Below are 124,481 nucleotides of genomic sequence, written 5' to 3'. Positions count from 1 at the left end.
TTTGTTGCTGGGCTGGAGTGCAGTGGCGCGATCTCAGCTCACTGCAACCCCCACCTCCCGAGTTCACATGATTCTCCTGCCTTAGCCTCCCAAGTAGCTGACGTGTGCCACCATACACAGCTAATTTTTATATTTTTAGTGGAGACGGGGTTTTGCCATGTTGGCCAGGCTGGTCTCAAACTCCTAACTTGAAGTGATCTGCCTGCCTTGGCCTCCCAAAGTGCTGGGATTACAGGCAAGAGCCAATCCACCTGGCCCCACTATGTCCCTTTTAAGATTCTTTGTAGTAGATTCACCCAACAAATTCCACTCACAGCTTAATGGCAAAATTTAGGTACAAGGCTACCTAGTACAGCCTAGCCACAAAGGAAGCTGAGAAATGTAGTCAGGTATGGGGCCAGGTAGTGTGGCTCATGCTTGTAATCCCAGCTCTTTGAGAGGCTGAAGTGGGAAGATTGCTTAAGGCCAGGAATTTGAGACCAGCCTGGGCAACATAGCAAGACTGTCTCTACCAAAAAAAAAAAAAAAAAAAAAAAAAAAGACCAGGCACGGTGGCTCATGCCTGTAATCCCAGTATTTTGGGAGGCCAAATCAGGCAGATTACAAGGTCAGGAGTTTGAGGTCAGACTGGCCGATATGGTGAAACTCCGTCTCTACTAAAAATACAAAAATTAGCCAGGTGTGGTGATGGGCACCTGTAGTCCCCGCTACGCAGGAGGCTGAGGCAGAAGAATCGCTTGAACCCAGAAGGCGGAGGTTGCAGTGAGCCTAGATCGTGCCACTGCATGCCAGCCTGGACGACAGAGACTCCATCTCAAAAAAAAAAAAAAAGTACCTGGGTGTGGTAGCACATACCTGCAGTCCTAGCTACGCAGGAGGCTGAGGACAGGAGATTACTTGAGCCCAGGAGTTCGAGGCTGCAATGAGCTAAGATTGCACCACCTTACTCCAGTCTGGGCAAGAGAAAGAGACCCTATCTTTCTCTCTCTCTCTCTCGCTCTCTCTCTCACACACACACACACACACACACTCAGCTGTGCACATCTGAAGTCTGAAAAAACTTGCAATTCTTTACCAACAGGGGAGAATGAGTTTTAAAAAAATAGCAATCTTTACTATATATCCTCCTATAAGGCATATTTCCACATGCTTGGACATAAACTGATCATTAATGGAATTATTTTAGCTACATTCTCGTTTTTCTTTCTTCCTGCCTGTGATTTGTTGGGGCTTTCTTCCTGCCTTTTTTTTTTTTTTTTTTTTTTTTTTGAGACGGAGTTTCGCTCTTGTTACCCAGGCTGGAGTGCAATGGCGCGATCTCGGCTCACCGCAACCTCCGCCTCCTGGGTTCAGGCAATTCTCCTGCCTCAGCCTCCCGAGTAGCTGGGATTACAGGCACGCGCCACCATGCCCAGCTAATTTTTTGTATTTTTAGTAGAGACGGGGTTTCACCATGTTGACCAGGATAGTCTCGATCTCTTGACCTCGTGATCCACCCGCCTCGGCCTCCCAAAGTGCTGGGATTACAGGCTTCAGCCACCGCACCCGGCCCCTGCTTTTTTTTAATTAGGATCTTATTTAGGCAGGAATCTGAGAATTGCTTGTGCCAACCTGCCCTTTGCATGACTGGTATTGTTAATAGGACCAAAAGTAATACTTAAATTGCTAAAATGAAATGATCTAGGCTAAAAGAGAAAATGATAACACAGATATGTTAATAAAGATTTCAATATTAGCTTAATTTTTTTCCCCACTTTAGGCAAAATTACTATTAGATTGCATCCTCAAAGAACGTATTAACTACTGGAAAGGAAAGGAGGGGCTTGGTTCAAAACAAAAGTGTTCTGTTAAACAAAGGGATCAAATGGGCATGTGTGGCGGGTAATCATGAGTTGATTGTATCCATAAAAGGAAGAGGGAATCCGCATCATTGAGCACATCCTCCATGTTGCTAGCTACTAAGTCAAATGCTTTATTCCTATTATAAACAAAGACAGTGACATGACCAAGGTCACACACAGACCTAGTCGGTAGTAGGGGGGAATTTGAGTCTACAGTTGACCCCTGAACAATGTAGGTGTCAGGGGTGCTGGCCCCTTCACAGTCAGACATGTGAGTACAGGCTGGGTGCTGTGGCTCACGCCTGTAATCCCAACACTTTGGTAGGCCAAAGTGGACAGATCACCTGAGGTCAGGAGTTCAAGACCAACCTGGCCAACACGGTGAAGCCCCATCTCTACTAAAAATTAAAAAAATTGGCCAGGTGCAGTGGCTCACGCTTGTAATCCCAGCACTTCGGGAAGCCAAGGCAGGCAGATCACAAGGTCAGGAGTTCGAGACCAGCGTAGCCAATATGGTGAAACCCCATCTCTACTAAAAATATAAAAATTACATTGCCATGATGGCACATGCCTGTAGTAGCTACTCGGGAGGCTGAGGCAGGAGAATCACTTGAATCCAGGAGGCAGAGGTTGCAGTGAGCTGAGATCACGCCACTGCACTCCAGCCTGGGCAACAAAAGCAAAACTCCATCTCAAAAAAAAATAAAAAATAATAAAAATAAAAATAAAGATAAATACAAAAATTAGCCAGGCATGGTGGCATGGGCTACTCAGAAGGCTAAGTTGGGAGAATCACTTGAACCCGGGAGGTAGAGGTTGCAGTGAGCCAAGATCCTGCCACTGCACTCCACACTCCAGTCTGGGCAACAGAGCGAGACTCTGTTTCAAAAAACAAAGAAACAAAATTAGCTGGGCCTGGTGGCAAGCACCTGTAGTCCCAGCTACTCAAGAGACTGAGGCAAGAGAATTGCTTGATCCTGGGAGGGAAAGATGGTAGTGAGCTGAGATGGCGCCACTGCACTCCAGCCTGGGCAAAAGAATGAGACCTTGTCTCGCAAAAAAATAATAATAAAAAGAATCCAATAAAAAAATTTAGAAAAAAAACAAAAAAATTTTGACTCCCCAAAACTTAACCCCTAATAGCCTGCTGTTTACCGGCAATAACATAAAGTTTGTACACCACAGAGAGGACAATAACGAAGTTGATTAGCATATATTTTGCATGTTATACGTATTATATACTGTGTTCTTACAGTAAAGTAAGCTAGAGGAAGTAAGAAAATCAAGGAACAGAAAATATATTTACTGTTCATTAAGTGGAAGTGAATCATCATAAAGGTCTTCATCCTCCTCATCTTTATGGTGAATAGGTTGAGGAAGAGGAAAGGTTGATCTTGCTGTCTCAGGACAGGCAGAGGCAGAAGAAAATCTACATATCAGTGGGCCCATGCAGTTCAAACCCATATTGTTCCAGGGTCAAGTGTATTGCTGTCTCTTTTAAACCTGTGTATCTCTGTGCCTTTAAACAGCTGCCACTCCCTCTCCCACACTCCTCACACCCAAAAGAATTGACCCCAGCTTTATCTAATTAGAGCCCAAGGTTTGAAACTTTTTTCTTCCTTCTGCCCCTATGCAACTTCCCAACTTATCCATCTCCTCAACTCCTGATTGGCCTGCTGCCCCATCTCTTACACATGATTCTGGTCATCAGGTCATCACTCTTGGACCTGAAGCTTGACACTGCTTCTCTGCCCTGACCTTGGTCCGTTTGCCCCTTAGATTACATTTGTTTTGTAGCCTCAGTGAAGACCCAGCTTCTTGGAGTTTCCCTTGACAATGGACCAGCTGACTCTTCCCAAACTGGTCTACTGAAAGACTCAAACTTGCTGGGGACCCAGGAAACCAAAAGAGAAGGGTTGTCCCATAATGAGAGTCTGGAAGAGCCCTCCGTAAGATCCCTTCATGAGGACTTCCTGCAACATCCTGCCTCCTTTATGGACATAAACACCACCTCTTCCCATTACTATTCCGGGTAAAAGCAAAACAAAACCAAACAAAACATGGTCACTACATTCTATGTAAGGGGTGGGATCTGTCATTAAACTGCCAACTTCTAGTTCATATCCCAGGATTTGTCACAGAGTAAGACTGATTTCATGTGCACAGCTCCAAGAATGACTCTCAAGAGCTACTCAAGCTACTTAAGAGTGGCCCAGACCACTGAGGGCCATGAGCAAGCATAAGGATCTTGGCTGGCCCAATCTCCAGGCCAGCACAACCCAGGGGCTGTGCCCCACACTGTATGTCTACTCGGAGGAGCCAAAATAGGTACACAGGAGGCTTAGCCTCACACACCACCCAGGTTCATGCCAGAACGTGGTCCACTGGGAACAGTATTGACATCAGAGTATTTCTGGGAACTTACGTCCCATCTCAGGTGACTCCCAGGACTCTATCCATCCTGGTCTGCATCACTCTCCTCTAGTGCCAGCTTACCTCTGCATTTACTCCTTGGTGAGAAATTAGATGAAATCACATAAAATAAGACTTCATTTTCATGCTAAAGATACTTAGTTTGAAAAACTAGCCAGCTGTCTGTTGGTACAAGAGGTGAGCCACTAAAAACGATCACTGTTCAGTTAGATGTGGACAAAACAAATATATAAGAGTGGGACAATTATTAAACATTTAACGGATCAGATTGGTTTGCAGGTATCTTTAAGTTCTACTCCACTTTTGAGAACTGATGGAAATTAGAGACAACATATTACTAGCATGGTGATGTGGTAGTTCCAATAATTTTCTGCTTCTTCATATGAATGCATGTCCATGTTTTAAGTCAAAATGCACTGTTAACATGTGTGGCATGTTAACATGTCCCACTCCCACCTTTTGATGGCATGGATAAGAAGACGTGGTCTCTAAGTACTAAATAAAGAACAAATATCTCTATGAGTGCACTTCGAAAGTAATGTTTAAATGTCTGGTCTCTGGGATATAATATCTTTGTTAAACTCCGACTTTTCATTGACCTGATTTTCATGTAGGTTCAGTCTAAGCTTTCCAAATCAAGCAGAGACTTAATTTTCTTTTTTTTTTTTCTTTTTTTTGAGACAGAGTCTTGCTCTGTCACCAGGCTGGAGTGCAGTGGTGCAATCTCGGCTCACTACAACCTCCGCCTCCTGGGTTCGAGCGATTCTTCTGCCTCAGCCTCCCAAGTAGCTAGGACCACAGGCTCGTGCTACCACGCCGGGCTAATTTTTCTGTATTTTTAGTAGAGACGGGGTTTCACCATGTTGGCCAGGATGGTCTCGATCTCTTGACCTCGTGATCCGCCCGCCTCAGCCTCCCAAAGTGCTGGGATTACAGGCGTGAGCCACTGCACCTGGCCGAGACTTAATTTTCTTAAGCTTCCCTGGAACACAATGTAGGTTCTCAGCTTTTAGACTGAAATCTAGGAGACAAATTCTCAGTGATGGGGTGGTCTCTAAAGCCATGAGAAAGAGTCCACTTAAAGCAACTGTCAGGTAAAACAACAGGTAAGATTTCCCTGTGTTCCACTCACATGCCACCACTGTGAGCAACACAAATATAACCCCATACTTGCTTCCTCTCCAGGCCAATCCCTGGAGATGAAAGAAACCATGGTGAGCATGATCGAAGAGGAGGAGCAGCAGCAGAACACAAGACACTAGAGAAGACACCTGCCAGCTGCGAACGTCTTTCTCCCACTGTAGGCTGCTGCCCTGCTAGCGGCCTGTGCTGAAGAAGTCTTGACTTTAAATCACTTTCAGAGTTTTGGTTTTCAAATGGGAACAAGCATTTTGGATAGTAGATTGAGCCTGTGTTCTGACTTCAAGAGATTTTAAGACTTTTTATTACTAAAGAACACATATTTCTTAAAAGGTCATGGGACCACACTGGGCATGATAGCACATGCCTATAGTTCCAGCTACTTGGGAGGCTGAGGCAGGAGGATCACCTGAGCCCAGGAGTTTGAGGCTGCAGTGAGCCATGATCATGGCACTGCACTCCAGCCTGGTGACAGAGTGAGACTCTGTCTCAAAAAAAGTCATGGCACCAGCATTTGACCCAGGGACAAAGAAAAAACAAGCCCATGAAGCAAACGGAATGACTTCTTGGGCAATGAAGGAATATCACTTCATGGTCTCATCCCATGAGTCACTGTTATTCATTGTGTAATAGTCACACATCAGTGCTATGGGGCAATCTCAAAATCTCCCACATTTTTGGTATTTGAATAGTATCCAAGATTTCTGGCTCAAATGTGAACTTTTTCCCCCCAATTTGCATATTATATGAGTCATTCCAGTGGGGAATTTAGGAGAGAACCTGTGCTCTTCCCCCTCTTGTCAGAGGATCACCCACCCCCAGTCAGCCCAAGTGTAAACTTTACAGTTAGAAAGTGCTATGCACAGCTGCAGTTTGGGATATTAAAGACTTTTTATGGTTTCCTGAGTTGCCTTCAGACATTTCTTGATGTTCCTTTAGAAGTATTAAGAGTAACACTAGTGGCTTTAAAGATAGATTCCTGCTTCTCCACAGTCTGCATTCCCATCACAGTCTAGTGCAGGGTTCCTTGGCTTCCACTTCATGGCTTCATTCTCCTCTAGGTCCTTGGCTTCCTCTCCATCCAGCTAGCAGAAGGCAAAGAGAGTGAGAAAGGTTGTTGTGGGGTAGAAAGAGCATACATCCCCTCTGCCCACACATCCCTCTGCCCACATTATCTGGAGCTCAGCTACATGGCCACATTCTGGCCATACCTCTGTGACCAGGCAGAAGAGGAAATGGATTTGGTGACTATTTAACAAGTATCTGCCACAAAAAATTTATTAAGGTTTCTGTAAATGGTAATTATTAAATGTTAAGATATCAATTAATATTCACAGACTATCAAGAAACGTTATGCCACAATTCTATTAGTCACTTTCTAAAGAATTTAGACATGCAAGAAATGCACACTTTAGCTGAATGCCTAATGACGAGTTGTTAGGATCAATACTTGCTCAAATCCAAATATTACCATCAGCGAATGAACTTCTGAAATTCAAGAATGAATCTGAAGTTTTATTCAAAATAAATTATTAAAACATTTAATAGTAGTTTAAAATTAATTAATTTTAAATACCTGACATAATTTCTCAGCATGTCAGCCACTAGACTACTGCTAAGGTCACTGTAGAACTATTAGTGAGATGAAGTATAAGTGTTGTATGTGTTATTGCAAGGGCAAAATCCCGTAATATTAAATAGTTACTGTGAAAGTTAATTTTAGTTTTTCTATTTTTAAAAATTAACCATTATACAATCATGGCTGAAAGTTAATTTTAATATTTAATGTACAAAGATAATTATTAAGAACTTTTAAAAATCTAAATAAGGCCAAAAATCTAAATAAGGCCAGATGTGGTGGCTCATGCCTGTGATCCCAGCACTTTGGGAGGCCAAGGCAGGTGGATCACTTGAGGTACGGAGTTTAAGACCAGCCTGGCCAACATGGTGAAACCCCATCTCTACTAAACACACAAAAAAATTAGCGAGGAGTGGTGGTGCACGCCTGTAGTCCCAGCTACTCGGGAGGCTGAGGCAGGAGAATCACTTGAGCCTGGGAGGCAGAGGTTGCAGTGAGCCAAGATCACACTACTGCACTCCAGACTGGGCAAGAGAGCAAGACTCCATCTCAAAAAAAAAAAAAAAAAAAAAACCTAAATAGGCTGGGCATGATGGTTCATGCCTGTAATTCAAGTGCTTTCAGTGGCTGAGGTAGGAGGATCACTTGAGACCAGGAGTTACCAGTCTGGGCAACATAGCAAGATTCCATCTCTACAAAAAATAAAAATTAGTCAGACATGGTGGCACTCACCTGTATTTCTAACTACTCAGGAGGCTGGGATGGAAGGATCCCTTCAGTCCAGGAGTTAGAGGCTGCAGTGAGCTATGTATTCCACTGCCCTCTGGCCTGGGGGATGGAGTGAGACTCCGCTCTGTTTAAAAAAAAAAAAAAAAAAAGCTATTAGTTAGATAACTTTAAAAAGACCATTATGTTCTTTTGAATCAACAAATGTGTATATGAATTTAAATAATGATATTAATCAGAATGAGAGATGTATTTAGCTCATTTAAAGTTATTGTATAATATATACATTTATATTTCAATTGATGGAATTTCAGCAAATACAGAACTTAAGAATATTTTCACTCCATATTCTATCTATTGACTAGATACTGAAAATAATATAAATGGCATGGCATGTTTATGACTGATGATGTTACCCTGTTGAATATGATAGCAACCTAGGCTGTTACATAATCACTCATCTAGCACAAGGTCAGGGACAGTCCAAATGACATTAAAATGGTCACGACTCCAGCTCTCCGAAAGTCAAGGCTGAAGTCACAGATTTTAGAAAACTACCTATGTCAAAGCTTTGCCATAGTTTATCCTTAAAACACTTATTAAATATATATTATCTTTTCTGTGCCTTCTAATAAGATTCCTGTATAGAGTAGACGTACCTATCTGCTGACATTTATCCTGTGTATCTTGCTTATTCCCTAATTTCAGTATTTGAAGCCCCTGAACACTTCCTGGCCCTTGCCAATCCCTCCTTTAGGGGCCAGATTCGTGCCTGTCCTGGCTTGCACTTGCAGTCCTAGATGGAACATAACCAGCTGGTGCACACACAGCTCCACTGCCTGCATTCTCTCACTGCTCAGCCCTGCTCAGAGAATGGACCTCTGAAAACATTTGTTTGCCCGAAATGTGCCTAAGTTTTCCCTGCCTTCTGGCCATGGCCTTAGACAGACAGCCCAGTCTTCCTTATTAAGGAAGCCTCTGGGGCCCTGATGATCTCCACGGCAGTCCCTTTTAGCCACCTCCTACCCAAATCTGCTGTCATTACCATCTACCCATTCCCCTGTCAGGGGCAGTGGCACTACTCAAACTTACTGGATCGTTTGGCTAATTAAGCATTTTCTTTTCTCACTTTTTCCTAAAGAAAAGAACAAAATCTTCTTGCCCTGTATCTAAGGTTTTTCTGACCAAGAGGAAGACTTGTTTTTCAGTTCCATGGTTTATGGGTATAAAATAAGGATGCCCCAAATAAGGGACCTTATTTTTATCGTATCAGTCTGATGAGCTTAAACATACTTCATATTACATTATCTGAAGTTAGTTGTGCCTTTATGTTGCTAAGCGTTTGTAGTAGCTAACACATGTAATTCCACTGCTTTGGGAGGCGGAGGAGGGAGGATTGCTTGAAGCCAGGAGTTCAAGACCAGCCTGGGCAGCAAAGTGAGACCCTGTCTGTATCAACAATTTTTTTTCTTTTTTTGGAGACTGAGTCTCACTCTGTCACCCAGCCTGGAGTGCAGTGGTGCAATCTTGGCTCACTGCAACCTCCACCTCCCAGGTTCAAGTGATTCTCGTGCCTCACCCTCCAAAGGAGCTAGGACTACAGGAGTCTACCACCACACCCAGCTAATTTTTGTATTTTAGGTAGAGATGGGGTTTCACCATGTTGGCCAGGCTGGTCTCAAATTCCCAACCTCAGATGATCCACCCACTTCTTCGGCCTCCCAAAGTGCTAGGATTACAGGCAAAAGCCACCCTGCCTGGCCTACAAACATTTTTTTTAAAAAATCAGCCAGTAGCAATATAGGGAGACCTCGCCTCTACAAAAAAAAAAAAAAAAAAAAAAAATGAAAAGAAAAGAAAGAGCCAGGCATGGTGGTGTGTGCCTTGTAGTCCGAGTTACTGAGAGGCTGAGGTGGGAGGATCACTTGAGCCCAGGAGGCAGAGGCTGCAGTGAGTTGTGATGACAACACTGCACTCCAACATGGGCAACAGAGCAAGACCCTGTCTCAAAAAAAAAAAAAAAAAAAAACTGGGTGTTGTGGTTATGTGCCTATAGTCCCAGCTACTCAGGAGCCTAAGGTAGGACTGGTTAAGCCCAGGGGTTCGAGACTGCAGAGAGCTCTGATTGCACCACTGCACTCCAGTCTGGCCAACAGTGAGACCTCATCTTTAAAAAAAAAAGGGCTCTGGCTAGGCATGGGGCTGATGCCTGTAATCCCAGCACTTTGGGAGGTGGGGCAGGCAGACCACCTGAGGTTGGGAGTTTGAGACTAGCCTGAACAACATGGAAAAACCCGGTCTCTACTAAAAATACTAAATTAGCCAGGTGTGGTGGCGCATGCCTGTAATCCCAGCTACTCGGGAGGCTGAGGCAGGAGAATCACTTGAACCTGGGAGGCAAAGAGCCAAGATCGTGCCATTGCACTCCAGTCTGGGCAACAAGAGCGAAACTCCATCTCAAAAAAAAAAAGGGGCTTCTGTTTTTGCATGTATGTATGGAAATTCTGTTGTGTGTGTTTCCAGGAGTGGAAAAAGAAATCGGCTTACTTCATGTAAATTGAGGCTTTACCTCTTTTTTTTTAAAGGAAGATTTAACAAGTTTCACTTAGTACAATACTTCTAAATGGAAATCACAAGGAAAGATTTAAACCAAAGCCTCAGAATTCCATACAATGACATGAAAAAACTCCTGAAGTATTAGTATTACATCTTAAAATTGTCCCACATCTTTAAAAAAAAAAAAAGTAGGCTGGGTGCGGTAGCTCAAGCCTGTAATCCCAGCACTTTGGGAGGCTGAGGCAGGCAGATCACAAGGTCAGGAATTTGAGAACAGCCTGACCAACATGGTGAAACCCCATCTCTACTAAAAATACAAAAATTAGCCGGGCGTGGTGGCACGTGCCTGTAATCCAGCTACTCCAGAGGCTGAAGCAGGAGAATTGCTTGAACCAGAGGGCAGAGGTTGCAGTGAGTGAGCTGAGATTGCGCCACTGCACTCCAGCCTGGGCGACAGAGCAAGACTCCGTCTCAAAAACAAAGTAAAAGTGTACACTCACATGCCTTAGAGGATATTAAACCAAAAAGCTAGAATTAACTAACATGCCAAATGTTTTCACTTTCAATCACAGACGCAGCCCCTATATTTGAGTTTTAAGAAAAGCCTATTTTTCAACATGCATCCAAAGTTTTCAATTTGTGGTATAAGAGCAACATTTAACATAAGTGAAACTGCATCAACTTAAATATGCTTACTGCTTAGGTACACTCCTAAAACATAACTAATTTGAGGAAAGCTGAAAATTATTTTAACAGTTATGGTCAATACTGAACTTTGTTATTATGTCCTGGATGAATGTTTCACTTTTCAAAATTACTGAGCTCAAAGTTTTAAAATAACTTCCACTTTTACAGTAAGCATGAATCACAAGCCTGTAATGCAAAACTGTTAAACTTTTGTTTTCTTTAAAAAGGAGAGGCCAGGCGCGGTGGCTCACGCCTGTAATCCCAGCACTTTGGGAGGCAGAGGCGGGTGGATCACGAGGTCAGGAGATCGAGACCATCCTGGTCAACATGGTGAAACCCTGTCTCTACTAAAAAAACAAAAATTAGCTGGGCATGGTGGCGCATGCCTGTAGTCCCAGCTACTCGGAAAGCTGAGGCAGGAGAATTGCTTGAACCCAGGAGGCGGAGGTTGTGGCAAGCCGAGATCGCGCCATTGTACTCCAGCCTGGGTAATAAGAGCGAAACTCCATCTCAAAAAAAAAAAAAAAAAAAACAAAAAGAAAAGAAGCTGACCAAGAGTGATCAGAATAAATATTTCCCATTTACCCATCATACCAGATACACTAAACATTCCTCCCACTCTATTGAAGTCCTATAAATGCACAGCTTTTGTATCTGGAGTAGCTCTTTGGTGCCTCTTCTCTACCTAAGCAAGGTTTGACTGACAATGACTGGAGTTTTCCTCTAGAGTGTGGTCATATCTGCTCATACTGCTCTGACCACCATAACCACCTGCATAACCACCACTCAGCTGCTCTGACCACCATAACTACCTCCATAACCACCACTCACATGGCTCTGATCACCATAACCACCTCCATAACCACCACTCACACTGCTCTGATCACCATAACCACCTCCATAACCACCACTCACACTGCTCTGATCACCATAACCACCTCCATAACCACCACTCACACTGCTCTGATCACCATAATCACCTCCATAATCACCATAACCACCTCCATAATCACCATTCAGCTGCTCTGATCACCATAACCACCTCCATAACCACCACTCAGCTGCTCTGATCACAACCACCTCCATAACCACCACTCACGCTGCTCTGATCACCATAACCACCTCCAATAATCACCACTCACACTGCTCTGACTACCATAACCACCACTCGCACTGCTCTGACCACCATAACCACCTCCATTAATCACCACTCACACTGCTCTGACTACCATAACCACCACTGATACTGCTCTGACCACCATAACCACTAATCACACTGCTCTGACCACCATAACCACCTCCATTAACCACCACTCACACTGTTCTGACCACCATAACCACTTCCATAACCACCACTCACACTGCTCTGATCACAATAACCACCTACATAACCACCACTGGCACTGCTCTGACCACCACAACCACCACTCAGCTGCATAACTAGACTGGCTGGATAAGCCTATGCCTCCCATCATCTGGCTACCATAAGCAACACCACTTGCCTCTGCTGTAGAATTCAAAAAAAGTTCTACATAGCTGTGATCATAACCCCCCCCGACATACTTGTTCCTGCAGCATTTAAAAACATCTCCACATATCTGTGCTACATATTAGCTTTGTCTTTTGCCACAGCTGCCACAGCATCTTGGTGAGTAGCAAACTCAGCATCTGCCTTATCAGTAAACTCTGTCATCAGGTCCAATTGCAATATGTACTCTCATAGGGTTAAGAGGTGAATAGAAATTACATCATTCTCAGTGGCTCTATAAGGTAACACCCTCATGTGTACACAGTGCCCTGTGGTGCTCTGGAAACCAGACCCACTAACTCACTATCTATGATCAGACATTCCTGAAAAATAGTAATTGTGGTCTTTTCCAAATCTATCAAACCTAAAACCATATCGATCATAATAGCCACAATAGCCATCATAGCCTCTATGTCCTCCACCATAGGGACCCTGCCTCATCCTTTCAAACCCAGCTCCTCTGCCAATGCTACTACACCCTCGGCCAGCCCCTGGCCTATCATTGGGACCTGGCCTATCATTGGCCTGGCCACTGCACAGCCATGAGCTTTTGAGGGAGATCATAGTAGGTTTGAACTTCAGCTTGGCTACTCTTTTGAAGATTTCAATGTACCTGGGCCCTATTCTTTCCTTGTGTTTCTTCAGTGTCTTCTAAGCTATCTCCTGCAAAGCAAAGTGCACACAGGCTTCCCCTGTGCTTCTGCCCTGAAAGTCCACTCACAGTGTCATCCCATTTGGCACAATTTCCAACCCTGAAAAGAAATGAACAATCTCTTCCTTGCTACAGCCAAATGGGAGTTCTCTAACCCAGACGAAGCCATCGCTGGCAGTATCAGGGCTATTCAAACCTGTATGCTTCAATACCCAATCCATGTCAACATTGTTAGACTTGAATACTTCAGCGTATCTGTGTCTCATGGTTTCTCTGTCTTCAGAGTCAGTTTCACTTCATCTGTGGATTCAAGTTGAACAAATGCTTCACCACTTGGTCTGCCTTCTCTGTATCGATGAAACAAATACCTGATCTGCCATTTTGCATTTTGCAATCAGAGAAGTGCATCACTTCATTGTCTGAGCAGGACCAGGGTAAGCCCCTGACCTTCGCCACGAACCCCTCCCTGCCTTCCGTTCTCAGCGTCATGGCGATTGTTGGGCTCTTGGTAGCAAGTTTGGCACAATGCAATTTTGGTGTAGCAGGCAATTTTCCTCCTTCTGCCCTCAAAGGGCTATAGCGAGACTACAACCAGAACTACTTCTGCTCACATAAGCAAGTGATCACATGAGCACACCGGCTTTACCTCTTATCTGTGCTGTCATCTAACTTTGTGCCTCTGCTGTCCCATCTGTCAAATAAGACTAATACAGGCCCTTACTTCCCTAGATATTGGGTTGTGAGGACCAAAGAAACATCATTCCCCATCTCTTTCTCTGCCTATACCTTTTCCTCCATTCTTTTTCCTCTCCAGAAACCCAGTGACCTTGGACTTCCCTGAGTCCCACACTGGATGATGCATTACATGCTGACTCTTCCCTCCTAGGGAAGATGAGCCTGGCGTCCATCGGGAACAGACTAGCACATTTCATCAGTCCCTTCTCCTGACTATACACCCTCTACATCCCTCCCCAGGCTGGGCCTGGGTAGTGACCTTTTAAGAACCAACATTGATTGACTTGACTTCTACAGCAGGCTCAACGGCACAGCCTTTAGATGTTTTGCTCTCCTTTCATCACCAGGTGGTGCTCTTTCCCACAGTACTAAAAAGCAATTCCTGTTTCTCACTTTGTTGAAAAGGTGTGCCCAGATTATGATAAGCTTATCCTGGTGTCCCGTCTAATTAATCACATCACAGCCCACTGGTGTTTTCATCAGAAGCCTTTGCTGGAGTGGATGGGGGTGGGCTACAGATTCTTCTCTGGTGTCCAGCTAGAGTAGAGCAGTTACTGTCTAAAGGTTTTCTGTCTTGGTAGACTGCCTCCTTTCCTGGACCTTCGGTTATAGAGAACAGGCTTTTGCTGGGGGCTGTTTTTTGTCTGTGCTTGTTGGTGTTTACAGATTGCTGGCTTCTGGGATATATGAGGCAAAAACAAAACAAAGGGAGTCACTCCTATGTCAGTCCTTGGGTCTGAAGTCCGTAGCCAGTTTGCCTTTCAGCCTTCTTCTGCTTATTTTATAAACTCAGGATTTTTAGCTGTACTTGGTGAGAGGAACATGGAAAAGTATGTCTAGTCCATTTTCCCAGGAGTGGAAATCTCCCATAATTAGAAAGGGCTTGTTGTGTAGGAGACAGTTTTTTTTTTGTTTGTTTGTTTTTTTGAGACGGAGTTTCACTCTTGTTACCCAGGCTGGAGTGCAATGGCGCGATCTCGGCTCACCGCAACCTCCGCCTCCTGGGTTCAGGCAATTCTCCTGCCTCAGTCTCCTGAGTAGCTGGGATTACAGGCACGCGCCACCATGCCCAGCTAATTTTTTTGTATTAGTAGAGACGGGGTTTCACAATGTTGACCAGGATGGTCTCGATCTCTTGACCTCGTGATCCACCCGCCTCGGCCTCCCAAAGTGCTGGGATTACAGGCTTGAGTCACCGCGCCCGGCCAGGAGACAGTTTTGATGAGAACCAAAGATGTGTGGCAGAGGACCAATTAGGGAGCCACTGTTAGTCCACAAGAAAAGCTGAAGACAGGCTGGGCACAGTGGCTCACACCTGTAATCCCAGCACTTTGGGAGGCCAAGGCAGGCAGATTACGAGGTCAAGAGATCAAGACCATCCTGGCCAACAGGGTGAAACCTCATATCTACTAAAAATACAAAAAAAAAAATTAGCTAGGTGTGGTGGTGTGTGCCTGTAGTCCTGTTTTACCTAATAAAAAACCCAATAACTGGCAGTCCCTTGGTGAGTTTGGAAGATTAACAAGGTCATCCAGGATCCAGGGACTTTCCATTCTTAACTCTGAATTCCCAGCAGCCTGCTTTCATTTTCCAACTTGTTGCCTCATCATCACAAGATGGTTTCTATAGGTGCAAGCATCACAGCCTCTCACAGCCTAGTAAGAGACAAGAAGGAAGGGAGGGGGAAAACATTTCACCTTGTGTGCTTCTCTCTTCTTGGGAAGGAAAACTTTTCTCAGAAGTCCAGAGAGATTTCCTCTGATTTCAGCCAGAACTGCTCAACTGGCCAACTCTGCCTGCAAGAAGACTAATCACCATCACTGTTTGGTAAAGACCATAATAGCCATGCTTGCCTTAGACCAGGGGTTCTCATTAAGGGCATGAGGAGAGGGGGCAGTATTGAAAACATAGGAAGGAACACTTTCAGTTGTCACATAAACAGAGGTGCTATTGGCACCTAGTGGGTTGGTGTAGGGATGCCAAATGTCCTAAAATGCACAAAATACTTTTGCATAAACACAAACTGTCGTGTCCAAAATTCCAATAGCACACTTGTTCAGAAACATTGGCTTACACCAGGCATAATTCATCTCCTGGCCTCAAGACACTATGACTCAAACACAATCTAGAAGTTCCTAGATTGTGCAAGAGGAGGAACATGGCTCCCAGCAGTGTGTGCCATGATACCCCCGCAAATGTTGGAAGGAGTGCAGCAATGTCCAGTCATTCTAGCATGCTAAATCCTTTTCAGAAAGCTGCTGTTATTTGTACTGAATGGGCAACCAGGAAAAAATTACAGGGATCAGGATAGGGAAATTACATGCAAAGGATGCCTTTATTTTTCCTAATGAAGGGATTTTTTTCCAGTAGTTGGACAAGTCTGTTTCCAAGAATAACTGACTGAGTTACCCATACCTCTGTTACCTCTGTTGACTAACGAATGCTCCTCACTCCCACCAAGGAGTTCAGAATATTTAAAACCTAACTCTATTTTTTTTTACCATTATTATTTTTGAATGAGAGACAGGGTCTTGCTATGTTACCCAGGCTGGTTTTGAACTCCTGGGTTCAAGCACTTCTCCCACCTCAGTCACCCAAAGTTCTAGGCTTATAGGCATGAGCCACTGCACCTAGCCATAAAATTATTATTTTTAATTGACACATAATTACTGTACATATTTTGGGGTAGACTGTGTTATTTCCATACATGTATACAATGTGTAGTGATCAAATCAGGGTAATTAGCACATCTATCACTACAAACATCTATTATTTCTTTGTGTTGAAAATATTCAAAATCTGCTCTTCTATTTGAAAATATACAATAAGTTATTATAGTTACCCTACAGTGCTGTAGAACACTAGCACTTATTCCTCCCATTTAGCTGTACTTTTCTATCTGTTAATAACCTCTGGCTGTCCCCTCCCTGCCTCCACCCTTTCGAGCCTCTAGTAACCACTATTTTACTCTCTACTTCTATGAGATCAACTTTTTTAGCTCTCACATATGAGTGAGAACATGCAGTATTTATCTTTCTGTACTTGGCTTATTTCACTTAATGTCCTCGTATGGCTAATAGTATTATCATTCTTTCTTTTTCTTTCTCTCTTTATCTGGAATAGGATCTCTCCCCTCTGTCACCCAGGCTGCACTGCAGAGGTGCATTCATAGCTCACTGCAGCCTTGAACTCCTGGGCTCATGCAATCTTCTCACCTCAGCCTCCAAGTAACTGGGACTACGGGCACATACCACCATGCCTGGCTAATTTTCATTTGTTTGTAGAGACAGGGTCTCACTTTGTTGCCCAGGCTGGTCTCAAACCCCTGCCTTGAGCAATTCTCCCACCTCAGCCTCCTAAAGTGCTGGGATTACAGGCATGAGCCACCATGCCTGGCCATATATACCACATTTTCCTTATACGGTCATCTGATGATGGACGCATAGGCTGAGTCTGTATGTAACTTGGCTATTGTGAATGGTGCTGCAATATACACAGGAATGCAGATATCTCATCAACATTTGGATTTCTGAAATAATATTTTAATAATAGTCTAGTTATGACAGCAATCTAATTATTATTATTTTATTTATTTTTTTTAGAGGCAGAGTTTCACCATGTTGGCCAGGCTGGATTAGAACTCCTGGCCTCAAGTGATCCACCTGCCTCAGCCTCCCAAAGTGCTGGGATTACAGGTGTGAGCCACTGCACCCGGCCCTATTTAATTACTATTATTATTTTTAAACTTAGAATCTTAGTAGAAGTCTTTGTGATCTGCAGAGATTAGATACATTGGGTTGATATGGTGCATTGCTGCTCACAGTAAAATCTTGTAAGTCAGTGTAAAATCCACTAGATAAGAAAAAGGAGGCTAGAAAGTTTGGTTTGGCTTCCCTCTCTGTAAAACCATGAATCTCTATGCTTGACACAAACTAAGGTAAATAAGTAATGTTTCTTAGGCTAATTACTAAAGGTGACCAGGAGATAACCTGGCACAGAGGAGTAGAAAGAGCATTCCAGACAGAAAGAATGGACGAAGCAGAGATACTAACATGACATGGTCATAGTCACACCAGATGTGAGCTCTTGCGAGCATCACAGATTAATATTAACTCTTTTAACCGACAACTCTGATAATCTCTCCAGGATCCCTGGATTTCTGGGTGCCAACAACAAAAACTAGCATTACTACAAATAATTTTCTTTTTCCCTCGGTACTTCTGCAATAGATTGAATGTTTGTGTTCACCCAAAATTCATGTTGAAATCTTAACCCTCAATGTGGAGGTAGGAGGTGAGGCCCTTGGGAGGTGATCAGGTCATGAGGGTAGAGCCCTCATGAATGAGATCAGTGCCCTTATAAAAGGGATCCCATAGAGCTCTCGTTTCCTCTTTCCACCACACAAGAGATAAGAGAAGTCAGCTAGGTGCAGTGGCCCACACCTGTAATCCCAGCACCTCGGGAGGCTGAGGCAGGTGGATCACGAGGTTAGGAGTTCAAGACCAACCTAGCCAACATGGTGAAACCCCATCTCTACTAAGAATACAAAAATTATCAGGGCATGGTGGCATGTGCCTGTAATCCCAGCTACTCAGGAGGCTGAGGTGGGAAAATCACTTGAGCCCAGGAGGTGGAGGTTGCAGTGAGCTGAGATCACACCACTGCACTCTAGCCTGGACGACAGAGCAAGACTCCATTGGGGAGAGGGGGAGCAGGAAGAGAGACAAGAGAAGTCAGCATTCTGCAACTCAGAAAAGAGCCCTCACCAGAAATGTTGACAACCTCATCTCAGACTCCCAGCCTTCAAAACTGTGAGAAATATATTTCTGTTGTTTATAAGTCGCCTTGTCTATGGTACTTCATTATGCTCTGAATGGACTCAGACACCTCTCAATTAATATTTTATTAGGTGATTCCTAAATCAAATTAGTAGGGTTAAAAGTTATAGGCTATGGGTCAGGTGCAGTGGCTCATGCATGTAATCCCAGCACCTTGGGAGACAGAGGCAGGCAGATTGCTTGAACCCAGGAGTTTGAGACCAGCCTTGGCAACATGGCAAAACCCTGTTTCTACAAAAAATACAAAAATCAGCCAGACGAGGTGGTTTGTGCCTGTGGTCCCAGCTCCTGGGGAGGTTGAGGCAGGAGGATCACCTGAGCCCAGGACGTGGAGTCTGCAGTGAGCCAAGGTCATGTGTATCTCACTCCAGCCTGGGCAACAGAGCAATACCTTTTCTTAAAAAAAAAAAAAAAAAGTTATAGTCTAAGTATTAGGCTGATGGCAAAAAAGTAGCCAATTCACGTAATCTTGACCTGACTAGATAGTATGGCTTTTTTTGTTTTGTTTTTGAGACAGAGTGTTTTGCTCTGTCCCCCAGGTTGGAGGGCAGTGACACGATCTCGGCTCACTGCAACCTTCGCCTCCTGGGTTCAAGCAATTCTCCTGTCTCAGCCTCCCAAGTAGCTGGGATCACAGACATGCATCACCACCCTGGCTAATTTTTGTATTGTTTTAGTAGAGACAGGGTTTCACCATATGGCCAGGCTGGTCTCGAACTCCTGACCTCAAGTGATCCACCCGCCTTGGCCTCCCAAAGTGCTGGGATTACAGGCGTGAGACACCGTGCCCAGCCCTGTACGTACTATTTTTTGAGACAGTCTTGCTCCATCAACCAGGCTGGAATGCAGTGGCACAATTTTGGCTCACTGCAACCTCTGCCTCCCGAGTTCAAGCGATTCTCCTGCCTAGCCTCTGAAGTAGCTGGGATTACAGGTGCCTGCCACCACACCCAGCTAATTTTTGTATATATTTTTTTTAAGTAGAGACAAGGTTTCACTATGTTGGCCAGGCTGGTCACGAACTCTGAACCTCAAGTGATCTGCCTAACTCAGCCTCCCAAAGTGCTGGGATTACAGGCATGAGCCACCATGCCTGGCCTGTATGTATTTTTTAATATAGTAATATGTAAACAACTTTGTGTGTGGAAAAGCCATTTTTCATTTTTCCAAAAACTGCACCAAGGTAAAGCAAAGCTCTAGTTAATTTTGGTGTGTTGTGCAGGAGTTAGCAGTACTGCTCTCACTAGGCACTCATTGGACAGTAGTGCAACCCCAAGAAAAGGATGGTTGTAACTTTCATCATGTGTTGGTTATTTTATTTGAAATGGTGACTTTAAGCTGGTTAGATATTGATAGAGAATACAGTATGCCTAATTCAGCCATTCATTAAATATTTATTCCTTATAGTCTCTTGACTTTTGTTAGCATAATTAGATTTGCACAACAACCCTTTCTCTTGTATTCTCTGTAAACTAGAGGTTGTCCCACTCCTACTGATACTAAATTTGATGGTTTGGTTCAAATGGTGACCACCAGATGGCTCTGCTACAGAGGTGTATTTTTTTCTTTCTTTCTTTCTTTTTTTTTTTTTTTTTTTAAGAGACAGAGTCTCTCTGTGTTGCCCAGGCTAGAGTGCAGTGGCATGATCTTTGTTTCCTGCAATCAACCTCCACTTCCCAGGTTCAAGCGATTCTCCTGCCTTGGCCTCTGCACTCCCAACTACTTGGACTATAGGTGCACTACTACACCCAGATACTTTTTTTCTTTTTTGTATTTTTAGTAGAGACAGAGTTTCACTATGTTGGCCAGGCTGGTCTTGAATCCCTGACCTCATGATCCGCCAGCCTTGGCCTCCCAAAGTGCTGGGATTACATATGTAAGCCACTAAGCCTGGCCTGTGTTTTCTTGTAAGTAGCCTACAGAGTGACACTTTGGTGGCATTTCCCAGCAATCTTTCACCTAAAGATTTTAAAGTCCATTCATTGATAGTCCCTGTTTGAGTCAATTATTTCATTAAGGTTTATATCATGTGTTTTTTTTTTTTGTTTTGTGTCGTTTTTTGAGATGGAGTCTCGCTCTGTTGCCCAGGCTGGAGTGCAGTGGCATGATCTTGGCTCGCTGCAGCCTCCACCTCCCGGGTTCAAGCAATTGTTGTGCCTCAGCCTCCTGAATAGCTGGGACTAGAGGCATGCACCACCACACCTGGCTAATTTTTGTGTTTTGTGTTTGAGATGGGGGTTTCACCATGTTGGCCAGGCTGGTCTCGAACTCCTGACCTCAAGTGATCCTCCTGCCTTGGCCTCCCAAAGTGCTGGGATTACAGGCATGAGCCACTGCACCTGGCCAGTTATTTTCTAATTCTATATTGTATTGTACACTTATTAGCTGGCATCCTATAGTAAAGAGTTTTTCCTCATCAACTGGGGATAAACCACATTCTTTATTTTTTAAAAAAAGGCAAAATAGGATGGGAGCAGTGGCCCATGCCTGTACTCCGAGTGCTTTGGGAGGCTGAGGTGGGAGCATCACTTGAGCCCAGGAGTTCAAGACCAGCGTGGGTAATACAGCAAGACCACATCTCTAAAAAAACAAAGAAACAAACAAGCCAAAAAACTTTGCCACGTATGGTGGCAAGCACTTGTAGTCCCAGCTTCTGAGGAGGCAGGAGGATCACTTGAGCCCAGGAGATCAAGGCTGCAGTGAGCCATGTTTGTGCCACTGGACTCCAGCCTAGATGGGAGAGCAAGACTCTATCTTTAAAACAAAAACAAACAAAACAAACAACAAACAATAGGGTAAATGCTATCTCCTTTTAATAACTAATTTTCAGAGTAACAAACTGGTACAATAGTCACTACCAATGATGGAAAAATAGTTTCCCTCTTCTCATTCTCTCTTCTCTATACTAGAGAGTAGATTTTTATTTATTCAGTATTTGCAGTCAATAGTATTCATTTTCTTTTTGATGCTAAAACTGTCCTAAATTTGGCCTGTGAGAGATCCTAACTCCCACGTCTCTAAAATTTATTTTTGAGAGACTGAAAATACAAATGGACAATGGCCACAATATACATAAAAACAGAATTCTGACCCATTACCTGCAACAACTAGCCCAGTAAACCAAGCATTTATCTACCATAAGTGCTGTACTCTCAGCCTAAAAGCCAAACCTGCTATCAACCAGACTTGCAGTAAGGCAAACTGCCATCTCTGGTGGCAATCCAGGAAGCTAAATAGTAACTTCTATGACATCAGCTCAAAATGACCAGGGCTTGATTAAAAATTAACAGCTTCCCTAATTTTTGTCCCCAATTTTAGTTTATGACCATCCAGAGAAAGTCAAATATGCTCCTTTAACCAAGCCCATGGGATGCCAACTTCTAGTTAGTTTCCAGCTTTCCCATGCAACAGCTTCCCATCAGGCATTCCTGTGAAACCTTCCCTTGTCCACCACAAAGCTTTTCCACTCCTCTGCATGCCTTTGAACCTCTGCCAAAACATAAGTGATGGTGCTGACTCCCTAGCTACAGCAAGTTCTCAATAGACTCTGCTTTTCTTTTTGTTTGCCTTGGCTTATTTCCACATTTTATTGAGGTATAATTTACATGCAATAAAATGCATCCTTTATAGTGCCACAATTTAATGAATTTTGAAAAATGTATATAACTCTGTTAACCAGGACACAGAACATTTCCATCACCCCCAAAAGTTCTCCCATCTTCCTTTCCAGTCAATTCCTTCTCTCTTCCCCTTCTAGCCAACTACCGATCTGCTGTCTATCACCGTGGATTAGTTTTGTTAGTTCTCCTAAATACTGTTGGCATAGCCTCATTGGTCTAAGCACTTCCTTTGCATTCAGGCACAATGAAATACCTGGCTCAACTCGTTTTTTTCTCAGCCCAGAGCTGGAATCAATCAATTCTCCAAGGAGCTCTGGATCTCTTTAGTGGGAAATGGAATTCAGAAACCAAGATCTGGGTGTTAGATGTGCTCATTGTTACTGTAGGGTGACCTTGCCTGTACATCCTAGTTTACCTGGGACTGTTCCAGTTTTAACTTGAAAGTCCAGCATCCACAGAAAACCCCTCAGTCCATGGTAAACTTGACCAATTGGTCACCCTAGTACTTCTAGGCACTTTCAGTGCACAGAACTAGGAAATTTTATTTTGCAGTTTAAATTTTTTTTCTTCTTTCTTTTTGATAGGGTCTACAGCCCAGGCTGGAGTGCAATGGTGAGATCACAGCTCACTGTAACTTTAAACTCCTAGGCTCAACTGGTCCTCCAATCTCAGCTTCCCAAGTAGCTAGGACTATAGGCACAGGCTACCACCCCTGGCTATTTTATCTGTATTTTGTAGAGCCAGGATCTTGCTGTGTTGCCCAGGCTGGTCTTGAACTCCTAGGCCGCTTTGGCTTCCTAAAGCACTGGGATTACAGGTGTGTGCTACTGTACCCAGGCCTGCAGTTTAAACTAAATATTACAGACTTTTTTTTCTGAACTTCTTAAAATTTTTTATATTAGTTTTTTTCAGGATCAATGAACTTCTTAAAAATTGTTTTAAATTAAAAAAAAAAAAATGGAGACAGAGGTCTCACTATGTTGCCCAGGCTAGTCTCAAACTCCTGGACTCTAGTGATGCTCCTGCCTTGGCCTACCAAAGTGCTGGGACTGCAAGCATCAGCCACCCAGCAGTTCAAACCAGTGTTGTTCAAGGGTCAACTGTGTATCCTATGATGAAAAAAATGCAAAGGAGCTTTCAGCTTCACTAATTGATTTATGATTGACTAATACTGTTGCTGTGGTTTTCAAACTATGTACTGTATGTGACATGATGGGATAACACAAGTACTTTAATGTTACTGTGTACAAAGACTTCCAGTGTATGAGAGAATGAGCTATAAATGCAAGATCAAAGTAGTTCAGAAAAAGGCCAGGTGGCTGAGGCCTGCAGTCCCAGCACTTTGGTAGGCCAAGGCAGGTATGCAGATTTCTGTCTGCAGAAAGGTCTATGTCTGCAGAAGGTCCTACATCCAATCTCCTGCATATAAGGAGGAAAGACTACACTATCTCAACACAGATACACTACTAGAGGACTGTGTTCCAAAGCCCCGAGGGGCCGGTTGTGGTGGCTCACGCCTGTAATCCCAGCACTTTGGGAGGCCTAGGCAAGAGGATCACCTGATGTCAGGAGTGAGCCTAGCCAACATGGTGAAACCCCATCTCTACTAAAAATACAAAAATTAGCCAGGGGTACATGCCTGTAATCCCAGCTACTCTGGAGGCTGAGGTGGGAGAATTGCTTGAACCCAGGATGGGGAGGTTGCAGTGAGCTGAGATTGTACCACTGCACTCTAGCCTGGGCAACACAGCGAGACTCTGTCTTGAAAACAAACAAACAAACAAACAAAAAAAAACAAAAAAAAAAAAGCCGGGCGCGGTGGCTCACGCCTGCAATCCCAGCACTTTGGGAGGCCGAAGCGGGTGGATCACAAGGTCAAGAGATCGAGACCATCCTGGTCAACATGGTGAAACCCCGTCTCTACTAAAAATACAAAAAATTGGCATGGTGGCGCGTGCCTGTAATCCCAGCTACTCGGGAGGCTGAGGCAGGAGAATTGCCTGACCCAGGAGGCGGAGGTTGCGGTGAGCCGAGATTGCGCCATTGCACTCCAGCCTGGGTAACAAGAGCGAAACTCCGTCTCAAAAAAAAAAAAAAAAAAGCCGTACTTAAGAGTTTTCATTTGTTTCAGTTTGCTTTCAACTTTGGGGTTTGTCTACTTTTTTATTTACTTGTCAACTATGTAAAACTAAAAGTTCAAAGAGAAGTCTTGTTTCTATCTCCTCTCCACTCTTGCCCACCATTCTTTATAGGTAACTATTTTAAGTTTCCAGGATATCCTTCCAATCCCTCCTCCCAAAATAAGCACATATACATAAATATGCATGTTAAATATAAATATTTTTATATATTAAGATATATAAAATAAGCAACACATGGTTATTTTCTGAATCTTTTTAAGGGCTGCATTGTATTCTATTGGATGAATGCACCATTACCTATCCGTTCCCTATTAATGGATATTTAGGTTATCACTAACTTTTGCTATGACAAATAGCACTGCAATAACCTTGTATACATATTGTTTCCATGTGTAGAGCTGTACCTTCAGAATAAGGTTAGGGTTAGAACTGCAAGGAGTAAGAATAAACAGATGTAATTTTGTATGCCACAGAATTTGAACCATTTTTCCACTCCCACCAGAAAGGTAATTTCAAAGTGTATTTCCATTGTAAGTGAGGCACAGCATCTTTCTATGTTTAAGGACCATTACTGTATTTTTTCTGAGAATTATTTGTTCATGTCCTTCCCCATTTTCTCCTTTGGATTTTGGACTTTGTGTTTTCAATTTTTGAGAGTTCTTGTGATACAAGTTGCAAAGACTTTCTCCAGGCTGATCTGATTCACGGCGAATATACTATGACCATCTGGAGTGTACTTTAATCTTATCCCTATAAATCACCTTACTACAAGACACTCCTTTGGGGATAAACAGGTTTGATAAAGCCGGCTAAGGGCAGACCAATCGAAAGAATTACGTGATCCTCTAGTAAGTGTTTAGGTTCTTCAGGTAACATCGTCCTTACTCGGCGATACCGATGGCGCAGTCTTGCTTCAGGGAGTCTACTTGACTTGCAGGACCCCTTTGATTGGGTTCACTAAGCCCCTCAGGGCCGCCTTTCCCTCGTTAGAGTTAGCAAGGCGCCCTCAGTGCCGCGGTCACAGCGCAACCTCCGACGCCAGAGAACAATAGCTCCTCGATAAATCCCCAGAGACGTCAAGGAGGAGCAAACCCGGCGGCCAAGCGGCTACGCCTTACGACAGAAGAGAGGGAGGGCATCGGTTTCTAAGTTCTCAAAACTTACAGGTGAGCTTCTGCTAACCGTAAACGCTCCCGGCTCGCCGCCCACGGCCTCTCTTGAGGTAGCACCTGGTCCTCCGACGCGCGGAAGCATCAAGGATGGGCGTCGCGACTACAGAGCAGCCAATCACGCGCCGCCTTCGCCCAGATCCCTCCGCACGAGGCCGTCCCGCACCCGCAGGTGGCCCCGACGAGTGCGTCCATCAGCAGCCACCTTCCCTTCCCGTGATGCCCCGCGGCTAACCTCCGACCTCGCCGGCCCGCCCCTCCAGCCGCTTCCCTTCCCGCCCCCACCGCGTTCGCTGAGCTCCGGCGGCCGCGGGGGCTCGCGCTAGGCTCCTGGGAAAAGACGGGGTGTGTTACCGGGGAGCAGCTGCTCCACTGCGCCTCGAGGCCCCGATCGGGCTAGGCCGGCGGCCGCCCTCCCCTCACTTTTCCTCTGCTGGCGGGGGCCCGGCAGCGGGCGAGTGACCGCGGCCACGCCTGAAAGGCGACTCTTCGGTGAGTGGGCCAGAACGCGAACATGGCGGAGCGGTGAGGCTGGCGGGAGGCGGCAGGCAGCGGCGCTGGCAGGCGGCGCGTTTGGGCCGGGCTGTGGGGCGGGGCGGGGCGGAGCGGGGCCGGGCGACGGGGCGGGGCCGGGCGGCGAGGCCTGGTTTCCTCCCTCAGCGCCATTTTGTGGCAGCGAGACCTGCAAATAAAGGGGAGCGTTGGGGTTGTGGCGGGATTAGGAGCGCGGCGGAGCAGTCCGGCTGCGCGGCGGCCCGGGGGACCCGGGCTGTGGGGCGAGCGGTGCAGCCTCGGCCTCCGCGACTGGCGGTGCCGGCGCGGCTTCCGTCAGGAGAGGTAGGTGCGGGCCGGCTGGCGGGAGCGGCCGCGGGGGATCTCCGGGGCCTGAGGGCTGGGGCGCGGCTGCCCCGGGCCGGTAAGGGGTGGGCAGGGCCGGAAGGATCACTCAAGCCCGGAGCGGCACCGGTCTCTCGTAATCCGCTCTGTCTTCCCGCCTGCGGAAAACACTTCCGCCACCCCGAGGCCATTTTACCTCCGTCCTCGGTCCCCGGGGCCCGGGGTGAGACGGGTGCTCAGGCGATCGGAGAGACCGGCCATTCATGGAGGCCGAAGGTTGCCCTCCCCGGGCTGAGCGGCGGCGCTCGTCCTTTCCTCGCCTAGGTGTCGCCCCCTCCACCTCCCTCGGGCCTCTCCCGAGAACCTGGCGGCACTAACGAGTTCAGCAAGAAAAAAAAATCGTTCGTTCCCCATATTTCGTGTCACGCAGTAGGTTGTTACTGCAGATACGTTATCTTGTAGATTTCCATTTTTAAATGAGTGCATGCATTCTGAGGAAAGAAGCTGAATTATTTGCAGATTTTCGTGAAATCCAAGTCTCACCTTGGATCCCTGTAAGACAGTTTTATTCGATAATTTTTTTAACCGTTTTTCATAAGTCAGTGTACATATAGTAGAAGCCCAAGTTCTTGTTTTGATAAGGAAGAAAGTCATTTGGTGGTTTGATCCCAAAGGACTATCTTAATATCCTGAGATTATGTAAAATATATATATATATATATTATTTAGTAGGAAAATACTTCGGTGATTATGTTACAATTGGAAGTTGTATTTGTGTCCATTTTATCTAGTTTTTAATTTAGTTAATTCCATTGCTTCGGAAGATATATGGACATCATAGATCCATCACAAGTTCTCGTTTTTTGTATTTTAAAATTTTGGCTGTTAAGTTTTTTATGATAAACATATTACGGACATTTAAAACCATAATTTAAAACTCTGAACAAAAAATATTTTCAAGGTGGGTACATTTTAATTCATTCAAGTAGCATCTGATTAGGCAAGGGAAGTGAGGAAAGATTGCAGTCCACAAGTAGGCTTTTAATAAGGTTAAGGTTACATTTTAAGGGTTTGGGTAGGTGTGTTTCTAACAGTGCTTTTAGATCTTAAGGTATCTTAAGCACACACATAGTTTAAAAGGTAAGTATTTTTACGTACTTTTTCAGTGGCAGAATTTGGACGAGCTGCCGAAATGTCTTAACTCCTAGAGGATGAAAGTAATAATAGTATGTCCCAGGCACTGCTGATTTTTACTTGGCTCCTTTATGTCTAGCTTTTCCAATTCAACGTTGAGTCATGTTTGTTCAAAATATTTTTGTGTATTGTCTGTCAGAAGCTGGTAGAGATGAAACAGAAAATGTGTAATAGCTCTATGATGTGGAGATAAGCATTGTCACAATTTGTACGGTACATTAAAGCATCCAAGATCTCTTACGGTCTTGTATGTAGTATTGGATCCCCTTGAGTATGTTTAGCAGTTTTGATCATTATATATTTCTTGTTCTTCAAAATTGTATGTTAGTAGGTCCTTCAGCAAAACAAGACTGAAGATAGTATTTTGGTTTTATTCTTGTTTTTACTTTTTAAATTATTTCCAGTGCACTTTGCTGCCTCTGAATATTTTGTTTCTTGTAGTTACTAAGCTTAACCCCGAAAAACTTCTCAGTCTCTTTACAATAGTATACTTCACTGTGTATGTAACAAGGTGTTCCATCTGACTAGAACATGCTGTAAATATTTTCTGCCTTTGAAGATGTAGTTAGTAGAATTTAATTTTTTCCAAGTGCACGTGAAAGTTGCCTTTTATGTTCATATTTTATTTGAAAAATCTGTTATTTGTATAGCATGTTTATTGTACTGAAAGCATTACTATTTGCAGCACTTTGAGACAGGCAAAATTATGTTTTGCTGACTTGGAAACTGCAAGGGTTAAATGACTTACTCAAAATCACACATGACAGAGGGTAAGGAAAAGGTGGCCTTTCAGTTCCTGATCAGTACTGTGCTACTACAGTGTCTGAAGATTGGTTTCTTACATTCAGCTATGATTTGTTTCACCAAGGTACCGTGCTTTCTTACTGAAGTTGGCTTGGCTGGCGCTTGCCTCTGTTCAGAGGGAACTGAGTTGCCTAACTTTATGATGCTGAGAGCCAGGAAGCTACTGGGATCTGGGATGCTAGGCACCTAGGCAGTCTAAACTGAACTCCCTACTAAGCTGTTTTTCTATGTTAAGGAATCAAGAGTAGATGGTGGTCCTGATATTCTAAGTTTGAGATATATTATCTCTAAATTATCTACATAAATAACTGAACCTTTACGTAATTTAAAAAGTAATTATCATGTTACCACTTTTTTGAGGGGCAAATTCGAGGCCCTTACCCCCAATGTATTAATTAATAACTGTTTTAATCACCTACTGACTCACAGTCATTTTCATCCTGGAAAATGGGAACTAAGTTTGACTTTGAAAAGTGCTGTTATTAAATGCGTGACTCATAAGTACTGAGTATATTTTCTTTATTATTTTTCTTCAGGATTCAATTTTAATTGACTCCAAATTATGATATGATCATTCTGTTTTTTTCTGATACGAGAATAGATTGTTCGGAGAACCTGGAATATTCATTGTCTTTATGAATCCAGAAATGACTTTAAATGGTTGTTGTGCTTGTCATTTGCACTAAAAAAAATTGACCTGGGGAATACCAAACTTCTCAGTACATTTGTGCAGTGTGAAAGTCAGAATTATGAATTAGGTTCTATTTTGACCAAATAGTTGAATGTTGCAGATAGTTGTAAATTTTGAACCTGTTCTAATTTGCCTTTTCCCAGATGATGCATTTGACTTTGTGGCATATCATGGACTTTTAAGGAAAGATTGACTTTTCATCAGATTAAAGTTGAAGAAGGATTCTCTTTGTAAATGTTGTGGCTCTGAATTTCCCAAGTTGGATACCCCAGACAACTAGAGTGATCTTAAAAGTGACTCTAAAAGTTGACTTAGGAAGTGTAGACATTTATCTAAAACCTGTATTTACCCCAACTTACAAATACAGAATTTTACTTTTAAACAAAATGTCAGTAAAAAGCACCATTTATTTAAAATCTCCTCAACATCAAACTTGTTAAAAAATAAAAGGACATAAGCCAGTTTTAGAAATTTCAATAACTGCAGGCTGGGCACGGTGACTCACAGCTGTAATCCCAGCCTTTTGGATGTGCAGGCAGGAGGATCACTCGAGCCCAGGAGCCCAAGACCAGCCTGGGCAACATAGTAAGACCTCATCTCTACTAACAAGGAAAAAAAAAAATTTAGCTGGGCGCGCCTCAGATCCCAACTACACAAGAGGCTGAGGCAGGAGGATCACTTGAGCCCAGTAGATGGAGACTGCAGTGAGCCGTGATGAAGTCACTGCACTCCAGCCTGGACGACAGAGTGAGACCCTGTCTCAAAAAAATTTAAGTAACTTCTGTTTAGAATTCCAAATATTGGAGATGCCAAGAATTCTGCAGTAAGAGTTAGAAACAATCATGAGGACAGTATGATTATTATCCTCAACCTGTGAATTATCTCTTCAGGTTTTTCAAGAAACACTGAATCTGTGTTTTTTATGGGAAAAAGGAAACTAATAATTAAATGCCCATTTTCTGCCAGTTATCATGCTGAAGATTGATGTCTGTCTTCAGAAATAGCACAGTATTTGGACTTTCTTTTTGAGATAGGGCCCTGGTTGTGGTAATTCTTTTTGAGATGGGGCGCAGAGATTCTGCTACTTTTATATTTGCAAAGTTGATACCCTGTTTTAGAATACCAAGGTTATCAGAACTTTCTTCATGTGTTTCCCAGTCCTTTTAATACCCTTTAAAAGCAGATTATGATCTCATTTGTTGCTAACTAAGCTTGCAGTTAATTTTATTTTAATGGAATAAGAATATGGATACCTGTCTTTAAGAAGAGAATAAGCAAGTAAACCTAGGGGAAGTGTCCAGTTGTAGAAACATATGCAGATGATCCTTGCCAAAATCCTGGCATGGGAATGTGAACCCTCTTGTATGAAAAGTCTGCCCTTTGCAGACTCAGGTTCTGTATCCCATGAATGCTGTATTTTTGATCCCAGTACTTTATTTTTATCTGAGTTTGATTGAAAACAATCTATGTATAAGTGGATCCATGCAGCTAAAACCCAGGTTGTTCAAGGGCCAACTATAATAACTTATAAACTGGAATTTATATTGAATAGCATCCATGATACTTTAGTATTATAACTAAAATTGTACATACTGAGTAGGTAGGATGCCCAGTAACTAGATAACAGGTATATCACCTAGCCTTAGTGATAAATTTAGCTGTTTTCAAATTGTCACTCACAGATCTCTACCGCAGTACTTGTTATGTGAAGTTCCTGGTTCTCAAAATTTTATGTTTACATAGGCATAGATACAGGTACTTATATACTGGTTAAATATGTACAATTCACATATCTAAAATTGTCTTTAAGATGTTTTAAATTAAAAATATTATTGGCCGGCCGTGGTGGCTAATGCCTATAATCCCAACACTTTGGGAGGCCGAGGTGGGTGGATCACCCGAGGTCGGGCGTTCCAGACCAGCCTGGCCAACATGGCCCCGTTTCTACTAAAACTACAAAAATGAGGCCTGGCACAGTGGCTCACACCTGTAATCCCAGCACTTTGGGGACTGAGGCAGGTGGATCGCAAGGTCAAGAGATCGAGACCATCCTGGCCAAAGTGGTGAAACCCTGTTTCTACTGAAAATACAAAAATTAGTTGGGCGTGGTGGCTCATGCCTATAGTCCCAGCTATTCGGGAGACTTAGGCAGGAGAATTGTTTTAACCTGGGAGGTGGAGGTTGCAGTGAGCTGAGATCATGCCATTGCACTCCAGCCTGGTGACAACAAGACTCCGTCTCAAAAAATAAAAAAGACTGGGCGTGGTGGCTCACACCTGTAATCCTAGCATTTTTGGGAGGCCAAGGTGGGCGGATCACGAGGTCAGGAGTTCAAGACCAGCCTGACCAATATGGTGAAACCCCATCTCTACCAAAAATACGAAATTAGCCGGACAAGAGAGAGAGAGAAAAAAAAATTACATGGAAATGCCAGGTTTGATATCTTCACTCTAAGACTTTGCAGTTTAATGGAGTGGATGCATGTGTCATGCTAAAATAGAAACAGACCTGTGGAGATAAATATGATGATGGTTTCTCAGATGATTAAAATGACTGCTACCAGATTAAGGTAGTCACAAAACAGCCTTCTATAATGGCAGCAGAGATTACAAACTAGGCAACAAGGGTCATAAAGTAGGCAGGGACCAATTTAAAGAAAAATACACATTTTATATCATAGAAATATGGTTTATGTCTTCATAGGACAGAGTGACTTGCTCAATGAAAGAAACTGTATACAATTAGCTCAGAAACAAGTGATATACTCAGGTTTTTATCTGTTTGCTGTATCCCATGAGAAAGATTCAAGAGGGGAAGGCAGGGTGTGATGGCTCACGCCTGTAATCCCAGCACTTTGAGAGGCCTAGGCTGTTGGATTGCTTGAGCCCAGGTGTGGTGGCACATGCCTGTAGTCCCAAGTACTCAGAAGGCTGAGGCGGGAGGTCAAGATTGCAGTGAGCCATGATTGCGCTATTGCACTCTGGTCTGGGTGACAGAGGGAGACTGTCTTTAAAAAAAAAAAAAAAAAGGATTAAAGAGGGAAAGAAGCAAGCCAATAATCTAAGATCAATTTAGATTTTTCCCCGAAATTCTGCCTTCAACACAATTTACTTAATCTGAAAACCAGGGTTTAATAGTATGATTAGAATATCTTATTTATAAAGTAGAGTTGAGATTAGTCATAGTAAAAAATGCTTTTGGAAGATCTTCTTCTTTTGAGGAATCTCAAAATCAAGTGGGACAAATCAAGTAGTTTTGGTGCGTGTGCGTGTGCGTGTGTGTGTGTGTGTGTTTTAATTAGAGGCAAGGTCTTAACCACGTTTCCCAGGCTGGTTTCAAACTCCTAGGCTCAAGCAATTCTGTCTCAGCCTTCCAAAGGTGCTGGGGTTACCAGTGTGAGCCACCACACCTCAAGTAGCTTTTAAAAACTCAGTTTGACATACCAGTTTTTTGGTCAGATTTCTAGTAGTTTAGAATTTATAATAAGTATGCGTAAGTAAAATAAACCGTAAATACTGTAAGGGAACATTTATGAGTATGCTATTAGAAATAATACCTAGGGCTGGGCATGATCCTTACATGTATAGTCCTAGCTGCTTCGGAGGCTAAGGTGAGAGGATCTCTTGAGCCCAAGAGTTCAAGACGAGCCTGGGTACTATGGTGCGTCCCCATCTCTTAAAAAAGAATAAGAATAACTAAATTAGTGTAAGAACTAATTTCTCAGTTTGTATAAATTATTAATGTGCCAAATACAATTTAGATATTTAGATGCTTTTTTTTTTTTTTTTTTTTTTTTTGAGACGGAGTTTCGCTCTTGTTGCCCAGGCTGGAGTGCAATGACACGATCTCGGCTCACCGCAACCTCTGCCTCCTGGGTTCAGGCAATTCTCCCGCCTCAGCCTCCTGAGTAGCTGGGATTACAGGCATGCGCCACCATGCCCAGCTAATTTTTTGTATTTTTAGTAGAGATGGGGTTTCACCATGTTGACCAAGATGGTCTCGATCTCTTGACCTTGTGATCCACCTGCCTCGGCCTCCCAAAGTGCTGGGATTACAGGCGTGAGCCACCGCACCCGGCCTTTAGATGCTTTTTCAAAAGAGCCCTGGTACTCAAAACCCTGATTCAATTTTTTAGTCATCATAGAATTTTTATATAAAGATTTTATGTTTATCAGGTTAGCTCTTCATGTTGTATAGGTTTTTTTTTCAACCTTGTATTTTAATGTAGTGTTTAAAGTATGTTTATTACACATTTTTTCTTTGTCTTTCTTTGTGTGTGTGGATTTGTAGTTTAATGGATAATAGCTGCTATTAGCATTCATTCTAAAAGACAGTGAGCATAATAAAGTGTTCTCTGCTTGAATTCATTAACCTGTCTTGAAACAGTTAAGTGAATTTTGTATAATAAAGAAGCTAATTTTGAGATACAAAATATTTGACATAAAATTAAATACTGTAGGAATATTTTTATTAAGGTGTAACACATATATATGGGTTTGTTTTTGGTTTTGGTTTTTGTTTTGAGATGGATCTCATGCTGTTGCCCATGCTGGAGCGGAGCAATCCAAGCTCACTGCAACCTCCACCTCCTGGGTTCAGGTGATTCTCCTGCCTCAGTCTCCCTAGCAGCTGGGATTATAGGCGCTTGCCACTACGCCCAGCTAATTTTTTATATTTAGTAGAGACCAGGTTTCCGCATGTTGGCCATTCTGGTCTTGAACTCCTGACGTCAAGTGATCCACCACCTTGGCCTCACAAAGTGCTAGAATTACAGGCGTGAGCCATCAACCCCAGCCGGTATAATATACATTTTAAAATATATAATACATCTAAAAAACTATTGGACAGTAATAAATTATGACTGTGGTAGGTACTAACTTACTTTAACAACGTAATGCTATAAAAGGAAAGACTTAGAAACTGGTATTACCCTTTGATAGCCCTTTAGCAACATGCCTAGATACTACTTGAGGTTAGTATCACTTCTGCAACAAGATTTTCATAGGGGAGTTGTAAGAGTATGATGAAAAATGATATTTCTCTTGACCCTTTATAGCAACATCAAATGATTCGAATGGCTGCTTTTTACAAGGGAATTTCTAAAAGTTACCTAATAACTATAATAATGGAAGATGTTAACAAAGGAGGATCTGAGTGTAGAGTATATAGGAACTCTGTAATATCTTTGCCACTTTTTTATAAATCTAAAACTATTCTAAAATTGTTTAAATTTAAAAATCCTAATTATTTAACAATAATTTAGTTCATTAATAAATTGATTTGAAAGAGTTAGTATTTTTTATTCCTACCTTCACTGGAAGACTGGAAGAAAATCAATTGAACTTGTTTTCCCCAATTCTTTTTTTAGGATTCAAGATGACCAACGAAGAACCTCTTCCCAAAAAGGTATGGTTTTTGGTTTTGGGGTTGGTGTTTTTTTTTTTTTTTTTTTTTAAGCAGTTTTAAACACTTTTAAAAAAAATAATAATAGAGTTGAAGGGATTATCGTTGTTTGCTTATTTTTCATGTTTTTGCCTTTATAACAATAATAGCATTGGAGTTGTATAATATGCTAGATATTGTGTATTATATCCAGTATATTTTTAGAATATTTTCAGGTTTTGGAAAACTTTAGTTATAGTAATATTTCTGTGGTCTACTCTTAACCTTCATTATGTAAATATTCCAGCTACCTATCTACAAATAATGTCAGAAATGGAGATTATGAGTTTCTATATTGTTTTCTTTTTTTCTTTTCATTTATTTTTATTTTTTATTTATTTATTTATTTATTTATTTATTTATTTATTTATTTATTTTGAGATGGAGTTACACTCTCCTCCCCACTACTTTTTTTTTTTTTTTTTTTTTTTTTTCTGAGACAGAATCCCTCCAGGTTCAAGCAGTTCTCTGCCTCAGTCTCCCGAGTAGCTGGGATTACAGGCGTGTACCACCATCCTGCCCAACTTTTGTATTTTTAGTAGAGACAGGGTTTCACCATGTTGGTCAGGCTGGTCTCTAGCTCCTGACCTCATGATCCACCTGCCTTGGCCTCCCAAAGTGCTGGGAACACACCAGGCCATTCCTATATTATACATTCTTCTTTTCCTAGTGTAAATCCCTTTGATTGTAATTTAAAACTACTTTATTTTTCAAAAATAAAAAAATGGTTATAGTTTTCAGATTCTGCCTTTTTCTCTGAAGCTTTGTTGTTTAGTCTCAATCTTCCCCTATTGTACGTTTCCTACCTAGAGTTTAGTTACTTGTACACACACACACACACACACACACACACACACAGGGTATTATAAAAGAGGTAACAGTTTCTAGGAGGAATTTGTAGTTCAGTTGGGAAAGCAGGGCTTATACTTACTAAACTGAATATTTATGTGAATAATTTAGATATTATAGAAGTTTCTATCCTACTTTGGAGTCAAATTATTCATAAAATCTGAGAATTCCTGTGTGCTCCCTCTGGTACCATTTTTTTTTTTCCTCCCTTGGGATAGGGTCTTTCTCTGTCACCCAGGCTGGAGGGTAGTGGTGAATATTGGCTCACTGCAGCCTCCACTTACTGGGCTCAAGTATTCATCCCACCTCAGCCTCCTGAGTATCTAGGGGCTACAAGTACATGCCACCATGCCCAGCTAATTTTTGTATCTTTTGTAGAGATAGGGTTTTGCCATGTTGCCAAGACTGGTCTGGAATTATTATATTCTGTATATTATATCCAGTATATTTTTAGAATATTCTGGGCTCAAGAGATAGCCATCTGCCTCTGCCTTCCAAAGTGCTGGGATTATAGGCATGAGCCACTGTGTCTGGCCTATGGCAGCCTTTTAGTATATTGCAGTATAATAGTTCTCCCATTCTGTTTTATAGTAATACTATTTACTGGTTAGTATTATAATTTGAAACAGTAAAAAAAAAAAAAAAAATTAAGTGTCTTATAAGAAAATGCTAATAAAGCCTTTATTTTTGTTTTTTATTTTCTGAGGAAGGGTCTCACTCTGTTGCCCAGGCTGCAGTGCAGTGGTACAATCTTGGCTCATTGCAGCTTCATTCTCCCCAGCTTATGCAATTCTTCCACCCCTCAAATAGCTCAGACTACAGATGTGCCACTATGCCTGGCTAATTTTTGTATTTTTTGGTAGAGATGGGGTTTTGCCACATTGCCCGGGCTGATCTTGAACTCCTGAACTCAAGAGGTCCTCCCGCCTCAGTCTCCCAAAGTGCTGGCCACAGTACCCAGCCAAAGCCTTAATTTTATACTGAAGTAGGAGAGGTATCTCACTACTTGTTTGATGTAGTGAAAATACTGTTTCTCAATTTATGAAGCATGTCAGCTTATGCGCTTTTAACTTTTTATTTTGAAATAATTATAGATTCACAGGAAATTGCAAATAAATGTGCAAAGAGGTTCTGTGCAACTTTCACTGAGCCTCCTTCATTGTTAACATCTTGAGTGACTGGCAAACATCTCTAATAACTATGAAAATCAGGGAATTGACATTGGCACAATCCACAGAGCTTATTCACATTTCATGTTATACTTGTACTGTTTGCGGGGTGGGCGGGTAGGGAGGAGCTATATGCAATTTCATCATGTCTAGCTTTGTATAACCATCATTTATCAGAATACACATCTGAGCCATCACCACAAAGCCTCATTGAGTTATTTTATAGCCACATCTACCCCCTTTCTCTCCCTGCCTGATGTCTGGCAACTGCTAATTTATTTTCCATTTCTATAATTGTTACTTCAGCCTGTTATATAAATGAAATCATGTAGTATGTATCTTTTTGAGACTTTTTTTCCCTTCCACTTATCACAGTTTCCTTAAGACTTATACAAGTTGTTTCATGTATCAATAGTCCTGTTTTTTTTTTTTTTTTTTTTTTTTATTGCTTAAAGTCTTCCATGGTGTGGCTGTATCATAGTTTCATCATTTGCCTATTAAAAGACATTTGGGTAGTTTTCAGTTTTTTGACTTTTATGAGTAAAACTGCTTGGATATTAGTTTTCATTTCTTTGAGATACATGTTAAGAGTGCAACTGCTGGGTTCTATGACACATTCACTTTTAGTTGTATTAATAAAAGGAACTGCCAAACTTTTTCAGATACTCAGATAGCATTTTACGTTCTCACCTGCAGTGTAGGAAACTAATTTCTCTGAATCCTTACCAGCATTTGTGTTGCCACTAATTTTTGTTTTAGTCATTCTAATCAGTGTGTGGTGACACCTGGGATTTTTTTTCTTCTTCTTCTTCTTCTTCTTTTTTTTTAAAAGATGGGGTTTCTCCGTGATGGCCAGGCTGGTCTTGAACCCCTGACTTCAGGTGATCCACCCACCTCAGCCTCCCAAAGTGCTAGCATTACAGGCTGTGAGCCACCGTGTCTGGCCTCCTTCTTCTTCTTCTTTTTTTTTTTTTTTAAGAGAGACAGTTTCACCGTGTTAGCCAGGATGGTCTCGATCTCCTGACCTCGTGATCTGCCTGCCACAGCCTCCCAAAGTGCTGGGATTACAGGCGTGAGCTACCACGCCTGGCCAATACCTGGGGTTTTAATGTGCATTTCCCTAATGATGCCTATTGTCAAGATACCAAATAATTTACCTTTGAAAAAAAAAAAAAAACTAGCTGGTTGCAGTGTCTCACAGCTGTAATCCCAACACTTTGGGAGGCCGAGGCGGGCAGATCATGAGGTCAGGAGTTCAGCCTGGCCACTATGGTAAAACCCCATCTCTACTAAAAATACAAAAATTATCCAGGTGTGGTGGTGTGCGCCTGTAGTCCCAGCTACTTGGGAGGTTGAGGCAGAAGAATCGCTTGAACCTGGAGGTGGAGGTTGCAGTGAGCCAAGATGATGCCACTGCACTCCAGCCTAGGCAACAGAGCGAGGCTGTGTCTCAAAAAAAAAAAAAAAACTTGTAAAAAACTCTTTTTTTTTTTAATAATATGTACTGAGCCATTTAAATCTCTTACTCCAGAGATGTTTCATAGGTCTCAGTATAGAGCTTTATGTCTTCAGGAAAAGTACTAAATTCATTTCGTAATTCTCTTTTTAGGTTCGATTGAGTGAAACAGACTTCAAAGTTATGGCAAGAGATGAGTTAATTCTAAGGTAAAATGTTCTTTTTATCAAAAATCTTTCTATAGAGCATTGTATTGTGACTCCATACTGTAATATTTGTCCTTATGCCAAATATTGTTTTTAATGTTGTTACATCCTCAAATAATTTAAGTACTTTTTGAACGTATTTCCTGTGACCTGTTTCTTCATTATGTTAACACTGAGGAAAACGTAGCGCTTTAAAGAACTGCTAAGAAGCTATAAGTTTGACAAATCCATGGCTCGTTTTGTGTGGTTTTTCCTTTTGTGTTTAACATTTGAAAAAAAAATCCTAAAAGATGCATTTATATTTTTGGAAGAAATATATAATTTACTAATGAATTGAGTTTACTTTTTCTTATTAGCGTGACCTTGACCAACTCATTTAACTTCATATGCTTCATTTTCTCATCTGTAAGTTGAAGGGGTTGAGTTACTTTTAAAGGTTACTTCCAGTTCTGAATTTCCATGGTTATATTATAAATGTCTTACAAAAGCAGATTGTCAGGTACAGCATATAATCTTTTTAGTGTGTGTGAGAAATCAGGAAGTAGGATGTTCTGTGTTTTATAATTTACATATATTCTTTCTGTATATTATTGCTATAGTTAGAAAGTTTCTGGATGACATTTAGATGAAAATAAAATGAGTATTTTTATTTAATAGGCTGAAGGCGGGGGAGAGAAAAGATGTTTTGTGAGATAGGGTAACAAAGAGTTTGTTTCCTAGAGTGTGACGGTTTCCTGTTTTCACCTTTGCATAGCTACTGTATTATAAACACACTCTTATCTTTTTTTGCCATAATCTCATACATGGGACAGTTTCCATTGTATACCTTTATCTTCCTGCACTTAAAGTTTAAATCCTTGGTATTCTAAAACACTCCTGTCTTCTGCCGAAGTAGATACTCGCTTGTGATATACGACTACACCTCGATGCTGTTTTTTTTTTTTAATGTACATATAAATTATAATAGAGGTGAGGTCTTGCCGTGTTGCTCAGGCTGGTCTTAAATGCTTGGCCTCCCAAAGTTCTGGGATTCAGGCATGAGCCACCATGCCCAGCCCTGATTTTTTTTCCCCCTACCTGTGGTATTGTACACTTCTTTTTATGCCTTCTTACATAATTGCTCTAGTTAGTCTGTGCAGTCATTTTTTTTAACTGTGGGAGGGGAAAAATCAGCAATCCTAATAAAGAATCATAGAAATGTTTTATTTTAAGATACCTTTAAGGTTTCTAAATTATATGCAGTGTATATCCTTGCAGTCAGTTTAACATCTTTCCTTAGGGAATTCTCAGTAAGACTTGTAGGTGAATTCTTTTCTGTTTAATTCCCTTGATGATTTCAGACCAGCTGCTACTTATTTAACTAGTCTATGCTTTCTATCCTTGTGATATATACATGTTCTTGCTTCAGTTTTTATATTTTTAGAAGAACACTTCTAAAATAAATCAGTCTTTTATAGCCTCCACAGAAGACCTTTCTCTATACATTCCCAAATATTTGGTAAACTGTATGTGTCCTAGGTTGTAAGTGCCATAAAAATAAGCATGGCCGTGGCTGAACAGTAGTGTTTATATAGAAAATGGATTAGTTTGGTATTAGGAAGTACTTTTTGTTCATTATGTTGTAATGTTAATAACTTAATGGCAAGCCTGTTTTTAAGATTATTAAATGATTTTTTAAAAGCAAATTTTAATTATCTACCTGAAGAGCAGTTTGAAAACATGGCTCTTAAAATATGCAGGATAGCAGACATTCAGGGCAAGGTACTTTCCATTAGGAGCTGTCTAATAAGACTGTGAAAAATCTTTATTGCTAAGAGGAGCTAGTAGTGTATATTCAGGGTAGAGATGTATAATGAAGAAAAACAGTCCCCTTGTACTCTGATAGCATATGGCATTTATGCAGGTAGTTTCTGCCAGTTAGATGTGACTGTTAAATTACAGTCTTGAAAAATGTTATATTTTCCCCCTTTGTTTACAGGCAGAAATTGATACTACCTTGAGAAGAGTCACAGGGTATTTTCACAAAAGAGCCAAGATAAAGAACCTTCAGTTCTGCATAATTAGGCACATTTCTAATATGCCTTTTGTTCTAAGTGGACAACATAGGAAAGTAGCAGCAGGATTTTTTTTTTTTTCAGCTTCTGTAATCCAGGATTATCCTGAACATCAGTGATACCAAAGTGAATCTGGGGTTTGATCTTACCCAGAGCATGCTTGGCATGTTCTCAGCAGAAAGCACCTTCTCTTTATATCTCCTTTAACCTGTGTCCCATAAAAGGGAAGGAATAATGAGGGACTACTTTATTATCAGTTAAACTAGATTTAGGCTGGGTGTGGTGACTCAGGCTTGTAATTTCAGCCATTTGGGAGGCCAAGGTGGGAGGATCATTTGAGCCCAGGAGTTCAAGATCAGCTTGGGCAATGTAGTGAGACCCCATCTCTAAAAAAAATTAGCCATGTGCCTTTGGTCCCAGCCATACAGGAAGCTGAGCCGGGGGATCACTTGAGCCCAGATCCTGTTTGCAACACTGTACTCCAGCCTGAGGGACAGAGCAAGACTCTCTAAAAAAAACTGGATTTAAAATTAAAACGATCTCAAAATTAAAAATCATCCAGCAGAATGCTCAGTATTACTTAAATCTGCAAATTTATACGTGTGATCTTCTAGTTTTTTTGTTTAAGTAAAAGCTATCTCACTGTAACGAATGTATCTTTTTTTTGTTGTTTTTTTTTTTTTTACTAGATGGAAACAATATGAAGCATATGTACAAGCTTTGGAGGGCAAGTACACAGATCTTAACTGTAAGTTTGAGTTTTAGCTTCCTAAAAGACTGAATAATCTTTGGATTGTTGTTCCAATCAAAAGGATAACTGGCTTTATTAAAGCAACTGTAATTTTTCTCAAGCGTTTTATTATAAGAACTATACATAGGCGCTGTGTTTGATGCAAGAAAATATAAAGATGAATAGAAAAGTCAAACATGTAATACTCATAAAATGGCATAACTTGGCAAAATTATATGCAAGGTTCTGAGGATAGATATGGTAACTCAGAACTACTTGAAACTTTTCTTACTTGTCCCCACCCGCTTCTACATAGGAGTATGACTTGAAGCATGAGTTATTAGTCTAGAAGGGAAATAAATAGAAGCAACCAGTAACAGATTTATGATAGCTTAAATTAGTATATAAAACTTAATTATGTGTAATATCTATTTACATATTTTTCCGAATCTGCTGAAAATATCTGAGTTTATCATTTTAAAGCATTTTAGTCTCACTTTTTACTGTTTGAATCACATACTATTTGTTGAGTATGAAAACCAATATATATTGTTGTCTAACGTCAGAGAGTTTATACCCTGAAATTCTGATTTTACATGACTATGTTATAATCCATAGAAGTCATGAACACTATGAAAGTTTAAGGCTGGGCACAGTGGCTCATACCTATAATCCCAGCACTTTGGGAGGCCAAGGTGGGAGGATCACTTGAGCCTGGGAGTTAAGAACATAGGCAACATAGTAAATAAATAAATTTAATTTAATTTAAAAATGGATCAGGAGGATTACTTGAGCCCAGGAGGTCAAGGCTGCAATGAGCTGTGATTGTGCCACTGCACTCCTGCTGGATAACACAATAAGATCCTGTCTCAAGTTTAAAATACTAACTGTCCAGCAGTTATTACCATTTTTATTTTTTATTTATTTTTTTGAGACAAGAGTCTCACGCTGTTGCCCAGGCTGGAGTGCAGTGGTGCAATCTAGGCTCACTGCAACCTCTGCCTCCCAGGTTCAAGTGATTCATCTGCCTCAGCCTCCCAAGTAGTAGCTGGGATTACAGGCATGTGCCACCATGCCTGGCTAATCTGTATTTTTAGTAGAGATGGTATTTCACTATATTGGTTAGGCTGGTCTCAAACTCCTGACCCCGGGTAATCCACCCACCTCAGCCTCCAAAGTGCTGGGATTAAAGGCGTGAGCCACTGTGCTCAGCTAGCATTTTTATATTAAATAGGTTAAAACATACTAATCAGGATTTTATGAATACTGTATAACACAAACAGATGTTTTATGTCTTCTGTTGTGAACAGATGAAACCATAAAAACATAATTCAGTTAGTAGTCATGGAGCACTGTGACACCAATACCTTCTAAAGAAGCTCTCATGACCAGGAAAAATTTCCCTTTTATAAAGGGAGTTAAGATAGAAAGTAAAGACTTGAGGAAATTTTTGACCCTAGTTTTTATTGTTCTTGACAGAGGTATTTAGAACTTGATCTTAAAATCATATTTATATATATTTTAAATCATCAGCTAATGATGTAACTGGCCTAAGAGAGTCTGAAGAAAAACTAAAGCAACAACAGCAGGAGTCTGCACGCAGGGAAAACATCCTTGTAATGCGACTAGCAACCAAGGAACAAGAGATGCAAGAGTGTACTGTAAGTATGTCAAGTTGTATAAGTCTTTAGTTGAGGAATTGGTTTTTAGTTAGCATTATTACATGTTGATTTTAAATACTTAATGGAATATGAGACCATATTTTTTATAGGTATATACACTTTGAGCTTTAAGTATACTAGATGAAAATTTTGATAACATCTCTTCATTAGACTAAAATTTTTTTTTGTGGCCAATAAGGCAAAAGTTTTAAGTTGTTTTTGTTTGTTTGTTTGTTTAAATTTTCATGCTTTATGAATGTTAGTTTATCACTTCCAGACATTTTTCAGATCCTTGATGTCTGAGGGTATAATCAATAAAAGAGCATTTGCTCCTTACTGCTTTACGTTTCACTGGCTAGGAAAGCCATCTGATTACTTTACCTCTGCTCTCTTGTCCCCTCTGAACTGTTTTTCCTAATGTCAGCAACTTCTTCAGTGTCTCCTTTTTAAATGTTAGAACTTTGATATGTACTGTGTAGTATTTACTGTGTCTACATAGATCTGAACTCTAGTAATTGATCATCCAGTTCTGATAGTTTAGATTCAATCTTACGGTGTAATTATACAAAATAATTAGAGGCAGCTATATCCTTGTTTCTGATTTTAAAATCTCAGTGTTTCTTCTGCTGGGCGCGGTGGCTCACGCCTGTAATCCCGGCACTTTGGGAGGCCGAGACGGGTGGATCACGAGGTCAAGAGATCGAGACCATCCTCATCCTGGTCAACATGGTGAAACCCCGTCTCTACTAAAAATACAAAAAATTAGCTGGGCATGGTGGCGCGTGCCTGTAATCCCAGCTACTCAGGAGGCTGAGGCAGGAAAATTGCCTGAACCCAGGAGGCGGAGGTTGCGGTGAGCCGAGATCGCGCCATCGCACTCCAGCCTGGGTAACAAGAGCGAAACTCCGTCTCAAAAAAATAAAAATAAAATCTCAGTGTTTCTTCAATTCTTTGCATATTCTCCATTCATTTGATACATATAGAAGGCTTGTGTTACTATAATCTTCTAAGGTAGTATTCTGGTCACTGGAAACACACCAAAAATCTGTGGGCACAGTCCTGTTCCTTTTACCTATAGAATGTTCCTTAATTTAAACACGAAATTACCATTTACTCATCTTTCCCTTTTTTCTAATTGACTTTTTCATATTTTACTTTGCTAAACGCTGGCTTTTATCACTTTCTTTCTTTCTTTTTCTTTTCTTTTCTTGAGACAGGGTCTCTCTCTCATCCAGGCCAGAGTGCAGTGGTGTAATCACAGCTCACTTCAGCTTCCTGAGTAACTGAGACTACTGGCACGTGCCACCAAACCCAGCTGATTTTCTAATTTTTTGTACAGATATAGTCTTCCGTACATTGCCCAGGCTGGTCTTGAACTCTTGGCCTCCCAAAACTGTTGGGATTATAGTTGTGAGCCATCGCACCTGGCCCATTACCATTTTCTCTACCTTACCACCACATTTTGTCCTTTTGTTCCTGTCGGTTTACTGTAATTCTCACTACCACCGATACTTTTTTCTGCATACTTAAACTAATGAATGTTTTAACAAATTTCCCTTTTCACAAAAAATGAATCTTACCTTTAGACTGCTAACACTTGGGAAATACAGTTGAATAGATGATGTTGATGGTACTGTCTCATAGGACCAGAATGTCTTGAATTCCTTTCTCATACGGATTCCTACTCTTGACATCTTAGTTGAGGTACTAAGTACTTGCCTACACAATGTGTGCTATTCATGCACCTCTGATTTTCCAGCTGTCCTATATACACTGACGGTTTTGATCATATCATGCCTGGTGAAGGCCTTTGGTGATACTTCATCATTCTTGTCTCTTCGACCTGGATTTTAAGGTTATTTCAACTATAATGGAACCTAACTTTTTACAGCCTTTTTTTTTTTTTAAACAGCTGTCACCTGCACAGGCCAGCTGAACAACTTCCTGTTCTTCCAATTATAATACAAGTGAGGTTTTGCAGGCAGGGCAGGGCAGCAGGAGCAAAATCAGAAGAAAAGGCAAGATTATATATGGCAGATGAGGATAAAGTTTCAGGTGACAGTGAAAAGAGATGAGGTCAGAATCTTGGGTATTCTAGGAGAGAGGGAGCCACTGAAGAATTTTTGAGCAAGAGATGTATATGATGGATCAGATTTAGATTTACATTTTAAGTGGATCAATCTGGCTTGAGTATGAAAGATGGATGTGAGTGGAATAGGACTTTAAGCAAGAAAACCAATTGTGAGGCTCTTAAAATAGTCCAGATGAGATAAATGAAGCCACTGGCAACAGGGAGCAGGCAAGACAGAATAGGTGTTTTGGAGGCACAAATCAATAGGACTTTTTTAGTTTGGATGCTGTTGTGGAAGGAATGATAATGAAGAATCACAGCTCTCAGGTTTGTCTTGTTTGACTGGTTGAGTAGTGATGCTACTAGGATAGAGCCTACAAAGATCAAATTTTAAAAGAAGAGCAGAGTGTGGTATTAGGAAAATTGAGGAAATCCAACATTCCTTCCCCCGCCCCGCAAAAAAAATAAAGTGATTAAAACAAAGGCTGGCTGGGCGTGGTGGCTCATGCCTGTAATCCAAGCACTTTGGAGGCCAAGGTGGGCGGCTCACCTGAGGTCGGGAGTTTAGGACCAGCCTGACCAACATAGTGAAACCCATCTTTAAAAAAATAAATTAATTAATTAAATAAAATAAAACAAAGGCATACATAAAGTTCTATACAACAGGAATTTAAAATTGTTTGTTAGATTTGGCAGTTAAGAGGCTGTTGGCCAAGGAAGCCAAAAGATTGGATACCTCTCCTCTAGAGAAACTGTCAAGTTGCAATCGTGAGAAACCAAATTTAAAGGGTAGAAAGAATGGGAGTTACGTACTAGAGGAGGTAGGAGGGAATAGGTTAAGCATTGGTTGAAAAGCTTGGCCCTGAGAAGGAGGGTTTCTTACCCCCTTGAGAATGAAAAAACGTGGAAAGGTTTGTATTAGGTACCTGTCCTTTATTTATTTACTTTTCATTTATTTATTTTGAGACAGAGTCTTATTCTGTCTCCCAAGCTGGAGTGCAGTGGCTTCATCTCAGCTCACTGCAACCTCCACCTCCCAGGTTCGAGCAGTTCTCTGCCTCAGTGTCCCAAGTAGCTGGGATTACAGGTGCCCGCCATCATGCCCAGCTAATTTTTTGTATTTTTAGTAGAGATGGGGTTTCACCATCTTGGCCAGGCTGGTCTTGAGCTCCTGACCTCGTGAGCCACCATGCCCGGCCAGTACCTATCCTTTAAAACAGCGCTGCTGCTTTTACCCTTGGTATTTCAGAAGTCTGTTTGTTTCTGTAGATCTTTTCTTTGCCCAGCATACTAACTTATCTGTTTGATCTTTTAATAATAATGCTGTATTTGTTTGTCTACATGCAGTCTTTGCCAAGTACATCAGTAGTCAGTTTAGTCAGTTGTGAGTGTAAGGCATAAGTTAGCCACATAAATAGTTACTTTATTCTTAACTCTGTATTTTGTTGGTAAGTAAAATCTTATCATTTTTGTTCACCTCAGTGGTTTTTCTATTTTTCATTTAGTCTTTTGCCAATCAAATAAGATTTAGGAATAAAGCTAACTTTGAAAACACTTTACCCAGTGTTCTCATCTCTAGAACATGGAATTTATTCTAGTCAGAGTTCACCTCTCTTTTCATGATTGAAAATGTTCACTATTGGGTCTTTGTAAACCTAAATAGTAACTGAGTCTCAGTGTTGTAGACTTTTATCAGTACATGGAGTCCACTGTAAGACATGGTGTACTCTTGCTTTGTTAAGTTATCTTAGCAGCTGGCTTCACATTGACTATGCAGTTGTACTTTTTTATTAAAAAAATATTATTTTTGTTTGCTCAGTGAAGCTAATTAAATACAGTCCCAATTTACCTAGTGTATTTGTTCCTTTTACTAAATTTATATTAGGAAATTTTAACTGTAATCCTGTTTAAGCCTTAGTATGGAGCTAGAACTTGGGCCAAATCTACTCTGAGTATGACTAAAATGGTGAATTTAACACTAATAACTGTATTTCATATTTTAGAAATATATTTTTAGTGTGCTAGTAAATAGTACAACTGAAGTCGAAATTGAAGGTTTCATATGTAAGTAGAAGGGTTCTGGTATGGTGGAAAAAGCTCTAGACTGGGAATCAGAAGGCCAGAGAACTAGAATTCTAGTCCCAGCTATGGCACTGAACTAAACAGTTGGGTTATTTAATCTCAAAATAAGCAGTTTGGTTTAGGTTAGTTACTTTCTAGCTTTATAATTCTATAATTCAAATCAACTCAGAAGGGAAAAAAGTATGAATTACACTTTGGCTTAAGGCCCTATAGAGTTTCGCTTTTATAAGCTACAATGGCAACTCATGTAGATGTAAGTACTGTATATTTTTTCTTTTAGAACTGCAAATGTGTATTTTAAGTTATAATCTTGTACCTGATGTATTTTTAGGGGATTTTACATAGAATAATTTTCACAGGCAAAATTTAAAATAAGCAAACCAAAAGACGTCATTAACTGTTAGGTAATTAATATTTTAAACTTTGCTTTTTTTCCAGTGGGTCATCAGCAGTTTTAGTAAATATAACATTGAGTTTTGTCTGTTTTTGGTAATGTTTGGATTGTAAAGTAAAATATATGTAGCCATTTTAAAGTTAAGTCCTGGATTTGGAGATGTTATCAAATGGCCTCAATTCCTGCATGAATAACCTTAAATAAATATTTTTTTAATTGACAGATAATAATTGTACATATTCAAGGACTACTACATAGTGATGTTTCAATACATACAATGTATAGCTATTAGGTCAGGGTAATTAGCATGTTCATCAAATAGTTTTTAATTTTTACTTTTTCTTAAAAGTTGAAAGATTTTTCTAGAGAATTTCAGGATCAAAGAGGGAAGGAGCTTAATGAGGGAGTTAGTAAATCAAGTGAAGGAGGGAGTTTTCCCCACCTTCTTATGTATTTTTCCTTTGATTTGGTCGTAATTGTTTCTTTTGCTTTGTACAGACTCAAATCCAGTACCTCAAGCAAGTCCAGCAGCCGAGCGTTGCCCAACTGAGATCAACAATGGTAGACCCAGCGATCAACTTGTTTTTCCTAAAAATGAAAGGTGAACTGGAACAGACTAAAGACAAACTGGAACAAGCCCAAAATGAACTGAGTGCCTGGAAGTTTACGCCTGATAGGTAAACAAATCATACTCCCCAGTCAAGACTTCCCTGACAGTCCCACTACGAGAAAGCTGTGGTGGGACAGCCAAGTACTCGTTTCCACACCAAGACTCAGACTTTTTGAGCCAAAAAAAAAAAAAGCCACATTCTTACACTGTCCAGCTTGTAATGGTTAATGTAAAACTTACCAGATGAACCTTGTGTTTCAGCTTTTTCTCTTCCCCTTCCCCTTGCTTCAGAGGCCTGATGGCGTCGGACTATTCCGAAGAAGTGGCCACCTCCGAAAAATTCCCCTTCTAGAACATGTAGACACTTGAGAAATGTTTCTGTTTGAAGAAAATAGAGGGAGAAACAGAAGTCTTAAGTCTGTGGCACACTGTGTCTTCAGACAGTTTGAAGGAATGAAAACCTAGAGATTTTAAGTCATGAATTGAACATGTAAAATTCCAGTAAAATGTAAAAATGGAATATGCATCGCTCTTAACCTTGAGCACAGTGACTTAGAGACACTGTATATCAGTTTTGCCAATAAGACTGTGGACTTCATGATTGTTGTTGAACTTCTGGGTCAAAACTCAAATGAGGTGAATTTTGCCTTTAAAGAGTTTATTTGCTGAGAACCAACTTTTAATAGTCATGAGAGAATCAATAGATGTCCGTACAAGTAGCGCATATATTTAACCATTTAGTTTGGGGCTCTATAGTACTTGCTTGAGCCTTAAATCAATGTGGTTTTATTCAATGGTTTGTTCTTTGAATGGTTGCAAATCTGTAGATAATCTTACTGAGGACTGTACAAACATGAAGGTGTGGTATCAAACTTCAGGTTTAAACTGTTTGAAGCATTATAAACATTCATTTCACAACTAGATTGTATAAGGATATTAGCTGTATAAGGATATAAGGATATGAGACTCACTGCATTATTTTTTTAGTGAATTTTATGAAATCCCCATTCCATTCAACAGGCACATGTTTAAAAGAGCATTGTCGTTGGTGTTAATGGGGGAATGTGTTCCTTCATTGTATTTGGGCCTTTTGTATTGCACTCTTGATATTAAATTAAATGTGCCTTGAAATAGTTGTTTTTTTTTTTTTTAAGTTCAAAGAATATTATGATGATTTTGTTGTACTCTTTAACAGTTTAATTTGGGGCGGGGGCTGTGGAGAGCAGATTGATTTTGGAAATACTGTTGCTGTGCTCTTCAAAGTGAAGGAAAAGGCGCTGTGCCTCATTTTTAAAAGACCTACTTTATTCCATTTGATATCATAAAAGACAAGGAGACTTGACACTTGTTACTTTTATGACGCTTTGTCCCAGGGTATTGCAGTAGAAAGTAATGTGGGACAGCTTCACAGGGTGCCTGCCAGAAGATAATGTGTTGGAACTGTGGGCTGGCCTAAGTAAGACATTTTGTGAATTGAAAAAAGGTATAGTGATCATTTCTAGCAAATTCATTTAATCATTTAGATAAATGAGGCATTATTTTCTTCATGCTTCCATCCAATCCTGGAGGTGAATTTTTTCCGTCAGATCATTCTATAAGTCACCAATTCAAATTTTCGCTTGGTGATAATGGAGTCTAAGATGAGTGGAAGATAAATGTTCCAGCTTGTCCCAACGTTTAAGTGCAGTTTTAACAAGGGTGACTTAAGTTCTCTCTTTATCATTCAAATCAATTGTAAGTATCTTGTATGTTTGTGCTTTAGGGAACTGATTGTGGGGCAGAGGGTGGGTTGAAGAATTGGTTTGTGTGATTTTTTCAGCAAGAAATCTGCTTCTAAAATTCTCACTATTTGTGAGGGTTGGAGGGTAAGTAACCAGATCTGTTTGAAATTAGCTTATGTGCTTGCATTAAGGCTTTTGTATATATTTTATGCCATCTAAGATCACAGTAGAAATGGCCTAAGTATCTTTTTAGTAGATCAAGAAGTAATTCATAAAATGTATAAAATGCACTCAAATTTAATGGGCATCTTTCTTTGCCACTTAGATAACAGTCGTGAGTTCTATGGTTTTTTCCTTGTCATTGTTAAAATTTTCTCTTCTAATTAATAAGATAATACATGCTTGTGTGTAAAATTGAAATAATGTAGAGAATGTTGAAGATGAAAAGTGAGTGTCACTCCTGGATGTGACCTTGACATCCCATTTTGTTCTCCAGGAGCAGTAGCTGCTGTTACTTTTCTTGGGTATCATCAAGATTATTTCTATGCATATACAGTCATTTTATGTATATTGTTTTAAACAAATGTAATCATACCATAAACAGATGACTTGCACCTTGTTTTTTTTCACTTAGTCTCTTCGGCATTTTTCCATTTTTTAGTATATCTAGACTACTACACATTTTTAATGGTTATGTAGTGTATTTCCATTATATTAAGGTATCATAATTTATTTGAATCACTTCTAAATGGATTTTTCCTTGTAAAATTGGCTGTAAGCCAGAGCATATCAGGTACTATAAATACATCACTAATTTGAAACAAATAATGGCTCAGGCAGTCCCCTGTCTGGAATATTTCCAGTAGTGGAATGGATTTTGCTTTGAGGTGTGTGCGTTTGTGTGTCTTCACTTTACTGTTTTTCTGTTTTAATTTTGAGGAAGAAAGATTCCCTAAATTAACCTGTCCACTTAAGTTAAAATGTTTCATTCATGTGAGGATGCACATATTTTAAAGAGTGTTTAGAGGTACATCTTTTAAAGTGCTTTCTATTATGTTTGTGGGTTAATTGATTTTAGGAATGGGGTTTTTTGTTTGTAATTTTAAAAAATTATTTCAAAAAAATTACTTGTAATTAAATTATTTTATCGAAAGTTATTTTGTTAAAATTTATTTTAGTGATGACTAGTTTTAAACGTGATAGATGAGCTTAGCCATTTATTTCTAAAAAGATACAGCTTTCAAACGAAACCTTTTTTGCATTAGAATTTGTGACATTTTTATATGGGGTTAAGTCAGGTCACAAATTAATATGGTTAAGTCAGATCATAAATTAATGTATCTTACAGTTGTCTTTTTTTCTACTCTTTAAAAATTACATAATAAGGATTTTCAGGTTAGTTGTAAACACCAATGAAATATATAGACTTTGCAAGAAGACAGTTTTGAGAGCATAGGTAGTAAAGTGAAAGGAATTCTATTGTTTTTGATAATCCTGCATCTCTCTCATTTTCTCACTGTTTAATTTCTAAGTGGGTGTTCAGTGGAGGCTAAAGCCTGAGAGTGCTGATGGGAAATGATGGAAATCTGGAGCTACAGTAGCAATGAACAAAACACCAGCTAATAACAGTTATCATATCAAAGAATGAACCCCTTACCTCATGCTCACTGGTGACTTACACCTTAGGCTCCTCTGAACAGTAGTAACCCAGGTTTAACTGTTCACAGATTTTGTGTAAAGAAGCTTAATTACAAACTTTTCCTTGAATTACATTAGGTTAGAAAACATGCAGCCAGGCACAGTGGCTGATGTGTGTAATCTGAACACTTTGGAAGGCTGAGGTGAGCAGATCACTTGAGCTTAGGAATTTGGGACCAGCCTGGGCAACATGGTGAAACCCCATCTCTACTAAAAATCCAAAAATTAGCTGGTGGTGGTGGTGCACACCTATAGTCCCAGCTACTCTAGAGGCTGAGGTGGAAGGATCACCTGAGCCTGGGGAGATCAAGACTCCAGTGAGCTAAGATCACACCATGGCACTCCAGCCTGGGCAACACAGTGAGACCCCCCATCTCAAAAAAGAAATTATATTGGAGGTAAAAGAACTGCAGGGCGCAGTGACTCATGCCTGTAATTCCCAGCACTTTGGGAGGCTGAGGTGGGCGGGTCACTTGAGGTCAGGAGTTCAAGACCAGCCTGACCAATACGGTGCAACCCCATCTTAAAAAATAAATAAATAAATAAAACAAGAACTGCAACACTTCAAAGAATGATAATTCTTTACGAGATGCTTCAATTTTTAAAGTTCTAAGGCATAACTGAAGTAATGTGTCAGGCAAGTGAAAGCCTCACCAGGAGGAGGAAAGACTAGAATTAACTAGAAATAAAAAAATGTTTTAGCCAATAAGGTCCTTCTGGGCTTACCCCCAAGGACAAGAATGTCACACTGTCTTTATCCAAGTCTCAAAGGTAAAGATAACAATTATTTACTTAGATTCTTTTAAAAGTGATTTTTTTTTGTCTTCATAAATGATTATAAGAAGAAACAAATAATTTCTTTTATTGCTGCAGCTTAAAGAAAATAAAATTTTATTGAGAAACTTTTGAGTTTTTCATTACATTTTTGCAATTGCTATGTATGTGCACATAGGTTCTGTAGTATGTTGCACTAGCATTTAGAAACTAATTTATGGAAAGTGTGGCACTCCTATATTGGCAGATATTCACAAGTTTGAATTGTGATACATGACCACTGATCTTCTTTTTGTGTCAAAAGGATGATCTTTTCTGTCAATAAAGTCTTAAGTCTTAAAAAATAATAATATAATTGCTGAATGTGCCTCAGTTGATATAATAGATATATTCATATATTCTTGAGAATTGTGGAAGATGGAAGATGGATGTACCAGAAAACTTCCCTCTCTCCTCCTTGTTTTTGAGACAGGATCTCTTTCCCAGGCTGGAATGCAGGCATGATCAACACACTTGAGCTTAAGCAATCCTCCTACCTCAGACTTTCCAGAGGCTGGCACTACAAGCATGTGTACCTGGCCAGTTTTTTAAAAAAAATTTTGTAGCGTTGGGGGTCTCACTATGTTGCCCACGCTGGAGGACTTCCTATTAAGGAAATGCGTATTAAATGTTTTTCTAGCAAGAATAAATATACTTCACTCATTTTTATTTGTGGGTACTGATTTTCATATATTAGATTATAGAGAAGCATTTGTGATTGATGTTGCATGTACCTTTTCAAGAAATTTGATAAAGCACTAGATACTTTAGTGTAATAATATTGGTGTAGCCAAGGCATATGTTAATTAACTGGCTCTGTTTCCATTTCAAATGATAATTTGAGATGAAAATAGGTAGATTTTAGAATTATTGATGTAAGAGAAACAAGGTGTAGCTGTTTGGACACCTTTTGTTTAGTGTTTATTTTTGCTGCTGTATTGGCAAAATACTGAAATGCAGAAGATGGATGTGTCCCAGAAAAGAAGATGGTAATTATGGGGAAGCATCTGCTGTGATATAGTTATGTTTGTATGTGTTACATCTATCACTGTAATAATTGTAAGCAAAGAAGGTTATAGAGAGTTTTGTCTTCATTTTGTGATAGATGGCTCTTTCCTTTACAGCCAAACAGGGAAAAAGTTAATGGCGAAGTGTCGAATGCTTATCCAGGAGAATCAAGAGCTTGGAAGGCAGCTGTCCCAGGGACGTATTGCACAACTTGAAGCAGAGTTGGCTTTACAGAAGAAATATAGTGAGGAGCTTAAAAGCAGTCAGGATGGTAAGGGGTTTTTTTTGAAAAGTCCTCTTAACTGTGCACTGGCTTTAAAACTGCCAGTCATGAATAATATTACAGGTTAGATTTTGTACATTGTTAACCTCTGCCTATGATTGTATATTATTGTGAATGAAACATTTTTAGTTGAGTCAACAGACAAAGCCACATAATTTTAATGTGTTTTTCCCCAACCTCCTCATTCTTTGTTGTTCAAAACTTCTTACGTTTTTGTTTTTAGTGGGGGTAGGATTTGGTAAAAGATAAAAGGTTGTTATATTACTTAACAAGATGGACAAATTTGTAATCAGTATTTGAAAGGGAAAATAGCTTTAACCATTTCTCCTTAAGTGTAAATCTTAGAAATATTTCGCAGTTTTCAGCGATCTGAAAGTAATATAGTTGATTGTACCTGTGATGGTTTTATTAGTGAATAAGCGATTTACTCTTTAAATTTGCTGAGATAAACAAAACTTGTCAGCCTCCATCCTTTTTAGTGCAAGTGTAGCGCATCTGTCCTGTTTCTCCTCTTTGTAAGGTGCATTATCAGTAAGGAAAATATCTAAATTCTTTTAAATTTTAAATTGAAAATTAGTGTCTCTGATGGTAAATTGCAAGGATGATTAGTAGCCAAGTAATTTCTTCTAAACTACTTACCTTTTCAAAATCATCAGGAATTATTTCCTGTGACTTGTCCTTATATGTATAACAGTCCTTAGTTGAGAACCTGGGCGTCTTTGGAGTATTAATAGAGGACCACACTGTCCTTAAGGGCCAGACCTGCTATGGAACTAAGACACTGGCTAGGAGGGTCAGCAATAAGGGGACTGGCCATAGTTGGCCCCATAGGTAAATGTAAATCAAACTTTAGGGGCTGTAATTGGGTGGATGGCAAGATGGATCGAAATAATTTTAACTTGGTTGCTTAATAAAGTCGTCCCTCAGTATCCATGGTGGATTGGTGTCAGGACCTCCAACAGATAAGCCCCTCATATAAAACAATGTCATATTTACATATAAACCTATGTACATTGGGCCGGACATGGTGGCTCATGCCTGTAATCCCAGCCAAGACGGGTGGATCACGAGGTCAGAAGTTTAAGACTTGCCTTCTCAAACCATGGCCAACATGGTGAAACCCCATCTCTACTAAAAATAACAAAAAAATTAGCCATGTGTGGTGGCACACATCTGTAGTCCCAACTACTTGGGAGGCTGAGGCAGGAGAATCACTTGTACCCAGGAGGTGAAAGTTGCAGTGAGCCGAGATTGTGCCACTTTCTCCAGCCTGGGTGACAGAGTGAGACTCCATCTCAAAAAAAATAAAAACACGAAAAGCAAAGAAACCTGTGTACATTTAAGCCATCTCTAGATTACTTAACAGTACCTAATACAGTGTAGCTGCTATGTAAGTAGTTATTCTACTGTATTGTTTGGGGGATAATGACAAGAAAAAAAAATCTGTACATGTTCAGTACAGACTCAGTTTTTTCCTCAAATAGTTTCCTTCTACAGTTGGTTGAATTCACGGATGCAGGACCCGTGAATGTGGAGGGCCAGCTGTATATTAAGTATCTGACTTCCCCCAAAGTAAACATACTTTAAGATTTCAAGCAAAATTTATAAATGTAGTGTGATTTTAGTATTGTATTTGTTTACTTAGCAAGCATTTATTGACTGCCTTGCTTTGTGGCAGGCACTGAAGATACGTTTTCCAATGTTTTAAGAGATATTAAAGTTGATTTGACTCTCCTTTGCACAGAACTGAATGACTTCATCATCCAGCTTGACGAAGAAGTAGAGGGTATGCAGAGTACCATTCTAGTTCTACAGCAGCAGCTGAAGGAGACACGCCAGCAGTTGGCTCAGTACCAGCAGCAGTCTCAGGCTTCTGCCCCAAGTACCAGCAGGACTACAGCTTCTGAACCTGTAGAACAGTCAGAGGCCACAAGTAAAGACTGCAGTCGTCTGACAAACGGACCAAGTAATGGTAGCTCCTCCCGCCAGAGGACGTCTGGGTCTGGATTTCACAGGGAGGGGAACACAACTGAAGATGACTTTCCTTCTTCTCCAGGGAATGGTAATAAGGCCTCCAACAGCTCAGAGGAAAGAACTGGCAGAGGAGGTAGTGGTTACGTAAATCAACTCAGTGCGGGGTATGAAAGTGTAGACTCTCCCACGGGCAGTGAAAACTCTCTCACACACCAGTCAAATGACACAGACTCCAATCATGACCCTCAAGAGGAAAAAGCAGTGAGTGGGAAAGGTAACCGAACTGTGGGTTCCCGCCACGTTCAGAATGGCTTGGACTCAAGTGTAAATGTACAGGGTTCAGTTTTGTAATATTTTTTCAGCAAATTTTTATACAGTGTCATTTAATTTGGGAGAGGATACTGTCCAGAAAATTAATGCATACTTTGTCACAATTTGCCTTTTCGTGGGTGTACGTTTTGGTTCTTTTTGTTTGGTTTCTCTTTGGGTTTTTTGTTTGTTTGTTTGTTTTGCTTCAATACCTCTGCCACTTTGGAAATTGTAACAGTTAATTACTTTGAATGTTGCTAAAAGGACATTTTGTGTAGGGTCAAGTTATTTTTATATGAGTTAATGTGAAATTGTAAATGGAAATTTTTCCTTAAACTATAACACAATGATGTCTGTATAAATCTATGTCGTTTAGAACCTGTGCTGTGTAAGGGCATTCTTACTCATGCTGTTACTGTACTTATGCACCATTCAGACTTGTTAGAATAGATGTGGTTTTATGACTGCCAAGTTTGCCCAGTACAGTAGTTTTTTATCACTAAAAGCTGGACTCATTGATGGAGTCCTGTAGTAGTTTCAGTGTTAGATACAGTTTTTTCCACCATACATCTGTGCATTTTCTCTTTAGGTGACTGAATGTTTAAGAAATTTGTGTGCATAGTTACTCAGTTTTTATGAACTGTTGTATCCTGTTAATGCATATTGCTCTGTGACTCCAATATATCTTACCTGTACTGACCAAACCTAAATAAAGATTTTTATTGTAACTCCTTAATTAGCTTTTTTGTTTTTGTTTTGTGTGTATGTTTAGCATTCGTCATTTATTTTCATTGAGTCACTGAATTTCTACTCATTTTTGTCCAAGTACCACAACAGTGAAACTTAAGGCCAAGCATCGATTTTGATTTTGTACATAATTTTTAATTTATGCCAAATGGATCTGGAGTTTAGGGCTACACTTAAAATTTTTTCTTGACTTGTTACAAAATATTTGAAAATACAGAAAAGTATAAAGAAAATAGTCACCTAAATATTTCTTAGGGGTTTGTGTGTGTGTGTGTGTGAGAGAGAGGGTCTTGCTGTGTCACCCAGGCTTAAGTGCGGTGGTGCAGTCATGGCTCACTGCAGCCTCAAAGTCCTAGGCTTAAGTGATCCTCCCACCTCAGCCTTCTGAGTACCTGGGACTACAGGCATTTACTACCACACCCAGCTACATTTATTTTATTTTTAGTGGAGACAAGGCCTTGCTATGTTCCCTAGGCTGGCCTCAAACTCCTGGCCCCACGGGTTGATTCTGCCTTGACTTAATGTGTTGGGATTGCAGGAATGAGCCACAGCTCTCAGCCCTTTCTGAGGTTTAATTCCAAAGCAGGGTTTGTTTTTTGTAACCTAATTTCAGGAAGAATATCTTGTGTAGTGAGTGATGTTTGTTTTAAAACACTGGGCAGTACTACTGACTTTTACTAACAACATATTTGATAATATTACATGAGTAAGGGATGTTAGAATGTAGGTAGGAGACGTGTTTTAAGGTTGAAGAATGTCAAAGATTGCTCCATTTTCTGAGAAGCAATTAAAGATTAAGTATAAAAGCATGATATTGAATGGCCTTAAAATGAATAGCTTTCATATATGGTCGAAATTAAATTCCATTTCTGCTAAAAGCAAAGTAGTTGTTTTAGACATAACTTGTAATATAATCAAGAAACCTTGGAAGTGGAATTACAATACTTGAAACAGGTACAACTTACTTGAAAGTAACTGCTGCTTTTGCTTGTTTAGCTGACACAGGTATATCCGGTTTTCAGTAGTAAATGAAATACTGCACTGTGTCTTGATTAGCCTTTTCTGCAGTCTGCTCAAGAGAGTAAAAAAATTCTACACAATTTTAATTTGCATATGATTAAACATTTTGCTGTGAACTAAAATCATAATCCCTTGGTATGTCAAATACTGTGTTTGGCTTTTGTGTACATCCTTCAACTTGACAATTTAAACAAATGGAATTTCTCTGTCCTGTGGGTGTAATGTAATCATGAGTGTGTGGTAGGAAATTAATTTTTCAACAAGTTACATAATTTTATGACTGAATTTAATATTAACCTGTTAATGTGACATTTTCATGTTTCTGTTGGGTCTGCCTGATGAATAACTCAGAGCACTTATGCTGTACAGAGTCAGTATTTCTCATTTCTGGAATTGGATGCTTTATTTTCCGGTTTGACTATGATAAGAGAGGTGATAGACCATATCCAAGAAGAGAGAGTGGCTTCTGCATCTAATTGGTTTGAATCCTGGCATTACACTTAACTGACTTGGGCAAATGTATCCTCTACGGCTTGATTTTTTTTTTTTTTTCCTTTCCCCTGTAAGAGCACTCACTTAAGTCAATACATGTAGCGTGCTTTTAACAGTAGTCTTAACTCAGGCTGCTATAAAAAAAAAAAAAATACCAGACTGGGTGACTTTACACACTCATTCCTCACTGTTTTGGGAGCCTGGGGTTTTGGAAGCCTGGGAAGTCTAAGATCACAGTGTCCCTTGATTGGTTCCCCGATTTGGTTCCTGGTAGGAGTCCTCATACATAGAGTGCAACAGACTTCAGTTTCCTTGGCTCATCAGCTGCATTTGATATACTACTCCAGTTTTTGAGACACTTGCAAAACAATGCAAAGCCATTCCTTCTGACAATTTTCTTTCTCAGATATTCCCTCTTTCATGAGTAGTTACACCCTGTACTCAGTCATTGCCTGCTGCTCTATGACACTGTCTCAGGAGCTCACCTATCCCTGTGGTTATAGTGAACACTTTCAAAGCCCCAGGTAATGGCATTAACTCTGATCTGGACCCAACATGGGTGGCTGTGGTGAGGCACTGTTGAGCCACCCCTAAGTGGTGAGGAGCATGCTGCTGACCCCTATCCTATGGCACATCCACTTTGGTGATTTACTGCTCCCCTCATGGAAACCAAGGAGGAATTTGCTACATGGTAGGTTGGTGAATCCGGCCTTCTTAAGACCTGGCCTGGACTTCTGCAACTCTTTATGAAACTTAACCAAGAATGATTGCATCTTACAGGGGGAAAATGCTGAGAAGGCCCCTTTAAGATAAACTGGCTCTGAAGCACTGCTGTAATGGTGGCTCCTCATGAGTAAGCACTTGACTTGGAGATTTTGGTAGCTTTCCTACCCACTCACCCTGTTCACCAGTCCAGGTAGTTTATGATTCGAGATGTAGACGTAATTTTCAAAAATTATCTTCCTCTTCTTTCTTTCCTTTTTTTTTTTTTTTTTTGAGATGGAGTTTCGCTCTTGTTACCCAGGCTGGAGTGCAATGGCGTGATCTCGGCTCACCGCAACCTCCGCCTCCTGGGTTCAGGCAATTCTCCTGCCTCAGCCTCCTGAGTAGCTGGGATTACAGGCACGTGCCACCATGCCCAGCTAATTTTTTGTATTTTTAGTAGAGACAGGGTTTCACCATGTGGACCAGGATGGTCTCAATCTCTTGACCTTGTGATCCACCTGCCTCAGCCTCCCAAAGTGCTGGGATTACAGGCATGAGCCACCGCGCCCGGCCCCCTCTTCATTCATTATTCTTAGTCCTCATCTAGCCCATACATACCTTTGAGTAGGTAATGATATGAGTAGCTATAATGAGGACTCCTCAGGGGACAGAGGCTGTGTGGCCACTCAGCAGAAGCATGCAATCACCTTCTCAAGATTTGCTCCTAAACTTATTCTGGATAGAGCCTTCAAGCAGGAAAGAGTACATTCCTTGTCTCCAGAAGACTATATTCATACTCATTTAAATGTGCTAGGCACTGGCCATAAAGAATGTATTGGTGCTGGGTGCAGTGACTCACGCCTGTAATCCCAGCACTTTGGGAGGCCGAGGCGGGTGGATCACGAGGTCAAGAGATCGAGACCATCCTGGTCAACATGGTGAAACCCCGTCTCTACTAAAAATACAAAAAATTAGCTGGGCACAGTGGCGCGTGCCTGTAATCCCAGCTACTCAGGTGGCTGAGGCAGGAGAATTGCCTGAACCCAGGAGGCGGAGGGTGCGGTGAGCCGAGATTGCACCATTGCACTCCAGCCTGGGCAACAAGAGCGAAACTCCGTCTCAAAAAAAAAAAAAAAAAAAAGAATGTATTGGTGTTCATTCATAATGCATGCCTATAATGTCCTAGGAGCTGTTTATAAAGCAGTGTAACAGGATCATCTTGCAAAGCTTGTATAGTCTAGTAAAGGAGACAAACTAGGAATTATATGGTAAGTTGAAAGCAAGGGGTAAGATGTTTGCACCAAATGCAGGAGATTGGAAGGCTTTTCTGGAAGAAGTGATGTTTAAGAGGAGTTTCAGAGGTAAATTTCTGGCTTAGTTAACAGAAGACAGTGATACTGCTCACTGAGATTAAATAGAGAAGTGTTAGGCTGGAAGAGTTTGGTTTCAATATGTCAAATCTGATGTGCTTATAGGAAATTTTATTTATTTATTTGAGACAGGGTTTCTCTGTCGCCTAGGCTATAGTGCAGTGGTGCAATCTTGGCTCACTGAAATCTCTGCCTCCCGGGTTCAAGCGATTCTCCCATCTCAGCCTCCCCAGTAGCTGGGATTACAGGTGCATGCCACTGTGCCAAGCTAATTTTGGTATTTTATGGTAGGATAGAAGCAGGATTTCACCATGTTGGCCAAGGCTGGTCTCAAACTCCTGACCTCAAGTGATCCGCCCTCCTTGGCCTCCCAAAGTGCTGGGATTACAGGTGTAATTACGGTGCCAGACCTGATGTGCCTATTGGAATTCAAATGAAGAGGGCCAGTTAGTTTAGGAGACAACTAGGTTAGATGTAAGGGTTTCAGACTTGTCAGTATACAGATGATGACTGATGCCATGGGAATGCCACAGGAATGACTGGTATTACCCAGCGAGGTGGTGCACAGTAGGAGCCTTGGGGCACATGTTAAGGGGATGTCAGAGTAAGCCCACAAAGACTCAGAAATGGCCAGAGAGTTAGGGGAAAATGGGATCGAACAGAACAAAAGCCACAGGAAACATTCCTTGAATTCCTTGGACTCAGGTATGTTAGGGGACAGGAAAGATATTCAAGACAACCGAAGAGACAGTGTGCTGCTGAGTTCCTAGCAGGGGGACAGCTGATTTCATCACTATTCCAGACCCTAAAGATTTCTCCTAAAATTGCATTCTTATGCAAATCGTTTCCTTCTCCATTGACCCACCTCTGGAGCCTACACTCTAGTTTGTCTTCTCTGATTTATTTGACCCATCCACATATCTCTGCAAAGTCTTAATGTAGGTTTCCAGGACCTAATGATTTTTTTCAGTCTACTTTAAAGTTCTTCAGGAAGATTCTCCAGGTTCGTCGACACTTTTGCCCTACATGACTGTGACAAAGTTTTCTTGCTCCACTATCCAGGTGTTCCCAACGAGTTGCTGTAATGATGGCCCCTAATAAGTAAGCTTGCCTAGAAACCCTAGAAAGCTCAGAAAAATTCTGAACTTTGCCCAGTAGAGGCTAGGAAGTCAGAAAGGGTTTTAAACAATATTGACCCAACTTGTTACATGCTCCTTTCACTGTCCGAACGTCAACCAAAGGAACTTTTCACTGTGGTATGTTAAGACGCTCCCGGCGTCCTCACCCGTTCACCACCAAAGCTGATCTTCGAAGGCGGCCAGGGGCGCCAGCCCCACGGGGACTCGCACCGAGACGCTCCCAGCGAGCCCCGCACGCGAGCGAATGACTGGCTCCAGGCGAAACGCAGAGGACCGCCCGAAGCCGCAGAGAGTAAAGGGACCCATTAGAGCTGTGCTCAGTAACTGCGGCGGCCAGAGCTGGCGGCCGAGATTCTCGCCCGTGAGATTCCAGTCCTAAGCTGAACGAGAGATAGTCTTTTGTCAATCCCCACTCTACCGTTTCGAAAAACCCTAACATTAAAAAAATAAGGCCACAAACGTCAGGTCGGGGGACTCCAACACTGGAGTGTCCCAAAAATGCGGTCTTCAGGCGCTGTGTGCGTGCGTCCGACGTTCGCGATTCTGCTCGCAGCCGCGGACCGCATAACTCCCGACTCAATCCCGCCCAGCGCCCCCGAGCCCCTGCCCCCAAGTCACCGCCCCCGAGCCCCCGCCCTCCCCAGCTCTGGCTTCGCGCCTGCGCACAGTGCGTTGCGTGGAGGGCGGGGCCATTTCAGGTCCCGCCCCGCGGCGCGGCCTGTGGGCTGCGAGGAGGAGCTTTGCCTCACTGGAAGGCACCGAAGGGCAGACGGCGGCGGGAGCAGCGGTCGTAGGCAGGATGAATGCAGGCTCGGATCCCGTAGTCATCGTCTCGGCGGCGCGGACCATCATAGGTGAGTGGCCTGCAGGCCCGGCGCAGAGTCCGAGACGCCTGCCGCTTCGGCAGGAGCGCCGAGGGCCGGACGCGTGTTGTGTGGGAGAGGGGTCGTGTGTGGAGGAGTTCGGTCCCGCCAAGTTGCGAGGACCCGCGAGGCCCTGGAACCTGCACCTAGCGCGTTCCCTGACCTGAGGCGACAGCCCCACCCTCTCCTCGTCCGATGGGCGTACTCCGCCACTCATGCTCGGATTGGCTCCTGGGGGTAGCGCCATCGGGCCACCTGGCTCCCCCATTGGCTGGCGTAGGGAGGCGTTCTCTCACGGGGTCCCTGATTGGCCGGCTCCGGAAGGCGCCATCGGTCAGGCCTGCGGCCGCAGGGGCTGAACTACTCGGTGGTCTGAGCCTGGCACTGGGCTGGGGTCGGCCTGTGGTTAGAGGTCGTGACTTCCATCTCCTTTGTGCCGCATGGTTTTCAGCCCCTTGACCCGCCGGTTCCTTTTGTTTGGGAAGCATGGGGCCATATCCCGTCCGTCGGATTTGGAGAAATAGATGCGGTCCAGCGGTATCCATAGGCCGCTCCAAATGTCGCTTACCCTGCCCTGACCTTTGCTTGGACCAGCAGGTGTGGGAATGTGTGGGAGGAGAGGGCACTGTCTCCTCGCGGTGGCCTTGCCAGCCTGGGTCCTGGGGCCCCGCTGCGCGGGAGTAGTTTATGCACTGCTCTCAGGCTTGCGATGCCGCCTTTCTATTGCAGGCTCATTCAATGGTGCTTTAGCCTCTGTTCCAGTCCAGGACCTGGGCTCCACTGTCATCAAAGAGGTCTTGAAGAGGGCCACTGTGGCTCCGGATGATGTGTCTGAGGTCATCTTTGGACATGTTTTGGCAGCAGGTAACTCTCAGTGATTCCAAGAGAGGTCAGGCTTATTAGAAACAGCCCATAAACACACTCACACACTCTCTCACTCAATTTCTTAGGTTCTTGCCTCCATACTTTTGCTCATAGTTCCTTCTGTTAGAATTCCTCCTATGGCTCCTTCTTCCAGCCCTGTCAATAGCTTCTATCCAGCTTGAGACTCAGCTTCTTAGCCAGGCAGTGTGGCTCCTGGCTAAGAATCCCAGCTCTTTGGGAGGCCAAGGAAAAAGGATCACTTGAGGCCAGAAGTTTGAGACCAGCATGGACAACAAAGCAAGATTACGTCTCTACAAAACATAAAATAATTAGCCAGGCATTATGGCCTCAGCTACTGGAGAGGTTGAGGTGGGAGGATCACTTGAGCCCAGGAGTTTAAGGCACATTACTTTAAGTGATTGTGCCACTGCACTCTGGCCTGGGTGACAGTGAGATCCTTTCTCTAAACAAACAAAAAGACTCAGCTTCATTAATATGCTTTTTGTGAATGAACTTAGACCACTGACCTACATTGCCTTTTCATTCTTAAGAAGCAGGGACAGCCTGATGCATAGGAAAGTATGCATGTTCCTCCTTATTACCCCAAAGTGTCACGCATTGAACAAAAATGTATTCAGTTCCTCCTATGTGCCCTATACTGTGCTTAGTGCTGGGAGTATGACTCCAGCAATACAAGTAAATTCCCTGCCCTCTTAGGGCTCAGTTCTGAGCTTGGAAAATAGGTGGCACATTTGCCCCTTGCAAATGGGGCATATCACTCCCTAGGGGAATATAGCTGAGTCCTGTGAGTGCTCCCATCTTCTGGTTCTTTGGGTTTGAACACTCCTAATTAATTAATTAATTAATTATTATTACTTTAAGAGACAGGATCTTACTCTGTCATTCAGGCTGCTGTGCAGTGGTGTAATTGGTCATAGCCCACTATAACCTCAAACTCCTGGGCTCAAGTGTTCCTCCCACTTGAGCCTCTGGAGTAGCTGGCATTACAGGAGCAGGCCACCACACCTGGCTAATTTTAAAAAAATATTTTGTAGAAGCAGAGTCTCTCTCTGTTGCCTAGCCTGGAGTGCAGTGGCTGTTCACAGGCACATCATGGTGCACCACAGCCTTGAACTTCTGAGTTAGCTGAAACTAGCCTCCCAAGTAGCTGGGACTACAGGTGCATATCTGCTAAGTTGAAGGCCATTAAAGCACTGTGCAAAGTGCTTTCCTTTCATTACCTCATTTAGTCTTCCCCACTGGTCTGTTATATCCTATTATCTTCATTTTACAAATGAGTAAATCAGAGTTTGAGAGCTTAAATGACTTACCAGGGTCACAGTTTGAAGTGGAGCTAGCACTCGAGCTTAGATCTGTTCTATTCCTTAAGCCAGATACACTCTACAATCATGTAACAAATGTTTATTGAGCACCTACTCTGTGCCAGGCACTATTTTAGCAGCTGGAGATCAGCAATATTCTTATCAGATAGAAATTCTCACTTTTATGAAGCTCATAGTATGCAAAGTGTTAGCATTATTTATTATGTTAGCACCTCATTGCCTCATTGTTTTTTTTTTTTTTGAGATGGAGTCTCACTCTGTTGCCCAGGCTGGAGTACAGTGGCACTATCTTGGCTTACTGCAACCTCTGCCTCCCAGGTTCAAGTGATTGTCCTGCCTCTGCCTCCCAGGTTCAAGTGATTGTCCTGCCTCAGCCTCCCAAGTAACTGGGATTACAAGTGCCTGCCACTGTGCCTGGCTAATTTTTGTATTTTTAGTAGAGACGGGGTTTTACCATGTTGGCCAGGCTGGTCTCAAACTTTTGACCTCAAGTGATCCATGCACCTTGACCTCCCAAAGTGCTGGGATTACAGGTGTAAGCCGTCATGCCCAGCACCTCATTTTTTCTTCTTTTTTTTTTTTTTTTAAATTTGAGATAGAGTCTTGCTCTGTCACCCAGGCTGGAGTGCAGCCATGTGATCTCTCAGGTTCAAGCCATTCTCCTGCCTCAGCCTCCCGAGTAGCCAAGTATCAGGGTCACCACCTGTGGGGGTCTGTCCTGCTCTGACTCAATGACAGATGAATAAAGTACACTAACACACAGAATATAGTGAATGAGCGGGCTGGGTGTCCATGGCCACTTACAGACTCTTTGGACAGTGCTATAAACAGTTGTGACCACCTGCCCCCACATGCTTGCCTCTCTGGCCTTTATTCAGCACATATTAAATGACAGAATTTTTTGAGTCAACACCACTAGAGGTTAAAGATCAAAGGACAGGTTCTGAGGCCTAAAACAAACACCATTAGTGGGTAATATTTAACTAAGGGGATAAGGCTGCCTTCAGCCAAGAACTATAGAAAATTCCCCTTAGGCCTTCCAAAAGGGTTTGAGACTATTCTTATAACTTTCCCCATTATTTTTCCCTTAATATTTTTGCCACCTGACTGAACTCCCGCAGTTGGGATTATAGTTATGCATCACCACGCCCAGCTAATTTTTGTATTTTTAGTAGAGACAGGGTATCACCATGTTGGCCAGGCTGGTCTTGATCTCCTGACCTCAAGTGATCCACCCATCTTGGCCTCCCAAAGTGCTGGGATTACAGGTGTGAGCCACCTTTCCCAGCCAGAGCCACCACGCCTGGCCTTTTTTTTTTATGAGACAGAGTCTCGCTTTGTTGCTCAGGCTGGAGTACAGTGGTGCAATCTTGGCTCACTGCAATCTCTGCCTCCTGGATTCAAGCGATTCTTCTGCCTCAGCCTCCCGAGTAGCTGGGACTACAGGCACAGGCCACCACGCCCAGCTAATTTTTGTATTTTTAGTAGAGACAGGGTCCACCATATTGGCCAGGCTGGTCTCAATCTCCTGACCTTGTGATCTGCCTGCCTCAGCCTCCCAAAGTGCTAGGATTCCAGGCATGAGCCACCGTGCCCAGCCTGGCCTATCTTTTAATATGTATATGCTCCTGCATATATTTTCAGTCTCAAGTAACCTTATGTGTTTTTAGTTTCCAGCCTAATCCCAGATTGATAACATTGTGATGAATGTAATAATTTTTTTCAGTGACTCTTTTGCTAGTCCTTTCCAACAAACTCACCAAGGAAGGGTGGTAGGTATCTGAACCTTGGAATAGAGTAACCACTGTATAAACACTTACTCTTGACTCTTTGATAACAGACAATGGTGATTAAGAATATTTGAAACTTGGCCGGGCGCGGTGGCTCAAGCCTGTAATCCCAGCACTTTGGGAGGCCGAGGCGGGTGGATCACGAGGTCAAGAGATCGAGACCATCCTGGTCAACATGGTGAAACCCCGTCTCTACTAATACAAAAAATTAGCTGGGCATGGTGGTGCGTGCCTGTAATCCCAGCTACTCAGGAGGCTGAGGCAGGAGAATTGCCTGAACCCAGGAGGCGGAGGTTGCGGTGAGCCGAGATCGCGCCATTGCACTCCAGCCTGGGTAACAAGAGCGAAACTCCGCCTCAAAAAAAAAAAAAGAATATTTGAAACTTTTGGCCGGGCACGGTGGCTCACGCCTGTAATCCCAGCACTTTGGGAGGCTGAGGCAGGCGGATCACGAGGTCAAGAGATCGAGACCATCTTGGCCAACACAGTGAAACCCCGTCTCTTTAAAAAAAAAAAAAATGCCGGGCGCGGTGGCTCACGCCTGTAATTCCAGCACTTTGGGAGGCTAAGGCGGGTGGACCACGAGGTCAAGAGATCGAGACCATCCTGGTCAACATGGTGAAACCCCGTCTCTACTAAAAATACAAAAAATTAGCTGGGCATGGTGGCACGTGCCTGTAATCCCAGCTACTCAGGAGGCTGAGGCAGGAGAATTGCCTGAACCCAGAAGGCAGAGGTTGTGGTGAGCCGAGATCACGCCATTGCACTCCAGCCTGGGTAACAAGAGCGAAACTCTGTCTCAAAAAACAAAAAAAGAAAGAAATAATAAAGAATATTTGAAACTTTTAAGTCCATTCTGTTCTGTGCTGCTTTAAGTAAATGACGTATTTCTTTTCAACTAAAGGAAGTCCCCATAGTTGAATTATGAAAATAATTTGTGAATTCTGATTTTGTATCTATCTTGTTTTATATAACCATTTAAGCATCCTGTGATGAATAATAAGCAAGAACAGAACTGCTTCTTATCAAAGGTTTTCCTTTATCAGTAACTCCTCTTTTCTCAAGTGTCTTAAGCCATGATCTTGGGAGGAAATGGCCCTAGTTAGAAATGATGGTAATGCCTAGGTTATATCCTGTGTTTATAAGACATAGGTTTGATAATGCTTATTTAAGCCCTATCCAAACATGAGGATGACAGTTCTTTCTTAAGGTATTAATAACTTCTTTATGGAGGAGAAAGCTCATATCTATGAAATACCTACGGAGCAGCACAAGGCAGTATATATTCAAGGGCTAGACTATGACAGGTGGAGAGTATAGACAGGCCTTTTTGCCTCGAGTGAGAGCTTACCTGACCTGTAGTCTTTAAGAAGCGGCAGGTAAACCAACTGGCAATTTTGCACACACTTTCACTGTGACATTTTGTCTTTCTTTTTGATCACCAAGAGTCCTCTGTGTTCTTCCTTCCAGGTTGTGGGCAGAATCCTGTCAGACAGGCCAGTGTGGGTGCAGGAATTCCTTACTCTGTTCCAGCATGGAGCTGCCAGATGATCTGTGGGTCAGGCCTAAAAGCTGTGTGCCTTGCAGCCCAGTCAATAGGAATAGGAGACTCCAGCATTGTGATTGCAGGAGGCATGGAAAATATGAGCAAGGTAAGAACTCTCCGATGAGGTGGCTTTTACTGACCTCACACTGAGAAAGTCATGTCTGTGCCAGAGCAGAGCAAATTGATGCATATCAGAGCTGGAGCCAAACAATGAACGAATAAACAAAAAGGACAACCTTCATCCCTACTTGAATGTGAACTATTCTTCAGTTTGGGTGGGAAATTCAGGTTGATGAAAAAGTTTATCAATCAGTGTGATTGGAACCAAATATGCTTTTTCTAAACTTTTAATGAAGCATATAATATTTTCTGATTTAAATTTATATTTGTTGCTTGATGTTCTTGGTTTTAAATTTCTGTCCCATTGTTCATAAAAGGCAGAAAAAAGCTGTTACCACTTACCTTCCTGCACATGACAAGGAAATCCTGGGGACCAGACTCTTTTGACCTTTTTAGGATATAGAATATGGAAAATAGGACCACCAAGTGGTGCTTTTCTCCAGTAGGTTTGCCAGGCACAGTTTGTTTCACCAAGTTCCATACCTCAAATTGGCATAGTGGTTGAAAGAAAAAGTATATCCCCTATTTCCTACTGAGGTAGCTTAGGAGCTGAGGTGCAGATTCCCTAGTCAGAAGCTGATTCGGCCCAGCCATTGCTGAGATTCAGGAGGAGGCAGGCTAAAGGTAGCAAAAATAATCAGAGTGATTTTGATGGGATCACACCGACATCTGTGTTGTACTTTACCAGGTACTTTTGTACATGTGTTCACAGCAGCCTCATATAGGGTAGATGATATCATTCCCAGTTTACAGGTGAGGAAACTGGTGCCCAGAGCCAGCATTCAAATACAGCTCTTCTGACTGTAAGTCCAATCAATAACTCTTTCCATTCTAATATGCCTGCTATTCAGTTGGTGAGAGTTAAGCCTGGCCACTAGTCAGAAATCCCTCCTCATAAGTTAGGCAGCCTGATTATTCTCACTCCAGGCAGTATGTCATCCATTAAAATAGGTAACACATTGTTAGCTTTACTTAAGCTTCATTTAACAGGTAATTAACTGCCTCTATGGAAAGAATAAATGAGATTCTTAAGGAAACAGGACACAGAATGGGTAGGTTTGAGGGAGAATTGGAAATGGGTAGGTAGGAGAGTAATGGTTCCCAATACAGGAAAGATGAAGTCTGCTAATTCCAGGGGTCTTCAGGCCCTGTCCTGGCTGAGGACCTGGAACGGGGGAGAAGGACTGCAAAGGGCCTAGATGAAGACTTAGGAAATACTAGATGATTTTGAGTTGGATTCTGGGGAGAAGACTAGTGACAACTAAGCCTAAATCCATTTTTATTTCTTATTTCTAGGCTCCTCACTTGGCTCACTTGAGAACAGGACTAAAGATAGGTGAGATGGTACTAGCTGACAGTATACTCTCTGATGGTCTTACAGATGCATTTCACAACTGTCATATGGGTATTACAGGTAAGGCAGACATAGCCGAAACTATAATAACTTTAAAAAGGTTAAAAAGATCATATAATAATCTGTTTCTTAGGTGCTTTCCTCCTTATGTCCAGAGACTGTCTTAAGGATTTTTGTATCTTTTTCTTCGATTAACTAAGGTGAATTGAGTATTCTCTTAGTGAATCCTTGATTATCAGAGAATGTTAGAAGTAGGAAGTACTTCAGAGTTCTTCTAGAACAGTCCCCTCATTTTACCAAATGAAGAAACAGGGCCCACAAATAGTGCTTGTGCGGCAGAGGCAGTAACAGAGATAAACCAGTTTCTTTGGGGACCTAACTGGTTTTTTGTAGTAAACAATTGGTTTATTGGTCATTCATGTTGAAGGGTCCTGTGGTCTAGGTTTAATGGCAGAGCAACTGGGAAATCAAAAGAACTCATCTCTTCAGTATTCATGTAAAACTCAGGAAAGAGTAGACATTTTAAAGAAACAAACCCTGAGAGGTTAAGTACCTTGCTTAAATACATGCAGCAACGGTTCTGGTTCTATGTAACATATAAATTATGGGAAAAAGGTAATAGGGAAAAGTACAAGATTCCATTAAGAGGGAACTGTGTGCCCGAATGCAAGGAAGGAAGGAAGGAAGGGCTTACAGATACAGGAAGCAATGAGAAACTCAAGGCATCTTGACCACTTCTCAGCTGAGAGCCATAACAGAGAAGTCTAAAGAAGACAGGCAAACCATGGAAGACACTGTGATCAACTGCCTAAACTATAACTAGAGGTGGTCATTAAAAATTCAGATCCTGAGCTCTTTCCAGCATGTACTGTGGATTGAATTGTACTTCCAGCCTCCAGAACTGTAAGAAAATAAATTTCTCTTCTTTAGGAAAAAAAAAGGCTCAGGTCATGATGGGGTAATTGATAAAGATTAGACTTCCTACTATAAACAAGCATAAAACTTGTGAAAATATATAAAGCCCCACTGTACTGAGATCCTTGAGAGAAGGGAAAGCCCATTGTCACTGTCTCTACCTGAGGCACTTCCCAAACTGTGTTATGGAGAGGCAGAGCCCAAACTGGGTACAGTGGTCTCAATGATCTGAAGAGGCAGAGAATTCAGGGCTTCTGAGATGGCTGGAGTTTGTGGGGAGGAGTAAGGAGTAGAAGAAAAAAGAGCTCCAGAAATCTGCAAAAGGGTCCCCTTAAGTCTTTGATCAAATACTAAGCCTGTAGATAACAGTCTACAAGGCCTAGTAGAAAACAGCTGCAAGGGAGAGGTGAACTGAATGGAGATTTTATCGATTACTAGGAGATAAAAGAGTTCTGGAAAAGCAGAGAGGAAACCTTACTGAACCCCTTGGGCACTCCATTGATAGAAAGACCACAGTTTAGGGGTAGGGCCAAAGCCATAGAGTAAAAGCTACTCTAGACCCAAACTAATAAGCTTAAACACAAGCCTCAAAAGGATCAAGGTGATTTGCCAGTATATTGACTGTTTGTGGAAACAAAACTCAGTATATTCTCTAAAGAGAATAAAATCCACATGTCCAACTATATACCAACTATAGTGTTCAGCATGCAATAAGAACTTTCTAGATACTAAAAGAATTAGGAAAATGTAGCTTACAACCGGGGTGGAAAAAAACCGCGGTCAATAGACCCTGCAATAAAAGATACTAGAATTAGTAGACAAGACTTTAAAGGCTCTATTTTACATATGTTCAAAGATACAAAGGACAATATAACCTTTATGGAAGAACAGATGTGGAAATTTCAGGAATAAAAGGAAAAATATAAACAAGAAACAAATAGAAAATCTAGAACTGCAGAGTACACAATCTGAAATTAAGAATTCACTGGGGATGGAGGTGGGCATGCTGGCTCACACCTGTAATCCCAGGACCTTGGGAGACTGAGGCGGGAGGATCACTTGAGACTGGGAGTTTGAGACTAGGTTGAGCAATATAGTTAGACCCCATCTCTTAAAAAAAGATTCTGAATTCCCTTAATTGAAGATAGATCACATACAACCTGAAGAACACAGAGAAAAATGATGGAGAATAAACGAACAGTCCAGGCACCATGGCTCACACCTATAATCCCAAGCCAGGTGGATCACCTGAGGTCAGGAGTCCATGACCAGCCCAGTCAACATGGTGAAACCCTGTCTGTACTAAAGATATAAAAATTATCCAGGTGTGGTGGTACATGCCTGTAATCCCAGCTACTCAGGAAGCTGAGGCAAAACAACAACTTGAACCTGAGAGGTGGGGGTTGCAGCAAGCTGAGATTGCACCATTGCCCTCCAGCTTGGGTGACAAGAATAAAATTCTGTCTCAAAAAATTAAATCAAATTAAAAAATAAGCCAGGCACAGTGGCTCACACCTTTAATCCCAGCACTTTGGGAGGCTGAGACGGGCGGAATACCTGAGATGAGGAGTTTGAGAGTAGCCTGATCAACATGGAGAAACTCCGTCTCTACTAAAGATATAAAATTAGCCAGGCGTTGTGGTGCCTGCCTGTTATCCCAGCTACTGAAGAGGCTGAGGTGGGAGAATTGCTTGAACCCGGGAGGTGGAGGTTGCAGTGAGCCAAGATCACACCATTGCACTCCAGCCTGGGCAACAAGAGCAAAACTCTGTCTCAAAAAAATAATAATAAAAGAAATAATAAATAGAGCCTCAGTGCTCTGTGGGACAAAATAAATAGGACTAACATGCGTGGAATAGGAATCTCATACATAAAGAAGAGAGAGAATAGGGCAGAAAAAAACTGAAGGAAATTTCCAAATTTGGTGCAAAAAGAAATTCAAAGACCAAGATGGACAAGAGAAAAATTGTACCTTAGCAAATTGTAGTAAAAAGTAAAATAAAGAGCGCACCACTGCCCTCTAGTCTCAGCAACAGAGCGAGACTCTGTCTCAAAAAAAAAAAAAAAAAGAGAATGAAAGTGAAGAACCATTTTTAGATGAAGGAAAATGAATTACCTGCACACCTACACTACAAGAAATGCTTAAGGAGCCAGGCATGGTGGTGTGCACCTGTACTCCCACCTACTCAAGAGCTGAGGCAGGAGATTGCTTGAGCCCAAGAGTTTGAGCCTAGCCTGGGCAAGGCTGTCATAGTGAGTATCCACTGCATTCCAGTCTGGGTAACATAGTGAAACCTCAATGACAACAAAAGAATAGCTTCCATATCTGGGGGTAAATAAAGACAAGAGATACCGCAGCTCTTTAACAAAAGGAAGTTTGAGATAATTGATACCAGAAGATGGAATCTTGGGTCTACACAAAGGAGTGAGTAGTGCCAAAAATTGTAATTATGAAGGTAAATATAAAAGATCATATTTTACTTCTTAATTTACAAAAAAAAGATACAGCTAATTAAAGTAAAAAGCATAACATTTACAACATATATGGATATAATAGAGGTAAGGAATTGGGTGGGTAAGCAGGTGTGTTGGCTCATGCCTGTAATCCCAGCACTTTGAGCAGTGAGGCAGGAGGATTGCTTGAGCCCAGGAGTTGAAGACCAGTCTGGGCAACATAGTGAGACCTCATCTCTACTAAAAATAAAATAAAATAAGTCCTGGTATGGTGGTTTGTGTCTGTAGTCCTAACTACTTGGAGGCTGAAGTGGGAGGATTGCTTGAGCCGAGAAGTTTGAGGCTACACTGAGCTATGATTGCACCACTGAACTCCAGCCTAGGTGAGAGAGTGAGAGACCCTGTCTCTATTTAAAAAAAAAAGAAAGAAAGAAGGAAAGGGAGGGGAGGGAGGGAGGGAGATTGGGGAACAATGGAGCTGTACTTTCATATGGTCCTTATCTCTATTACAAAAAAAAGAGAAGGAAGAGGGAGATGGGGGAACAATGGAGCTATACTTTCATATGGTCTTTAAATTTTTATGTGAAATGGGACAGAATTAACTCTTAAGTAGACAGTTATAAATTAAGGATCCATATTGTAACCCATAGGTGGTCACTTAAAAATATGTAAAGAATTATTGTCCCATTGTAATCCCATTATAATTGCAGCAGGCTTTTTCTTAGAAATTAAGAAACTGATTCTAAAATGTATAAGGTGCCATGGGTCATGCCTGTAATTCCAGCACTTTGGGAGGCCAAGACAGGCAGATCACTTGAGGTTGGGAGTTTGAAACCAGCCTGGCCAACATGGTGAAACCCTGTCTCTACTAAAAATACAAAATTAGCCAGGCATGGTGACAGGCACCTGTAATCCCAACTACTCTGGAGGCTGAGGCAGGGGACTTGCTTGAACCTGGGAGGCGGAGGTTGCAGTGAACTGAGATATTGCGCCATTGCACTCCAGCCTGGTCAACAAGAGTGAAACTCTGTCTCTAAATAAATAAATAGTGTATAAAATGCAAAGGACTCAGAATAGTCAAAACAATTTTGAGGTCAGAAAATAGCACTTACACTCTCTGATTTTAACATTAACTATAAAGCTGTGGTAAACAAGATAGTGTGGTTTTGGCATAAGGACAAAGAAAGAGAACAGAGTTCAGAAATAGACCCAGACTTACGCTCATTTTCAACAAAGGCATCTATGGAATGAAATGGAGAAATTAAAGTCTTTTCAACAAATGGTGCTGGAACAACAGATTACTCACATGGGAAAGATGAACCTGGACCCCTACCTCACACCATATATAAAAGTTAGTTTGAGATAAATCATGGATTTAAAAATAAAAGCAAAAGCTATAAAGCTTCTAGAAGTATATATAAGAGAATAGCTTCCACAGGGTGCAGTGGCAGGTGCCTATAGTCCCAGCTACTAGGGAGGCTGTGGTGGGAGGATCACTTGAGGCCAGCAGTTTGAGGTTGTATATACTATACTATGATTTTTGCCTGTTAGTAGCGTCTGCACTCCAAGCCTGGGCCACATAGTGAGACCTCTTCCAAAAAGAAAAAAAAAAAAAACAGCTTGGTAAGTAAAGACAAGACATAGAATAGAAAGCAAAGCAATAACTTTTTTTTTTTTTTTGGAGACAGGTCTCTGTCACTCAGATTGGAGTACAGTGGCTCAATCTTGGCTCACTGCAGCCCCCACCTTAGCCTCCTGAGTAGCTGGGACCACAGGTGTGCACCACCATGCCTGGCTAATTTTTTATAGTTTTGGTAGAAATGGTGTTTCACCATATTGCCCAGGCTGGCCTCAAACTCCTGAGCTGAAGGGATCCTCCCGCCTAGGCCTTCTAACATGCTGAGATTACAGGCGTGACCCACCATGCCTGGCCAATTCTCACATTTGTAGAAGAGAATTACAAATATGGAAAACGAGAAGAATGTAGCTTGTTGTGCTAGGTTGCATTTTGGAGATAGCAATATGAACTCAAAGTGTTACCATGAGTGTGTGTATACATAAAATTATAAACTTTATATATATATATACGGAAGTTTCTACTGAACAGACCTAGAAACAATGACAAACCAGTAACAACAAGCAGTCCTGACACCCAGATCTTTGTTTCCAAATACATTTCTCCACTAAAAGGAACTAATGTTCTTAGGAGAAATGGCACTTTCCAAGGCTGGGAAAAAAGTGCTAAAAAAATAAGGACATGCTTAGGGACATGTCACAAGTACACAGGAGGCAGCCTACAGGGTTCCACTTTCCTGTAGTGGAATTTTGAACAATTTGAGCAGCAAGGTCAGTAATTATAGTAACGGGTTATAACTACCCACGTTTCGAACAATTTCAGCATCAAAGTAAGTAATGATACTAATGGGTTATAACTTATTCAATAAAATGAAAAGATAGGAGTCCATCCTGATATAAATAACTGAATAAATGGAGAGAAAAGGAAAAGCTTTTCTTTACAGTAAATTGCCAATTAATACCAATAGAGGGAATGTTGGAGTTAGTCATGAATTAATGAATGCTAAAACTAGTGGGTGAAATATGATGGGGAAGAAGATATTTTGACCATCTCAAAATAACCTCCCATACATTATTGATTACTTATAAATGAAAAAATGGTGCCTTTAAAAGCTAGAAACCTGGTGAATACCAAACCATTTTAACCAAATGATCAAAGATAACATCGCCTGGGATAAACTGATTGTCATTTGTGTCTTAATAAGATTAACCGAGAAAAATCATACCATCATTCAGTGGTACACCTGCCTTTTGGCAGAATCTTAATCCAATCCTGAGGTCAGACAAATCAAAGTTGATGACCCCTAACAGAAGAACTGACCCATGTTCTTCAGAAATACCAAGTTTAAGAAACAGTCTGAAGAACTGTTCCAGATAAAAGCAACCCAGAGAGATTGATAGTTGAGTACAATGCATGCTTCTTTATTGGCTCCTGGACTGAACAAATAAAGGAGCTAGAAGGGCATGAAATTTGAATGTGGACCAAGGATTAGATAATAGTGTTTGATTCATGTTAAATTTCCTGATTTTTGTTTTGTTTTGTGAGACAGGGTCACCCAGGCTGGAGTGCAGAGGCACGATCACAGCTCACTGTAGCCTTGAACTCCTAGGTTCAAGTGATCCTCCTGCCTCAGCCTCCCAAGCAGCTATGACTACTAGCTACGTGCCACACACACCATGCCTGGCTAAATTTATTTTGAGTGAAGACAGGGTCTCGCCTTGTTGCCCAGGCTGGTCTCAAAGTCCTCGGCTCAAGTGATCCTCCTGCCTCAGCCTCCCAAAGTGCTGGGATTACAGGTGTGAGCTGCCACACTTGGCCAAATTTCCTGAGTTTTATAACTGCTTATGTAAGAAAGTCACCTTGTTTGAGGGAAGTATACACTGAAATTAAAATTTAAGGGTAAAAAGGCATCATATCTCCAACTTGCTCTCAAATGGTTCAGAATAAAAGCATTAAAGCAAATGGAGGGAAAATATAAATGGTGACTCTGGGTGAAGGAAATTTCTGAAAGTTTACGATTATGTAGAAAGGGTAGGAGAGTCATTGCAACATTTGCAAACCCACTGCCAGTGGCAGGCAGGGCCACCCCACACAGAGCACTGCATAGGCCACCCTGACCCCGCTAGCATGTGTGGTCAGTGCGTAGTCAAATGTGGACAACTTGATCTATCAAATGCCAGTTCATGAAAATGTTAGGTTTTGCTATTTTTCTTCTTTTCTAGCTGAAAATGTAGCTAAAAAGTGGCAAGTGAGTAGAGAAGATCAGGACAAGGTTGCAGTTCTGTCCCAGAACAGGACAGAGAATGCACAGAAAGCTGGCCATTTTGACAAAGAGATTGTACCAGTTTTTGTGTCATCTAGAAAAGGTGAGTATATCATAATGGTTTAATTAAACATCAACCTATTTATAGGAACGAGTAACATCTAAAAGAGTAATACATATGAATCTTTAGAAATTCTATCTTAGTTATGTTTTTCAGGCTGCAAAGATATGTTCTGGATACATGAATGTGGGGAGGGGGTGATGGGTTTCCAGGACATGGCAACATGGGAACTATGTCAGCATTCAGGCACTCTTGGTTCCAGAGTGCCCATGACTGCTGTGCACATACAGCAGGTTTTATGAGAAACTGGAGCATTGGCTCATGGTTGTTAGGAGGCACCAGCTGGCCTGTTTTCCTGTGTAGGCTCAACCTCCTCAGAAGTGGACACTCATTACTTCTTGCTGCGTGTGTGTGTGTCTCCCCTTCACATTTCTAAAGGGTGGATCTTTTGGGGTCACTCACTATTTTCTTTTTTTTTTTTCTGAGATGGAGTTTCACTCTTGTTGCCCAGGTTGTAGTGCAGTGGTGCAATCTCAGCTCACTGCACCCTCCACCTCCTGGGTTCAAGTGATTCTCCTGCCTTAGCCTCCTAAGTAGCTGGGATTACAGGTGCGTTGCACCACATCCAGCTAATTTTTGTATTTTTAGCAGAGATGGGGTTTCTCCATGCTGGCCAGGCTAGTCTTGAACTCCTGACTTTGTGATCTGCCCACCTTGGCCTCCCAAAGTGCTGGGACTACAGGCGTGAGCCACTGCGCCCAGCCACTCGCTATTTTCTAATACAGAATGCTACCATCAAGCTCCCTTTTTGATAACTGACATCTCTTATGTCCAGCCAGCAGTGCAGGATTGGCTTTGAGACTCCCTGATCCTCTCACTTGTATCCAGCCAAGTACTATGATCCAAACCATAGCAGAACTTAACACAGACAGGTCCCTGGTAACTACTTTCCTCAGGAAAGGATATGGATTTGTAAAACACAGGTATCTCATAAGGATAAACTGTTTTCATGTACAATAATTCTTGTGTGTACTTTCCTCCTATTGTAATCAAAGTGGTTACATATTAAAACCTTTCTGCCAAGTATGAATCCGCATGTTCCATGTCTGAGAAACCCACTATTCCCAGCACACTTTAATTCTGTCTCTGGAGTAATCTTGAGTAATTGGTTTTCCTTCATTTAGGTCTTATTGAAGTTAAAACAGATGAGTTTCCTCGCCATGGGAGCAACATGGAGGCCATATCCAAGCTAAAACCTTACTTTCTTACAGATGGAACAGGAACAGTCACCCCAGCTAATGCTTCAGGTTAGATTTTCTGTAGGACATCTGGGGGAATACTATGTTTTGTAAGGTCTACCAAGTGAATATTTTTCTATTTATATATAAAAGTACTATTTTTTGAGACAGGGACTTGCTCTGTCACCCAGGCTGGAGTGCAGTGCCATGATCATTGCTCACCTGCAGCCTCAAACTCCTGGGTTCAAGTGAGCCCCTCTGCCTTAACCTCCCAAGTAGCTGAGGAACTACAGGCGTGAGCTACCACACCCAACTCATAGTTATATACAAAATTATTCTTAAAAGTTTAAGGAAATATGTTGTCATTTCTATCTGATCATTGACTTAACCTATACTGAAAGAATTATTTTGGTTTCTTGACATCCCAACTAGACATATAAATGAAAAAGTAAATTAGGGAACTTCAGTTTATCTACATTTGTATTTTTCCAGTACTAGAAACTCCCAATACCTCCTTGTGAGGCCCAGGCTTATTATTCTTCCATTTCCTTTCAGAGATCTCCCCTCCCTGACTGCTGTAATCTTTTTTTTTTTTTTTTTTTTTTTTGAGATGGAGTCTCACTCTGTCACCCAGGCTGGAGTGCAGTGGTGCGATCTCAGCTCACTGTAATGTCCGCCTCCTGGGTTCAAGCAATTCTCCTGTCTCAGCCTCCCGAGTAGCTGGGACTACAGGTGCCACCACACCTGGCTAATTTTTCTATTTTTAGTAGAGATTGGGGTTTCACCATATTGGTCAGGCTGGTCTCGAACTCCTGACTGCAGGTGATCCACTCACCTCTGCCTCCTACAGTGCTGGGATTACAGGTGTGAGCTACCACGCCCAGCTCTGACTGCTATTATCCTACCACTTTCTCTAGTTGGAAAGTTTTGTGGTCAATATATTGTCAAACATAATTTCTATGTATATTATAAAGCCTGTTAAATTATAGTAAATGCCTTAGTCAACATGTAAAATCATTTAACTCATGTCTTCAGGTGGTACAGAAGCCAGTTATGTAACTGAAGTTAATAAGCATTGTAGAAATCAAGTCACTCATATTTTACAGGAATGAATGATGGTGCTGCAGCTGTGGTTCTTATGAAGAAGTCAGAAGCTGATAAACGTGGGCTTACACCTTTAGCACAGATAGTTTCCTGGTCGCAAGTGGGTGTGGAGCCTTCCATTATGGGAATAGGACCAATTCCAGCCATAAAGCAAGCTGTGAGTATAACTCTATTCCCTTTTATGAAATTTGTCTTCCTGTTAGCCTTAAATGAGCTTATTCATTTAGTTGTTCTCTAGTCTTTCCCTACCATAAGAGTAACCGGGAACATTTATTTCTATTTTTGAGATAAGGTCTTGGTCTGTTGTCCAGGCTGGAGTGCAGTGGCATTATCATATAGTTCACTGCAGCCTCAGAACGCCTGGGCTCAGATATTCCTCCGGCTTCAGCCTCCTGAGTTAGCTTAACTACAGGTGCACCACCATGCCTAACTTCTTAGTATTTTGTACAGACAAGGTCTCGTGTTGCCCACGCTAGTTTTGAACTCCTGAGCTCAAGTGATCTCTTGCCTTAGGCTCCCAAAGCATTAAGATTACAGGTGTGAGTCACTACCCAGAGCCACTGAGAGCATTTAGATCACCTGCTTTTTAGGGGAACTGATTCTGTTTCTTTACCCTTCAGTACACATAACAGATGCTACTGGTTCAAAATTTAAGACAATTTAGAATTTCTAAGGGATCTTTTAGATCACATCCTTAACCTTTTGGATGGAATGGATATCACTAAGGCAATAATGTATGAGAATGTCACTGTATTTAAAAAAAAAAAAAACTAAGGAAAAACCAAAGTAGCAGTTAAGAGACCATTCAGTATTATGCAGCATATTTCATGTTTATGTCAGCAAAGAATGGTTTAACTTTAGCCTTTCCACCCAAGTTTAGACATCTTTTCTATGAATCTTTCCTTTAGGTTGCAAAAGCAGGTTGGTCACTGGAGGATGTTGATATATTTGAAATCAATGAAGCCTTTGCAGCTCTCTCTGTTGCAATAGTTAAAGAACTTGGACTAAACCCCGAGAAGGTAAAGATGCACAAGTAATCCTGAGAGCTCTCCGATGAATTTCACAATGCAATTTTGTCTTCCACGCCTTGGCCATGTGGGTAAATACGAGTTACTAAGACAGAGTTCACTTATTTTGTTACTTCCCATGGTAAACAAAAAAGCACATTAGCTTACTTGGCATAAAAGGAAGGAGGTAAGATAGTCAGGGATGAATTTTCACAAAGGTGTGAATTTATTCCTAAGCAGTTAAAATGAAAATCTGAGTTTGAAAGGGTAGCATGCTAATACAACATTAAGAGGAAAATGACAAGTTTAGGATTTTAAACTATGTCCACAGAAGAATAAACAATCTAAGTCTCTTCTCCCCCTTAGGTCAACATTCAAGGAGGGGCTGTAGCCTTGGGCCACCCTCTTGGAGCATCTGGCTGTCGAATTCTTGTGACCCTGTTACACGCACTGGAGAGAACGGGCGGAAGTCGTGGTGTTGCGGCCCTCTGCATTGGGGGTGGGATGGGAATAGCAATGTGTGTTCAGAGAGCATGAACTGCTTAAACTTTGAACCACCTCAATTTCTTTTTAAACTAATAAAGTACTAGGTTATAATATGTGAAATCAGAGGACCAAAGCACAGATGGAAACCATTTCCTACATCACAAAAACCCAAGTTTACAGCTTGTTGTATTTTAATGTTATACTCAAGCTACAAGACAATTGCATTTAACATTGTTATAAATAGCAGATCAATCATTAAGGGCTCCAGAGTGAACAGCATCTTCATAACTTCCATGTTTATCATCTTTACTTTCTGGATGTAATTTAATAAGATCATCAATTCGAAGAATGGTAATTGCAGCTTCTGTTGCAAATTTCAAACTCTTAACTTTAACTATGGTTGGTTCAAACACCCCTGCTTGTTTGTTGTCTCGAGGTTTGCCATTGCTCAAATCAAGACCAATCCTGCAATTAAGAAAGAACTATTAAATGGCTGCTTACAACTTAATTAGGTGGCCTATTAATTCCAGCTATGTCATTCAGGCATTAAACTTGATTTTTAAGTTGGACTAGAGATCTGTTTTGAGACAGTGTCTCGCTCTGTTGCCAGGCTGGAGTGCTGTGGCACAATCTCAGCTCACTGTAACCTCTGCCTCCTGGGTTCAAGTGATTCTCCTGCCTCAGCCTCCCAAGTAGCTGGGTACAGGCACCTGCCACCACACCTGGCTAATTTTCTGTATTTTAGCAGAGACGCGGTTTGGCCATGTTGGCCACCATGGTCTGGATCTGACTTCGTTATTCTGCCTGCCTCGGCCTCCCAATGTGCTGGGATTACAGGCAACAGACACCTGGCCCAGCCCCATAGCTTGTAGGTAGTCTTTCTACCCAAAGAACAGGAAGAGATTAGCAGTCAGAGTTAACTAGGGCACCCCAGTGCTAAGAATTAGTCATTTATCCCTTGAATTATAGTGACCAAACAACAAATGCTTGCTGTGAAGTTTTCCATGTTAAGTAGTATTTGGTAAGTGTGTTATTTATGTTTGCTGACCCTGTAGATGACTACTATTCCGTTTTCCAAAGGTCAACAAAGGGCTAAAAAGACAGGGAAATTATATGCTTACCATTTTAGATTTTTACGTTCTGGGTTAACCTGAGCCTCATTGTGAAAAGCTCTTAATTTTGCAACCAGATCTGTGGAGTCCTGGGCAGCATTAACTGCCAGTGTATTAGGAATAACAAGAAGTGATCTTGCAAACTCTGCAATAGCAAGCTGTTCCCGAGACCCCTAGGAGAAAAAGATAATTAGGTGACTTCACAAAAGGGAAAAAAAATAAAAGCCCACAGCTACTGCTCTCAGGCCACTGAGACAAGGAATAACTCTTCTTACCATGCTGGTTGCATAGTTTTCAAGGTATATGGACAGGGCTGCTTCTACAGCACCCCCACCTGGAACCACAGATTTTGACTCCAAAACTCTCTTCACTACACAAAGGGCATCATGTAAAGAGCGCTCCATCTCATCACACATGAAATCATTTGCCCCACGTAAGATAATCGATGCCGACGTACGAGCCTTAGTGCTGTTAAAAACAAAAAGTGAGATTCTTAACAGCTTTTTTTTTCTTTTTGCCAAGAGCATCAATTTCTCAAAAAAACTGGCATTTTAATAAAATAAGTGTATATAGTGAAAGTGCCCTTGATTAAATTCTGCCTACACAGGATTTTTAGATATGCTATACAGAAACAATGTCTAGTCCATGCAGAAGAGATGAAAATGGTTACTTCATCTCAACTTACAGTGGTCCAATGTTATTTTATCCCACGCGTATAACTGCTCATATCACTGTGAAACTACAAGCAGCAAATAAATGGGAAGAAAGCCTACTTTTACTTAACAAAACCTGTGTAACTTTACAATTTTAGAAAGTAGCTCTTACTTTTTGATTAAGATCAGCTCATCATCACAAATTCTCTCTTGGACCACTTCTTCTGCCTGTCCCAACATTGCAGCTTCAAAAGTTTCTTCACCTTCCAAATTGGCCAGGGTTGACAGAATAGTTGCTATTAAGAGAGTTACAAAGTACCTGTAAATATTGCTCTTTCATGATTTTAATATCCTTAGACTCAGTAGCATTTGTGATAAAAGTGATAAATTACAAGTTTAGAATTTAGTTGGGCAACGCACACCTTTTATCCTAAGAAATTTGTGAAGTGATCAAATTCAGTTCATGAATTTCCAACAAACTCAGTTAATGAATTTGTTCAGTTACATGAAAAATGGCTCTATAAATGTACTGACAGCACAAAGCATTAAGAGAATATAAATGTTTTTGAAGCTGCTTCCTATCAATATTCCAATGTAAAAAGACCTCTGATGTGGTCAGGTATAATGAAAGGATTTTACGTGAGATCCAGCACAAGACATACCTCCAGAAGCTTTAGCAATGCGTTTAAGGTCCCTTTTTAAAACTCTTCTAACTGCCATAGCACCAGCCTCCACAAAATACTTCAGACACATATCATCAATTCCACCAGTGGTTAGAATAACGTTGGCACCAGTTGCCAGGATCTTCTGAATTCTCTCCTTGGTAATATCTGATTCTCTGCAAAGTATTTTTATAACCCAGAGTTACCTTCTGTGATTTTTAAAAAATAATTTAGCTTTGACTTCCATTAAGTATTTATCACAAGATAACCATAGATTAATCTTTCTTATCTCTGACCAGAATTTAAATTAGTCCAATTCATGGAAAATTTGAATGAATTTAAAAAATTACCACTTAGCTCTCCGAACCCGAATTTGAATTACTAATCAAGAACTATGGTTACACAGGGAACACGAGTCCTGCCTTCAAGGATCTAGTGGGGAGAGGGATTACCAATCACACTCCAAGGCAACTGTCATTCAAGTGGTATGCAGAGATTACAAGCACATAAAAGACATAAAATCTAGCCTAGGAGGCAGGACAATGAAGTGAAGAGGAGTCCAGGCTGGTTGCAAAGGCTAACGCCTATAATCCCAGCACTTTGGGAGACCAAGGCAAGTGGATCACCTGAGGTCAGGAGTTTGAGACTAGCTTGGCCAACACAATGAAACCCTGTCTCTACTAAAAATACAAAAAATTAGACAGGCGTGGTGGACACCTGTAATCCCAGGTACTTGGGAGATTGAGGCAAGAGAATTGCTTAAACAGAAAAGTCAAATTTTATGGCTTGGGTGTGACTCCTGGAATAAAATAAATAGCAATAGTTTGCGGGGCAGAATGGGAAATCAGAGTTCAGTATGGGACAAGATTAAGTTTGAAGTGTCTGTTGTTACTCGGGTTAATCTGCCAGGAGGTAGTCAGTCACTTACAGCATGGAAACCACAAACTATGAGAGATATAGATTTGAGAGTCACTATGAGTGAAGCAATGTGAATAGATCAAATAATTTTTATTATTTATATTTTTTTAAAGACGAGGTTTCACCATGTTGGTCAGGCTGGTCTTGAACTCCCAACCTCAGGTGATCAGCTCACCTTGGCCTCCAAAGTGCTTGGATTGCAGGTGTGAGCTACCACGCCCAGCCGAGATCAAAGAATTTTTTAAGTAAAATGAATTACTGATCAACCTCAAAAGAAGCCTGTCTCCTGAACAAGTACTGTGTGCTACACACTGTACTAAGGACGGGGCTACAATGCTAAAGGAATCATTCTGTCTCTACCATTAGAGCTTACAATTCATGAGCTGTACAAACAAAAAACAGAAGTTAAGGATATTTCCTAGTTTTCTGCCTGTGTGAAGGAGTCCTCATCATTAAAATGGTCAAGAGCAGATTTGCAGTATTATCACAAGTTCAGTTTTAGATATGTTAACTTTGAGATGCTTAAAAAGCATTCTATTAAGATAGATGTATGTGTTTGAGCTCAGAGAAACAGCTTAAGGAGTCTCTGGAATGGAAAGATAATACATGAAGTCATGGGAACAAATGGACTATCCTGGAGAGTATTAGAAGATGGTGGTCCAGGCAAAGGGATAGACAATGCAGCATCACAAGGCCTCCCATCCCCGAAAGCATTTCAAGGACATAGTCAAAGGGTTGCTAAAAGTCGTAAGAAGGCTGAAAATGCCTTCTGAATTTCACATTAGAGACCTTAACATGCAGTCCTGCAAATGGAGAAGAGGGCTGAAAAGGGAAGAGATGAAAAGCACCAGAAAAGTTTTGTGTAGTAAATCACTCATGACATCTGGCTATAAAGATGTAGGACAGGGAGTACCTACAGCAGGAAGATGTATTAAAAGGCTTGAAAGGCAGAAGAGCCACAAGAAGAATCCAGGAAAGAGCAGAATTAGTGGAAGATGCAGGTGTGAAAGAAGAATCAATGAATGCAAGGCTCCAAAGCAGAAGGAAACAGACTCTGGAACACTTACTGTAGAGGGATTGGCTTTGATGGAAGAAAGGACACTTTATCAGGAAGGAAGGAAAAAAGAATACCTGTGCAGACTGATTTTGATGAAAGCACATTTCTTACTCTTGGCAAAGCTTTCTTGAAGGTTTGGTTAACTACTGTTTATTCATTGTTTTGTTTTTGAGACAAGGTCTCACTCTGTCACCCAGGTTGGAGTGCAGTGGTTACAATCAAAGCTCACTGCAGCATCGACTTCCTGGGCTTGAGATTCTTCCCATCTCAGCCTCTCAAAGTGCTGGGATTATAGGCATGCCCAGCCTAAACTATTTATTGTTTTAAGTGATGGTTAGGCAGTCAAATCTACAGCAGGGGTCACACTACCTTCACCATTAGCTCTTCTAACATGCCAACCACTAATAACACTTGTACCTCCAGTATCTAGCAAACAGTAGCAAAATTGCTGAGTTCTGTACTGCTTTGAGGAAATTAGATTCTTGTCTTTTATAATGTCAATAGACTGATAAAACCAAAATTCCAGAAAAAGGCCAATTTTTGTAAAGGCTATATAACCCCAAATCCCTCTTAAAATACCAGACTAATTTTTCTGGAAGTTTACATAAACAGTTTGACTTGGCCAAAAATGTTAAAAGTCCTCCAAGACACTCACACTTAAAAGGCCAAAAATAATTTCTCAACATACCTCTGTCTAATTTGGTCCAGTTTTTCAGGGTCTGTAATGACCACCTGTACCCCAAGCTTCATTTTTGTTTTTTGCAGGCTAAAGTCAAGGCAAGCAATTTTTGCATTTACAATTCTCTTGGGCATGCCTAAAATTGAATGTAAGATTAAGTTACTACATCTATCCTTAAAAGCATAATAAAGAGTATTATAATCAGTTGTATGTAAACACACAAATTGACTACATTTCATTACCTTTCAACTTAAAAAATTTTTACAGCATTAAATGCATGTTATTTCTTTAAATTTACATTCCTTCTAAGACGTATGTGCTTTAAATTACAAAAAGATGTATTGCACATAACCCACAAAAAGCTAGTTTTAATCTGTAGCAATCTCATCCTATAAACCAAATCCTGAACCTTACCCTGGGATCCCACCACACAGTTGAGTGCATAGCCACTGATCAGCATACTCTCCATTTGACTTCTCCCATGGGCTTTCAAAATATTAACAGAATTAACTGGATAGCGCGGCTGGCCTCTTGTATCTGTGTATTTAATAGCAAGTACAGCATCTACTACCATGTTAGCAAAGAAATCACCATTTCTAAGCCAAAAGTTAAGGGCAGTAACAGACTTGGAATGGACAAAGGTACACATGAAAAATCAAGGTTAATTTGAAGGAACTTCCTTTTAGTAATCTAATCCATTAAAGAATCAGGCATAGGCCGTGCGCGGTGGCTCACACCTGTAATCCCAGCACTTTGGGAGGCCGAGGTGGGTGGATCATGAGGTCAAGGGATCGAGACCATCCTGGTAAACACGGTGAAACCCCGTCTCTACTAAAAATACAAAAAATTAGCTGGGCATGGTGGCGCGTGCCTGTAATCCCAGCTACTCAGGAGGCTGAGGCAGGAGAATTGCCTGAACCCAGGAGGCGGAGGTTGTGGTGAGCTGAGATCGCGCCATTGCACTCCAGCCTGGGTAACAAGAGTAAAACTCCGTCTCAAAAAAAAAAAAAGAATCAGGCATTATTTATGTCATCAAAATGGTACATTATTCATCACTATCTGCAATTCATATCACGTTTAGACATGCTTTATATTATCTTTTCACCCTAAAAAAGCAAGGAAGGCAACAGACAATTTAAACACAGCATTACTCCTAATGATATCAATTTGCATAAAATAGTTAAAGTTTTATTGCACAAAATTGATATTGCTGATATTGCATACATACACACACACACACGATCTTGCTATGCTGCCCACATTGGACTGGAACTCCTGGGATCAATTAATCCTCCTGCCTCACCCTTTTAAACATCTGGGACTACAGGCATACACTACCATGCCCATCTCAAAGTCTTATGTTTTAAAAAGCCTAATTTTTTTTCTGACATCGACAAGGATACATTCCAATGATTTTGGAAGACATGGATGTCTTAGCAGCATTAATCAGGCAATCTCTTCCCAGTTCATCTGTGTTAACAATTAGGTTTTCATTGATGTAACGCACTGCTTCCCTGTTTAAAAGTGGGGGGGGGGGGGAGACAAAGGCTTGTAAAGTCACTACTCAAACTCTTTGTATTCATCATGCTTAACAGAGCCAAAATGTCGTAAGATCTGTTCAGCCATTTCATATAGGAGGAGGACACGAAAAAAACCCTCCCTCTTCAGATCATGGCAAATTTAATCTATCCCATAAGCATAGCCACTAAAATCTATTATTAGGAGAAAATGTGGTAGTCAAATGGGAAAAAAGATACTGATCCAAGTTTCTAATGACAAATATTACTACTTAAATACTGTAACACTGCTTTTTCAAATTAAAAATCAGTTATTAATCAAAACATTAAGACAACACACTGTTAACAACTATTACATCAAAAAATTTTTCTTTGAACGCAAACAATCTTACTTGCAAGCAAGTCGATAGCCACTAATAACTGATGTAGGATGAATTTTCTGTTTGACTAATTCATCTGCATTTTTTAGGAGTTCTGCTGCAATAATAACCTGTTGAGAAAACATTCATTGATCTGAGTATGCCTGATACTCAACATGTGCAATACATATGAAATGACACTAAAATCGCCATATATTATTAACCAGAATGGTGGTGGAGAAATGAACTAACTGGTTAGTAGAAACCTGGGAGGTGGGAGGAGAAGAACTCTACAAAATACTTTAAGTCCTCAATGTTACTCACAAATTCTTGGAAACTGCCACTTTAGGCAAAACAATGGACAGCAATTTCTCAAATACCAAATACAGCTATTTATTGTAACACTGATGGGGGAAGAAAACTGGTTTTTTTTTTACAAATCATCTTTTCTCTTAAAGTCAGTTTCCATGACTCCATTGTGGATGTTCAGTGAGGGCTTATTGTATTACATATAAATGCAAATGGCCAAAACTGGATAGAAGCCAGAAAAAAGTTCTAAGAAACTAGTTCAGCAGTACAACACATCCATTACCTTTAGAGACTGAGTGCTCAACAAAAGCTAAACTGAGTTTGACTATTCATGTGATCTATATTAGGCTGTTATTTGGCTTATTTAAAAAACATAGTTCTTGTAAGTTGATATGAAACACTGAGAAATATTTTTAAACTAAAAAGACTTAAAAATCTTTTCAGCTTCTTATGGGGGGGAAAACTACAGTATTTGTTAAGTCACATTATCATAAGTTAGACAAAGATCATATTCATATTTTAGGAGTAGATTCCATTCTTTCATGGCTGAAGTTTAATCTAGAAATACAATTTCTCCACAAACTATCTCTTGCTTCTCCAGAATTAATATCTTTCTCACCAAACAACAGTGTTTCTACTATACCAAAATGTTGGATGATCTATGAAGGATTCATACTGTGTATCATGTTTACTGACTCGATAAGACCACAATGTCAGATTATGATGTATTAATTTCTCACACTCCCATTATGAATTCCTGAGATTACCTGTCAGGATTTAAAAAATAAAACAGGCTGGGTTCAGCAGCTCATGCTCATAATCCCAGCACCGTAAGAGGCTGAGAAGGGAGCATCACTTGAGGCCAGGAGTTCAAGACCCGCCTGGGAAACATAGCAAGACCCTGTCTCCACCAAAACAAAGTTTTTTATTAAAACGAATTAGTTGGTTGAGGTGGCATATGCCTGCAAGCCAAAGCACTCTGGTAGGCTAAGGCAGAAGGATTGCTTGAGCCCAGGAGTTCGAGGCTACAGTGAGATATGACAACACGGCAGGACTTCAGCCTGTGCTACAGATGGTCTCTTAAAAAAAATATATAAAAACATTGCTCCCCCGACCCACCTTGCCAAATTGGTAACATTTTGTCCTCCAGATAATTAGAAAAGTTTAGAGCTTTCCAAGTCTCAAGGCGAGGAGGAGGAGCACTTTGGGAGGCTGAGGCAGGTGGATCACGAGGTCAAGAGATCGAGACCATCCTGGTCAACATGGTGAAACCCCGTCTCTACTAATACAAAAAATTAGCTGGGCATGGTGGCGCGTGCCTGTAATCCCAGCTACTCAGGAGGCTGAGGCAGGAGAATTGCCTGAACCTAGGAGGCGGAGGTTGCGGTGAGCCGAGATCGCGCCATTGCACTCCAGCCTGGGTAACAAGAGCGAAACTCCGTCTCAAAAAAAAAAAAAAAAAAGTGTGTGTTACCTGAATACCAACATTTAAAACAACAGGGCTATGTTAAATGAACTCAAATTCTTTCCTACTTAAATTGTACAAACTAGCTATAACTATCAACTCACAAATTTTGTTTCTGAATCTGCACCTGAGAAACTTATTTTCCCTCTTAAATGTGTAACTTCTTTTGTTTTTTCTTTTTGCTCAGTCTTCTGGGCATTTAGAATATATAGCTTATTTCTGACACAGCACAAATGACTCACTTATGGCTTCAACTCTGAAAGTCGTTTTTAGAAAAATGATCATTTTTTAGCCAGTCTACCTACCACTGAGGTAGTTCCATCTCCAACTTCTTTGTCTTGCAGATCAGCCAGCTCACAAAGAACTTTAGCTGCAGGATGTTCTACCTCCAGTAACTTCAGGATGGTTGCACCATCGTTAGTAATGGTTACATCCTAAGAAATTAGCAGGAAAAAATATGAACCACTTACAGAAATCAACACAGCCCCATTCTAATACACATTTACCTTTAATATCACCTTCCAGTACCTGGATTCTGATAAAATCAAAGAATAAACGTAACGTAACACTGAAGATAGTTTTACTTGAAGGCAACCAACACAACAGTTACATGTACTTACACCAATATCATCCACCAACATTTTATCCAAGCCAACTGGACCAAGAGAACTTTTTACAATATTGGCAATCGAAGCTGCAGCCATAACTGTAGACAAATTTAAAAAAAAAAAAAAAAATGAGAATAATCCATAACTCTGAAAGAGTAATTTCAGCCTAAAGAAGGTAAATGACGTCCAACAGCCCCTCTTATTTCCCCAGTCTACACATCTGTGTTAATTGTTTAAAAACCACCTACTAAGAGTCTAAATGGGGCCGGACATTGTGGTTCACACACCTGTAATCCCAACACTGGATCAAGCAGGAAGATCGCTTGATGCCAGGAGTTTGAGGCCGCCCCGCCAATATAACGAAACTCATTTCTACAAAAAATAAAAATAAAAAAAGCTGAATGTGGCGGCGCGGGCCTGTACTGGGAGACTGCAGTGAGCTACGATGGCACTCCCGCCAGGGCGACAGTGGGACCCCATCTCTAAAAAAAGCGAGCCTGTTTGGTAAAGCTTTGATTGGCAGGTGCAGATCTGATGGTGGGAGAACTAAAAAAAAGTAACAACCACAATTTTCATGCTCTGCCACTTCGTACACCTATACCAGCCTTTTCCTTCAGATCCTGCAAGTTTCTGCTCATCTGTGAGGAAAAAAATCGGTAGTTCAATGGGGAAGCTAGTTGGCGCTGCCGTCTCCTGGGGTCAACGCACTCGAGTAGCGCTTCCTAGGCTAACTATACTGTAAAAAGCTGTCAACCCGGACAGAGCTGGACGCCGAACGCCTGACCTCGACGGCAGTTGCAGGTGGACAGGGCACCGGGCTCATTCGAGGGCACGCGGGTCAACCTACTCTTTTCTGGGAAACCTAGCGTCTAACACGGAAGCTCAGGGGGTTGCCCTAGAACAAAAGGGGGTGCAAGGCGTGGCCCGCACGTGCGAGCCCGGGAGGCCCCGCTTTCCCGAGTAGAGGCACGTTTCCAACGCCGCCCCTGACACCACACCCACGAGGTGCCGGTCTCAAAACCCTGCCGCGCGCTCCTGGGCTCCTCCCCGCTGAGAAAGGCGGGTGGGCCGGGTCCAGCCGCTGTGTCCCGGGGCCCTTTCTGCGGACGTAAAGAAGGAGAGGGCCAAAGAGGGCAGCCGCGGGCTGGTAGCGGTGGGACTCCGCTCGCCCCGCCAGCGAACCCGACCCAGGCCCGGCCTGCACTTACCGTTCTGGGATCGGATCGCCTCCCCAGTGCTGCGGTCCCCGAACACGGACAAAGGCCCCTCCATTTTCACGACAGCAGTACACGTCGAATTCTGCTCACACCGGGGGGGAACCAGTATCGTGGCCCCTCGGCCGACCGGCGACCACAGCAGTGGCGACGACGGCGTGGAGCGGAACCAAGCGATGCCGCGAAAGCTGCTGGGTAACACCGCCCCACCCGCTTCCCGGCTGCCCCGGCCCAGCCGCGGGGCACGGCGGGAATGTAGAAGAGGTGGGGGCAACAGGTAGAGAAACGAGACAGTGACATAAGTTAGGAGCCCGGAAGGGGCGGGCTCAGCATTTTTGTCCAATTAGATAGCCGATGGGAAGGGCGCGAAATCGGAGAACGGAAGTCGGATCTTGCCCCGCTGGAAGAGGCTGAACTTTCGCCTTAAGCAGCGTTGCGCAGACGCACTGGGGCATTCTAGTGCCTTCTAGAAAAGATTGTAGGAAGGGTGGAGCTTGGACTTGGGGTGTAACGGGAGGGGCGGGCCCCTCTCCAAGCCAAAGCTGAGGTTCTGAGCGAACCTTCCGTTTTAGTGTCTTGTCCCTACCCGGGGAGCATGAGGCAGATCGGCCGGCTTCGCTCCAGGCCTCAGGAGCATAAGTTTAGGGGCACAAACCTGGGTGAGAGGAGGCAGTTTTTCCAGCCGGCCAAACGGGAAAATTTTTGGTTCGAGGAAAACAATCACCCTTTTTTAAAGAGAAAACTGCATCTTGCCCTGCCTGATTTCTATGCGGTGCCCAATTGGGGTGTGTGTCGGCCAGACAATGACCGCCCAAACTCTCCGAACAGAGAACCCAAATATGCTGACGTAAAGTTGTGAGTGCCTTTGACCCTGAACTTAAACAAAACGCGTGGTCGTGGGCGTTGCTACGAGGTGGTTAGTGGGCTCCAGGGCCTGCGTGCCCCTCGACGTGAGCCGTGATTGGCGGTGCGGGATAACGGATCGCCCTCTTGGCCACTCAGTGGCAGGGGACTTGCTGCTTCCGGATCGAGAGCATCTGGCGTGCAGAGTTCGGAGACCTACAGGAGCCAAAGGCTTTTCCCTCACTTGATATGGCTGCGGCCGGCGAGCGACCGAGTCGTCCGTGAGGAAAGGGAGGCGAGGCTTTTCCGAGATCGTCTCAGCGATGGCGCTTCGGTCGCGGTTCTGGGGGTTGTCCTCGGTTTGCAGGAACCCTGGTAATTGGTCTTGTCCCCCTTCTCTCAGCTCAGTCGCCAGGGCCTGCACAGTACATTGGAACGCGCTGGTTCTATTGTGCATTCGACGTGCCGGATCGAAAGGTGGTGGAGCTCACGGCAGTAGGAGGACCACAGTAGGAAGTTAAGGACGGGGTCCGTGCTGACTCCGCCCCGTGGGCATACTTGTTTTTCGTCCTCCTTCCCGGGCCTGAAGATTCGGGGTGTAAATGGGGATAGACATTAGAGCAGGTTCGTGCGCTGTCCGTATCCGTCATTTTTAAGACCCTTGCGGTTGTTTCCGTTGCCCAGGGTGCGGGTTCGCAGCTCTCTCAACCAGCTCCAAGCCGGCGACGAAACCTGAAGTGGACCCTGTGGAAAAGGAAGCTGTCGCCCCAGAGTTCACCAACCGGAACCCCCGGAACCTGGAGCTCTTATCTGTAGCCAGGAAAGAGCGGGGCTGGCGGACGGTGTGGCCCTCCCGGGAGTTCTGGCACAGGTAATTAAGTCTGCTTGTGATTGACAGAGCAGGACACTGCACTCTACAGACTATTTTCATTCATTCATTCATTCATTCATTCATTCAACGCCAGGCACTCTCCCAGGAAGCTACCTTGCGACGAGTAGAGGCAGGGTTAGCGGAGGGGCTAGAACAAACAATAAATAAGTGTGATGGGGGATATTTAAAGAAGATGTTAGAATAGAGGACGGGGTACCTACTAAGGCCTGTCTGAGGAGGTGACATTTAAAAAGCTGAAATCTTAGAGGAAGAAGCCGAGTCATCTATCAGAAAGAGCACTCCAAGCTGAGGAAACTGCTGGGGTGGGAATGAGCTGGGGTATTTGAGGAACTGAAGGGCTTGTGGTTCTGAAGTTAAGTGAGCAGAGGGTAAATGGCCTAAGACGAACATGGAGGGGGAGACAGATCATTAGCTTCGTAAATCAAGATAAGCACTTTAGAGTTTATTTTCACTGTAGTGGGTCACTACGAGAGGATTTAAAGCCCGGCCAGAATGATCTTTAAAAACCAGTTCTGGCTCAAGCTTTGCCCTACTCACAATATTAACAGTAGAGAATTTTAGAATATTATAGGAGAAAATGACCTTGACATAATGAATCGGGCCCTTCCTTTAAATGGTTTAAGACAGGGGTCAGCTCCTTTAAATGGTTTAAGACAGGGGTCAGCAAACTATGGCCTGTGGGCCAAAGGTAGCTTGTGAGCTAAAAAATTGTTTTTACTTTTTTAAGTTAAAAAATATTAAAAGAATACTTTGTGACTCGTGAAAATTAAATGAAAATCAAACTTAATTGTCAACAAAGAAAGTTTTCTTAGAACATAGCTGTATCTATTCTCATTTGTTTACAGATCAACTCGCTGTTCTAGCACTACAGTGGCTGAGTCGAATAGTTTCAGCAGAAACTGTATGGCCTACAAAGCCTAAAATATTTACTATCTGGCACTTAGTAAAAAAAGAATTGTTGACTCCTGGTTTAAGAGACTGTGATTTTTACTAGAGCCACCAGGAAAACCAGGAGTAGAATCCATATTTCTAAATCTAATGGCTTTTCTATTTCACATTAAGAATCCTAGTGAGACTCTTCTGATTTGGGTGTGTTTTCTTTAACTTAAACTTAACTTTCTAAAGTATAATATGTATATGTGTTATAAAATCCAAAGGGAGTACAGTTTATTGTGTGTCCTTCTAGAGATAGTCTATGCAAATAAGCAAAACTTTAAAAAATGATAAATCTTAGCATACCATAAACATGTTGGCAACTTTCTTCACCACCACCCTCAACCACCCCAAGCACGCACTTAAAAATACATCTTGGAGATTGTTCAGGGCAGTTAAGAGCATTGACTCTGGAGCCACACACTGGGACTTAAACCATGACTCCATTACTTACTAGTTCTAATCATTTTCAAGTTACTTAACCTTTCTGTGTTAGTTTCTGCAGCTTTAGAAAAAATAATAGAATTGAGACATAAGCTATATTTACAAACCTAACAGTTTAAGACAGGCCTGGCATATAGTAAGTGCTCAGTAAATGTTAACTATTGTCATCACCATTATAAAGCATTATTTCATTCATTTCATTAACTATATGGAATACTATTGCATGAATTTTACTTAACTGGCCCCCAGTGGATGATTATCTTTTATGATTACAGTGTTGCAATGAATTGTCTTGCCATGCATTTTGTTAGTGAGATTGGGCATATTTTTACGAGTTTGAGTCATTAATATTTTTTTCTGTGAACAGTCTGTTCAGATAATGCTTTGCCTTTGAAGTTTTGTTTTTATATTTTTGTGACAGGGTTCTACTCTGTCTCCCAGGCTGGAGTACAGGGCATGATCATGGCTCACTGCAGCTACAACCTCCCAGGCTCAAGCAATCTTCCCACCTCAGCCTCCCAAATGGCTGGGACTACAGGTGCATGCCACCATGCCTGGCTGATTTTTTCTATTTTTTTGTAGAGACACGGTGTCACTATGTTTTCTGGGCTGGTCTTGAACTCCTGGGCTCCAGCAGTCCTCCAGCCTCAGTCTCCCAAAGTGCTGGAGTTATAAGCGTGAGTCACATACCCAGCCTAAAATATTTTTTGTTTCATTGCTTTTCTTTTGACTTCATTTTACTTTTTTTTTAATCATGCAGGAAATTTTGTCCATCATTTCTTTTTTATGCCATATGAAGGGCTGGGCATGCTGGCTCAGCCTGTAACCCAGCACTTGGGATGCTGAGATGGGCAGACTGCTTAAGCTTAGGAGTTGGAGTCCAGCCTGGGAAACATGGTAAAACCCTGTCTCTACAAAAAACATAAAAATTAGCTGGGTGTAGTGGCATGCACCTATAGTCACAGCTACTTAAGAGGTTGAGGTGGAAGAATGGCTTGAACCCAGGAGGCAAGAGGCTCCAGTGAGTTAAGTTTGTGCCTCTGTACTACACCCTTGGCGACAGAGGCAGATCTTGTCTTAAAAAAAAAAAAACGGCCATATGAAGCTGGGCCCGGTGGCTCATGCCTATAATCCTGGTGCTTTAGGTTGAGAAAGGAGGGTCGCTTGAGGCCAGGAGTTTGATACCAGCCTGGGCAACATAGTAAGACCCTGTCTCTACAGAATAAAATTAAAATTAGCTTGGTGCAGTGGCATGCACCTGTAATGCCAACAACTTGGGAAACTAAGGCTGGAGGGTTGCTTGAGCCTAGGAGTTTGAGGCTACAGTGAGCTGTGGTTACACTACTGTACTCCAACCTGGGTGACAGAGTGAGACCCTGTCTCTGAAAAATAATGAAAGCCAGGCCAGGTGCAGTGGCTCACGCCTGTAATCCCAGCACTTTGGGAGGCCGAGGCAGGTGGAACTCCTGAGGTTGGGAGTTCGCAACCAGCCTGACCAACATGGAGAAACCCTGTCTCTACTAAAAATACTACAAAATTAGCCAGCGTGGTGGCGCATGCCTGTAATCCGAGCTTCTTGGGAGGCTGAGGCAGGAGAATTGCTTGAACCTGGGAGGTGGAGGGTGCAGTGAGCCAAGATCGCTCGCCATTGCACTCCAGCCTGGGCAAGAAGCGAAACTCCATCTCAAATAGTAATAATAATAAAAAAGCCATATGACATGGTTTGATGTCATATTTAAATACGCTTATGCTGAGACTCTAAAAACAATTCCCATGTTAGGATTTCAGTTTTTACATTTAAATTTTTGCTCCATCTTACATTTATTTTGGTGCTAGCTATAAAATAAAAGCAAAGAGTAAGTATATCCACATCATGCGTATGTTTAGTAACTTAGCTCTGCCTCTTCAAATCCCTTTTTGAAGTAGATACGTAAATAAAACAGCTCTTCAGAAACAAATGTCTTCATGATGCTTGAGGTTAAATGGAACTATTTTGTTATTGAGGATATTCTCATAAAGGTGGAGGAAAAACTTTTCCCAAGCAAAATCCAAGTTAAATATGTTGAAGTAAATTAACCAAACACTGGATTGTTGAAAAATATTTAGTCATTTATTCACCTGAATGTAACGTTAAGATACAGATTATTTTATGATTTTATTATCTTCTCACCCCATTTAGGTTGCGAGTTTTAAGGACTCAGCATCACGTGGAAGCATTTGTGGAGCATCAAAATGGCAAAGTTGTGGTTTCGGCATCCACCCGAGAATGGGCTATTAAAAAGTACCTTTATAGTACCAGAAATGTGGTGGCTTGTGAGAGCGTAGGCCGAGTGCTGGCACAGAGATGCTTAGAGGCGGGAATCAACTTCATGGTCTACCAACCAACGCCATGGGAGGCAGCTTCAGACTCGGTATTTTTGTTTTTATGTACTTATTTAAAAGGTATTATGTTAAATTCTTGTCATTAGGTAACTTACATAATAATAACAGTTTTTATTTACCAAGTACTTTTTCATGTGTCAGACCCTTTGGTGAGTACCTCAACAGTGTTACTTCATTTAATCCTCACATCAGTCCATAGGGTAGGGACTGGTATTCCCAATCTGTACAGAATAAACTGAGGCTTACTTGCCCCGAGACAGTGTATGGTGGATTTCAAACCCAGGGTGACTGATTCTGTAGCCCATGATGTCAGCCACTGTGTTTCCTGTTCATATGCTGAAATCTTGTCCGTACAATATTTTGAAATGCTGCTGAACCGTGACATCTCTACATTTCCTTTGTCCTTACCTATGTTATTATTAAGATCACTTTCTGAGAAACCACTGTATGCTGGGAAGGTAGCAAGAACAAATCGATTTATTTGTCTTTTGGAAAGTGAAAGTATGTTCAGCCTACTTGTGGTGCAGACTTAATCTTTTCCTTTTTTACTGATCTTCAAACCCAGATGAAACGACTACAAAGTGCCATGACAGAAGGTGGTGTGGTTCTACAGGAACCTCGGAGAATCTATGAATAAATGGAAGCATTAATTGTTTTGAACATATAAAACCGTCAACTACTACAGCCATCAAAAGAGAACATCTGAAAGAACAGCCAGCATGGAAGTTTTACAGCAGTAATGTCACAGTGGAGTATTATTTGTAGTTAAGGTCATCCTCCTCCCCTTTCTGTTTTTTAAATCAAGAACTGCAATCTGCCCCTCTCTTGAACTTGAAACAGATCTAAGGAAAGCAGTCATCAATTATAATTAACTTTCAAAGGACAAGTGAGAAGTTGTTTATAAATTACAAAATAAAGGCATATTATGAACTCTTATTTTCAGGTTATATGACATTTTCTGTCTTTGAGCTTACTGTGGCAGCGGAGCACATAGGAGGTTTATGTGAACCACTTATTACCACGTCTGTCTCATGAAGAGTGATCTCAGTGAATGACAGTTGTTTGCTGCTCAGTGTGGGGTGTTTTCTAAAATAGGAAATGTCAGTATCAGTCTAAGTTTATTGTAGAACAGTCAGTATGTGAAGATCAAAGGACCAAATGTCAACCTCACTTGGACTGTTGGTTCTCAATGGTAAGAGAAACAAACTTGAAAGAGGAAGGAGGTGCCGTGAGGAGCTGAAAGCAGAGATGGAAATGGATGGAGTTAATGGGTGCTCAATTTGTCAAGAAGCAAACATTTTACTAGGTAGGAGATGAGGCTTGAAATGCATGCAAGTTAATCTAAAATTTGAGCTTGGGTAGATGGGAATTATGGCAGTTTTCTGAAGGGAGCTGATTAAGGTGTTAATTTTTGGCTATTTGATAAATGTGAGAAAAAAGAACCTGTAGGTAGTTAAGGTAGCTTCTAGAGCATTGTTTTCTAAGTTTTTAAATGTATACCCCAATTATATATTTGTTTAGAAGTGAAATGTTACTTCTCCCAATTTGAGTATTAAGTGTGTTATTTTAAATAGAATACAGATCTGTATGCACCATTTTTTTAAAGTGTGATTGGTTGAGAGGCCTTCAGAATTGAATGGCTTAATAGTCCCCTTCTGCTTAATTAATGTCCCAGGGGAGGCATTTAAAAGTATAATTGAAGACTGGATGCAGTGCCTCACACCTGTAATCCCAGCACTTTGGGAGGCAGAGGCAGGAGCCAGCCTGGCTAACATGGTGAAAGCCTGTCTACTAAAAACGAGTTGGGTGTGGTGGTGCATGCCTATAATCCCAGTTGCTCCAGAGGCTGAGGCAGGAGAATCGCTTGAAATCAGGAAGTGGAGTTTGCTGTGATCCAAGATGTCACCACTGCACTCCAGCCTGGGTGAGAGAGCGAGACTCTGTCTCAAAAAAGGTAAAAAATAAAAAAAATGTAATGTTTTTTCCCCTAACCTTAAAGATTGATTAGAGCACCTCACTTTGAGAACCATAGTTCCAAAACAATGTTCAAATAGAAGCCTAGGATTCAAGGGAGGACACTGTAAGGAAGACCATGGACTAGTGGCACTGGAAACAGTAACAAAAGTAAACATTGGGCTCACCTGTAAGTGATGCTGTAGGTAGGGATTTGGGCAAGGAGTGAGTGCACAAGATAATCCGCGGGGACCAAGGATTTCTTCCATGTAATGGGCAGTTCTTGAGGCTTTGCAAAGTTTGATTGCTGGTGTCAAGACAGTAGTAAGGTGGACAGCAGAATGAGGAAAAAGATGTCCAGGGCCGTGGGAGAGGGCATAAGGACAGACGAATATTGGCAGTGATGGAGAAGTTGGGAAGAATTGATTTAGAAGACCGTGAGCCAAAGCGAAGGATCTGTTTGTTGCAGTTCCGGCGGGTTTGTTCCTGTTCCACTTTTCTGCTTTCACTCTTTCCCTGGGGACTCTGTCTTTTCCTCCTGCCACACCTCTTAAACATTCGTCTATGTAAATGACATTCTCACGTTAAGGGCTGCAAAGAAATTGCTAAGGAGCCAGGTAAACAGTTTTTGATTGCAAGCAACCTTCACCTTTGTAGCAAATTGTACAATCAAAAAACTCGCAGGCAGGTGTGCGCGACGCCAGCCCCACACGGAGGAACCAGGCACGTGGGGCGTGGACGGCTGCTTATTTTCTACGCGTGCGCCCTTTAAGACCAGGCGGTGCAGCGGAAGCACGTGGGCAGCACGTGACAGCGCTGGGCGCCTCAGTGCGGCTGCGCGGCCATGGACGTGGGTGCCAAGGAGTTCGAGGAGAGCCTCCCTCTGCTGCAAGAGCTTGTCCAGGAGTCGGACTTCGTGGGTGAGGCAGCTGGGATTCCCGGCTGTGCGGGACAGAGCGCCTTGCCCTGGGCGAGCTTGGGGAGTGGGTGGCGGATGGTTACCAGGCCGCAGGGGCTCAGAAAGGGCCTCTGGAAGGACAAGGGGCTTACTTCTCCGGCCCCGGGGGCGGTGGGACGTTGAGCACCCCCTCGTGCCTCGTTGGTCAGAGCCTGGTCCGCCCAGGTGCAACTGCGGGGTTGGGGGGAGGGGGCGGTGGCGGCTGGCTGCTCCTTGCCTCGGTTCCTCACCTGGCTTCTTAACCACGGAGGTGAGCCCGGGTGCGTTGGCTGCCTGCAGATTTACAGTGTGAAGAGTGCTAGCGATGGTCTGCACCCGAGGACTGGTATTTTTTGCCTTCCGGCAGGGCTGGACATAGAATTCACAGGCCTTCGTTCTAACCTGTCTGGGCCCCAGCAGATCAGGTAAAACTAAAGCTGTGTCCCTTCTGTATGAGATCCTGGCCAGACCAGCATCATTTTGGTCAGCGGCCTGTTGGCATTTGGGGGGCAGGACGTTTTGTGTGGCTTGCTCCCACGTGTTGAGGGACCTGGCTTTTGACCACAACATGCTGGTGGTGGTCCCTAGTTGTTGTAAAAAGGAAAAAATGCTCCCCGGTTGAGAGTGATGATCAACCGCAGAGGCCATAGTGCGGGGCTGGTATGTCACTGCCCGTGGAATGAGATGCCTGTTTGTTCACAGTCTTTTTGATTTGCCGTCGGAGTGGTATCTAAAGACCCGCCAGAGTGTTCAGCAATTTACAATCTGTCAGATTGGTGAGTTTAGTGTCTAGATGTTTGAGTTTTTCAAGAAGGCATTTTTATTGTCTTTGTGTTTTATACTGTAAAAACAGCTCTGAGATTTTTTCAGGGATATTGAGTATCGTTTTGTTTGCTTGTTTTGGGCCATTTTATACATATGGAATCAACACTTTTCACAAACAAAATTTAGCAGCATTGTTTCCATGCTTAAATAAGGCAGTATTAAGGAACAGTCAGTTACTCTCTCAAGTAAAAATGTGTGTGTGTGATTTTTATTCTTTGTGACAGGGTCTTGCTCTGTCGCCAAGACTGAAGTGCAGTGGTCTCGGCTCACTGCAGCCTAGACCTCCTGGGCTCAAGTGATCCTAGCATGTTGACCTCCTGCGTAAACAAGGATTACAGCCTCACCACCACACCTAGCTAATTTTTAAATTTTTTGTTTGGATGGGTTTTCGTCATGTTGCCCAGGCTGGTCTTGACTTTCTGGGCTGAAGCAATCCTGCCTCTGCCTCTCAAAGTGGTGGAATTACAAGCATGAGCTACCATACCTGGCCTGTGATTTTTTTTTTTTTTTTTTAAAGATACACAAATTTGTTTAAGGTCATCTCAGCTTCAGAAACTTTTTTTCCTTGATGGAGTTTGGAGATCTTTATCAGCTCATACAGATCTGTTTGTTGATTTTATTTTTTGAGATGGAGTCTCACTCTGTTGCCCAGGCTTGAGGGCAGTGGTGCGATCTTGGCTCACTGCAACCTCCTCCTCCCGGGTTCAGGCAATTTTCCTGTCTTAGCCTCCCATGCAGCTGGGATTATAGGCGTCCACCATCAGGCCTGGCTAAGTTTTGTATTTTTAGTAGTGACAGGGTTTTACCGTATTAGCCAGGCTGGTCAAAACAGATCTGTTCATTTCAACAGTTGCATAATGCAGTTTCTTTTACAGCTATTCAATCCTGCTTTTGTAATGTGAAATTAGCTGTAGATAATACTTGAGCAAATGAGCATGGCTCCATTCTAGTAAAATGTTGTTACGTTTACAGAAACAAGCCCTGGACCAGATATTACTTTTCTGGGTTTGTCAGCGCCTCCCCCAACCCCCAGATGGGGTTTTGCTATGTTGCCCAGGCTGGGCCCAAACTTCTGGGCTCTGGAGATCCTCCAGTCTCAGCCTCTCAAGTAGAGGCTGAGATCCGGCTGCCATGTCCAGCCCCTCCTTTTACTATGAATCATGCTGAACGTGTGTGTTTTCTTCTCTAGCCTGATCCTTTGCTACTTTTCTGTTATGATTGTTTTTTTGTTCGTTTATTTTTAATTATAAGACCTCTTTGAGAAGTATGGGAAACAGTTGTAGTTATGTTTCCGTTGTTGTACCCAAATTTGAAGTCCCTTGTTTTTTGTTTTTTTTTTTTGGCGGGGGAGGGGGAGTTGGGTTTTTGAGACAGAGTCCTGCTCTATCTCCCAGGCTGGAGTGCAGTGGTGTGATCTTGGCTCACTGCAACACCCTTGTCTCCCAGGTTCAAGTGATTCTCCTGCCTCCACCTCCTGAGTAGCTGGGACTACAGGCATGCACCACCACACCTAGCTAATTTTTGTATTTTTAGTAGAGATAGGGTTTCACCATGTTGATCAGGCTGGTCTCGAACTCCTGACCTCAAGTGATCCATCTGCCTAGGTCTCCCATAGTGCCAGGATTACATGTGTGAGCCATCACATCCAGCCTGAAGTCTCTTTTTTTTGTGTATGATTTTCTTTGAGAGGGGAGGAATAGACATTTTAAATGAGTTAAATATATAAATCTTAATGGTTTTTAATATTTTCTCTGGTTTTAAAACTACAGTAATGTCCTTTTAATATTTACTTCTATATTTGAAGAACAGGCCACAATTACATTTTAGTAAATTCAGTGTGAATTACAATTTGACATTTCTCATGGTTCCAGTCTGTTCTTTTTTGTTGGTCATTAAAGATGTTATTCTGTTGGACGGCTCACATAGTATCTGGGCACAAAGTACTGTTTGAATTGTTTTGTCTGTGTAGTGAAATTGAGGTTGCTTTTCTTTGGCATTCATTCCCTCTATGGTCATTCTTCCAGGATTGTCTATGTTCTCCGCTATTGAAGGAGAAGCAAACAAGTATGTATCAAGAGCTTCTGCAAAGGATGTTGCTTGCCCACCCATGTTCCACAGCTGCCCCCTTCAGGTTCTGCCACAGGTGCCCCAATCACTTTGGCCCTGGATGTTCCATATTTTCTCCTTGTCTTTTCCTCCGCTCGCTCTGCCCTCTGCAGATTGCAGCTTGTCTTTGATGTCTCTCTGGAAGCAGTACCTTTCCCGTGGGGCCTTTTCCACCAGTTTTGCTCTGTACCTTAGGTGTTCCTTTCCCCATTTCCATCATCTCCTGGGTGTACCTATATTAATAAAAACACCTGACACAGCGTGGTATGATGAAAGTGATGTTTAAACTACCTGATGGAATGGGCAGAAAGGATGTCCCAACTCTCAGGATTCCTCCCCACCCCCCATGAGCAGCTGAGGGTGCCAGCCTGCATGCTGACCTGGCATCCCTGGGGGGCCTGTGGAGGGCTGTCTCTGTGGTAGACCCTGGCCCTGAGGGCAGGATCTCTGCCTTTTTCCTTTAGCTGATCCCCCCACCCCCTGCCAGTGCCAGTCATAGGTCCTGAAACACAGCAGACACTTGGGCACACTCAGATTCTTCTTACCTAAAAGAAAGAGCCCCCCTACCCCCGAAGCCTGCCCTGGGAGCCAGAGTTTTTTTAAATGGTTGTGGCTTTTTTTCTTTATATTTCTTTTATTACAGGTACGTAGCCCATTCATGTAACTTCTTTCTCTTCCCTACAACATTTGGGATTTTGGACTCAGAATTCTCTTTCCAGGCTTCCAGTGTTCAGTTTTTGAATCGGTATGGCTTCGACTATAACAAGGTATGGCATTGGAAGAGGGGAATAGGAATGCCTTTTGTTTGCTTATTTGTTTTTGAGATGGTGTCTTGCTCTGTCAGCCAGGCTGGGGTGCGTGATTTCGGTTCACTGCAACCTCCACCTCCTGGATTCAAGTGATTCTTCTGCTTCAGCCTCCCAAGTAGCTGGGATTACAGGCACCCACTACCATGCCCAGCTAATTTCTTTTTGTGTTTTTAGTAGAGATGGGGCTTCGCCATGTTGGTCAGGCTGGTCTTGAACTCCTGACCTCAAGCAGTCCACCTGCCTCGGCCTCCCAAAGTACTGAGGTTACAGGCGTGAGCCACCCGCCTGGCCCGGGAATGTCTTAAAAGTGATCTAGACTGACTGGCCTGTACAGCCTGTTTTTTCCTTTCGCCTTTCTACCTGTCCTCATGGGATCAGGCACAGAGGGTACCGCCGACTCGTCTCCTTATTGTTTCTTGTTCTGTTTCTGTCTTAAGTTTCTCAAAAACGGAATCCCATATATGAATGAAGAACAGGAGAAGAAAATTAGACACGATATCCTGAGTGGGAACTGGAGAGTTCGCAGGTATGGCCTGTTTCTCCAGGTGCCTTTTGGTTTCCTTGTTGCTGTTGTCTGCATTTCCTCTGGGCGGGCGTGCTGTTTCCAGGAGTGTGGTGACCTCCATCCATGCATGGCGGGGATGGCCTCAGCCGCCTCTGCCTGAGCTGAGAATGGCTTTCACCTGTCTCCATTGTGTTCCGCTCCTTCATGAACCTCTCACTGCATCAAGTGTGAGTTTCAGTGTTTAAAAAGAAAGAAAAAGAAGCTGACTCCTAATTTGGAACTCAAACAAGAATTCCATTCCAGTGCTAGCGGGGAAGAAACTGCTCTGTTGGACTTGCTGTGAAATGTTATGTTGATCTTCTATCTGATCTTCTGAGGGATTTTTCAAGCATATCTCATGGGCAGCCTTGGCTGTGGCAGTCATCCTGGGCACTGACATCAAATATGCGCCTTGGTTAGGCTGTGTCTGCCCCACTGTGACTAACCCTGCCCCCCATGGGCGGGACCTCTGCCTTTTTACTTTAGTTCTCTGTGCCAGCCCGAGTCTCCAAAACCTCATATTCCTGTAGAGCTGGGTTCAGGAGTGACCACAGTGAGAGCAACAGCACTGTGGGGAGACGGGCGTGGGGCCTTGGGCCTGGCACCCTCACCTGGAGCGCCATGCTCTCAGCTCAGTGTGGGTTTGAACAAGTCATGGAAGCTCTTTGCCTTTATCAGGAAGGAGGAGATTACACGAACATCTGAAATATGATGAGTGATGATCTCTTCCAGATAATTCTGTTATGCTGGAGGAATTTTTGTCTCTTTGTATTTTTCTTGCTGGTTTTCATATAAAAATGTAGAGTTTTGTAAGGGAAAAACAAGTTGAATTTTTAACCTTTTATTTTCAGGAGTTGGAGAAAGGCCTTTCCTTATCTCACAATGATATTATTTTCTTCTGTTTCTGACACAAGAGACAATATGTTTACCAAAGTCCTTGTCTTTTCCTTATTTTTCCACATAGGACTTTATCACCCCCAAAAGCTGAATAAAGAAGACGGTCCTGATAGCAATGCTTGACATTGGCTAGTTACTGATAGCTTTTCCTCCATACATCCTAGTGAAGCAGGAGCGGGTGGAATATATCCCTGGAACCTGTGGAAGATTGTGGGCTGTTCTTCCTACTGTTTGGCTTCCTATTGCATAAGAGCCTCAGAGAAGAAAGGGTCTTCTTTTGGTCCATTTTCTTTGTACATTGCAGTATGAAAACCAGAGGGCTGAGAAACTGCTCTCATGTTAACTTAGTCTTGCAGTTCTGGTGTGTTTTTCTCTGACATTTTCACTTTCATGCACCCATTTTCAGCTCTCTGGATAAAGACCAAATCAAGGTGGTGATTGATGAAGTGACGCGATGGCTAGACCTGGCCGAGGAAGGCGACTGGATGACTCTTCCTGGGATTGCTGGTAGGCAGGGGCTGTTCCTCCCAACGCAGGAGCATTGGGACAGGTCACTGTTATCTGCCGGAAGTTGGAGGAAACACACCCTCTCTTGGGATCCTGCTCACAAATGCTTTTCAACATACTTTGAGTTTCAAGGCTGAGAAAGTCAAGTTCCATTCATGAGCCATCCCTTTTATCTCAGTCCTGGGTGCCCTTTGTTCTTATTTTGACTTTTGTTAATCTGAGTTTTTCCCCCACTGTGTGGTGTGAAACCACAGTGAACGCAGTCGTAGCTTAGCAATCGGAGGCTGGTGTGGATGCTAGAGTCTCTGGGACCATTTCCAATGGGTCTGTGAGGTCAAAACGATTTTCCACGTATCCCTCTGCGGTCACTTGCTGTTGTTGTTTGCCATTTGCATTGGTGCCCAAGCAATGCCAGACAGACCTGCTCATACCTCAGCACAAATTGAGGCAGGAGCATCAGACCATGCTCTTTGTTACCACTTAGTCTCAGTTAAAAACAGAAAAGCTAATCCTACTAGCAGCCTCCTTGGTGAAAAAGTAATATTCTTTGTTGTATTCAATCTCAATCTTTTGATTGCTCATTTTTTAAAATATTATATGTCAATATATAATAAGTATGTGTAAAACATTGCTTGGCTGTGTGCCAAAAAATAGCAGTTGTGTCAAGGAAAAGTGAATATGCAGTTTTTTTTGAGTTGAGAGATGATTTAGCTGCTTTTTTTTTTTGTTTTCATGAAATGTTATTTTTATATTTTTTTAGCTGGAGTTTCACTTTTGTTTCTCAGGCTGGAGTGCAATGGCATGATCTCGGTTCACCTCAACTCTTGCCTCCCGGGTTCAGGTGATTCTCCTGCCTCAGCCTCCTGAGTAGCTGGGATTACAGGCAACCACCACCACGCCCAGCTAATTTTTGCATTTTAAGTAGAGATGGGATTTCACCATGTTGGCTAGGTTGGTCTCAAACTCCTGACCTCAGGTGATCCTCCCGCCTTGGTCTCCCAAAGTGCTGGGATTACAGGCATGAGCCACTGCACTCGGCCACATGAAATGTCATTTTTACTGGAAAGAACTGATTGGTTACTTAGACTTGAAGGTTTCACAACCATTTTCTCAATAAAAAAAGCCTGTTGGCCAGGTACGGGTACTCACGTTTGTAATCCCAGCGTTTTGGGAGGCCAAGGCAGGTGATCACTTGAGGTCAGGAGTTCGAGACCAGCCTGGCCAACATGGTGAGAATCCCATCTTCACTAAAAATGCAAAAATTAGCCAGGCGTGGTGGCGGGCGCCTGTAATCCCAGCTACTCTGGAGGCTGAGGCAGGAGAATCATTTGAAACTGGGAGGCGGAGGTTGCAGTGAGCCAAGATGGCGCCACTGGGCTCTAGCCTGAGTGACACGCCAAGACACTGTTTCAAAAGAAAAAAAAAAAAAAAACACTTGTCACCTCAAGAAAGATAACTTGCAGTATTTCCTAGTGATAAAATTATAGCTTTCAATTAAAAACTGGAATTTTGAAGAACTCGCATGTGCCACCATAAGCTTGGCAGCTTCCCAGTACTGTAACCTTTCTGATGAGATCAGTGATCCTATTTTCTTTCTTTTTTTTTTTTTTTTTGAGACTGAGTTTCGCTCCTGTTACCCAGGCTGGAGTGCAATGGCGCGATCTCGGCTCACTGCAACCTCTGCCTCCTGGGTTCAGGCAATTCTCCTGCCTCAGCCTCCTGAGTAGCTGGGATTACAGGCACGCGCCACCATGCCAAGCTAATTTTTTCTATTTTTAGTAGAGACGGGGTTTCACCATGTTGACCAGGATGGTCCCGATCTGTTGACCTCGTGATCCACCCGCCTCAGCCTCCCAAAGTGCTGGGATTACAGGTGTGAGCCACCGCACCCGGCCCAGTGATCCTATTTTCCACTGTCTTCTGTTGATATTGTGTAAGAAAATATGTGAACATTTGGGAGACCTGCATAACCCTGCCAACCAGTGTTTTCCAAATTACTGGCACATGATGTTACTATTGTGCACTATCTTATCTCACAGATAAGGGATCTATTCAAGGTATGACATAGGCCAGTGGACTGTAATGTAGCGTAGGAGAAAACTCATTAATGATGGTTTCAGATTCCACATTACAACTAATCTTTAAGAAACTACCACTTGTTGAATTTGGTGCAATTCTAAAGAATATTCAGAGTCATTGGATAAGGCTAGTAATTCTGTTCCCTTTTCCACCTACTTATCTGTTTGAGCATGGACTTTCTTTTTTTGAGATGGAGTCTTTATTGCCCATGCTGGATCTCGGCTCACTGCAACCTCCGCCTCCCAGGTTCAAGCAATTCTCCTGCCTTGGCCTCCCAAGTAGCTGGGATTACAGTCCCTCGCCCCCACCCCATTCCACCCCACCCCCCCGCCCCCACCATGCCTGGCTAATTTCTGTATTTTTGGTAGAGTCAGGGTTTCACCGTTGTTGCCCAGGTTGGTCTTGAACTCCTGACCACGGACCACCCTCAGCCTCCCAAAGTGCTGGGATTACAGGTGTGAGCTGCTGCGCCCAGCCTTGAGGCTGAATTTTCTTTTGTTTCAAGGATCACAACAGATTGAATGCAGATGCAGATAGAATGTTCCAGCCAAATGTTAGAGATTTGCAGAAATGTAAAACAGTGTCACTCCTCTTGCTCAAATTTTTGTTTTGGAAGATAGTTAGGTTTTATAAGTGTTACTTTTGTTCATATATAATGAGTTTTTGTTTAAAAAACATTTTTAAAATGTTAAGAGTTTTAATTTCTGACATGGTTAATATCAATAGCTGTAACTCACATCAACACAAAACTTTGGCATCCCCAACTCAAGAGTGGCCCTAAGATCAGAAACTCTTAGAATGCTGCCCTAGATTCCATCACGACAGGCCAGGCCCTGCCACATGGCTCATGGGCTTGGGCACCCTTCAATCTGCCATTCTACCTGACCCCTCCATCTCTCAGCTTCCACTCCTCCAGGCTTCTCTTGAGGGGAACATGCCACATGGTTCCTGTTACTGTGTGCCCCTGTGTTTCCCTGCTGCAGGCTTCCAGGCCTTTGAGGTCCAGCTGGTGCTGCGGCAGGCCCTCCACAACATCTGGACGGTGCTGAAAGATGACGGGGTGAGTTCTCCCCTGAGAACGGGCATCAGTGGCTGTATCGTTTCTCTCTCATTTGGCCAAATCTGGCCTCTGAAAAGCTTTTCTCTCAATCTCTTGTAGTTTTTCCCCGTTTCCTTTTGTTTTAGATGTAGAACCATTTCTTTAGGCTTCGTCCCCGGTGACCCAGGATTCAGGGAATTTGTCCTTGCTTTTCAGGTGGTAGTGAAGAAAGTGAGTAAACAACATCGTTGGTATCTTCAGAGCACCTCTTGTGACCGAGAGAGCTGTTGGAAGGAAAATATTATTCTCTCTGCAAAGGGTTTTTCTGTCTTTTTCCATATGCTGGTGAAAGCCCAGAAGGTAGGAAAAAATGTCTCTCTTCTTGGCCTAAAGGCAGTCTTTTGTATTTCTGGTCATAGATACTAAAGGCTCCTTCAATAATAAAATCAGATTCCTTAAGATAAGTGATTCCTTCTCGTTAATTGTTTTGTGTTCTACTTTCAAATAAGGTCTCACTTTGTCACCCAGGCAGGAGTGCGGTGGCATGAAACTGGCTCACTGCAGCCTTGACCTCCTACACAGCTTCCCAAGTAACTGGGACTACAGGCGCATGTCACCATACCTAATTTTTTGTTTGTTTGTTTTTGGTAGAGACAGGATCTCACAGTGTTGCCCAGGGTGGTCTCGAACTCCTGGGATCAAGTGATCTGCCTGCCTTGGCCTTCCAAAATGGTGGGATTACAGGCATGAGCCACTGCGCCTGGCCCTCTCATTTATAACTGGCTTCCTGGATGTAACCTTGCTTTCACCAAATCATGATAGGTTAATTTGGGGCAAGATTGTCCATAAGAAACAGTATGACTTCTTTGCCCCTTTTGTAACACAGGAATTTCAATTCTAATTGACCTAAAACTACTTGGGGAAAGTACAGGAGCCTACTTCACGGGGTAGATTCCCAGCGCCGACCTGCCGTACATGCCTCCTACTTGCAAATTGTTTTCTTTTTGCTTTTTGTTGGCATTTAAGCGGTTGAACTACCTTTCATGGAGGCAAAGGGGGGTTAGGATGGAATTGTCAAGTGCTCAGAATTGCAGTGGGTCCTAAAGCTACATCTTTAGCAAGAAACTGTTAGTCTGTAGTGTCTGTATGACGTTCTTTATTTTCTCTCACCTGTTGATTTATTCCGAGTAGCCCTTAGTGGGACATAATATGATGATGGACCTGCTGTACCTGCATGAGAAGTTCTTCAGACCCCTGCCAGGTAGGGACACACCTGTCATTCCCCTTCGTTCATCATAGTTTTCCATCTACAGAGGGATTCATCCAGAATCATATCCCCTAACATGCACGTTCCTCCCCAGCATCTGCAGGTTTCTGGAGAGTTCAGGCAGAGGCCTGTACTCTGATCTGTTGCTGTCTCCCCAGAGTGGAAAACCAGGAGACTTTGTCAAGGGGGCAATAACTGAAATTTGAGTTGATACCCACTCCCCATTACTGAAGCAGTTCAGTTATTGTATAAAACTTGGCAAAATCAGAAATGCCTCAAGTCAGAAGTCACCTTTGATCAGCTGTAATCCTAAGTTTTTACATATTTGATTATACTACATATTTGATTTTCGTTTGGCTTTTTTTCACTTACCCAAAGCGTTATTTTGTGTTATTAAAAAACAATAAATGCCGCTTTAATATCATGTGATACTGTCTAACGGCTGTCCCCTGCTTTTTCTTGGTTGATTCCATTACTGGACATGCAGCAGTGCAGCCTAGTGGGTAAAGGTCGGGACTCGAGCCTCGGTGATTTCATCCATTTCACACTCACTATGTGTGTAGTCTCCAGCAAGCCGACATTACCTTAACTGTAAGATTGGGATAATAGTGCCAATATCAGAGTTGTTCTGAGATTAAGTGAATTAATGTACAAAGAACACTAGTCTAGATTAAAAGGAGTAAGAAAGTTTTAGGAGAGATTTCCCCCAAGAAACAATAAAACACCTGCATATTGAGAGAGTTGGAGGAGAATCAGGTGAAATTAATAATATGCATTCACCAAAAAACTAAGTACAATAAAATAATCGCTGTGAGAACAAAAGCTGCGCAAGAAAGGAAAAGTCATTATAGCCACCACAGACCCTTCTGTGAATGACTTGCATGTGGCAGTAGAGCTGGGCCTGTGTGTGGAGGTGGAACAAGGGGTCATTATCCTCTCAGCTGGCAGGAGGGCAGGACTGCGGTGTCGATAACACTGCAGCCTGTGTGCTGGAGAGATGGGAATAAATACCGAAAGGAAAAGAATTGCAAATGGTTGCCTCTGGGGAGTAGGAAATGGAATAGTAGCGGGAGGAGGATCACAGGGTTTTGTTTTTGTGTTTAGTATGTGTGTTTTGCGGTAAACCTCTTTAAACTATGTTCAGGTATAACTTTGATAACTACCAACTGAGTTCTTTCTTATGTAAACTTCTTTTATCAGGACACTTTACTAATTACAGTTTTTAATTGATTTTTTTTCTTGGATTTTTCTCTGTGTAGTTATTTGCAAATGACTTTATGTCTGCCTTTTCAATAATACACTACTTTTAAAAGTCTTATCCCATTGGCTAGAACTTCACAAACTACATTAACTAAAGTTGGCAATAGAACACATCCTAAATTTAATGAAACCATTTGGCCCTTACTATTAAAAGTGGTGACGGCAGGTTGATCAGTTTAGAACTCCTTAGTGGCTAGGACGAAGGATACTTTCACTTCCTGTTTTGTTTCAGTTTGCGCTATTAATCGGTGCCAGTGGCAAGCTAGGTTCAAGAATGTTCCTTCCCATTTTTACCAACAAACAAATTCACTCTTGACTACCTGGGTTTTTCCCCTCAGAGAGCTACGATCAATTTAAGCAGAATATCCACAGCCTGTTTCCTGTTCTCATTGATACCAAGAATGTAACAAAGGACATCTGGAAGGTAATGAGAATTGCTTTGGGTTAAGGACTGCTTTGTCTGCACCAGTAATGCTTAGCTTTCTCTTGTGTTTTTTAAAGTTGTTCTTTGAATGCTTTTCTCTTTTAAAACCAGTGCGTTTCCTTTTGTATGTTGGTAGCTGTGAGTCATCGTATTAGCTTATATATGACTTTTATTCCCTTTGAAATTCCCACGTTTTGACTTACTTGTATAGAGTTTTTGTGCTTGATTGACTGATTTGAGACAGAGTCTCTCCATCACCCAGGCTGGAGTGCAGTGGCGCTGTCTCTGCTCACTGTAACCTCCACCTCCTGGGTTCAAGTGATTCTTCTGCCTCAGCCTCCTGAGTAGCTGGGACTACAGGCACACACCACTATGCCTGGCTAATTTTTGTATTTTTAGTAGAGACGAAGTTTCACCATACTGGCCAGGCTGGTCTGGAACTCCTGACCTCGTGATCCACCCACCTTGGCCTCCCAAAGTGCTGGGATTATAGGCGTGAGCCACCATGCTGGCCCTTTGTGCTTATTTAGGTCAGACAACAGAACAACTTATTTTAGAACTTGATGCATGCCTTGAGAATATTTGCAACATGTGTACAGAGCACCAGGGTGGAGGGGGTTCCCTCCTGAAAAATCTTGAGAAAAAACCTCTTCTTGAGCCCTACAGTCATGGGTTCTCAGCTCTGACAGCATGTTAGAATCACGTGGGAAGTTGAAAATGCTGATGGCCAGATCATACTGGCAGCTTCTTGTCTAATCTAGTGTGGGACCAGGTGGCATTTCTAAAGCTCCCCAGGTGATTCTGTTGTGGAGTCAGGGCCATGAATTATACATAGAGAAGAGAGACCTATCTGGTTTAACTGCTGCTTAGAAATTAGAATAGCCAGGCACAGTGACTCACACCTGTAATTCCAGCGTTTTGGGAGGCTAAGGTGGGTGAATGGTTTGAGCCCAGGAGTTCGAGACCAGCCTGAACAATGTGGGTGAGACTCTATCTCTACAAAAAATACAAAAATTAGCTGGATATGTTGGTGTGCATCTGTAGTCCCAGCTACTTAGCAGGCTGAGGTGGGAAGATCGCTTAAGCCCAGGAGGCGGAGATTGCAATAAGCCAAGATCGCACCACTGCACTCCAGCCTGGGCAACAGAGCAAGACCCTGTCTCAAGTGAAAAAACAAAAAGCTGAAGAACAGAGAAAGGGGCATCAGATCAATGTTGTGAAGCCTTAGGGTGATCCCTTAGAGTGAATCATCCCAGAAGGAAGCCACACAGATGGGAGTGGGGTGTGGTCTGTCTCTGCCCAGAAGCTGTTATCATTTGTACTTCGGGTATTTCCAGCTACTATGAACTCTTAGGGTCTAGTAACTAGGCATTGCCCCAAGGCCTTTTAGGCCTTAGAATGCTTGTATTCTGCATGTATGTCCTTGCCTGTGTTTATAGATAATCTCTTAAATACATCTTCTAAGGGAGATGGTGTGTGCAGAGTTTTTTTTCTAGCCTGCATTTTTGGGAGCCCTCGTAGGAAACCCAGGGATACTGGGTACCCTGACATCCTAACTAAGGAATAAGGATAAGAGAAAGAGGACGTTGTAGGAGTTAGCACTTTCCAGGCTGTTTTAATGACTATTTGGTACTGCCTAAAACTGAGAAATAAACAAAAGCACAAATGCTTTTCTCTGGTTTCTTTTCCATAATTGTAGGAGATGAATTTCCCGAGGGTGTCGAGTCTTTCCGAAGTCTATGAGGTCCTGAACAGGTGAGGGTGGTGACTCCTGGAGCTGCCTCTGAAGCAGGGCCTGCGGCCACCACGGCCTCCCTGTACCTTGCAGGGCCTCGGGTTCCCTAGGCACGCCCACCACTCACAGTGATGCCTGCTGCAGACTCAGTCTCCTCCAGCTGCTCCTGCTTCATGGTCCCCTTCCTCTGATGACCTCTTGCCTCCGTTTCCGAAGAGAGAGAAGCCAGAGACAGGAAATCTCTCAACCCTGCCCTGCAAACAGTTGTATGGTTGCTGACTGTCCCCTTTTTCATTGTCTCGCCCGTGTCACCAGCAAATGGAGCACCTTCTCTGTGCAAGGCCAGGCAGGAGGAGCTGTCCCCTACTCATCACCTGTACCCCTGCTCAGCAGCTCCCCACCCCTGCCTGCCCCTTCCCAAGTGTCTCCACCTCTTTCTGTCTCCCTCTCGTTTCCTTCTACATCAACATGTGTTCTCCTAACTTAACAACAAAGCCTCTAACTCTCCCCTCTTCCCTCTTTTCTTCCCCTCTGCCTGTGGCAGTCAGGGCCCTGTCTCCTTCACTTCTGCTTTCCGGAGGGGCACGCGGCGCCTCTGGTCTGGCCCCATTCAGCAGGACGAGGCACAAGAGGTGTTTGGAACGGGGTGGCACCCTGTTCTGGATGTATGTGTGAGTTTTTTTTTTTTTTTTTTTTTTTTTTTTTTTTGAGACGGAGTTTCGCTCTTGATACCCAGGCTGGAGCGCAATGGCGCGATCTCGGCTCACCGCAATCTCCGCCTCCTGGGTTCAGGCAATTCTCCTGCCTCAGCCTCCTGAGTAGCTGGGATTACAGGCACGCGCCACCGTGCCCAGCTAATTTTTTGTATTAGTAGAGACGGGGTTTCACCATGTTGACCAGGATGGTCTCGATCTCTTGACCTCGTGATCCACCCGCCTCGGCCTCCCAAAGTGCTGGGATTACAGGCTTGAGCCACCGCGCCCGGCCGCGAGTTTTTTGTTTTTTAAATGAAGTCTCGCTCTTGTACCCCAGACTGGAGTGCAGTGGCACAATCTCGGCTCACTGCAACCTCCACCTCCTGAGTTGAAGTGATTCTTCTGCCTCAGCCTCCCAAGTAGCTGGGATTACAGGCACACGTGGCTGATTTTCGTATTTTTGGTACAGAGGGGGTTTCACCATGTTGGCCAGGATGGTCTCGAACTCCTGACCTCAGGTGATCCACCCGCCTCAGCCTCCCAAAGTGCTGGGATTACAGGTGTGAGCTACCACACCCGGCCCCGTGTGTATGAATTCTTTAAACCCATTCCTTGTGGTTCATTTTCTCTACCATTCTCCTAAGTTTTCTCTCAGGGGCCCTCAGCCCTCTTCCTACTCATTCCCAGGCTTCCGTGTGGCTTCGTCCACCCCCTGGGCTTCAACTTCCAGCACCTGCGTGCGGCCGCAGTCCAGACCTCAGCATCTAGGACACTGTTTACCAGCTGTCTTCTTGATGTCCCCACACTACATGACCTACGGGCACCTCCAACTTGATATTCCTCTCTGTCCCTCAAGCACACTCTGGTGCCTGGAAACTCTGAAGTCCTGATGGTACCAGGTGTATACTGGGGGCTGTGTGTGCATGAGGGTGAAGAGGGGAGCGAATTCTGTTGTAAATGCACAGGCTCTGATTCTAGGCTTCCTGAGTTTCAATCCCAGCTTTGCCACTTACTGTGAGTAACTTTGAAAGAATTACTTAATCTCTCTGTGCCTCAGTTTAGCCATCTGTGAGATGAGAAAATAATGTGTAACTCCCAAGGTTGTTGTGAGGATTAAGTGACTTGGTAGCTATGGAAGGACTCAGAACAGCCCCTTGCATGTAGTCCAGGTCTGTCGAATCTTAGCTGCCATTGTTGACAGCTGTCCCGATCCTAATGGGCAGCTCATGCCACACCCATGACAATGATGCCTGTTTACAGAGGGGAAGGTTAGGGGTCAGGGAGGTTTAAGCACATGAGGTTCCAGAACATCTTATTGAAAACCAGTGATGCGAAGGTGTCCTTGTCATATGCCGTCTCCATTCACCTAGGTCCCAGAGCCAAGACCTGGAAGGGGTCACACAGCTGAGTTGCTCACATCTATTGAGTCAAGTTTTCTGGACTTGACCCTGTAAATCTCTAAAACCTCTCAGGATCACTGTCTTTTCATTTCAACCATGGAACTGTGGAAGCAGCCCCTGAGTGGCATCGCAGCCCTGTGGTCTGCCCTCTTCATCCCCCACACCCCCCTGGAGTGATGATCTAGAATGTAAATTTGAATGGGCTGCTTTTTCTGATCAGTCTTTCCGTGGCTTCTGAAGCCCCTGCCTGTCATAAGGGCTCCTTCCCACCCTCTGGCCCTCCCTTTACACAGGACTTCAGCTCCACTTCTCACCTCCTGGTGTCAGACCTCCTTTTTTTTTTGAGATGGACTCTCTCGCTGTGACGCCCAGGCTGGAGTACAATGACACAATCTCGGCTCACTGCAACATCCATCTCCCAGGTTCAAGCGATTCTCCTGCCCTAGCCTCCTGAATAGCTGGGACTACCGGTGCATGCCACCACTCCCAGCTAATTTTTGTGCTTTTAGTAGAGACAGGGTTTCACCATATTGGCCAGGCGCTGGTCTCAAACTCCTGAACTCAAATGATCTGTCCACCTCAGCCTCCCAAAGTGCTGGGATTACAGGCTTGAGCCACCATTCCCAGCCTTCCCTGCTGTCTTTGCCTGCTCGAAATGCCTGCCATCTCCCCATTCCTTGAACCCCATTGGTTCCTGTGGTTTAGGACTCTCTAAAAAGCCTGCAGGGTCCTGGTGTGACTGTCTTGCCCCAGGCCTTGCATTTATGGGACGCAGGCATAATTGTCTTTGTATTTGTCACTAGACAGGCCACTAGAGAGTGAGCTCTGGAGGACAGAGACTGTCTTGTCTAGCTTGGTGCCTGGGCTCAAAGCATTTGATAAATGCCTGGAGTAACCCCACAGGGGCCTCCTGCTCCATTCCTTTCTCCTTTCCAGTTGCTCAGTTAGCGAGACCTTACCTGTCCATGCCTAGATTTGCACCTTAAAGATATGTCATCAGTACATTTAAACAATTTTATATTGGGCTGGGTGCAGTCACGTCTGTAATCCCAGCACTTTGGGAGGCCGAGGCGGGTAGATCACCTGAGGTCGGAAGTTTGAGACCAACCAGCCTGACCAACGTGGTGAAACACTGTCTCTTAAAAAAAAAAATTTATGTTAAGGGACTGAGGGGAAAACAAGAAGGGATTACCTTCAGCAAATTATTTTTTTCTAACAGTGACTTGAATCCAACCAAGAATTCTGGACCAGAGATTGTTCATGCAATCAGCTGTGAGAAATATGGTACGTTCCCATGAGCCCAAACTTTTTGCACGGTCAGCAGAGCGGTGAGGTGCTCTGCTGAGCTTGTTCTTGACCCTGGTCCCCGCCCCAGACAGCATGGGCTGGGAGGGGGAGGTTTGTGTGGGGTTTTCCTTCACTCTACTTATTCCATGTAATGCCTGCCCCAAACAAGCGAGCCCAGAATGCATCCGAGGGCCCTGGGAGATGTCACTTTCCTCCTCAACATGGTCCTTAGTCTGTAAGGCAGCCCTGAGCTTGGGGCTTTCTCCATCATGGGGAGGACCAAGGTGAAGTTGGTGTATGGGCCTGGAGAAGGGTCTGCCGGACCATGGGGAGGATGGTTGTGTGAGCTGTAGCTGCTGTGAATGGTGAGTTAGGAGGGGGGCGTGTTTCTAATGACTGCTCAATTCTCTCCTAATGGTGGAAAATGCCTCAGTTGAGACAAAGTGCCCCCATGAAGCTGCATATGATGCCTTCCTTTGTGGGTCAGGTAAGGATTGTTGTTCCTTTAAAAGGAAACTCACTCTTTTTTTTTTTTTTTTTTGAGATAGCATCTCACTCTGTTGCACAGGCTGGAGTGCAGTGGTGAGGATCTTGGCTCAGTGCAGCCTCTGTCTCCTGGGCTCAAGTGATCCTCCCACCTCAGCCTCCTGAGTAGCTAGGACTACAGGTGCAGCTACCACGCCTGGCTAATTTTTGTATTTTTTGTAGAGATGGGGTTTCATCATGCTGCCCAGGCTGGTGTCAAACTGCTGGGTTCAAGCAGTCCGCCTGCCTCGGCCTCCCAAAGTGCTGGGATTACCGTCACGAGCCACCACACCCAGCTGGAAACTCACTTTTTGTTGGCATTACGCCCCTGCCATCCCTAGGTTCTCCATTTATTTCAGATTGGCTTGCACATAATGAGAAGAAGCATGAGCACGCGTATTTTGATAAGGTCTGTTACATTTCTTTTTTCCTTCCTAGTTCTTTTGAAAGTGGCACACTTACTCCTACAGAAAGTGCACGGGTAAGTGCTCTTCCTTTTCATACTGCTGTTCAGTGGTCAGGATTTACTGAGCCCTTGCTGGAAGCCAAGACCTCCCCAGTCCTAGGGTTCTACCAGAGAAGGGCAAATGTGGGGTGTCACTGTCATAGAAATCTTGTCCCTGACTGGGCAGCAGCCCACACAGCAGTGGCAGACAAATGGCCCTGTGCCACAGGAGCAGCCCTTCCTACCACCCCTGCGCCTGTCTGCATGGGTCCCGGCCCCATCCCCACAGATGTCAGGAGGCCAAGGCAGTGGGGTTAGGCGTAGGTCCTGACACCTGCCTCAGCCCTTCCCAGCCTGGTGTGTGTGCTTGGTCTGCGTCTCTCTTGTGTTCTTACAGCCATGTAAGCAATGATGAGGTAAGAGGAGAAAGTGTTCAGCTCAGTGAATGACACATCCATCATTGGGGGTCATACAGGCTGGTGAGACATGAATGGAACCCCGCATTGGAATCGTCAGTGCATTTCCCCAAGGTGACAACGTCCTTGATGCCCGCAGCCCTGGGCACATAAGCAGCAGAAACACATTTTCCGTGTGCACTCTACAGCACCATCCTTGGCATGCGCGTTTGTGAAGTGTGCCTTAGCCAGGTCAAGGAGCCAGTCAGAATCCTCGTGTGGTTTGGGACTGATGTAGAAATATCTTTTCAGATTATAATCTATTAACTTGGGTACTGCCTTTATTTGTCCGTTTTAGCAGTGGATGTTATAAATACAAACATTCTATGACACATACATGTATGGGAAGCTTATTTCTTAAATAAGGATTGTGCCAGCCTGGTTCCTTTCTTGTGGTTTGACTGTTTAAGGCCCTCCCTGGTAAGTACGTGTGTGCTGGACAGTGAAGGAGCCAGCAGTAGTGGAGTACCTCATTGCCCTGGGTCACGCATCTTGCATTTCTTTTAATCCTCGTGGCCTAAAAACTCTCCCTGCCTGTCTGCCTGGCCCATGGTTTTGCTGGGGCCTGTGCTCAGGTGTGTGCGCTCCCTAGACAGAGGTTGCGCTGGTGGTGGGTGGAGGCTGTGGGATGAGGGATGCCCTTTTGGAATCAAGGGTGATGTCATGACAAGGGGTGACAGCATGGGGCTTTCTCTGAATAGTGGCCTCGCACTGATTCTCTGAGCCTATTGCTGTTTGTCAGCAGCGGGACCCTCACCAAACCGTCACCAGCAGATGGTGACATCTGGAAGCTCTGCTTCTATGGAGGCCACTGAGAATGCTTTAAGATTGGCCAGCCAGGCCGGGCGGGGTGGCTCACGCCTGTAATCCCAGCACTTTGGGAGGCCGAGGCGGGTGGATCATGAAGTCAGGAGTTCGAGACCAGCCTGGCCAACCTGAAACCCTGTCTCTACTAAAAATACAAAAAATTAGCTTGGCATGGTGGTGCATGCCTGTAATCCTAGCTACTCAGGAGGCTGAGGCAGGAGAATCACTTGAACCTGGGAGGCACAGGTTGCAGTGAGCTGATATCATGCCACTGTACTCCAGCCTGGGCAACAGAATAAGACTCCTCCCTCTCAAAAAAGAAAAAGATTGGCCAGCTGGGGAAGCACCTAACTGGAGCCCCAGGGCTTGTGAGGGCGGGAGGAGGAAGGTGGAGCCGTCCCAGGCATTGTCCTTCCCCTGTTCTGTCACTGGATCCTTGGCTGTGATTGAGGAAGTGGATGAACTTCATGTGCCCGACAGCTTCAGGATTTTCTGTCCTTGCAGCATTGACCCCATTCCTGAGTCGACCTTTCTTCAGTACCTCAATGTGCTGGCTCCTTACGTGAACCAAGTGAACCTCATCCGAGCGGGGGTCCCAAAGATTGTGAGTGGATCTCATTTGGCCCCCTTGCCCCGTTCAGAGTTCAGAGGCTTCGCTGGGAAGCAGCCAGTGCTCTCTGGGACTTGAGAGGGACTTTAGTGGTTGCCGAGATAAGAGCTGGCTTTTTCTTTCCTCTGGTGTTTCTCCACCAAAGCCAACATGGACTCATCCCCCATTCCCTTCTCTTCCCCTCCCTGCCCCAAGCAGAGCCTTTCCTAGTTCTTTTGAGATCTTCAGACTGGGTAAGAAGTTAGGAAACACTGGAAAATCTCTTGTGTTCTGCATGTTTTTTAGAATTTTTCTGGTCCAGATTATCCCAGTATCCGACCTCCCATCCTCATCCTCAGCGTCAAAAGGTGGCCTGGGGTCAGCGAGCAGCAAGTCTACCATAAGTTTCAGAATCTCTGCAAGTTTGATGTCAGGCGACTCACACGAAGCCAGTTCCTACTCCTGACCAATAAGTTTAAGGAGTAGGTGCCTCTCAGTCTGCGTCCCCCGCCCCTCCCGAGTTAATCCCTGTTTCTCTGTCTCCACTGCCTGGTCACAGCAGGCGGCGCGATCGTGCTGCCTGGCTGACCGCAGCAAACTTGTTTTGGCAGCGCACGGAACATCCTGAAGGAGTACCGGGGCCACCCAACCCTGCCCGTCTCCCTGTATCGCTACTGGAGGCACTCCCCAGACGTCAACTGCCTGCTCCAGTAAGTACCGGGGAGGCTGCCTGCTGGTCCGGGGTCCTGGGGTCCCGGCATCCCAGCATGGTCTGACTCGAGCACGGCTTGCTCACTTCTGTGTGTTGCCAGGGTGTTGACTAGTGTGGTGACCTGAACGTCATTCAGTGACGCTCGTCGCGTGTCTGTTAAGCACCTGCTGTGCGGGCCCCGTCGTAGTTCTAGGGTGTCGTCAGTGAAGCAGAAAATCCCAGCTCTCATGGAGCTCACGGGCTGGGGGAGAGAGACATGATAAACAAGTGGACCCTGTAACGTGTTGGGTGACAAGTGTTTATTAAAAATGAGAGAAGGGTCAAGGGTGGGTGGCAGGCTGCAGTTGGAGGGAGCTGATGGGGGTCCTCATTAGAGACTTGGAGTGAGCCAAGCAGTGACCTGGGAACAGTGTTCAGGCCGAGAGGACAGCAGGGCAGAGCCCTCCTGTCAGGAGGCGCCTGGAGAGTCACAGGGAGACTACTGTGAGCAGAACAGCAAGGAGAGGACACTGGAAAAGGAACCGGTGGGACCCTCCCCCCGCCGTGGGGGCCACCCAGTGAGGACCATAGGCTTCTCAGGAGAGAGGGGATCACGGAGGTTTCAGTGAGAAAGATCCATGACCCAACTCAGGCTGTCCTCCATGTTGGGGTAGACTGCAGAGGTGACACCGGGAGAGCAGTCAGGAAGGAGATGCTTCAGCTGGTCACAGCTGGGTGCAGCCAGGGGCAGCAGGGTGGGGTCAGCGACAGACCAGAGAAGGGTCAAGTGCGAATCCAGGGTTCAGGCCTGAACAGCTGGAAAGATGGAGTTGCTGTCGGTTGAACTCCATGAGGTTCTGGCTTGCTGGTTAGGGGCCGTGTCAGTTAGAAAACAGCATTGCTGAAGAAGCACACTGAGCTCCGAGGCAAACCTTTTTCCTTCTGTCAGCCTGCGGTTTGCACCTCAGAGCCAGCCTGCCCTCGAGAGGCAGAAGCTCAGTGTCGGCACCGGGGGAGTGACGGACAGAAATGACATCTGAGGGTGCAGGGCTGGGAAGGAGGAGGGGCGAGCCCGTGTTGGTGCCTCTGGGCCTGCTGGGCGCCCTGGCCACTGATGCGTGTCATTGTCTTGCAGAGTCTGTGGCATCATGACGGCCTGGGCCCTTCTCGCCTTCATCCTTGGAAGATCTGGTCCCTGAGCACAGCGAGGCCTCCTTCGGCCACGCTCGGTCCCCACGCTCTCTGGGAGGCGTGCTAGATGTGTTTGTATAAATCAGGTTCTGCTTGCAGATTGGATCTGTTTGGTCTTTTCTGAAAATTCTGTTACATCCTGAACATGACATTCCATCAACACTATCAATGATAAATCAATCCTTGGGTATCGTACCTGTGTGTGTGGCCAGAACTTTCCTTTCTATAAATGCAGGCGGAGAAGTCAGCGCCTTGGGATTTACGCTAATGTCTCACGAGCAGGTCATTGTGCTGCTAGCTGGTCACCAGATGAAGAAAAGGCAACGTTATTTCTGGGAGAAAAACTAATGGCTTATGATTGGCTGTTGTGACTTAGTTCTGAGAAATGGCCTTCCTAAGTTTAGTAAAGGAAGGACATGAAGCTGGGAAGAGGGAAAGTCACGTGCAGTGGGGACATTCTCGATAAATGTTACAAACTGAAACATTCACATGCATTTTAGGAGCAATGACCCGCAGCCCCAGCGTGCGCCTTTGCTGTGGGCATGGTCGGGCGCGTGTCTCCTCCACAGCAGCCTGCACTCCACTCAGCTTTCTCGGCAGCTTTTCTCTGCGGGATCTGGACTAGGCCGGGCTAGTTACTCAACCTGGAGCTTCACTTGAGGGCTCTGCAAAGCTGAGTTCAGTTCAGCCTGGGAGACATTTTTCCTCTCAAAAAACAAGCATTAGGGGTGGCAGCTGTCTACAGGAGGGTTTGGGAACTGCTTTTCCAGAGGTCACACCCTTTCCTGAGGGGCGAGGGGCCCAGCAGCCCTACACGATCCTCTACAGCCTGTGATCCGACCATCCAGGCCACACTCAGGGACAGCAGGTGCTTCCTCATCTGCTCAAACCGCATAGTCGGGGCAGTGGCAGGGTGGTGGCGGTGGTGGTGGTTTTTCATTGAATGTAACTTGTTTTGAGACAGGGTCTCTCTGTTGCCCAGGTTGCAGTGCAGTGGCACGATCATGGCTCACTGCAGCCTCTACCTCCTGGGCTCGAGCTGTCCTCCCACCTCAGCCTCCTGAGTCTGGAACCACAGGTACATGCCACTACAGATGGCTAATCTAAAACAATTTTTTTTTTTTGTAGCGATGGGGTCTCTCTATGTTGCCCAGGCTGATCTTCAACTCCTGGCTTCAAGCCATCCTCCTGCCTCAGACTCCCAAAGTGCTGGTAATTACAGGTGTGAGCTACCACGCCAGGCTGATTGAACATAACTTTGCTGAGAATTCCACTTTTCTTTCAGGGGCTTTGGGCTTGACTGTGGTTGGGTAAGCCCTGCATTAAGGACTCTTGCAAAGGGAAAACGCCCCTCTCAGCTGCCTGTCTTGAGGGTCATTTGGCATCCCAGCGGCGGAGCAGGGCTCTGGAGTAGGGAGGCATTCGACACTTTCTTAAGGCCTTGTTCATTCACCTCTTCTCAGTTCAGTGTGTCTTCACTGGGCACCTGCTGCATGCCCTTCAGTGCACTGCATCGTTGGCAGGGTTCTAATGTCCACAGTGACCTGGCCCCCCCCCGCAGCCCTCATCATATCTGCTGCTCCATTGGGCGGCCCTGAGCTGGAGGAGCTGGAAGCTGCACCACAACCAGGCATTGTTGATCAGGTTTACTTTCTGAGCAGTGCCCAGTTGTTGCTGACCTGGGCACTGCTGACCTTGGCAAGGCTCAGAAATGCTGAGTGGTTTGAGGCATCCTGCCCTTAGCAGCTTTTGCCCTGCCTGGGTGGCAGTGGTGGGGGACAAGGCAGGCTCTGAGTCTCTCCCTAGGTGCTCTCCCCACTTCCCTAGCTCTTCAAGGCTGTGTTTACCTGCAGGTCTCTCTCCTGTCGTTAAATGAATAAAACCAAAACAAGGCAAAAAGCCGGCCATTCTTCTCTCCTTCCCTAACTCTCCCCTCTCCCTGTGGCCCAGCTGCTCTTCCCTCTCCATCCAGGCTTTCAAGCACATGCCCTCCATCTCTCCTGCCCCTGCATGCCTGAGGCCCATGCCAGTCATCAGGGCCACCTGGCTTCTATCTCTCTCCTGCACAGCCCTGGGTGGTGCAGCTCCTCTGGACCCTCTCCCCGAGTCTCTGGTCACTCTGTTTTCTGTTGCCCTCAGCTCTTCCCCTGGTCTTTTAGATGCTGATGTTCAAAGACCTGGCACTGTCTGCCGTGACAGTGCTAGGTCCCAGTGTGACTCTGAAGTTTGTTCTCAGCTAACGTCTCTCTCATGGGTCCTCTAGATTTACCCACAGACACGCCAAGCTCCACACAGGCAGGATGGATCACTTTTCCTCCAGGTCGCCTACCTTGATGGCAGTGGTGAGCATCTCTGCAGCTGTAGCCACCAGCACCTAAACTCTCCCCACCTCACTGCCCTGCCTCTGAGCAGCCAGCCACCTGCAGCTCTCCCCACCTGCCTGCCCCTCTGAGCAGCCAGCCACCTGCAGCTCTCCCCACCTGCCTGCCCCTCTGAGCGGCCAGCCACCTGCAGCTCTCCCCACCTGCCTGCCCCTCTGAGCGGCCAGCCACCTGCAGCTCTCCCCACCTGCCTGCCCCTCTGAGCGGCCACCCACCTGCAGCTCCTAGAGTCTCCCTACCTCCCTGCCCTGCCTTGCTTCTGAGCAGCCACCCACTGGCAGCTTCTGTCTTCCTGCAGTCCTCCTGGCTGTCCAGACCCCCTTCACATTACCTAGACAGTTTAAGGGCCTCCTCAGGTCTGGGAGAGCCCTGCCTGCCTCCTCGTCTCCCTTCCCTGCTGTGGTTCCCATGAATGTAAGCAGGCTCTGGAAGGAAATTTGGTCATCTCTCCTGCCCGAGGTCCTTCTGTGGATTCTACACCAAGTCCACAAGCCCTTTTCTCTGCATTTGGGGTTCTGCTGTCTCTCTGGTCCCCCACGGGTGTCCGTGGTTGGGCTCACTGTTAATCATTTTATTTTTTTGAGATGGAGTCTCACTCTTTTTGCCAGGCTGGAGGGCAGTGGTGCAATCTCGGCCTACTGCAAACTCCACCTCCTGGGTTCAAGCGATTCTCCTGCCTCACCCTCCTGAGTAACTGGGACTACAGGCGCCCACCACCGCGCCTAGCTAATTTTTATATTGTTAGAGATGAGATTTCACCATGTTGGCCAGGATGGTCTTGATCTCTTGACCTCATGATCCACCCGCCTCAGCCTCCCAAAGTGCTGGGATGAGAGGCGTGAGCCACCGCGCCCGGCCGGGCTCACTGTTTCTCTTCCTCTTCCCTGAGCCACTCGCTGCTCAAGACCCAGCTCAGTGGACATCTCTAGGTTCTAGGTCACTGTCGCCTGCTGCGCCTGTCAGGTGTCGGGCCTCATCCTGTCTCTTGAGCGCCCTTGCCTGTCCCTGCTTGAGCACTTGGTGCTTCGTGGCAGTGTCCCCTGGCCTGGCCCTGCGCAGGCGGGCACTGGAGCTCTGGAACCTGCAGGGGCTCTCAGTATCCTCACAAGCCAGTGTTCCCTGTGGTTGGAGCCTCTGATGGGTTTTTAGACAGGGATTTGAGTTTGTTGCTGGTGCTCAGGTGAGATGCTTTGAAAATGGCATTGAGTAACTGATGTGCCTCTGCTTCTGCAGCAGAGGGAAAAGGCAGCCTCCAGATCTCCCCAGCCCAGGGTGTTCTCACTGACCCACACGGCCTGATCACTTAGAAGTGATGTGACTTCATGTCCTTGTTATAATTTCAGTTCTTGTTTGTGGTTTAAACTATTTCCGTGAGATTTTTGGTATGAGAAAGATAATGACTAGAAATAGCTGTAAATGAACTTAAAA

At 43.2% G+C, this 124,481-nt stretch overlaps 5 protein-coding genes, 1 long non-coding RNA gene, 3 other non-coding genes and 1 pseudogene across 16 annotated transcripts; 4 read left to right on the top strand and 6 right to left on the bottom strand.

Moving 5' to 3' along the window:
- Positions 1 to 3,040: 3,040 nt before the first annotated feature.
- On the bottom strand, positions 3,041 to 25,856 carry LOC105716611 (uncharacterized). The gene is made up of 3 exons (XR_001107321.3): positions 25,641 to 25,856; positions 7,726 to 7,846; positions 3,041 to 6,499 (listed from the first exon to the last, which is right to left on the bottom strand). It is a non-coding gene; the product is annotated as an uncharacterized LOC105716611 (long non-coding RNA).
- Positions 11,544 to 14,772, bottom strand: LOC105716576 (heterogeneous nuclear ribonucleoprotein H2-like; annotated as a pseudogene).
- Positions 19,878 to 20,003, bottom strand: LOC135268587 (U4atac minor spliceosomal RNA). The gene has a single exon (XR_010336891.1). It is a non-coding gene; the product is annotated as a U4atac minor spliceosomal RNA (small nuclear RNA).
- Positions 25,857 to 25,909: 53 nt separating the features above from the next.
- WTAP (WT1 associated protein) lies at positions 25,910 to 56,437 on the top strand. Of its 3 annotated transcripts, none has more exons than XM_012451321.3 (8): positions 25,910 to 26,137; positions 34,540 to 34,577; positions 38,241 to 38,296; positions 41,037 to 41,095; positions 42,611 to 42,738; positions 47,784 to 47,962; positions 53,252 to 53,406; positions 55,163 to 56,437. In XM_012451321.3, exons 2-8 carry the CDS (start codon positions 34,548 to 34,550, stop codon positions 55,741 to 55,743), a joined length of 1,188 nt encoding a protein of 395 aa, XP_012306744.1. In that variant the 5' UTR covers positions 25,910 to 26,137; positions 34,540 to 34,547; the 3' UTR covers positions 55,744 to 56,437. The 3 variants fall into 3 exon arrangements, with proteins under 3 accessions (XP_012306744.1, XP_012306754.1, XP_012306771.1); XM_012451331.2 differs by lacking the exon at positions 25,910 to 26,137 and adding an exon at positions 26,297 to 26,482; XM_012451348.2 differs by lacking the exons at positions 25,910 to 26,137; positions 53,252 to 53,406; positions 55,163 to 56,437 and adding exons at positions 26,297 to 26,482; positions 48,187 to 49,030.
- A 5,472-nt stretch (positions 56,438 to 61,909) lies between these two features.
- On the top strand, positions 61,910 to 80,732 carry ACAT2 (acetyl-CoA acetyltransferase 2). Its single transcript, XM_012451285.3, has 9 exons — positions 61,910 to 62,028; positions 62,767 to 62,901; positions 67,505 to 67,686; positions 68,997 to 69,114; positions 76,222 to 76,365; positions 77,508 to 77,630; positions 78,668 to 78,822; positions 79,574 to 79,684; positions 80,039 to 80,732. The coding sequence occupies exons 1-9, from the start codon at positions 61,974 to 61,976 to the stop codon at positions 80,207 to 80,209; spliced, it is 1,194 nt and encodes a 397-aa protein (XP_012306708.1). The 5' UTR covers positions 61,910 to 61,973; the 3' UTR covers positions 80,210 to 80,732.
- Positions 79,876 to 90,907, bottom strand: TCP1 (t-complex 1). The gene is made up of 12 exons (XM_012451242.2): positions 90,706 to 90,907; positions 89,510 to 89,595; positions 89,195 to 89,323; positions 87,149 to 87,246; positions 86,643 to 86,753; positions 85,654 to 85,835; positions 85,249 to 85,375; positions 82,586 to 82,761; positions 82,096 to 82,219; positions 81,546 to 81,738; positions 81,280 to 81,443; positions 79,876 to 80,623 (listed from the first exon to the last, which is right to left on the bottom strand). The coding sequence occupies exons 1-12, from the start codon at positions 90,767 to 90,769 to the stop codon at positions 80,407 to 80,409; spliced, it is 1,671 nt and encodes a 556-aa protein (XP_012306665.1). The 5' UTR covers positions 90,770 to 90,907; the 3' UTR covers positions 79,876 to 80,406.
- Positions 81,903 to 82,034, bottom strand: LOC135268578 (small nucleolar RNA SNORA20). The gene has a single exon (XR_010336882.1). It is a non-coding gene; the product is annotated as a small nucleolar RNA SNORA20 (small nucleolar RNA).
- On the bottom strand, positions 86,848 to 86,988 carry LOC135268583 (small nucleolar RNA SNORA29). Its single transcript, XR_010336887.1, has one exon. It is a non-coding gene; the product is annotated as a small nucleolar RNA SNORA29 (small nucleolar RNA).
- An 827-nt stretch (positions 90,908 to 91,734) lies between the features above and the next one.
- On the top strand, positions 91,735 to 97,141 carry MRPL18 (mitochondrial ribosomal protein L18). 2 transcript variants are annotated; one of them, XM_021670211.2, is made up of 4 exons: positions 91,735 to 91,929; positions 92,239 to 92,425; positions 96,003 to 96,085; positions 96,771 to 97,141. In XM_021670211.2, the coding sequence occupies exons 1-4, from the start codon at positions 91,878 to 91,880 to the stop codon at positions 96,836 to 96,838; spliced, it is 390 nt and encodes a 129-aa protein (XP_021525886.2). In that variant the 5' UTR covers positions 91,735 to 91,877; the 3' UTR covers positions 96,839 to 97,141. The 2 variants fall into 2 exon arrangements, with proteins under 2 accessions (XP_021525886.2, XP_012306722.1); XM_012451299.2 differs by having other exon boundaries at positions 91,744 to 91,929; positions 96,003 to 96,234.
- A 90-nt stretch (positions 97,142 to 97,231) lies between these two features.
- On the top strand, positions 97,232 to 120,934 carry PNLDC1 (PARN like ribonuclease domain containing exonuclease 1). 5 transcript variants are annotated; one of them, XM_012451246.3, is made up of 20 exons: positions 97,232 to 97,511; positions 97,881 to 99,078; positions 99,463 to 99,520; positions 99,798 to 99,871; positions 101,945 to 101,984; positions 102,670 to 102,793; positions 103,273 to 103,361; positions 104,683 to 104,783; positions 107,846 to 107,922; positions 108,118 to 108,261; positions 109,093 to 109,162; positions 110,767 to 110,852; positions 112,552 to 112,607; positions 115,902 to 115,966; positions 116,403 to 116,456; positions 116,933 to 116,975; positions 118,706 to 118,805; positions 119,097 to 119,272; positions 119,402 to 119,500; positions 120,617 to 120,934. In XM_012451246.3, the coding sequence occupies exons 2-20, from the start codon at positions 99,003 to 99,005 to the stop codon at positions 120,678 to 120,680; spliced, it is 1,596 nt and encodes a 531-aa protein (XP_012306669.2). In that variant the 5' UTR covers positions 97,232 to 97,511; positions 97,881 to 99,002; the 3' UTR covers positions 120,681 to 120,934. The 5 variants fall into 5 exon arrangements, with proteins under 5 accessions (XP_012306669.2, XP_012306676.2, XP_012306679.2 ...); XM_012451253.3 differs by having other exon boundaries at positions 97,232 to 98,159; positions 98,843 to 99,078; XM_012451256.3 differs by lacking the exon at positions 116,403 to 116,456 and having other exon boundaries at positions 97,232 to 99,078.
- Positions 120,935 to 124,481: the final 3,547 nt, after the last annotated feature.

The sequence above is a fragment of the Aotus nancymaae genome, unplaced genomic scaffold (assembly GCF_030222135.1).
Source record: "Aotus nancymaae isolate 86718 unplaced genomic scaffold, 86718_ANA_hifiasm-v0.15.2.pri h1tg000040l, whole genome shotgun sequence".
NCBI lineage: Eukaryota > Metazoa > Chordata > Mammalia > Primates > Aotidae > Aotus > Aotus nancymaae.
The sequence above is the reverse complement of the archived record's forward strand: the minus strand, read 5'-3'. Positions and strand labels throughout refer to the sequence as shown.

What these genes read in the sequence shown, in the direction of transcription:
- WTAP (XM_012451321.3), top strand. Translation starts at nt 34,548, where the DNA reads ATGACCAACGAAGAACCTCTTCCCAAAAAG. An exon ending in AGAGATGAGTTAATTCTAAG is followed by an intron (nt 38,297 to 41,036) that starts GTAAAATGTTCT and finishes TTTTTTTACTAG; the next exon opens with ATGGAAACAATATGAAGCAT. An exon ending in GCTTAAAAGCAGTCAGGATG is followed by an intron (nt 53,407 to 55,162) that starts GTAAGGGGTTTT and finishes TCCTTTGCACAG; the next exon opens with AACTGAATGACTTCATCATC.
- ACAT2 (XM_012451285.3), top strand. Translation starts at nt 61,974, where the DNA reads ATGAATGCAGGCTCGGATCCCGTAGTCATCGTCTCGGCGGCGCGGACC. An exon ending in GCATGGAAAATATGAGCAAG is followed by an intron (nt 67,687 to 68,996) that starts GTAAGAACTCTC and finishes TCTTATTTCTAG; the next exon opens with GCTCCTCACTTGGCTCACTT. An exon ending in TTCCAGCCATAAAGCAAGCT is followed by an intron (nt 78,823 to 79,573) that starts GTGAGTATAACT and finishes TCTTTCCTTTAG; the next exon opens with GTTGCAAAAGCAGGTTGGTC.
- PNLDC1 (XM_012451246.3), top strand. Translation starts at nt 99,003, where the DNA reads ATGGACGTGGGTGCCAAGGAGTTCGAGGAGAGCCTCCCTCTGCTGCAA. An exon ending in ATGGCTTCGACTATAACAAG is followed by an intron (nt 102,794 to 103,272) that starts GTATGGCATTGG and finishes TTCTGTCTTAAG; the next exon opens with TTTCTCAAAAACGGAATCCC. An exon ending in GTTCTTCAGACCCCTGCCAG is followed by an intron (nt 109,163 to 110,766) that starts GTAGGGACACAC and finishes TTTTCCCCTCAG; the next exon opens with AGAGCTACGATCAATTTAAG.
- TCP1 (XM_012451242.2), bottom strand. Translation starts at nt 90,769, where the DNA reads ATGGAGGGGCCTTTGTCCGTGTTCGGGGACCGCAGCACTGGGGAGGCG. An exon ending in TGTTGGTGGATGATATTGGT is followed by an intron (nt 89,324 to 89,509) that starts GTAAGTACATGT and finishes CTAATTTCTTAG; the next exon opens with GATGTAACCATTACTAACGA. An exon ending in TCTTCCAAAATCATTGGAAT is followed by an intron (nt 85,836 to 86,642) that starts GTATCCTTGTCG and finishes CTTTTGGCTTAG; the next exon opens with AAATGGTGATTTCTTTGCTA.
- MRPL18 (XM_012451299.2), top strand. Translation starts at nt 91,878, where the DNA reads ATGGCGCTTCGGTCGCGGTTCTGGGGGTTGTCCTCGGTTTGCAGGAAC. An exon ending in TCCCGGGAGTTCTGGCACAG is followed by an intron (nt 92,426 to 96,002) that starts GTAATTAAGTCT and finishes CACCCCATTTAG; the next exon opens with GTTGCGAGTTTTAAGGACTC. An exon ending in GGGAGGCAGCTTCAGACTCG is followed by an intron (nt 96,235 to 96,770) that starts GTATTTTTGTTT and finishes CTTCAAACCCAG; the next exon opens with ATGAAACGACTACAAAGTGC.